At 40.8% G+C, this 117,087-nt stretch overlaps 2 protein-coding genes across 3 annotated transcripts; both read right to left on the bottom strand.

Moving 5' to 3' along the window:
• Positions 1-25,871: 25,871 nt before the first annotated feature.
• Positions 25,872-38,440, bottom strand: LOC139462301 (uncharacterized). The gene is made up of 10 exons (XM_071243928.1): positions 38,267-38,440; positions 35,851-35,910; positions 35,269-35,481; positions 32,198-32,386; positions 31,414-31,566; positions 30,395-30,735; positions 28,357-28,456; positions 27,161-27,237; positions 26,537-26,633; positions 25,872-26,502 (listed from the first exon to the last, which is right to left on the bottom strand). The coding sequence occupies exons 2-9, from the start codon at positions 35,906-35,908 to the stop codon at positions 26,574-26,576; spliced, it is 1,191 nt and encodes a 396-aa protein (XP_071100029.1). The 5' UTR covers positions 35,909-35,910; positions 38,267-38,440; the 3' UTR covers positions 25,872-26,502; positions 26,537-26,573.
• Positions 38,441-55,414: 16,974 nt separating this feature from the next.
• LOC139462298 (SCO-spondin-like) lies at positions 55,415-108,821 on the bottom strand. Of its 2 annotated transcripts, XM_071243923.1 has the most exons (67): positions 108,463-108,821; positions 107,938-108,015; positions 102,405-102,492; positions 101,669-102,244; positions 101,072-101,338; positions 100,628-100,879; positions 99,891-100,151; positions 99,409-99,657; positions 99,036-99,233; positions 97,285-97,467; positions 96,736-96,927; positions 94,698-94,889; positions 93,547-93,738; positions 92,862-93,056; positions 92,453-92,650; positions 91,891-92,085; positions 91,488-91,685; positions 91,043-91,237; positions 90,675-90,860; positions 89,892-90,089; positions 89,136-89,327; positions 87,692-87,883; positions 87,117-87,308; positions 86,631-86,822; positions 85,781-85,972; positions 85,317-85,502; positions 84,724-84,915; positions 83,928-84,119; positions 83,437-83,625; positions 82,542-82,727; positions 81,983-82,174; positions 81,104-81,292; positions 79,876-80,064; positions 79,344-79,532; positions 78,817-79,008; positions 78,137-78,322; positions 77,158-77,349; positions 76,594-76,782; positions 75,970-76,158; positions 75,397-75,585; positions 74,208-74,399; positions 73,606-73,797; positions 72,973-73,164; positions 70,645-70,836; positions 70,286-70,474; positions 69,479-69,667; positions 68,135-68,326; positions 67,800-67,991; positions 67,194-67,388; positions 66,863-67,054; positions 66,436-66,627; positions 65,879-66,070; positions 65,413-65,604; positions 64,743-64,934; positions 63,939-64,130; positions 63,294-63,488; positions 62,392-62,586; positions 61,612-61,803; positions 61,090-61,281; positions 60,701-60,712; positions 60,207-60,401; positions 59,673-59,861; positions 58,703-58,843; positions 58,073-58,419; positions 57,427-57,532; positions 56,858-56,943; positions 55,415-56,160 (listed from the first exon to the last, which is right to left on the bottom strand). In XM_071243923.1, the coding sequence occupies exons 3-67, from the start codon at positions 102,484-102,486 to the stop codon at positions 56,122-56,124; spliced, it is 12,576 nt and encodes a 4,191-aa protein (XP_071100024.1). In that variant the 5' UTR covers positions 102,487-102,492; positions 107,938-108,015; positions 108,463-108,821; the 3' UTR covers positions 55,415-56,121. The 2 variants fall into 2 exon arrangements, with proteins under 2 accessions (XP_071100024.1, XP_071100025.1); XM_071243924.1 differs by lacking the exon at positions 94,698-94,889.
• Positions 108,822-117,087: the final 8,266 nt, after the last annotated feature.

Below are 117,087 nucleotides of genomic sequence, written 5' to 3'. Positions count from 1 at the left end.
CAAGCCCGCTTATTCGAACTGCACGTGCATTATGTGCATTTTGATCGTTGCAGAAAGTACATTCGTAATGCACGTGGTTAGAATAATTCACGAGTTCAACATTTGCCTTAGAAAGTAGGTCAGTAAGATGTCAATTCGTTATAGATAATTCAAAGTTGAAACAATAGAGTGACGTCACAGCTGTAGTTTAAGAAATGCATAGGTCACGACGGGCCTGTTCTAACCCAGAATATCTCCACTACTTATCCCGTACAGCGATTTTAAAGCAACTATTAAAAGTTATACTCAGGATCTCATGCAAAAGAGGTCGGACACCCAGACAGGAAGCAATACACTTAGCGATTTTAAACAATCGGCCAAACCTACTTGGGTTGTCTGTCAAGATATGACGATGTCGTATTGGCCACAGTCGGTTTACACACGAATATCTGCTTGAGACAGATTAGGACGAACCTCCTAAGTGTATCCCTTGTGATGAAAGGTTCACCGTCAAGCATATATTGCTTGACCGTGTCGACGTTGCAATCGCAAGGGGTGCACGTTATTAAAGCGTAAATCTCCTTTCCCGTGTCAGCGAGCATCTTATTATCAGCTATTTGAAAGAAATATGTCTGTATAATAAATTTTAAATATGTATGTGAATACATAAATGCTTTTTTTCAAATTTGGTGTGATGCTATTATCATCTGATATTGAAGGCTCTGTCCAGGGGGTTAAAGTATCGTAATCCTATCATAATCGATGTAACTATCACCAACCAGTGTTTTTAAGCCAACTCATTCCTGAGTATTTTTTAATATTGGCTAGTATTGTGCACAACCACCAGTGGCTAAAGTGATGACGAAAATTCTGCTGGGTATCATACAGGAAGCAGAGGTACTGTAAGTCCCCATGATCAGCAGCGAGGTGGCCTAGCTTTGGTTACTGGTGGCCTATCGCCCGTGTTTTAAAACTGTATACATGATATTGTTATGCTCAAATATGTTTCATGAATTGTTTCTAAATAAATTATGCTCAAATATGGTTCACAACTTGTTTTTAAATAAAACTTTGCCTAAAAAACTAAATTATAAATATTTTAACTTGGTCTCGTCGCTATGTGGCTGAAATAATGCCGATGCGACGTTAAAGTTTAACTCACTCACTCTAACCTAGAATCCAGAGGCTGCCTGGAGGAGATACATGTATATATAAGTATATATAACTTTCAGTTTTCTTCCGTGATACATTGTACTCATTCGTCACCACTCGCCCCTTTCCGTAACCTGCAAGTAGACTCGTCCCCCCATCGATGAATGTTATGTGCAAAAATACGACAAACCCATCAGAATGCGCGTATGATTTTAAGTTCTTCGTCAAAGAATCCCTCAGAAATAATGTTTCATTTTACATATGTCTTGCATCTAAAAATATACCCAAGACACATTTTAATGTGTTCAATCATACTGTATAATTCCGCATGTCGAGATGTGCTTTAAATTGCATCTGAAATATATATAATATCTGGGGAAATATATGTGAACCATTACGCAACTAGTTGACAATTGTTTTAGGTATGCCCGTTTGCGCTAAGACGGATCCCGGTCGCAAAAATGGTCATGTGAGGGGCACGAGTCGCTATTCGGCTTGTGCCGGAATAACACGAGTTGGTCACGAATGACATTGTACTATTAGTTTAAATGAATAATGGATAGTATTTCAAAATGCACAATCTAGACTGAATGAACACTTCAGCCTCCACACTCAAGGCTTCTCCTCAAGATGGTTTGTTGTCTTGTTTGTTTGTTTTGTTTGTTTGTTTGTTGTTTAACGCCGCACTCAGCAATATTCCAGCTATATGACGGCGGTCTGTAAATAATCGAGTCTGGGCCAGACAATCCAGTGATTTACATCATGAGCATCGATCCACGCAATTGGGATGGATGACATGCATCAACCAAGTCAGCGAGCCTGACCACCCGATCCCTTTAGTCGCCTTTTACGACAAGCATGGGTTGCTGAAGACCTATTCTACTCTGGTTTGTTGTCATTGTACGCCACGTTTTTAAAAGTTATATCATATGTGTAAATATACCCTTGAACATATAACTCTTCGGAACACAAATAACATCATCAGTGTTATAATACACGGGTAAATCTCGGCGAGAACCTTTGTGATGAGCACCTTAACAGTGGCTTTTCATGCACTCGTGATTTGTTGCCTATACATAAGGTTTCGAAATAGGTTTTGTTCAACGTATTTTAATATAGGTTTGCATAATTGACCAACCCGTGAATATCCGTGTTAGAATAGATCTCTAGCAACCCATGATTCTCGTAATAGGCGACTATGCTTGTCGTTAGAGGCGACTAACAGGACCGGGTGGCCAGGATGGCTGACTTGGTTGGTGCACGTTATCGTATCCCAATTGCGTAGATCGATGCTCATGATATCAATATCACTGGATTGTCTGGTCCAGGCTCGATTATTTACAGATTATTCATATAGCTGGAATATTGCTGGGTGCGGCGTAACAAACAAACAACATGACTGAACAATCATGCCGGTAATAGAGGCCTCGGACAAATTGATCATCTCAAAAGGTTATAGTCAGGTCATTCTGATCTCATTTCCCGATTGTCCTAATATTCAGATATTCAAGCAATGTGGCAGTTACTATACACAAGCACGACACCTACCCTTCCGGGCAACAGAAAGTATACACTTGAAAATTGGATTTGACCAAAACACTACACTTGTGATCAAAACGAAAAACTAGACAAAAAACAGTCGCCGAAACACTGAACACTCAAGGCCCAAAACACAACTATGATACCCGTATCAAATATACACATCACCATCGAATAATTATTTCTTGTTTGTTTCATTTTTAGCCACCATCAAACATATGTGTACTATACTTTCCCTTGCTCGGCAGCTTTGATGTTTAGATTTAGACTAGAATAGGTTCCAGATGGTGAAGCATAATTCGTCATTAGCGTCCCTTGTGGAGCTCATTAGCCCCTTATCTGACTTGACCTGCGAGGTCCGCTTATGATGTTATTAGCGCCCTTTGCGGAGTTACCAGTCTCGGGCGGTGGGGTAGCCAGGTAAATGATGTTACTCTCGGTTGAGTGCATTGAGAGAGAGAGAGAGAGAGAGAGAGAGAGAGAGAGAGAGAGAGAGAGAGAGAGAGAGAGAGAGAGAGAGAGAGAGAGAGAGAGAGAGAGAGAGAGAGAGAGAGAGAGAGAGAGAGAGAGAGAGAGAGAGAGTTTATTTTTTTGTCACGCACAAGTCGTCAAGGTTAAAACATTTGGCATAGTATGGGTTCAATTAGGCTTATGAGACACATTGAAATACAAGTGTATCCATTGTGAAATAAATAAATAAATAAATAAATAAATAATTAAATAAATAAATAAATAAATAAATAAATAAATAAATAAATAAATACAACTTATATATACAATACTGATAAAAATTAAAGTGGTGAATAAGAGAGAAACTGCTTTCTCCTTAACGGTAAGGGAGGTAATTAGCTTGGGTATGTAAAGGGTATAAATAAGATAAGCAGGTAAGCAGCTCGACCCGTGTGCGAAATACGCTTCAGTCGGAAAGCGCACGTAAAATCTCCTAGTGTAAGTAAGCAGCTCGTCCATCTCAGCTTGGACACTCGCCCCGTGCAGACGTGTCCTTCATAGCTCGCAACCCACGCTCTACCATGAGAGATATCGCTCTATCGCTACCGAGGGAGTTAGTTGCCATCCTGGAGACCTTGCTGGCTTACAGGGTTGGGAACTACTCCCTCCGGACTTCGTACAAGTCCAACTCTTCCACCCTCTCCATCTCCTTTGACCTAGGTCAAAGGAAAAGGCCACTGGTCAAAGCTCCGGCCAAGACCAAGCCAAAGGAGAAGAAGACCCCCGGCCCCTACTCCTGCTGCACCACGCCCGGTACAGAAGGCCAGGCCGCCCACAGTGAAGAAGGCTCCACCAGTCGCCCCCATGGAGACCCAGGAGAGCCTTCCCACCACCCCTCCGCCCCCGACAGCTGCACTGGAACTCGCTCCCCTCGAATCCAGAGGGGAGGAGCCCTTTCGTACGCCGGAAGGGACTGGCCACGGAAGGAAAAAGACAAAGAGGAGAAGTATCTTCTCCCCTGACTCTTCCCCCCTCCCATCACCACCAGCCTGCAAGACCACGGAAACCTAGACCGCCACAACACCAGGCCCCTCCCTCAACACCTGCCAAGTCCAGACCGACCCGGTCCCGGAACAAGATGTTGAGGTAAACGTCCGTGTCCACCTTGCACAGCAGGCAGACCTCATTCTGGAGCAGCACAAGGTCCACCCTAACCCCTGCTACCAGAATGAGAGCAGCAAGATCTACCCCAGCAACCGCCCACGCCCACCCTTGGTGCTGGTGCAGTACTGGGGTGAAGGAAGATTTGAACACGAGATTCACAGCTACCAGGATCTCTCGGAATTCCTGGTTGACTGTCATCTCCCAGTCAGTCCGCTCTTCATCATCAACGCCGCCGCCCGCCTCACCACCGCACTGTTCCGAGCTCTTCCTCCCGGAGAGCTTGACCTAGCCAAGAGGCTCCTGGCTGGGAAGAAGCTCATGAAGTGTATATATGCTGATGGAAGGAGTTGGATTATTTGCCATGCATGTTAATAATAAACTGCCATGTGTCGACCCTGCGATCGGGCCATTGTAAATAGTGGTGTTGTGTTGTATGTACATATGTCTGTGTATGTAGCATTGCATAGAATTCAGAGGAGAATTTAAGCGTTTGCCCGTAACGCTGAAGGTATGGGTCTCATTCTCAGCATGGGTACAGTGTGCTGATGCCATGTCCGGTGTCCGTCGCCGTGTTATTGCAGGAATATTGCTAAAAGCGACGGGATGTTACAATATCCCTGGGAATTTATATAATATACAATTACCCCAGATACTGTGACATATGAATGTCCCTCGTAAAAGACCTTTTTTTGCATTTAAACGCAATGTTTCTAAGAAAATGTACGGAATTATGTAAATTCCGATGACAAATGTTCTTTGTATACTAGTATCTCAGTGGATCGAACCTTCGCTGCTAAATCACAATGTCTCTTCTTCAAGTATATATACGCCAACATGAGATAGTTTACACCCTTTTCTAAAGTTCATGGAAAGTATGTTTGAAACATAAAATTGGTTATAGGATGTTGTTTTAATTGTTTGTGGTTTATACGTTCGATAAAACACTTCCCCTCAGGTTATATACCTGAATCAGAGGATATAACCGAAGGACGTGTTATCCTGCACAGAACACCAAGTGTATTGCTCCAACGTGTAGCAATCCAGGGTTTTTTTTACGGACGCAAGATGTCGCTTCCTATAATCATCCTATAAATGCGGTTGGTTTCACGTCGTTTTTTTAGCAATATTCTAGCAGCACCACTATGGGGAGAACGCCATAAACGGGATTCACACATTATACCCATTTGGGGAATCGGCATGACGAGCGAACGCCTCAACCACAAGGCTACCCCGACCCCACTATAAGCATATACACTGAAAATGGCCGCTGTAAAGTATGTCTGTTTGAATCATTAACTTTATCACAATTACTGATAGCATATTACATATGACTGTCATGTAGTTCTCAGTCGTGCACTGCTTAATACACATATACAGCTGTATTACACATTGAATAATATCATCACGTAGGGCGGGGCTATTTTTGGCGTCAACTGGTGATTCCAATGAGGACGTACATATGTAGGTATCAGTGTGCAACTGTACTCGTCCACGTCTACTCTGCTCCCAGAAGGGTTAAACACTATCAATAGGTTGTATTACCGACATATTGTACTTTGTTAAGTTCGTAAGTTTTTGTAGTTGTCTTTGATTTAACGCGGTACTCGCGAACAAACACGTACTGCCACGTTGCCTCCTCTCTCTCATTCTCAAAAGACTAATTATTTAGTGATACAAATCTTAATTTCTCACCGTTTAATTTTCCTGGTTGAAACAAGGGTAGGCGCCTGCAGATACACTTCGACGGGAGGCTGAGCCTCTGAAGTTACCGGTAGGGTAACCAGAATCGATGCGGGGACGGCGGCGTGTCGTTATTGCAACTTTAATGGCATATATGACACGTCCGGATGTCGCTTTTTCCTTCCCAAAGTCCGTCCCGAATCAAGATGTAACGCTGAACGGAAACGATAACACATATGGTCAAAACCGCGACCCTCGTTTGCACAACTTATGTAGGACGCTGATAATGCGTCGTGTGCACGCATATCCATCTATCACACTGCAGCCGGAGACAAGATCTCCTCGGTGCTGTTCCGTTGGGCGACGTCGTTACAAGTCTACTTTTCGCCATCTGAAACACGTTCCTCTACTAACAAATTCCCGACTTCAGTTGGTAATATTTACTTCTGTCTTCTCCTTCAAACGGAACAATTAGTAAAACGTTACACTCTTTGTTGCAGCAGATTAGGTCCCATATTTCATATATCATGCGGCTATGTTTTTGTTATTATGAACAGAAGAGGTATACTGCCCTGCAAAAAGGAAACAGTTTGTTTGAAAATTCAGAGCGTGAGTCGTCCTGATTAAAATTCATTATGGGTCATGCAAATGTGGAAAATGGTTTTGATTCTTGCTTGGTAAATACACACCACAAACGGGGTAGTCTGGTGGTTAAAACGTTTGCTCGTCACGCCGAAGACCCGGGTTCGGTTCCCGACATGGGTACAATGTGTGAAGCCCATTTCTGGTGTCCCCCGCTGTGATATTGCTGGAATATTGCTAAAAGCGGCGTAAAACCAAACTCACTCACACCACAAACGTTGTCTATTGATGCACATGTCTGCGAACGACCGTCTTTAGACCATCTAATTTGCTTGCCCTATATACGTATAACATGTTCCTGAAAAACAGGCGCCAGCTTTATCACTATATACAGAGGCTAATGACGGTACAACATACGGATGTTGATGATTGTGTTACCCACGAACATCCGGGTTAGAATAGGTCATCAGCAATCCTTGCTTGCCGTAAAAGGCGACTATGATGCATCACAGGCATAATAAGAACTCAGTCTTTCTCCGTATGGTCGACGAGACACGTTTGTCTTAATGCATATGTATGGAACTTTTTTATACGATAATACATTATGTATAATGTTAAAAACTATATAATCACTTTTACATAACCAACCAATATTAACTATTTCAGTAGTTAGAGGTCCGCACGGGCGGATCCAGCAATATTAAAAAGGTTGGGTCGAAAACATCAAAATCCTCTCTCATAATCCGGGGTGGAATAGGTCTTCAGCAACCCATGCTTGCCGTAAAAGGCGACTTTGTTTGTCGTTAGAGGCGACTAACGGGATCGGATTGTCAGGCTCGCTGACTTTGTTGATGCATGTCATCGATCCCAATTTCATGGATCGATGTTCATGATATTAATCACTAAACTGTCTGGTTCAGACTTGATTATTTACAGACCGCCGTCATATAGCAGGAATATTGCTGAGTGTGGCGTTAATCAACAAACAAACAAACATACAAACTCATAAACAGGGATGTCATAATATCGCTGGGATTTTGTTTACTAATATTAATTTTATTAACACAACTTAAGTTTAGATTGTAACATATGAATGTTTCTCTAAAGAAATTTTTTTTTCATTTGAACAGAATGTAATGAAATGTAAAAGTAAATGACAAATGTTTCGTATCTGTAGCCCAGTAAATGTAACACTAGGCTACAGAGGCGCTGATAAATTACAATGCTTTTAAGAATGTCTGTTTTACAAGTATGTACGTCATCCAGGTCTCCGATTCTGACCACCCGATATATAACGTCTCACAAGCACAGGTTGCTGGGGACCTATTCGAACTCGGAATCCCAAAGGTGTCCAGATGAACGGAATTGATCACACGCAGTTACAGAGCTTGTTTGTACGAGGAGGTCTCACATGCCGTTTACCATGCATATCAAGTGTACTCATTGTGGCAACGGAAAAGGGTATTTATCACTGTTGAAACACCCTGGGTTCGGTTGCTTCACACCCCATTTGGGTTCCCATTGATAAATGTGTTGATTGGTATTCATGCACAACATGGTTGAGTCGATCATGTCCTGATGGAATTCGAACATTTGATAAGCGAATGAGTGAGTTGGGTTTTACGCCGCTTTTAACAGTATTCCTGTTATATCGCGGCGTGTCAGCTTAATGTGGGAGGAAAGCCCGAAGTGATGCAGGTCTCAGACGTTTACCACTTCGGTGAAACCCACGAGCACGGGCATGGTGCTGACAAACCTAGAAACATAATCGAGGCGAACCGGGATTCGACCCCACAATCATAGGTTTCTGGCGTGCACAAGTGACGCAACTCTTCACAGCGAATCGCGGCGCCTAAGACGACTGGGCCACCCGTGCTCACCGAACATTTGATGTGTATAGTATACACGTGTAGTGTGGATGCCCATGCACTATTGGAAGCTACTTCTGTAACGATGTGATATCATCATCCGCGACAACCCATCAATAAACAATAGTTCGTGACACCAACCATACAGATGACAGTTTACTCTGGTATTGACGAACGCCACGGTTTGATAATCAAAATGAGAACAGTTATTTATTCGTTAAAATGAAGCCAATAAACCAAATGGATTATGAATGAGGGTTTACATGACATTCTTTTATATATTACGCGCTTTTTACTGTGTAACATGGGTCTCATAGGCCTTTATTGGCCGGCTGGCGTTATTCTTTATATATACATCTGCCTGTATTTTACCAAATTGAAATATTATTGTATATAACGCCGGGTGACACTTAAATAAAACAATTTTCTTCTTCTTCTTCTTCTTCTTCTTCTTCTTCATGACATTACCTGCAGGCACCATAATGCCAGCGTGACGTAAACTATGTACTTCCTATGCATTGCATCAACTATCACACACAATGGTGCAAGCGGAAATGCCGAACTTATATTTATTGCTGCTTTTGTTGAGGGCTGACGTGCCGTGTGTTTGTGCTTTGCTTGTTGTTTAACGCCACACTCGGCAATATTCGGCTATATGACAACGTCATGTAAATAATTAAATCTGGGTCAGATGAAGTTGAACCAAACTGAAACTGGCAACTGTACATCGCACACCTGGCTTAATTACACTGACTCAGAGCGTCCACATGAACTAACTACTGTGAGTCGCACACTTGGCTAATTTGCACCGACACGACAGGTCCACATGCAATAAACAAGCCACACCTGGCATAATCAAAATTAACCTTCCAACAGGTTGGGATATCCTTCGAATATCACTCACTATTACATAAATAATGTTCACTACTTCGTCAAATCCAACTCACTTTCTATTACATAAATACTGTTCACTACTGTATCAAACCAAACTCACTCACTATTACATAAATACTGTACCATGTTCACTCCTGCGTCAAACCAAACTCACTCACTATTACATAAATACTGTTCACTACTGCGTCAAACCAAACTCACTTTCTATTACATAAATTCTGTTCACTACTTCGTCAAACCAAACTCACTTTCTATTACATAAATACTGTTCACTACTGCGTCAAACCAAACTCACTTTCTATTACATAAATACTGTTCACTACTGCGTCAAACCAAACTCACTTTCCATTACATAAATTCCGTTCACTACTGCGTCAAACCAAACTCACTTTCTATTACATAAATACTGTTCACTACTGCGTCAAACCAAACTCACTTTCCATTACATAAATTCTGTTCACTACTGCGTCAAACCAAACTCACTTTCTATTACATAAATACTGTTCACTATTGCGTCAAACCAAACTCACTTTCCATTACATAAATTCCGTTCACTACTGCGTCAAACCAAACTCACTTTCTATTACATAAATACTGTTCACTACTGCGTCAAACCAAACTCACTTTCCATTACATAAATTCTGTTCACTATTGCGTCAAACCAAACTCACTTTCCATTACATAAATTCTGTTCACTACTGCGTCAAACCAAACTCACTCTCTATTACATAAATACTGTTCACTATGGCATGGGACTGCGGTTTAAACTCATTCACACGAAACACACACCTAAACACGGTCCTAGTCCCATACTTTTCACGTGTTTAGGTCTAAACATGATTAGGGTCTCAGATGTGGGAAAAACCTGTATATCCTTGAAATTAATTGTAGGTAATTAACAAAGAGGCACTTTCTTTATGTTTTGAGCGTTTAATTGGCCTATAGAAGGATGGGGGTAGCTTATAAAGTTAAGGGTTTGTCGGAGTTATCTGACTTACTTTCATTGTCAGCCTGTTTCCTACATGGCTGCTTTACTATAAGTCACCCAGCAACAACGCATTTACGAACTTAATTCTTTCACAAGTCGGAGGTATACGAACCTGAGGTCCTTGATTTGAAGTACTTCACTCTACCACCTGTGCTGTATTGTCTCCACAAATGTCAGTTCTCCTAGTCACCGTGACTCCATGCCAAATGTCAATTCCGTTTAGGATTTAAACACATTCTTAAACATGACTTGTTCATATCTAAACATCTCTCGTATGTGTTCATAATCAGGTAAATAATGTTCAATGCGGATGTTAAACCCTACTTATTTCCTCACCGTGATATTCACCACAATATTCAACGCGACTCATGCTGTATTGATCAATACAAACAATGAATTGTGCATTTATACATGTAATACTATCTCATTTTCCAGTCAGATAAGCCAGAACACCTGGCCTGGCTCAATCCTCGCCTAGTCAGCGCAACGCCCAACTTGACAAGCTGCCGCGGAATGAGGAAATAATTTATTGAAGACTAGATTAACGGAGCGTCCAAAATCCACATGCAGCCAACACCTTGGACTAAAAGGACAATTAACAGGGATACATGGATTAATGTTGTTATATGGCAGTGTATTTTATTGCTGAACAATGATATAACCATGTTTCATTGTTTCTGTTGATATTCGGTAGACGCTTATTGCAGGGAAACACCAGTCCGACGAAACAGATTCCAGTAGGGGTAAACGGAAAACCAGCAGTGAAACCTATATGAATGGATCACTGAAAATCAGTGATAACATCAGGTGTCCAAGATAAAACACCTGCATAACGGCTTGCCTTCATCTGGCCTACACCTTGTATCGCCTGCACCTCATATGGCCTTCACTAAATATACTAGCCACATAAAGAAACTGTGCACGGAGAAAATATAGATATAAGGGCACACCGTCCATATATGAAATATAGGTTTGAACACAGCAATTATTGGAGACATTCAAACGCTCATGCACGTGCCATGCGATATGACGTCATTGATGGGGGCCTATGGACGTGCAATGTGTTACTGCACGTGCATCCTGTGCAGCTGTACACAGCATGTGCAACTCAAAATTCGCTGTCACTTTGGAAAGCATGATCTGTGGTCATTCAAAAATTCAAAACTTCTCAGGTGCAGACACAAGCATATCACAAGCAAATCATGCCAAGATTGACAGCTGCACAGCGTCATGAATTCGAGCCATTGGAATGATCCGAGCGGAAATGAGGCAACAACAGTGGCAACACATTTCCAATGCAATCGTAACACGATATCGGCATTGGTGAGGCGTTATCAGAACACAAATGACGTTGCCGACCACCCACGTTCAGGACGTCCCCGAGTAACGACGCCAAGACAGGACAGATGGATTCGAGTTACACATCTCCGACACAGGTTCCAAACGGCAGTAACGACGTCCCAGACAATTCCTGGACTGCGCCGTATCGATCCCAACACTGTCAGGCATCGTTTATGTCAGTACGGGATTCGACCACGACGCCCTGCCATACGTCCCATCATGACACACCGTCATCGAGTCAACCGTCTAAGATGGTGTCGAAATCATGTTCGCCAACCTCGAATATGGTGGAGAAATGTTGTCTTTACAGATGAATCGAGGTTCAACATTTCCCACAGTGACGGGCGCCAACGTGCCTACCGGCGTTTGGAAGAACGTTATGCACGCAACTGTATTGTGGAGAGGAATCGTTTTGGAGGTGGCTCTGTGATGATTTGGGGTGGGAAAACAGCACGGCACCGAACCCCTTTGGTGGTTGTTCAGGGCAATCTCACCAGTGTTGGCTACAGAGATCAGATTCTGAGGCCTGTGGTCATTCCTTTCCTGCAACGCCATGGCCCGGGATTGACATTTCAACAGGACAACGCTCGTCCTCACACGGCTAGGGTCGCAATGGATTTCCTTCACCATAACAATGTCATGTTACTGCCATGGCCTGCAAATTCTCCAGATCTCTCCCCAATAGAGCATGTGTGGGATGAAATGGAGCGCCGTCTGCGTCGTCTTCCACATCCTCCAGATAACGTCCGTGACTTGGCACAGGATTTGAGGAGGATATGGCGGGCCATTCCCCAGGCCTTCCATGCCCATTTGGTGGACTCCATGCGTCGCCGATGCACTGCTGTGATTCACGCACAGGATGGTCATACCCGTTATTGACTTTGTGACTTTGTCGTTTGACCCCTACTCCATTTTGATCTTCTGACGTCATCGTAACAGATGTTGTTCAGGTCCCGTTGACATTTTCTTATGGTCCGATCATTCAGCTGCTACAGCGTCTGCATCATTTTGTTCTTGCGGTGTTGTATTTCAATCCAGAATATATTTTCTCCGTGCACAGTTTCTTTATGTGGCTAATATACAAATGGTTACTTCCACACCCCTGTTGTGTAGAATGGTACTGTCCACCTTATCTGATATAATCCAATCTGAGCATTTTAACAGGTCTACTCATCTCCAATTTTTTTGTAAGTATAGATATATACCTTAGTAAGTGCTATTGTTTCTCTTTACTTTGATCAACGAAATAGCTTTCACAATGTTAACAGGGTGACCTCATCTCCAATTTAGGAATATTTGAAGTTGTGATGATGATCTCATATACAAAATGAAACTACAGTATCAAAAGTCATTTACATTCTTTGTTATCTTGTTGGAAGAGTTCATTTTACTTAAGGGATAAGGGTACACGTGTGATGTGCACTCATCCATAAATTTAATTTGATAGTAGTGTAGGCGATATGAGGTGTAGGCCAGATGAGGACAGGCCTGCATAACACCACAAGCTCGAAATGATTAAACTATTTACGTCAATGAAAGTGAAGGTTTAATGTACACTATTAGTTCCATTGATTGCGGGCAAGTTCGACCGTCCTTAATGTCGCATTTCCTAGGGCGCAGGTAATACTGATATTTTGAGGCTCGTACCAGTTTGCCCATCCTGCCAAAACACCTTGTAAATACAACACGTCAGCGCCAGAGGTGAGTTGAGGTGAAATGGGCTTTAAAACTAATCTTTGTGCATCCTGACCACTATCCACCTGAACCGTTACTTTATCTGGCTGAAAATGCAAGTGATCCTGGAAACAAAATTAACTGGGCTGCATTAATTAAAGCTACACGTTTTCGATTGGGTCTTGGATATGCGTGGATTGGAGAAGGAATTGGGAATGTGACAGCTTTTATCAATTGTGCAGCAAAGATGTACAGACGGTTGTCAGCAAGAATGGATTAGAAATTTTCAAAGTGGAAAATGTAATTATTCTTATTCACTTCATAAACAACATTTTTTATGTAAAAAGTATTTGACCACTGTAAATATGAGAAAATTAAGACTACCAAGTTTGCAATTTCAATGTGGTTATTATGATGTAATGTTTACGAAAAAAACAAAACTATTATATCCCACTGGGACTCTAATCTGTAGAATATGTGACAGAAATAATATGGAAGACGAATATCGTGTCCTTATCGACACACATTATAAAGATCCAAGGAATAATTATAATCTATCTAAATATACGTCGTGTACATCAATTAATATATTTTGTATACTAATGTCGACAGAAAATGACCAGCTTCTACAGACTTTGGCTACCTTTATACACCATGTACTGTCAAATCATACACTCACATGTACCACTCACCCATGATTATCATCGTGCTTGCTCTACGTACCTTTGGGCTACATTTCAGAAATAAACAGGCTCATGTGATATTGATCGAGACATTACTGAACTACTATTTCTACTGAAATCACTCGAATCTGTTGATTCCGGAAGCAGAATCACCGAGCCTCCGGAAATCAAGGATTCTCAAGATTACAAGACCGCCTCCGTGGTCTAATGGTAGAGCGTCCGCCTGGACAGCGGAAGGTCCGGGGTTCGATCCCCGACCGTGCGATACCAAAAGACGTTAAACGATGGTACTTGTTGTTACCCTGTCTGGCGCTCGGCATTAAGGGGCTTAAACAAGGACTGGTCGGCTGGGGGTCAGTATACTGTGTCTGAGTTGGGTATTTATGTTAAACTGCGGCATGGTATCTCAGTTGCCTAGCACTATAAATCGGCATCAGTCCGGACTAGTACAAGCAGCCACACAAATACACAAACGTACATGCACGTCGCTGTATAAGTGCAATAATCTTGCGGACGACGTTAAACCCAATTTCATCTCACCTCACCTGAAGATTTCATCATTACGAAAAATTGAGAACAAATGTTGGCCAGGCGTTCCACTATCCCATAATACCGCAAACCCAGAAGAACTTTAAGGAGCTTCCACCCGACTCTCTCAATAGATGTCACCACATCTCATATCACCAGTGTCGCTTGTGAACTAACTACTGTACATCGCACTCCTGGCTTAATTACACTCAGCACATCCACATGAACTAACTACTGTACATCGCACACCTGGCTTAATTACATTCAGCACATCCACATAAACTAACTACTGTGTGTCGCACACCTGGCTTAATTACACTCAGCACATCCACGTGAACTAACTACTGTGTGTCGCACACCTGGCTTAATTAAATTCAGCACATCCACATGAACTAACTACTGTACATCGCACACCTGGCTTAATTACATTCAGCACATCCACATGAACTAACTACTGTGTGTCGCACACCTGGCTTAATTAAATTCAGCACATCCACATGAACTAACTACTGTGTGTCGCACACCTGGCTTAATTACATTCAGCACATCCACATGAACTAACTACTGTACATCGCACACCTGGCTTAATTACACTCAGCACATCCACATGAACTAACTACTGTACATTGCACACCTGGCTTAATTACATTCAGCACATCCACATGAACTAACTACTGTGTGTCGCACACCTGGCTTAATTAAATTCAGCACATCCACATGAACTAACTACTGTGTGTCGCACACCTGGCTTAATTACACTCAGCACATCCACATGAACTAACTACTGTGTGTCGCACACCTGGCTAATTTGCACGGACACGGCAGGTCCACATGCAAAAAACAAGCCACACCTGGCATAATCAAAATTAACCCTCCAACAGGTTGGGATATCCTTCGAATATCACTCACTATTACATAAATACTGTTCACGACTGCGTCAAACCAAACTTACTTTCTGTTACATAAATACTGTTCACTGCTGCGTCAAACCAAACTCACTCACTATTACATAAATACTCTTCACAACTGCGTCAAACCAAACTCACTTTCAATTATACACATGCACAAAAGTTAAGCGCCACCCACCATATTTGTGAGCTGTTACTTTTGGCACTTAATGATGACTATTATAACTAGATGTACGATTGTTATAAGCCGTATATGTAAACCTCATGTGGTGCAAAAGTTGTCCCAAAGCAAGTTTATCTTGTGTTCCAAAAGAATATGAGCAGAAAGGAAGTTTACCGAAGACCAGAAATTGAAGGATTAGAAAACATTGAAAACCTTTTTTGTCATGTAACTGTCATGATATCAGCAGACCATATCAGGTGTCACATAGACACCCTAGAGAGTGCAGAGTCTATTGCAAGACAGAAACGTCAGTAACGTGTGTATGATCCACGGACATTGGCAACAAATGAGGGACTACCACTGGACGAAGAACGGCATCTTGGTATTGTTAGCCAATCAGGTTTCCAGGAATTGTCACCAGCGGAAGTTTTCAGCCGAAGGAAACACAACCACATATCATGGATCCTTCTCCAGTTGGCCAAGTTCCATCGACTACGGGCACGACACCATATCAGACGATTCCGCATGTGCCGCTCAGTCAGTTGTGGACGTTTTACTGGTCTTCTGGCGTTATAACCAGCCGCTCTGAGGCGACGCCTTACGGTCATCGTCGAGAGTCTCTGATGGGTAATCCACTGGCGTTTTAAATCTGTTGAAGTGGCAAATGGATTTCGTCTGACTATCCTGAAAAGACGTCTATCCTCTCTGTTAGAGGTCTTTCCTGGACTACCAGACCTATGCCTGTCACTGACATCATTGGTTTGACCATGTTTGACAATCAAACGAGTGATAACACTGTGATGACGACCCATTTGTCTTGCAATGGCCCTGCATGACATGCCAGCATTTTTCATGCCTATCACTTGCCATCTTTCAGCGTTCGTTAACTTTCTCCTCACCATGGCTGATTTTCAACCTCTATTGGAAGGGAAATCTCACACAGGAGCCAAATGCAACCACGTGTCTGAAACTTTAATTTCACTATTTTTAGGGTAGGGGAACTGCAGCAACACGTAAAGCACGCTTTCCTTGTGTTATCTGGACAAATTTGGGTTCATGAAACTATGGAAGCCTAATTCAGTCATACATCATCATATTTCGTATTTCTGATCCCCACACGTGAAATCAAGAGACTAATTGTATGAATATGGTGGCGTTTAACTTGTGTGTATGTGTATACATATATACTGTTCACTACGGCGTGGAACTGCGCTTTAAACACATTCACACAGTTTAATGTGGCATTAAATGCAACTTACTCATTCCATACATCATGTAAATACAATGTAACAAATATATTTTGATCCGAAACCCAAACCCAAACACGCCCGATGTCCCATACGTTTCACGTGTTTAGGTCTAAACATGATTAGTGTCTAAATGTGGGAAAAACCTGTAAATCCTTGAAATTCATTGCAGGTACCTTAACAGATAGGCACTTTCTTTATGTCTTTAGCGTTTAATTAGGATAAAGAAGGATGGGGGTAGCTTATAATGTTTGAGAGTCTGTCGGATTAATCAGACATACTTTCATTGTCAACTTCTGTTTCTTGTATGGCAGAACAACGAATTTACGTCGAGATAAAACACCATGATATGCATTTAATTGTAAACATGTTTCGATTTAGGAATGCTGCGTTTCTTGGGTGTTTAGGCTGTGAGCCGATATCTTATCCCATGTGTTTAGACCCTAAACATGTTTGGAAAGAATACACCAAGTGTATTTTCGGCTTAGGATTTAAAAACATTCTTAAACATGTACATATCTAAACATATCCCGCATGTGTTAACATTCAGGTAAACAATGTCATTAATTATGCGGTAAACCCTACTCATTTACCTACCGTGATATTCACCGCAATATTCTACTCGACTCATGCATTATTTATGTAGGATCATGCATATTAAATTTTGCCAAACATTTTCCAACTTACCACTCCCAATATGAGCTTCGCATGTAGCAGTACATCAAAGTGTAGCAATACATTCAATTGTAGCAGTACATCGGATGTAGCAGTCGGTCCCAATGTTTAGTTTCAACTCCGTTCAACACGTTAAGTTTATATAATTCCAGTTCATTCGTGGGACTGGAACGTCACATACAACACCTGGCCTGGCTTAATCCACGCCACACCCTCCTTCACAAGCTACCGCGGCATGATGAAATAATTTATGGGGATTGAGGCGCGTTGAAAATCCACATGCAGACGACAGCCTGGACTAAAAGATTATTTAATGAAATTAATGAAACATTTTTTGTGATTAAAACGATGACAATACTAGTATTTTCAACGAGTTATCAAATGTTTATGTATATAATTGGGATTTTTCGGTGCATAATTAATCAATAGAGCAGAAAAGGCAAGAAACAACTTTTTAAAATTCTTCTTTGTTACATTATCTTGAACAGTTGGTTTTGTTCGGTTTGATTACATTACCTTGAACAGTTGGTTTTGTTCGGTTTGATTACATTACCTTGAACAGTTGGTTTTACTGTCATATAATCTTGTATCGTCTATTGTATTGTGGACCAGAATGATATAAAATAACTCAATTCTGGAGTCAGTATCAATGTAAAGAATGGTATATAATGAAACCATTACATGCTTTTGAGACCCGTTGATCAGAATGCAGTGCAAATTTCCGGCTTGTTAATTGACCGTGATTGACCGATGTGTTGATCGACTTATCAAAGTAAACTTGTGCTGAAAGTACATGTTTGGGACCGGAAAATGACTTCGAGACAACCCTAGCTTCAACACAGGTTGAATAATGATGAATAAAGGAGGAATAAGCAGGAACCAAACTTTTACTGCGAGACAACCGTAGGTTCTACTCAGTATTTGACCAAAATTAATTTAAATTTGTAATAAAGGTATGATTAAGAATAAGGAAAGGAAGTTAGATCATTATTGGTCTTAAAATAAATGTCCCACGTTCTTAGGTACTTTTATATAAATTAACAAATATCTGTAAATGAGAAGAGGGGTTATAAATTTTTCTTTATAAGCATATTAATTAATCTGTATATGTTTGTTTTATGTAGAGAAAATACATTCGTTAATAATAAAATAAAAATAAAAATAACAACAACAACATCAATAATAATAATAATAATAATGATAATAATAATAATAGGAAAAATATGCGGACCTCGCTTTCGAAATGTCACGCTTGCATCACAAGTACCAAGTTGTCCGACTCCTCTTTGTTCTCGGTGCCTTAGGTTTGGTACCTCCCAATCTGTTGACTGGCATTGGGAGAGTACCCGGCTAGCAGGAATACAGCCCTTCTGACAATCTGGGTAATGCAGAAGGCTGCAGTTTTGGGGAGTCTTCACATTCTCCGAAAAGTTCTGGGTGGGTTTGACGAGGCATAGCTTCCTGGGAGAAGTCCCATTCGCTGTCTGGGCTGCGTGTAGAGGGGTAAGGGCCCTGAGCTGATGATGAGTCTAACCAGCCTGACTGTGCCAGGACCACCCAAACCCTCTTTGCTGCATTTTCTATTTTAAACAAATAATAATAATAATAATAATAATAATAATAATAATAATAATAATAATAATGCATTTGTATAGCGCAGCATTCACTGTGAATAAGTGCTCTGTGCGCTGATACATTATATAGCAGTTAAAAATACAATTCGTCAAATCAATTTATATAGCACTTCAAATTTTGAAATGTAATTTACTCCAAACCACTAAAAATGGAGACAGGACACTCTGGTTCTCAGGCGATGATGTTCAGGGAAGAAACAAAGGTGTGCAGAATCTTTCAAAGACCCAAGTTATCAAAAGGCTTCAAGCAGTACAAGAAGAGACTGAGACCGGCCGGCTCGGTGTAAGTATGGGATGTGTGAGCGTAATGTAAGTAATGTCTTGATTGGCTTCAGTTTATCATTTCTCTTTATGTCCCAGGGGACTGCAAACTACTCTAGTTGTTTTTTATGATTATTAATTGAGAGAGAGAGAGAGAGAGAGAGAGAGAGAGAGAGAGAGAGAGAGAGAGAGAGAGAGAGAGAGATGTCGCCTGTACCCCACACTAGCAGACGACACACCTGTCACTGCGCCGCCATCTTGGATCCGGTGAAACAACTTCAGAGAGATGTTGTCAAGCTTGGAGGATGTGTAGACGAATGAGGAAAGGAGGTAGGATAATATTTTGTTGTATTTTAAAGTATTCATTCCGTTTTGCCAGTATATGCATTGTGACTTCTCCGTTATGACATGTCGACAACCGAGTTGTATATATTTGATGCCAGCTGCGCATTTACAACATTTGGTTTTAGTGATGCTTGATATTGATATCAGCAAGATGTCAATGCAGTGAGAGGTATTTGTTGCAGTATATATGGATTATTGATTTTTTTATGCTGGGGCTGGGGGTGGGGGTTAGTAACTAAAGAAAGGACCTATCATAGTAATCAAAACTACTTTCATTGTAAGCTTCATGTATACATGAAAAGCCATAAGTCATACAGTAGCAACACTTAGAATTTCTAACCCGGGCGACCCCTGGATTTGCAGTCCTTCATGCTACCGCTACCAAACTGTTGTCTTCACAAGTGTCAGTTTTCCCAGTCACCATTAACTGAGCTTGTTTTATTTGTTTGTTTGTTTTGTTTGTTTGTTTGTTGTTTAACGCCGCACTCAGCAATATTCCAGCTATATGACGGCGTTCTGTAAATAATCGAGTCTGGACCAGACAATCCAGTGATTAATATCATGAGCAATTGGGATCGATGACATGTATCAACCAAGTCAGCGAGCCTGACCACCCGATCCCTTTAGTCGCCTCTTACGACAAACATTGTCGCATCTTATCTTATTCTAACCCGAATCTTCACGGGTACTAATGATATGCGCTTTACTTAAACAAATTTGTATTTCAAACATGTTAAAGCTTTAAACATCTGTAAATTATAACATATTTAAACATGTTTAAAATTAAACATGTTCAATCTGTAAACATGTTTAACCGTGTTTAAATTCTAAACATGTTAACTTGTTCAATTTCTAAACATGATTAGGTTATAGGGATGTTGTGTTTAGGTGTTGTTTAGACTGTGAGCTAATTTCATGTGTTTAGACAGAACACACCCAATGCGTATTCCGTTAAGGATTTAAACTCATTCCTACATATGTTTAGATCTAAACATGCCTTGTATGTGTTTACGCTTTAAACATATTTTACAGTGGGTCTGTTGAAAATAAGCAGGGAATTTAAACCTGCTGCTGGATTGTGTAAAAAGTGATTTGTCATCCAAAACTGGGTGAAAATATAGATATCATGAGTGCATGAGAAATTCCTCATTATTGCAGCCGGTGGGTCTGGTATTGGAGAAGAAAGTGATTTATCATCCAAAACTGGGTGAAAATATGGATATTATGAGTACATCTGAAATTCCTCAAACGTGCAACCGGTCTGTCTGTTATTGGAGAAGAAAGTGATTTATCATCCAAAACTGGGTGAGATGATACCTCCCCTTGGCAATTTCCTTCTCCCGATGAATTTGGAACTGGCACATATATTTACGTCCATTTCCGACGGGCCCAGGCAAAGTAATACACTAATGTAAAATGTAGGATGTATAATGTATCATCCGTACTGGATAGTGTGCTAGCTTTAAGTGGGACTGTTGATAAACTTGTGGCTTCGATTTGACAACAGTCGGACATTGATATAGCCTATAATAGTTTCATGTCTACTGATGGTTACCCTGCCAAAGAAACAACTTACTTTTACCTACGGACCCAAAAAGAAAAGGCGACAAAGACGAAAAGCATGGTACACTGACACATTAACATACCTACGGAGCTTATCGAAAGAGGCGAATATGCTTGGCGACTAACAGGATCGGATGGTCAGGCTCGCTGACTTGGTTGATGCATGTCATCATGTCCCAATTGCGGACAAGCCCAATCAATAACCGAGCACGTAAAAGTAATGCGGACTTTGATGGCTTCAACATCCTTTAGAATTAACCATGAAACGCACAAAATAGAGCTTCCCCAGAACCTAGGGCACTTTATCGTGAAATGACCTCATTTATGAAGCGTGCATTGATAAATTCAATTGGCTATCAGTCATTTCGTGCAAAATTACGTTATCACCAAGGGCTCGCTAGGAAGTGTTAAAAAAGAATGACACAAAATTAACAATACTCCATATGTAAATATTCTTTCTCGCATCTTTTAGACAGTCAAACGAGTGAAAGTTTCAAGAATCCAGATCTCGAATGATAATCTTTTGGAAGAAGTCAACTTTGAAACCGAAACATTGAACAAGTAAGTAAGGGTTAAAAGGAAACAAGGCTGTCGGGTGAGACATCGTGGAAAACAATTATCCGATCGATTCTATTGAAATACAAAATCCACCTCTATCTCACCTAGTTAAATCATGCCTGTTATCCAATAGTTGTCTAACATGATATATTATACGCCAATTATACAGGACACGTTAACCCCTAGATTCCAACTGCTGTGTGTCACGTTGAGTTCGATTAAGATTTTTAACTTTGTAGCTAGCGTCCCTTAGCCATGCCAGCAGAGTCCCTCCAATTCTTTTATATAGTCAAGTATAAGAGTATAGGGCCTTTTAAAGGATTTTATTTCACATATATTTACATATGTTCCACAATACACATTCCATTTTATTATGTACAATATATACACATTTACTATTTTCAACCATAAGGCCAACACACATGTACAAGCCAGATAGATAAGAAACTGTATCAGCATATTCATAAATTGTCCTAGTTCCGCTTTGCAGTTGGTTTGTCTGTGTCTGTAGACTCAGTTCCTGTTGGCGAAATTAGGATTTCTTTGGGCGTTGCTTGTCGTTGGGGTGTAGCTGAGTAAGTGTTGCTTTGGTATAGGCTTGCTCAGATTTAAGGAAGTTGATCATGATGAGTTTGAAGATCTTGGGGTGGAGCGATGCTCATGTTGAGGTTATCTTCGAGTGCCATCCCTCGACGCCGTTGGTTGTACCTCAATGGTCCACATTGTTCTGGCGTGGTTGCCTCCTACCCAATACTCATTCACATAGTCTGCAGATTGCACCGCCCTGGGAACATGCAGCGTCTACTGGGGCGCCTGTTCTCTGCCTGACTGATCAGTGTTGGTTTTGAGAAAGTTGGCAATCTGGAGGTGAACCATGCCAGCAATGTGTTCCTTGTCTTACATTCCAGTTATCATTGCTGTCATGGCGTGCAAGTGACCGTTACACGAATCTTGAACACGTCCCCTTAAACCACAAATATATATTTCTGTGTATGTCTGTGACAATGCCATTATAGTGAACTGGGGCAAGGTTTACTACTGGCTGACTATTCCCTAGATGCCTTTACGTTTATTTATTTATACTGGTTCGCGATTGCAGACCAACGGAAACGCACACAACTTCATTCCTACATTATCACTATACGATACATACCGTGAAGATCAGGCCCACTTGCACAAAGCGGTCTTAGTGCTAAGACTATTGTAAGCTTATGTTAAAGTATGGGCGTTTAGATCATCTTAGCGCTAAGATCGCTTTGTGCAAGTTGGCTGTAGAGGTTCAATAGGTCTTCAGCAACCCATGTTTGGTGTTAAAGGCGATTGTGCTTGTCGTAAGATCGGGTGTTCAGGCTCACTGACTTGGTTTGATGCATGTCATCATATCCCAATTGCGTGGATAGATGCTCATGTCTGATGCAACCCGAGAAAATCCGGGGTAGAATAGGTCTTCAGCAACCCTTGCTTGCCGTAAAAGGTGACTATGCTTGTCGTAAGAGGCGACTAACGGGATCGGGTGGTCAGGCTCGCTGACTTGGTTGATGCATGTCATCGATCCCAAATGCGTGGATCGATGCTCATGATATTAATCACTGGTTTGTCTGGTGCAGACTCGATTATTTACAGACCGCCGTCATATACCTGGAATGTTGCTGAGTGCAGCGTTAAACAACAAAGAAACACTATACGATACACGACAGTTGAAATGAAATACAATTTCAAAATGACAGAGAAACCAGACACTTAGTTAAGGAGAAATGTTTCGACGACGTCACAGAACAGTGAAGATCTAACGCAGCGGATAGTCGCGTTAGTATCGAGAACTCTGCGAATGGGCCTATTATTGTGGGTTCGACTCCTTGTTCACCATGATTATGTTTCTATGTCTGTCAGAAACATACCCATCGGTCTTTCCTTACACAGCATGTGTGCAGATTCGGTGTGTGAGAAGGATTGGTCCCTGCCTTGTTCTCTTGTTCATTAACAATCTGGAGCCTGGTATATTTAAGAAATAAACGACGAGTGGTCATTGTTTGTCGTACAATAAAACATTGCAGGGAGAATAAACCATGAGGGGCGCAGGCCCGTGTGGTTTATTCCCCCTGCAGTGTTATATTATACGAAAAACAAAGGCAACGAGTCGTGTATTTCTTGTATGAGATATGAACATTGTTTTTACAGCCTCTTTAAGGATGTTAATAAAAAGTACAAGCTTTAAAAATATTTACCCAAATTTAAATCACAATGACTCCTGGAATAAAAGCCGACGTCGGCAATGTAGGACAAGTCAATGTATCAGGTGGGTTAGGTTTGGTATTTCCCGGGTATTCTCACAATTTTCACATCGATTATCTGTACCTTTTCACTCAAAACCTATGGTCATATCTCTCCCACTATTGGGTGCGATCGTTCGGACATTGCGTTTATTTAAGTTGCCCAGCTACATCTATGGGAACTCACAAGACACGTCCAAGCTACAACGTTATCAAATTGCGAGCGCATGTTCGAATCTCGAGAAATGACGTCATGATAGAACAATATTCTATCGTGAAACTTCCCACGCTACGTTCGTCATGGTTCTTTGCGATTTATCGCGTAGCTATCTTATATTGGAGAAGAAAGTAATTGTATAAAACTAGAATGATCTTGTAGTTTGTAGTCGTAGTTTATTCATTCAGTAAGAGACCTTATGATCTCCTGAAAACATTAGATGCATTCTACGAGTTTTGATCACTCTGGAAATTAAAAGTTAATTAATATGAATTACCAAGAGCGAAGACCGATCTTTAGAGGAAGGCCATAAAAAACTCATAATATCCGTTCACTTATGACGGTAAAGGTCTTGAAACCGTCGACACATATGCCTGTCTTAGAACAAAGCTTCATAAACTACCGGGTGTAAGAAAGCATACACCAATGTTTGATGATGGCTAAAAATGAAACAAACAAGAACTGCTTTTTCGATGGTGATGTATTTGATACCGGTATGATAGCTGTGTTTTGGACCTAACGTTTGCAGTGTTCCAGCGACTGTTTTCAGCCTAGTAGTTTTGACGTTTGTAATTTGTTTTGTCAAATCCAATTTTCAAGTGTATACTTTCTTTTCCCGGCAGTTTAGATTAGTAATGGAAACTAAAATGCTAACAAATGTAGTAGTATGTTAATAAAAAAAAAAAAAAAAAATATATAATCTACCACTTGATTGTCTTTATCGGCGTTTGAATCCACGCTTGCGTCATAGTGCTGAAATATTGATTTCAATAAACTTTCCCAAATACTTTATATCTTTATAAGTATCGATAACCCTGATATCGAAAATATCCATGGATATTTTATATTTGGAATGCATTAAATGACCGTTATCAAATATTTGTGGAATATATTTGTTCAGCGGTTTCATGTGTCATGTCTAAGTTTTCCAAACAAACGATGTTAATACACACTGTACATCCAATAACTTGTATTATGACCTTGCTGCAAGACCATCTCCTGACTTTTTCTAAATGTACTTTATCTTGTACCGTGATGGTGTTTTCGAGTGAGTTAGTGTGTGAGTGAGTGAGTGGGTGGGTGGGTGGGTGAGTGAGTGAGTGAGTGAGTGAGTGGGTGGGTGGGTGGCTGAGTGAGTGAGTGAGTGAGTGAGTGAGTGAGGTCTTACGCCGCGTAAGGATTTTACCAGAAATCCACGGCGGGAGACCCCAAAAGTGGTTTAAAATTTCATACACTATACCCATATGGGGAATCAAACCTGGGTCTTCGGCGCGACGAGCGAATGTTTTTAACCACTAGGCTACCCCACGATGATATGAGCACGTCACGCCCCATCTGGTTAGGATGATATCCAAAATGTCAAGTCATTTAGTCGCCTCTTCAGACAAGCATTGATCTCCGGGGACCAACGATAACCATTAATCCCCATTAGAGAAGTGCATTTGCATTAGAATATATTCATGCACAATTGAACAACGCTAAATCTCAAATACAATTAACAAATTAAATCTATCTAATATTTTTTATTAAAGAATTATATACATCATTTCAACGAAAAGATATGTAACAGACAATGCAACGATGAAAAAATATAGCTCTTGCCTAAACAATGGGTGGACGTGACAGTGTAAAATAGGCTACTGTACAGAGGCTCATTATGCTACTCCTTAATATCACATCATATCCTTATGGTTACATAGTCTACTGGCTGTAGGTTCACTTCACACAATCTATGTCAAAAGAGTAAATATAAAATATAGCTATCTTATAATGTATGTACAACTAACAAAGAACAATAGGGAAAGCTCAGCTACAAAGCACTTAATCATGAGTATTGGAATGGTCGTGAGCCTTTTTTACCTGTGTGATTTTAGATATGTTCAGCACCACTGTAGTGTTCCACTGTAAGTAATGTATGTACGCAATAAGCGGCGATATTTGCTAATATATTGGCAATCCCAATAAGCACCCCTTCCGATTGATCAAAGTACACAGGACTTAATTTTTTTCGTTTATAATACGCATTCGTATGTTATATGCACCCTTAATTGTGGGCAATTCAATTCTGGAAAAATGTATCTGTAGTATTTTAACATTTCAGGTTCTCTGTGTTTTTCACCAAAATAATATTCTAATAAGAGCCCCCTATTTCTAATTTTAAGATCGCCCTTGGCGCTTATTGAGTAGAGTACGGTATTTTAAAAGTGTCTTCAGACGTAGTTCAGGAGATCGACGACTCTTCCCGCAGGATGGCAGTTGTAGAGGGCAAGCTGAAATGGACGAAGTATAATGGTTAGAATCAGCGCGTTTCACACAATTTTAAAACATATTTTGATATTGTTACCGCTAGACTAACGCTTGGTCTCTGAAATTATATAATATTGATAGAAACAAACATCTGTATTTAAATTGAAAAGGAGACCCAGTAAGATGGAGATTCAGACTGAACCTGTGGGAAATCTAGACTTGCTTCATTTAGGGCTTTTGCATTGCATTAAAGAGTTGACGGAAAAATAATACGATTTAGGGACTATGAGATAGACTATGTAACTTCACACATGATACCATGGGAGGAAAGCCGAACGTGTGGAGGATGTGAAAAGGGAAGTAACTCCTGGTCAAAGTGTTACCTCCCTTCTCACGTCGCTCAACCTCGGAGTTTCAAACATGAGATAAGTGACTCTTTGACCAAGAGTTACGTCCCTTTAACATCGATCTACCTTGGAGATTTAAGTATGAAATGGATTACAAATTAGTTTGGCAGAAATGAAAGCGTTGCGCCAAATAGTTCACTTACATCGTCAAAGGATCCGTAGAATGGAAAAGCAGCACTGGATGCAACCCTGATGCTGTTCATCAACCGGTAGCTTGGAGCTGAGGAACAACGATAGGATGAGGACATGAGTGAGGTTACTACGCCTGTATAAACATGGTTGACTTATATTATAGCTAAAATGAAAGAGAATTATCATTTAACCACCCGCATGTTATTAGAAATCAGCGGGCCACTGTAACTTGATAATGCCCTCGTATTGCTTGACGACGGGCCACCATCACGCCCCTTGGTAGCTGACGTCATATGATAGGGATAGGTGACGTCACGTTGAATAGTGACGTCATCTGGTTTGTTCTATGACGTTTCCATATGTGTAAAAGTAGGTCAGTGACATTCGTGTTGATTGCAGTAAATGTTTCAAAACCGATATTGTTGTTTCATTTTATTTGATAACAAATGCAATCCATTTTAGCTATTATAACGGTAACGCTATTTTCAGGGCATTATCATTTGCAGAAGCCCTCGGCCTTTTCAACTGCCCCCCAGGCAGTTAATGGGAGACCTCGGGATTCTGCAAATGATAATACCCTGAAAAATAGCGTTACCCTTATATCACCACGTGTGAGCTTGTCAGCTTTGTGGGAGCAAATCTTCAAGATCTTATAGGTTTATCACGTATAAATGGAAGAAAATATACATTGGTGTATTGTATTGCATGTGTTCTGACATGTTTCATTACGACGGAGAAGACATAAAAATCAAGTGAAAAAATCGTGCTGGTTCCATAACTATGCTTATAAGAATACTGACCCACTTGAGTTACTTGAATGAGTGAGGATAGTTTTACGCCGTTTTTAGCAATATTCCTGCAATATCAGGCGGGGGACACCAGAAAGTGGGTTTAACACATTATACCCATGTGGGGAAACGATCCTGGATCTTCGGCGTGACGAGCGAACGCTTGAAGCACTAGGCTACCAACCGGCCCTGGCTCAGGAAAGTTGTTTTCATAACAGAAAAAGGGGACGTTTGGACGAAGATTAACCAGAATCTAAGCTTTCAACTTGCGAACGTTGAGAAAAAAGTGCTGATTCAAGAAATTAGATCCATTTTTATTTGGTAATACATGTTCTGATGATGTCTGAGGTACAAGGTAAGTGAGCGAATGCATGTTGTCTAATGCCGCACGCAGCGGCCGTAACGAATGGTTGTCTTACCGCTGACTCTGTTGATGTGGACCATAGATCCAGATCGGGCAACAGCGACGATCTCCCTGCCTGTGTACATCACAGCCACATCAACGAAGTCTGTGAATCGCTGTAAATATTGAAAATCACAAGAAAATAAATTAAACAACCACGTTGTCATAAAGCCAACCGCCGTCATATAGATGAACTATTGCCTATCGCGACGTAACATAACAAACAAGCAAACCAACCATCCAACAAACAAACATAAAGCCACACGTTAACTTTTTATAACGTATATTCATTCGGTTAGTGGGTAATAAATATTATTATGTTTGCCAGTTCATAAACCAGCTAAAATATTGGCTTATTTTTTGTAGTTGCTTATGTACAGTGTTCGTATGACCTTTGCAGAGTTTCGTCTCTTAGGCATGACGAAACCTTTGATTGTGGGTTCGAATCCCGGTTTACGCTTATTATGTTTCTAGGTTTGTCAGCACCATACCCGTGCTCGTGGGTTTCACCGAAGTGGTAAACGTCTGAGACCTGCATAACGTCGGGCTTTCCTCCCAAATTTAGGCTGACTCGCCGGGATATAACTGGAATACTGTTCAAAGCGGTGTTAAACCCAACTCACAACTAACCCTTGTCATTGGCGCTTTTATTCAATGGCTATGACAGTAGGGGTGGATCTGAATATTACAATGTAACGTAGAATATACAAGGGAGGCTACTCTTCTGATATGCCACCAGTCAGACCAAATTGAGCAATGTCTTCATAAATCGTCGAATACAGTTTTGGGGCAGCTTGTTTTCATGGAGACATCCTTCAATATAACAAAGATTGGCCAGAACGTTTAACATTCAGGAGTAAATTTCGATCAACATTTTCAAACCTGACGCACGCCTCTCGCTGAATATTATTATATTGTTATATATATTATTATCTAAGCATATTTTCAGGACGCTTCATTAATATGTGTTTGTGTCAGAAAACTATATGTTACACAGTAAAAACCTTATACTTCTCTATCATTTGAAAATACATCAACCCCCCAAACCCACCCCACAAACCCAACAACTCAATATGTCACTCCAACAACAAAATACTTCACAACCAACAACTCAATATGTCAACCCAATTGCAACAACAAAATACTTCACAACCAACAACTCAATATGTAACTCCAACAACAAAATACTTCACAACCAACAACTCAATATGTCAACCCAATTGCAACAACAAAATACTTCACAACCAACAACTCAATATGTCACTCCAACAACAAAATACTTCACAACCAACAACTCAATATGTCACTCCAACAACAAAATACTTCACAATCAACAACTCAATAATTATACCCAAGAACTCAGTATCTCAGTAACAGAATGAGCTATACATCAAAACTCGATATACCCATCCTACTAACTCAGTACGTTATAGTCACTGAATCAGTACCCCATCACTTACTAGATACATCAAAGAGACTCAACCAAGACCTGACACCGACCAACACAATACGATGCTCATGATGTCAATCACTGGATTGTCTCGTCCAGACTTGACTATTTACAAACCACCGTCATATAACTGGAATATTGCTGAGCGCGGCGTTAAACAACAAAGAAAGAAAGATTGAAACTTCCATAGAAAGACAATAACTTAATCCCACTAACCCAATAACTCACTCCCAATAGACCGCCTCCGTGGTCTAGTGGTAGAGCGTCCGCCCGGAGAGCGGAAGGTCCGGGGTTCGATCCCCGGCCGGGTCATACCAAAAGACGTTAAAAGATGATACTTGTTGTTACCCTGTCTGGCACTCGGCATTAAGGGGCTAAAACAAGGACTGGTCGGCTCGGAGTCGGTATGCGGTATCTGAGTGGGGTATTCATGTTAAACTGCGCCATGGTATCTCAGTTGGCTGGCACTAGAGTCCGGACTAGTACAAGCAGCCACACACACACACACATGTTCATATAAATGCAAAAATCTTAGAGGCCACGTTGAATCCTGTTTCACTATTTCACCTCACCTCAGTCCCAATAACCCCTCGTTCCGACTTACCCGTGTAGAAAGAACTAGAGAGGCTTGTGTGTTCCCGAGGTGGGTGAGAGCAATTTCAATTAACTCATTGTTGAGGTCTATTGTCATGGCGTTGCATTGGATGTTGTCCTGGATTTGGAACAGGTTTCGTTGCGTACCGTTCCTGAACGCCTCATTGTAGCGGAATTTGAGGAACATAGGACGCTCTAGTGTTGGAGTCGGCATCACGTTGTTGATGACGTAGCTGCTGCCATTTCTGAACTGCGCGGTGCCTTGTCTGATATCAACATTGCTGGAAACTGCACGTCTAAAATCGTCGGTAGCATTAAATGAAAAATTGATCCTGAATTCGGCAGTGCAATCTGCAACAATACAATGGAGAGTGTTTAGGAAATTGTTGAGAAATCATGTTTAAATGTTTCGTTCATTTGTTCAGAAAATCCGCCGTTTGCAGTCTGATTAAACCCATGCTTGAGGTAAAAGGCGACTATTCTTGTCGAAAGAGGCATCTAACAGCATCGGGTGGTCAGGCTCGCTGACGTGGTTGAAGCATCACATCGTATTCCAACTGCGTAGATCTAAGCTCATGATATCAAGCACTGGATTGTCTGGTCCAGACTCGATTATTAACAGATCGATGACGTTACCTCCCCATGGAATAAGCACGGTAGACTATTCAGGGTCTCCCTTTTACTATTGAGACAAATTTGCCAACACATTTTATGAATTTTAGGGTTTCGTTAAGATACTGAAGAAACTAACAACATGAATGGAATTATAAAACACATTTATCAAAACTGAATTGTAGACAAAATTAGAATTGCTATACAATTACCCCTAAACCTCCATGTCCCCACAGACGTTTTACAGAACTATTACAAATGGTCCACGGCATAGTCTTGACATCAATGACACTTTAATGATGGTTCTACGGTACTTAAACAAACATCGGACGGCCACAAAATAAATTATTGCATCTCAATTTATTGTTGTGTATCAACTAATACCAATGTGCACGTCACTGTCTGCATCACCCCTACCTTGACGCACAGGCTTAGTGCAGCCGCACTCAAGAACATCGAAGACGTTCCCCAAAGGACATTTGCGTTCGTATCTGTTCCATGTTCCCCTTTCCAACTCGTAGTGGAAGTAGTACTCGGATCTGGTCCAGTCAGGCACAGAGCGGCATATTTCTGTGTAGTCACGAGGTTATTTTAATTACACATGAAATCAGGTACATGTAAGGCCACCTTTTTAAAATTTTGTTCACGAATCCGCCGATTGACACCCGACTGAAATGTGAAATCGTTTTGAAAAGCAGCCTTCTTTTAATTCCGCCGAAGACATGTAAAACGTAATAAAACAATCTGTTACTGTCGCTATCAATATAAATAAACTAATTCAATTATAATAATTAAAACGTATCTTAAAAAGTTCAAAACACAACGATTTTTGACGAATTGCGACAGATCCCTGGGTATAGCGAAAGGGAGGTAACTCTGAAGTTTTTTCCTTTCTTCGTCGTCCTCCCGCCCACAATTTTTCCCAAAGGTACATTTTGAGGAAATCCGAAATATAATATATTTCAAATTATTTTTGGTCCAGCCAAACTCCACCTACAGCAGCCGGGCTGTTAGTTATTGTATTGTGCAGGTGTGTAGCTTTCCTGGCGAACAAATGATGCCAATTAGAACATACTTTATTACTCTGTTATATTCAATCACTTTCCAAAGTGTTAATCAGAATATCGATGAATTAATGATGGCAACACATCCAATAAAATACCAGTTGAAATATTCACAAACGCTCGATGACAGAACTGACCACTGAGTCCGCACGTCCCAGGACACGGGTCAAGGCAGGTCAGATCCCCAATACAGCCTTGCTCTGGGACGTAACGAAATCCGGGACTGCAGCACTCGGCGGTGCTCCGAAACCCGCTGCAGGTCCAGTGCGCGCGGCAACTGCTTCCCTCCATCTTGAAGTGCCTGGCATTGACGGTGCTGCATTTCTCTGTAACAATACACAGTGAGCATTTAACCTTGACTGTTTGTTGCCGTACTCAGCAATATTCCAACAATATGACGGTGGTCTATGAATAATCGAGTCTGGACCAGACAATCGAGTGAGTGACATCATGAGCTGACATCATGAGCATCGATCCACGCCACGCCTCTTACGACAAGCATAATCGCCTTTTACGACAAGCATCATTTGCTGAAGACCTATTCCACCTCAGATATTCACGGGTCTTAACTGTGGGTTGGGTTTAACGCTGACGTGAACAGCATTCATGCATGCACACACACACACACACACACACACACACACACACACACACACACACACACACACACACACACACACACACACACACACACAGAGTCAGGGCCTAAATGAGATTCGAACCAACGGTCAGCACCAGTAATGCCTTCGGACCCAGAGAGCAGAGGCGTCTGAGCCTATTGGGCAATACTTGACCCATCAGCTAGTTGATTTCATTTTAAGGAATACCAAACACAAACAAATGTACATAAACAAATAAACCTATGACACATCAGGTAACATTAGGCCATCCATTTTATATGTGTTACTCATCTCCAACCTCAACCAGAAAGAGGGCGGGTGAAAAAAAGTTATTTGTTTTTACCCCACCCGCTCCAATCCCCGTTACCTATTTTATGATATTTTGAAGTTTAGAACACTTGCTACCAGTCTTATATAAGTGTATGACGTAGACCGAGTCGCTTTGCTTTGAAACGAATTTTTAACATATATAGCTGAAGAAAGGTCAAGTAGACGCGTTTTTCACATCAGGGCATAAATTTCACTGCGGGGGAAAAATTGAGATTTGTTTTATCATTTCTCGTCGAAATGAAAATTCAGATATTAAATGTAACCTATGGTATGATTATTGTTACCTTTCCATTATCGACATCGAATTTAAGACACCGCGATACGTCTCTGCGAGGCCAAGGGAGGTAATACAACTATCACAATAGTGATCTAACAACGACAGGTTAGGGCATCGGATATCGACTTGACGAAGTCTTTCAATAAATGATCACCTTTTCTGCATATCCCACAAACACTGCAATCTTCACTTATCCAGGGGACAATTGATGTGTCTATGCTGTTTACACTATATGAGGGTATGTGTTCTACTATACCTACACAGATCCACCTACACCTACCAGAGAACAAGTCGTGTACTCTACTATACCCACAGACCCTACCTACACCTCCCAGAGAACAAGTCGTGTACTCTACTATACCCACAGACCCTACCTACACCTCCCAGAGAACAAGTCGTGTACTCTACTATACCCACACAGACCCACCTACACCTCCAGAGAATAGGTCCTGTACTCTACTATACCCACTCATACCCCACCTACACCTCCAAGAGAACAGGTCCTGTACTCTACTATACCCACACAGACCCCACCTACTCCTCCAAGAGAACAAGTCCCGTACTCTACTATACCCACACAGACCCTACCTACACCTCCCGAGAACAGGTCCTGTACGCTACTATACCCACAGACCCCACCTATACCTCCCAGAGAACAAGTCCTGTACTCTACTATACCCACACAGACCCCACCTACACCTCCCACAGAACAAGTCGTGTACTCTACTATACACACTCATGCCCTACCTACACCTCCAAGAGAACAGGTCCTGTACTCTACTATACCCACACAGACCCCACCTATACCTCCCAGAGAACAAGTCCTGTACTCTACTATACCCACACAGACCAACCTACACCTCCCACAGAACAAGTCCTGTACTCTACTATACCCACACAGACCCCACCTACACCTCCCAGAGAACAGGTCCTGTACTCTCCTCAACCCACACAGACCCACCTACACCTCCCGAGAACAGGTCCTGTACTCTACTATACCCACAGACCCTAGCTACACCTCCTAGAAAACAAGTCCTGTACTCTTCTATACCCGCAGACCCTACCTACACCTCCCAGAGAACAAGTCCTGTACTCTACTTTACCCACAGACCCCACCTACACCTCCCAGAGAACAATTCCTGTACTCTACTATACCCACACAGACCCCCTACACCTCCCAGAGAACAAGTCGTGTACTCTACTATACCTACACAGACCCACCTACACCTCCCACAGAACAAGTCGTGTACTCTACTATACCCACACAGACCCCATCTACACCTCCCAGAGAACAGGTCGTGTACTCTACTATACCCACAGACCCTACCTACACCTCCCAGAGAACAAGTCCTGTACTCTACTATACCCACAGACCCTACGTACACCTCCCAGAGAACAAGTCCTGTACTCTTCTCTACCCACACAGACCCACCTACACCTCCAAGAGAACAAGTCCCGTACTCTACTATACCCACACAGACCCTACCTACACCTCCCGTGAACAGGTCCTGTACTCTACTCTACCCACACAGACCCCACCTACTCCTCCAAGAGAACAAGTCCCGTACTCTACTATACCCACACAGACCCTACCTACACCTCCCGTGAACAGGTCCTGTACTCTACTCTACCCACACAGACCCCACCTACTCCTCCAAGAGAACAAGTCGTGTACTCTACTATACCCACACAGACCCTACCTACACCTCCCGAGAACAGGTCCTGTACTCTACTATACCCACAGACCCCACCTATACCTCCCAGAGAACAAGTCGTGTACTCTACTATACCCACACAGACCCCACCTACACCTCCCAGAGAACAAGTCGTGTACTCTACGATACCCACACAGACCCCACCTACACCTCCCACAGAACAAGTCGTGTACTCTACTATACCCACACAGACCCCCTCTACACCTCCCAGAGAACAAGTCCTGTACTCTACTCTACTCTACCTTCCAGACCTGACTTCCACTTACCAATAGGACAAGTGATTTGCCTGTTTGGTCTACACTCCTTGAGGTCCTGGTTCCAATAGTAACCATGTTGACAAGTCCTGTATACGACTATAGTACCGGTCCCCTCAGACGCAGGGCGAGTATGACACTGTAGGTAGTGTCCACATTCACTGGTGCTGTATCTGTACCCGATGTTCGCCACTAGGGGAGCCTCTTGACATAGAGCTAGCTGACCTGTTAACACAACGTAGGCATTTCTTCAATAAGCATCGGTAACAAAGTCGTATATACACCGACCCTGAATTGTCCACATGCCTGTCCTTTGTTAATATTTTCAGTATTGGAACAAGTGAAGGTTGAGCAAAGTAGTAGGGGAGGTAACTCTTTGACCTGTCATTACAAATCGTATTTGTCGTTTATTTTATTGTTTATTCATTCCACCCTACCGACAGCAATTCAAGTGAAACTTGAATATTGAAGGACATGTTATTTGTTCCTCGGAAATGCTTTGTCTCGATTTAAAATGTCCTCCCGAGTACAAAAGGTTAAGATATGATGTTTAAAACATAGCAAGGCTACCCCTTCAGTAGAATGGTATATTACCGTGTACACTGTCGAGGACCGCTGCCAAGCACAGCACGAGTAGTGTCGACCACATCATCACTGAAAAGATGAACATTACTGATGAATCTTTAAAACTAAAATCAGATATTAATTCTCACAGATTCATTTGTTTCACTAAAATCATGAAGGTATATACAATACTCAAAACCCGATTCTTTCATATTACTACAGTTAATCTGTCACGAAATCCCGATTCTTTCATATCATCATTACTACAGTCAATCTGTAAAGAACACCCTATTCTTTCATGACATAACAGATACATGTACACTATAGTAATACGAAAGAATCGGGTGTTCTTTAACTTATTTTGAGTAGTATATTACCTCTTCTCTTCTGTCAGTACATGTTCACTGAACCCCTACCTAGTTGAACACCGCTCTCTGAACAATCATTTTATATTACGGGCATTGTTTAACCGGACACTTACTTGTCATGATCAAGTCCAGCGTATCTATATAAACATTTCTTTTCTGGTAATTGTGAATGCTATGTCCAGGTATCTACAAATATTAATGTTAATGTTCGGCAGCTTAAACAGCTAAACGCATATTTAGACATTTAACGAATATCCAATTTGTATTTTAATAGTACTGCATATTAAAATTTTAGAGACGTTTTAGTGTATACTATATAACAGTGAAGAGAAGCACCTGCCATATAACACGTACTTCACATAAATAGAGTAGCATTCCAATTTGTATTTTAATAATACAGAATGTTAAACTTTTGGAGACGTTTTAGTGTATACTATATAACAGCGAAGAGAAGCACATGCTATATAACATGAAATTCACATAAATAGAGTAGGATTCCAATTTGTATTTTAATAATACAGCATATTAAACTTTTGGAGACGTTTTAGTTTATACTATATAAAAGTGAAGAGAAGCACATGCTACATAACACGTAATTTACATAAATAGAGTTGCCATCCAATTGTATTTTAATAATACAGCATATTAACATTTTGGAGACGTTTTATTGTATACTATACAAAAGTGAAGAAAAGCACATGCTATTTGTACACGAACTTAATATAAACAGAGTAGCCAATATAATGTATCAGTAACACGAAGAAACGACTCATGTCAATAATAAGAAATGTTCAACTGCCTCACATCTAACTTGGAATCATCTCAATATATAGAAAGTATGCAATGTGTATACAGTGAAACCCTGATAATCCGGACACTGCTTCACTGGAAAGCCTGGTTTCAGGGGGAAGCTGATAAGATCGTCTACTTGCTCAGCAAGGACAGTACAGAAAATGACTTGATAATAATGTTTCCCCTGGGACTAAAACCGGCCGGATTAACGGGGCTCCATCGCAACGCTGTAACATACAATCAACGCAAGCCTCGTCGATCCAACGTGTCATTAAAGTCACATGTACATATAATCAGCAGTGTTAATTGAAATGAAAGCTGTGATTATCTGTGATGCACACATCATCTCTATTCTATGTGAATACAATATAGAACAGGCAATAGCGTCCTCACTAGATTCTTGTAAAGCACCTGACAGATTAACGCTGGTATTCGCTTACAGTGGATCCCAGTTAAACTGGACGGTAACCTTGTCGTATGTAATAATAATAATAATAATAATAATAATAACAATAATAAGTAGCCTAACCGTTGCTGCATTGTTATTTAAATCTGTACATAATAATAATAAAAATGAAAATAATAAAATATATAAATGAATAATAAATAATAAAAAATAATAATAATTAATAATTAAAGAACTAACGAGTAATACGTACAGTGTACCGTACCTTTGTATGTACAGTATGTAAACAGTGAAACTCCGTTTATCCGGCACATACGTAATCGTCGGGACTAAGAGGTTTCCGGATTAAGGGGGTTCCAACTGTCATCGGCCGCAGGACAGTATATCGGACTAACGCGGTTTATACTGTACAGCTATTTCTCTACACACTAACATATTCATTAACATATTCACACGAACAAACATTAGAATTTATAGATGATTTAATTACACAAGGTAATAATTGATGAATAATTAAGATGTAATATTTGTTTAAGAACATTTCGTCAGACTGAATAAAAGATACCAGATAATACATAAACACAATTATTCCCTTTCCCGGATGTAACTAGTCGAAAATAAATAATTCATTCATATAACATAGCTACATATCACCTATATGAACATATTCATACAATTATAATCGTACTCGTATGTAATCCTACATAATCATGTATCCTTTTCCTTCACACATGCGTGTACATGTCATCAGATGTTCATCAAAGTACACAGTATCCATAGTACGTGCTTATACGACACACTATTACAGTCCGTCTAATTTATAAAACAACCTCAATTCAACACTAATCAATCACACACAAACATCAATGTTCTACGTTACCTAAATCTGACGTTAGATGAGAAACTCCGTTAAAACCCCTTCCACAATTCACATAATGTCAGCGAGCCGTTTATTTCGTGAAACATGGACGCCAGTTGGCTATGTTTAGAGGCGTGCGGCAAGGAGCGGCAGTCCTACCCGACTTGTTCTATTTTTATTTCCAACTCTATCCGCCCTTTCTTGTATAGCTCCACGGCAACTCCGCTGTCTTGCTATGAATGTAACCGGGTGGAGAATCAGGTTAGACGAGTTGGTAGAATTCTTCTTCGATTATTCACTTTATGCAACCTCACTACAGAATGTATTTATTTATTCGTCGTGCATGTCGTAAAACGCAGCAGCGCAGAACGCCCACGAGATAAATATTCAGCTCCTCGGATGCGTGGGTTTGCTTTTATAACACATTTAAAGGAATAGTTTCAAAATTTCGAACACGCATAACAACACAGAAACGCTTTCATTGAGAATTGCCCCTCCCCCAAAACAATAGCCTAGAACAAAAAATTGAAAACTAGTGATTAGGAAGACGTTCTTTAGAAAACGGTAAATTGCACTGAATTATAAACATCCATTTAAAATGTATTATATTACTGGTTGTATATGATCACAATATGATGCCGGGTGTATACAAATGTAGACTTTCCCACGCTTACATAAACAATGATGAACAGGTGATTTCGTTTCCTTATGGGTCATCAAGGGAGAAGTATTCTATTTGGTGGTATTTCATACGTGAATAGCATTTTTTCCCCTTGAGTCACAAGACGCACCTGCATAAATTCCCTACGAAACATCCTTCACGCAGATCACTTAGATTCCAACAAATGTTTTAAGAGCGTATCAGAAATGTCTTTAATCTCTCTCCGACCGAGTGATGGATATTGATAGTCCCGCAAATGAATATTTATTTTAAAATCTTGAATTAAATGAAGCATCCTGCAGCTTTGAGAACAGATAAATTCGCCAGTAAGTGAATTAAGCACTGGATTGGCCGTCCATCACTGGTGATTAATGAGGTGTTGACGTTTAATTCATTGAAGCGCAGATAAAATACCCCAGTGCGCCCTATTCAAGCATGCCCACAGAAGACCACACCTGTCATAATGGTTTATGCACAAATACAACAAAATTCGACGTCGTTTCATTTATATCTATCAGATAAGAATTCACCCTCAAAAACTAAATGTATTTATTCGGAAGTAATTCGTTTATCAAAGCACAAACGTCTAAGATTCCGTGCGTAAGCATTGCCACATGAATGCGTTCACATTTGCAGTACTTAAAGGGCTCCCTTAATCGAAACGTGAAATATTGCCTTTCATAACCACACGTGCTGCTTTAAAGTATACTATTCTTATGTATCACAGACTGACGACAATAGATAGGTCATGTTATCGTAACATCATCTTAATGTCTTTGTAAGGAAATTGAAAACTACGATTTGACGTGTCTGTGTGACGAATGACCTCTCTGAACCAGGCGAAGGGCCGCGGGTACATACTGAAAGGGATGAAAACAGAACTCGGTCGGATTTCAATGAACTATCAGCCTCAGCTCCTCTGTTAATAGATATTGTGAGGCAAAGAATGAAGAAAACATTTAAAGATGGCGATCCCTCACAGCAGTTGAAATGTTTCATAAAAGGTCAATACAACACTAAACCTTAATTCCTGTAGGGTGGGCACACCACAAAAGGTAATGTCGGTTTATGTGAATGCCTTACATGTTTGTCCCTCTCTCGAGGGCACCTTTTTCAGTTGCTATTGATTTATATCAGATAAAGGAAGAGGTCATCCAGGCCAAATTAAATAGGACTTACCCTACAGTCATATATATAACCAGATGTTTGTCGATTAGTTACAATTATATATTCACCTCGTTTACTCGAAATACAATGCCACAATATATCATTTAAGACGAGGTATATTTATGTCCCGTTGTATAAGAGCACTTCGCTTGACTCGATATACGTATGACACGACAGTCCCAGGATTTCGAGTTAACCATTTCTACTTTATGTAAGAGTCAAATATAAGGATACGGAAAATAGAAACAACAATATATTTCATTGCTGTACCAATATATAACGTTTTGCAGTGATGCCTATCCGATTCAGTATCCACTTTGTTACCATTCCAACCAAAAGGGTCAACAATGCCTTGTTTCTGTGGGGTTAATTTGGTGATGGTAAGTGTAGAGAATACATGTACAGTCAGACACCGTTGTGTCAAAGTTGAATACATCGAGGTATCCGAGATTCGACACAAGAATGACGAAAAGAGAAGGAATACTCAGGGATCATGTTTTTACTTAGAGACAAGCGTAAGTTCGACACAGCGTTGTATAACTGTACATGTTCATGCACTGTGTCGGATAGAATGTATATGTGAAGTTTGGGGAGAAATAGAGAACCTCTCCCTCATGCATTTTGATATCAAATATATTTACAGTCCCCGAGGCTACCGAGGAGTATTAAAACATTTATCGATGAGTGCTCTTCTTGTCTGATCTCTCCACTTCTCCTCTTCCAAAGTATTCAAGGATCTATCCCCCCAATTACATTGCTTTGTGCCCCTTGGAGATCCGATTTCTAATTGGCCCTCAGCTACCCATGTTTGTCCCCGTGAAGATCCGAGTTATAATTGATCTTCAGTAACACATGTTTGTCCACTGTGAAGATCCGGGTTATAGTTGATCTTTAGCAACAAATGTTGGTCTCCTGTGAGGATCCGGGTTATAATTGATCATCAGCAACCCATGTTTGTCCCTGTGAAGATCCGGGTTATAATTGATCTTCAGTAGCACATGTTTGTCCACTGTGAAGATCCGGCTTATAACTGATCTTCAGCAACACATGATAGTACCCCGTGAAGATCCGAGTTATAATTGATCTTCAGCAACACATGTTTGTCCCCTGTGAAGATCTGGGTTATAACTGATCTTCAGCAACACATGTTTGTCCCCCGTGAAGACCCGGCTTTTAATTGATCTTCAGGAACACACGCTTGTCTTAAGAGGCGATTAACGGGATAAGGTAGACTGGATTGCTGACATGGTCTGTGACATAGTATTCCAGTTGCGTAGATCAATGCTCATGATGTCACTATAGGCCCAGACTCGATTTACAGACCACTGTCATACAGCTGAACTATTTGCTGAGTGCGGCTTAAACAACAAACAAATAAACAAACGAACAGATAAAACTTTTCCTTGTGGTATCTTCAGCATCAGTTTTCTGCTAATTCTCGAGTTGTTTGACACATTAATTGTTTCACAAATTCCTTCCTTATTTTTTCTGTCTCTTCAACACTGCGGTCAAAGAAATTGGTCACTCTCGTTTTATTCTCACTAAGATGTTTGCTGAAAACAGCTTCATATTGTCTATCGTAGCTATTATGTCAGCATTGCCAGTAGATTGTTCTTTACATATACTGCTAGAGCCTTAGCCGTGTCTGTTACTATTACCAGATGATTGAAACAGTAAACGAAGATTTTTTTTCCGATGAATCGAAAGTGAATAGGTGAGGGTATCCTGCCTCACCATTGGCATTCGTATCAAACACATGCAAAGACAAGTCAATTGTTCACCTGAGAGACACATGGGAACATCAAGTATAAATGGAAATAGGGACATCTGCGGACATATTTGTTGTCACAGATGCGTCAAATGTGGAAATGTGTTCCACAAGCCTCCCATAAAACAGCGCCTAGACATAATTACAACGTCTAAGATTGCAAACGGACAGTGTGAAGAATAGTCACCCTTTCATTTTATGCTTCATGTACAAGAGCACACGTATGGTTCCTAAGATATTACCAGGAATCAAATACTGTCTGAAAAGTTTCTGTGAAGAAGTAAGGATACCCCCATGCATATGGTATTATATATATTTTTTCCTCTTGGGGTAGGCGGATGTGTTAACCAGAACACAAATACATGAATGGCTGGATTACAGTGTGTGATGGAATGTTGTTTTATGCACCAGTCAGCAACACCACGACCCCTTGTAATTAACCGAGTCTGGATCACAAAATTCAATTTTTAATATTATCAGCAACGTCCCATGCAAGATGACAAGCGATTAATTAATCTAACATGTATAGGCTACTAGGGACCTGGAACCTGATCCACATAGCGATCTTAGTGCTAGGTTGGTAGTACATCCCATACGTTATCATAGGCTTACGATCAACGTAGTACTGAGATCGTTTTGTGGAAAGGGCCCTGCTCTAAGTCGATGTCCCAGCGGGGGTATCATGAAAAAAGTCCGGGGTTTGCTTTACATCTTCACGAATCAAGTAAGTTATCACTGGTACTCCTGTTGGGAGGCTGCAAACCAAACCCACACTCAGCTGTACAGTGGGCATCTAAACATGTGCGAATGAGTGAGTGTGGTTTCACGCCGCTTTAAGCAATATTTCAGCAATACCACGGCAGGGGAGAGCCAGAAATGGGCTTCACACTATGTACCCATGTGGAAAATCGAACCAGGGCATTCGGCGTGACGAGCGAACGCGTTAACCACTAGTCTACCCCACCGCCCCGCATCCGAACATGAACGTCAGGAAAGGGAGACAATGCTCACACCAATATTTCAAGCCGACCTGGTGAGATAACTCACTTCTTCACTTCTATAACGGTCGGATTTAGATGAAGCTCTACGTCACACACGAATAACCGACAAGGGAGATAACTCACATCTTCACTTCTCTAACGGTCTGATTTAGATGGTCTACGTCAAGGACGCGAATACCTGACAAGGGGAGATAACTCACATCTTCACTTCTCTAACGGTCGGATTTAGATGAAGCTCTACGTCACACGCGAATACCCGACAAGGGAGATAACTCACACCTTCACTTCTCTAACACGCGTGGGGCCCACATGGAAGGCACACAGTACAGTGTCTAGACGTACTTTGACTCATGACAACATGTCTATTGTGTGGCAATTACCGTTCAAAACAGCTTCATGTTTTCGACCCGTCAGATCCCTAGTAACTTGATTGATTGTGGGGTACCGTGGCCCCGAGAGGTTAGTATATTGATCATCTATGACAATTTTGTCCGGTCTAGACTTGATTATTTACAGATCATGACGGAGCAGTATTTCTGACAGCTACACGAAAGAACATTTAAGGACCAAGCATGTTTCGTAGATGTCCGAGAGAGGTATGGGGACTGTACTCGTTCTAATTCCATCACACGTCTTAATAACATCACAATGTCTAAAGCCCGTAGCTCATAGCTTATCTTATCTTTTTAATATACAGAAATCAATACGTACATATGACGTGTCATATGGGCTTTCGAGACAGAGTCCTAATTTAAGTGGTAGCCCTTGATATATTGCCAATTACAAACATTAAACCATAAAAAAAAGATCAAATATATTTTCGATCCCAATATGGCTTCCTTTAATATGTTATGACTCACGGGGTTGACTGATAATGTTAGATTGACCGACTTGTACATAAATCACATTTCAAAGACACCCACGTTATCCTCTCAACGAGTGGGCCGTGATATCCAGGCGGTTTCCATTGTGCACCCTGTGACAGGGCTGTTCTCTCACCCCCACGATACCCCCTTATAAAATGGTCGCTTTTATAGTCAGGTACAATCAACCCAGCGACCAACGTCTCTAGGTCACTGATACAATTCACGTGCTGAAATGTTGTTCAAAGGCCAGACAATGGGTATTGACCGAGGTTTCTGGTTCGGCAAACTGGGAACTCGAACTGTTATCATTAGGGACTTAACTCATGTTACAGCGATCCGTGTATCCACAACAGGACACGCTTCAAGTGTCTCTGTACCCTACACCTTAAAACTTGTCTTGCAGTCGGTACCCCGTACACTGCATGATACAACACATGAATAATACATCACCTGAGAACCCTTTCACATGCATTCTTGAATCGCCGAGTACATTCGTCTAGACACTAAGAAACGTCTGCTTTCAAATATCGAATTCTAGAATTTCTTGAAAAACAGTTTGGACTTCAGGTGCATCTTGTTTGTTGCTTTCAAGCTTAGCTGCTCATGTGCTGTGAATTGCATGCTTGACTGATAAAACACACAAGGTGTTAATTTTAAGGAAGAGCGACTTACGTAGGCCCATACAAAAATGAATACAAAGATACATGTAGCGTGTTTCTGTTTCCCGCAAATGTGCAGGAATGTCGCGTAGGGGGGAACAGTGGATGCAATGAATCTTCCATGTAGTACTCCAATGTGCTTATATTTGAACTTTAAGATACCAGCATGCATCACGATGTTTGCGCTATATAAAACAATATGGATAAAAACATGTCTTTAGATTTACAATAGATTTCAGGCTGGACAGAGAATCATTATTAACATGCATATTTATATGATTTTACATAACTTTATCTTTACGTTTATTTACACTGGACATAAATTCATCAATTTTATGCACCCAATTTACGTTAGTGAGTGACTTGAGTTTTACGCCGCTTTAAACATCATTCCAGTTATATCGCGGCGTGTCAGCATAATGAGGGAGGAAAGCCCGAAGTGATGCAGGTCTGAGATGTTTACGACTTCGGTGAAACCTACGAACACGGGTATGGTGCTTACAAACCTAGAAACATAATCGAGGCGAACCGGGGTTCGACCCCGAAATCATAAGTTCCTGGCGTGCCCAAGGGACACAACTCTGCACAGCGAATCGCGGCGCCTTAGACGACTGGGCCACCCGTGCCCACCAGGTTTACGATAACATAGGTTAACATAGACATAGGGATAATGTTGATATTAATCTTGTAGTTGGTGTTATCAGTATGCAACCCGCCTCTAATGCTTGCCATATTTTGGATGACCCTCTCCATGGCCTGCACATTGCTTACACGTATCTCCCAAAATATGTATATTATTTTAATTCTCTCTGACACGCCTTCCGATAAATGATCAGTAACCTCTCTAGCGCCATAAAATGACGCTGATGTCAAGAGGACTTCAAAGATTAAAGATGCAGTGAGTCATTTAAAACTGAATTTTATTGTGCCCTGAGGGAGAATTGATCCACTAACACCTTAACGCCGGACGGGTGTGTTTGTCTTTTCATATGCAAATAGGTTATACGTAGTCATTTATGTCAGATTAGACCCCTGCTGCACATGCACGATGAATAAACAAAACACCACCTCACATCAAGGATGCTATTTCAAACCTCCTCATCGTGAACGCTTACATCTATTTGATCTGCTGAAACTTGCGTTCTCGCCCTGTGCCTCGAGGGATTCTGGCTAAACTAGATTCAGTCTGAAGCATATCATGCATGTAAACAAGTCCACCCAAGTTACGAAAGATGTTTTGGCTGGATTGTGCTGTGTCACCGTGCTCCGATGGCGTCGAACATTCCCAATTCAGTTAACAAGTGGTTTGTCATATGATAAGTAGGCTGTTTATAAGATATTTACCCTCAAATCCTGTGAGCACAAATTATCGATTGAATGTGTAATGTGAATTTGGAACCTTCCCAGAATATAGTTTGAAAGATGTTCTCTGCAAATGATTTATTACATGAAACCATTAAACGATAAGAAGAAATACACTTGACATGTATACTCCGTCACAGTCAGAAACGTTATCCGTAACAGTTCATTGCATATTACGATTTGAGCTCGGCTATTATATATATATTAAACATATGACAAACAAGCGTGTTATAGTTTACAAGAAATGTTAGCCTGAAAGGCAAAAACGCAAAATATGTTAGAGATAAGTGAAAGTTGGGAACGGTGCACAATCTCCGTCCCGAGTTTTATACAGATAAGGGAGTTATGTATATGACAAAGGTACACATGTTAGCAATTGACAACCAGCTACATACCTGGTTTCATAACTATTTGATAATAATTCATAAACACGGGATCAGGATATAGTCGCAATCGTACAATGGACAACATTTTTTATGATTATGGAAATGTTTTTTGTCATCATCATTTTTACATAAATTAAAAACCGTGAAATGTGAAAGGGCTAATAGCATGTTCAAACCCATTCTATTCTCCCTGTGTGAATTGTATACGCAAAGGTAGCGTTTGCTTAAGAGTGAGTGAGTTTGGTTTAACGCTGCTTTTAACAGCATTCCAGTTATATTGCGGCGTGTCAGCATAATGTGGGAGGAAAGCCCGAAGTGATGAAGGTTTCAGACGTTTACGACTTCGGTGAAACCCACGAGCACGGGTAAGGTGCTGACAAACCTAGAAACATAATCGGGGCGAACCGGGATTCGACCCCACAATCATAGCTTCATGGCGTGCCCAAGGGACGCAACTCTGCACAGCGAATCGCGGCGCCTTAGGCGACTGGGCCACCCGTGCCCCCACATTTGCTTAAGAAGGCGTACGAGGTATCACTGAGCTCATATACAGTTGAACAGACAGGAGTCGAATAATTCTAAAACAGGAATTTACAACAACTGAAAGTGTCAATGGAGCTGTGATTCTGACAGAGCTTGTCCCTGCCCGTAGAGTGTCAGTTTACACGTTTATGTAAGTGGCGTGTGTTGGGGCAGTTACTTCAAGTTTGCAGGACTGATAACGATTCCACTGGTGATACCAGGTAGCTCCCAAGTGGGCTGGGTAAGGAGGGTGGAAAGGTCATGTTTTTCGTGTTTGTAGTCAGACGCGTAAAACAGGTTTTCAAAACTTGCTCGGATTAAGACGATTATTGAGTTATTTTGAATACTATTAATCAGCACACGTGGGTTTACTGTACGCATTGCTAACCTCTCGTGAACAGCAAGGCATGCACTGACAATGAGAGATGCAGTAAACGGAAGGGAAGAGATCAGAATTAAATTACATTTAATTGTAGCTTTCCGTTCCTCTAAATGTTTGCATTGTAACTGTTATTAACATGACACTTTGTGTTAGAGTGTTTCGGAGATCCTGGCACGGTCAGGCTCATCATCAGCTCAGGGCCCTTGCCCCTTCAACACACAGCTCAGACAGCGAATGGGATTTCTCCCAGGAAGCGCTGCCTAGTCAAACCCACCCAGAAGTTTTCGGAGAATATGAAGACTCCCCAACACTGCAGCCTTCTGCATTACCCAGATTGTCAGAAGGGCTGTATTCCTGGCAGCAAACCCGGGTACTCTCCTATTGTCAGTCAACAGATTGGGAGGTACCAAACCTAGGGCACCGAGAACAATGGGGAGTCGGACAACTTGGTACTTGGGATGCAAGCGTGACATTTCGAAAGCGAGGTCCGCATATTTGCCATGTTTTACCTCAATCTTGTCAATCACGTTAGTGTCAAAGGGGACAGAACATTCAATGATGTAAATGATTTCATTGGATTTATCAAAAAGGACAAGAACAGGTGTGATGGCCCGGATACACCTAAGGCCGTAAATTGGCCTATTCCAAAGAATTTTGAATTGATCATTTTCCATGACACCCTCTACATAGTCCGGGTCGTACCATGGATGGACCTCTGTGTCAAAACCACATTGCGAAGACGGTAATAAAATGATCGAGCTACACCATCATGTCATTAAAGATGCTGTGTTTGTGCCAAAGCCGGGCATCCACTGACAATGTGTTGGGCAGTCTCATTAAATTCATTACATTTCATATTTACATTCTGATGCAAAATCACACATTGACGGTTTCGAGTGGGAAGTGACTGGTTCTGAGCAGCAAACAGAAAGCCTTCAGGTTCACTTTTCAGGCCAGACGACTTCATCCAAGCGAAGGACTCTGCAGGATTGCTGTTCTTCTGAATACACTGCAAATAAACTCAGAAAGCCTCTCCTTGAAAGTTGATATGGCGCTTCGCTTGGTTGACACTCATTTCTGTACCGCCCAGCAGTGCCGAACCATCAACAAAATCAACACCGGTGCAGAACTATCAACAAAATCAACACCGACATTAAGATTATGTCCCATATGCTTGGCTAGTTTTAGAAAACTGTGGGAATGCCTTGTTTTCATTATTATTATTATCATTATTATTATTATTATTATTATTAATTTACATGCGTATTTTTCGCCAGCTTGATAGCCATATATAGGCATAACTAAATGAGTATGAAACTTCCCTGTCTGTGCATGCCAGACTAGCCAGGAAGATTGCAATTCAACCCTCTTTTCAAGTTCAATGTACTCCTGACAAACCGGTTTCTGTCATTCACTGCATGGTTTTATGTCACTGAATGGCTGCAAGAGAGGAAATATTGCTGAAAACTCCAAGCCCCTGATAACTGCGCCACCGGTGACATCAACAACGTCAGTATTCATAGATCATGTGAGGAGTTTGCATTGACACATCCAACGCGCTGTCACACCCCAGTGGAAGATGTTTTCTTAAGCAGAGTACATGCGCAAATATGCACCCTAAGGAGTCCTGGTTTCATAACGACATTGGTATGCATTCAGTCGTCGCATATCAAGGCTTGGGTAACGTGACCCAAGGCGAGCATATCGCTGTCGTGTTTGTAAGTTACTGTATAACCGTCGAATTGTGGGTGCGTTGTCAAATGGTGTTCAAAGTGGATAAATGGGATAATGTGTCTGAGTCAGTACCTTTGTAATATGTCCCTTAATAGTTACACTATTGCTGTAAGAAACTTCCACCTCCTCGGTCGAGAACGAGTTTATTAACGAAACACAACCAAGTATCACCAGGTTATGACTGAGTGAGTGAGTGAGTGAGTGAGTGAGTGAGTGAGTGAGTGTGGTTTTATACCGCCTGTAGGAATATTCCAGCAAAATCACGGACACCAGAAATGGGCTTCACACATTGTATCCATGTGGAGAATCGAACCCGGGTCTTTGGCGTGAAGATCGAACGCTTAAACCATTGGGCTAACCTCCGGCAAACCAAGTTCAGAACCACGTGCATATAAAATGTCATATTCAAATTATATGACAGCTGCCTTTAAATAATCGAGTCGGCAGCAGACAATCCATTGATCGATATTATGAAAAACGATTATGAATCCTGAACGAGTCGAGCAATATGAGGCCGGGTGTGGTCATGCTGAAAGGTTATGTCTGGGCCATGACGACGCAAAAACGGTATAACAACAGGGTCTATGATCTCGTCGCGGTAGCCCTGTCCATTGAGATTTCCCTCTACCACTATCAAACGGGTCCTCTGTCTTGCTGTAATCCCATCCCATACCACAACGCTGCCGCCCCCGAACCGATCTTCTTTCATGACACAATGATTGACGTAACGTTCACCTCGACGTCGGTACACTCGAATCCGTCCATCGCTGTGGCTGAGGTGAGAGTTGTCAGTAAATAGAACTTGTCCCCACTGCATGGCCGTCCAGCGTAGACGCTGTCTGCACCACTGTAGACGTGCTTGACGGTGGTCTCCTGTGAAAATGGGACGTCTGGCGGGTCATTGGCGACAATCCCTGCATATCTGAGGAGACGACGTACGGTTTGTGAAGATATTCGTCGAAGGGCAGGGATGCTTCTTGCAGTCACTGTTGCTGGCTGGAATCGATTTCGTAGGTGTGTTGTTCGAATCCAGTTGTCTTGTCGATTATTAGTTACGCGTGGCCTTCCACTCAGAGGATGGTCTCTGACTGCATTCGTCTGTTGCCAACGTTGTCATAAACACCAAATGGTGTTTCTGTGGACGTTAAATTGTTTTGCAACATCTCGTTGACTCGATCCTGGTTCAAGCATACCAATGGCTCGCAGACGCTCATTTTCGGACAAGCGTGGCATTTCGTAATGTTGAATAATTGCGTAATCTTGTTGTTTTTCTGAGTGGTTGTTGTCAGCACGATACTAAACAATGCATATGGAATCCCGTTAACGCACATGTTCTATACCCATTCTTGGGTTGTGAAATGCATGAGGCTTGCATGAAAGTCAACTTTTGCATGGAATGCATGCTTTTCTGTAGCAGTTGCGTTTTTGTGACTTGATTCCATACATGTACTACAATATTGAAAACCAAACTTTACTTGTTTGAAAATACACTAAAATATTGGTGTCACAGGAACTTTTGTTGTTGAGTATACTAGTAATCACTAACAGTATACTCCAGATCATTAATGACATATGAAACCAGTGTGACTTTAACGAATGCTACAATCTCTTTATCAACTACAGATAATCATTAGCTTCCTTAAATTTTTAATCTGCGTCTACAGACAAATATCGATGTGATGAGCGAGTTAATCAACAACCTGATCTTGTTTCTAAGTTTTCTATAACGTCCGAGAACAACAGTCGCAGCATGGGGTCTTTCTCTTTGTTGAATAATGTTATTTATTTATATAAATCAATATGGAACCCACGTTTTATAAGCACAGCCACTCAAAAAGTATTGTTATTTTTTAATATCTCTCTCTGGATATGGATTACTTCGCTTTACAAACCATGGGAACGACAGTGTTGTAGGTTCGTTGACGATAACAAAAACTCGCTTCAATAGATATAGTGTTAAGTAAATGACGTCTTAAACCATGCGTGTCTCTGTCTGTGTGTTTGCGACAGGGCCTTAAAAACAGTACATCACACAGTTTTGACTGACAAAACATATAAAGAGATGATTGTTTTACACTGGTTGACAAGGGACCTAATCGAAAAATAGAAGAAAAAAAATCATATATTTTTATGGGTGAAGCTCATTTCTGGTGTACCCCGCCCAGATATTGACGGAATATTGCTAAAAACGGCGTAAAACCATACTCACTCACTTTAACCTGTACAGCTACAAATAGCAAACAAAAGCATCTGCTTACTTTATAACAATAATTGATCAAAATGATTGTATATAGGCTTTGTCTTGTGAACGGCCGGCAAATAATTGATCTTCAACAACCCGTATATGACTGCTGTCATATAACTGGAATATTACTTAAACAACAAACAAACACATACTTTTGCCACAGCAGTAAACATATGAAGAGAACAATGTATTCTCTGGGAGAGGCAACGGCATGTGCATTTACATTAAAATATTAAGCATCCTGCGTACAGACAGTATAAACATTAATTAGAGTCATAACATAACTGTTTGTCAATAAAATAGAAACACAGGTAAAAACAATATTTCTATCTGTATATTAATCAGCCTAACCTTATCGGTTAGCAAACACCCATTAACCACCACGTCAAAAGTCCGTCCTCCTATACAATTACAGTAAACTACGGTTGTAACGAACTCAAAAGGACCACTAATTTTAATTCGTAATAACCGTAATTCGTTTTAAGCATATGTACAACACGTATACAGCAAATGGACGGGACCAACAAATATTTCGTTATATCCGTCAGGTCGTTATAAACGTGTTTACTGTACTGTAGTTTTTCGTAAATGTCAAATGTCGGTCACAACATTTTCGTGTCTCTCGTTAAAGTTCACAGAGCAAAGTTACTTTTGCCATTGTGAGTATTTTCCGATTCGAAGGTGTTATTTTCACAGTCCTATTATTTCAACATTTGAAACCTCCAGATAAAATCGTACACTCAATAACCCCTGACAATCTGGGAACACAGTATGTCTATGTTAAAGATATACTCTGCTATTACTTGTCCATAAGGTGCCTTCTTCAACCCCATTACAAGGATTCCCAACAGCGTTATCTCTCCGATCGCTTTGTGGAACTCGACTCTGGTCCTATTACAGCGGTCGATTATGTACATACATAATGAACGTATGGTTCTTTTGTCAAGGATGAAGACATTCCCCACATGTGTTTCTTTCGGTTGACTCTGTTCCCTAAATGCCAAAGACTATCCAAGCAGAACGGGTCATAAATATTTTGAGGTTGTCTGAACACTGCCTGTCAGAGCATCAAGAGGCGCCATAAGAAATACGCCATCGATGTGTCATAGCATAATAGTGGCCTGTATCTCCACACCTGAATGGCGTTACCAGTAGGGCGCTGTAACTTAGACAGCCACTTCTGTTTTCTTTGACAACAAAACCGATAAACGGTGTCCCTTGATATGATGTCTTGCTGGGTGACAATCTGGCGCATCAGTAAGTTTGGAGAATGTGCCATGTGGACTGAAGGTATGGCGGGCGATACCAGCGGAAAAAGGGCATGCTTACCCTTACCCTTGCGAACACCTGGTATCATAACTGATTTTCGGTGATCCATTCATTTCATTCTTACCGCTATTTTTTCTTTTACGTCAAGTGGAATCTGTTTCAGCGGATATTGGAGACTGGTTATTTTCAGGTGTTGACGTTTTCGTTATACCCTTTTCGCGAACACAAAGTGTCATCAATGACGCATAGGATGATATCAACTTTCTTCACTGTTTCACCTTTTACACCCAATGAAATATTCGGGATTTATAATTGCTCTGGCGTTGACACTTTGAATATAAGCTCTAAACTGGGGTGGAGGGGGGGGGGGTGGGGGTTAGGGGGGGTGTGGGGTGGGGTGGGGGGGGGGGGGGGGGGGAGGGGGGGAGTACGTGTGGTCCCGTCGTCTAAAGTGCGCCAGAATTCCTATGATTGTGTGTTCGAATCCTGGTTCGCCCCGATTATGTTTCTAGGTTTGTCATCACCATACCCGTGCTCGTGGGTTTCACCGAACGTCTGAGACCTGCATCACTTCGGGCTTTCCTCCCACATTCAGCTGACACGCGTGATATAACTGGAATACTGTTAAAAGCAGCGTTAAACCAAACTCACTCACACACTATAACGTCTGATCCAGATAAATGGAATAAGTGACTATTAACGCCATCTGTCACAGAGCCTGACCACTCAAGATCAACTTGAGTCGCTCCTGACGACAAGCACGAGGCACTAGCAGCCTATTCTGACCCGGAATCCCAAAGAAGATCTGGATGTAGAGTGGAATCCCGAAGTGGAGTATATAATATTTATTTTCTGCTTGTTGAAATATGTGGTGACTTGATACTTTGTTAACTGACTTGGGACCCAATATACAAGCAGTATTGCTTTTCATTTTTTCTACTGACATCAGTGCTTAGAAATTTGAGGCAGAAGGGACGACTTCAAATATGAAATGGAACATTTCCCCTTCATCCGGGTACCAATGCAAGTGAACGCCATCCTCGAGACCTTACTGTCTTGTTGAACTATTGTTTACCTAAGACGGGTACCAATGCAAGTGAACGCCATCTCCGAGACCTTACTGTTTTGTTGAACTACTGTTTACCTAAGACGGGTATCAATGCAAGCGAACGCCATCTCCGAGACCTTACTGTTTTGTTGAACTATTCTCTACCTAAGACGGGTACCAATGCAAGTGAAAGCCATCTCCGAGACCTTACTGTTTTGTTGAACTAATGTCTACCTACGACGTGTACCAATGCAAGTGAACGCCATCTCCGAGGCCTTACTGTTTTCTTAAACTTTTTTTCTACCTAAGACGGGTACCAATGCAAGTGAACGCCATCCTCGAGACCTTACTGTCTTGTTGAACTATTGTCTACCTAAGACGGGTACCAATGCAAGTGAAGGCCATCTCCAAGACCTTACTGTCTTGTTGAACTATTGTCTACCTAAGACGGGTACCAATGCAAGTGAAGGCCATCTCCAAGACCTTACTGTCTTGTTGAACTATTGTCTACCTAAGACGGGTACCAATGTAAGTGAACGCCATCTCCGAGACCTTACTGTTTTGTTGAACTATTGTCTACCTAAGACGGGTATCAATGCAAGTGAAGGCCATCTCCTAGACCTTACTGTCTTGTTGAACTATTGTCTACCTAAGACGGGTACCAATGCAAGTGAAGGCCATCTCCAAGACCTTACTGTCTTGTTGAACTATTGTCTACCTAAGACGGGTACCAATGTAAGTGAACGCCATCTCCGAGACCTTACTGTTTTGTTGAACTATTGTCTACCTAAGACGGGTACCAATGCAAGTGAAGGCCATCTCCAAGACCTTACTGTCTTGTTGAACTATTGTCTACCTAAGACGGGTACCAATGTAAGTGAACGCCATCTCCGAGACCTTACTGTTTTCTTAAACTATTTTCTACCTAAGACGGGTACCAATGTAAGTGAACGCCATCTCCGAGACCTTACTGTTTTGTTGAACTATTGTCTACCTAAGACGGGTACCAATGCAAGTGAACGCCATCTCCGAGACCTTACTGTTTTGTTGAACTAATGTCTTCCTAAGACGTGTACCAATGTAAGTGAACGCCATCTCCTAGACCTTACTGTTTTTTTAAACTATTGTCTACGTAATTATAAGACGGGTACCAATGCAAGTGAAGGCCATCTCCAAGACCCTACTGTTTTGTTGAACTATTGTCTACCTACGACGTGTACCAATGTAAGTGAACGCCATCTCCTAGACCTTACTGTTTTGTTGAACTATTGTTTACCTAAGACGGGTACCAATGTAAGTGAACGCCATCTCCGAGACCTTACTGTCTTGTTGAACTATTCTCTACCTAAGACGGGTACCAATGTAAGTGAACGCCATCTCCTAGACCTTACTGTCTTGTTAAACTAATGTCTACCTGAGAAGGGTACCAATGTAAGCGTACGCGATCTCCTAGACCTTACTGTCTTGTAGAACTATTGTCTACCTAAGACTGCCCAGAGCTTCTACATGCATGTCTTTTCGAGATTTCAACCACTGGTAAATATAACATGCTTCATTATAATATGTAATATTGCTGACTGTGGCATAAAACGATACGCACTCATTTATTTACAATTCAATTTCATACCTGCAGAATTAACGGAAAGACATGTCTGAATCCTCAAAGTATTTGAGAAATGACTTATCCCTATGCACACACAATGCCGTTCAGAAAGTGGTCAAATGTAACAAATGTTATATGAGTGGACTCACGCTTTTTGAGTAAATGTTTGGGTTGAGTCCCGTCCGGGATTCGAACACACACTGCCAGTTTGAGGCACCTAATCGCCAGCACACAAAGTCAGCGATCTAACCCACTCAGCCACCGTGGCTTGCACAAAATGAAAATGACGACAAAAAGGTGAGCTTATTCTGCTCTACTGGTAGCACCCGCCACAAACACATGCAAAGGCAAGTCAATTCATTCTAAACGTACAAATAAGTCGGCATACATTCCGTCCACAGGATAAACTGAACGGTCCTTTATCATAGACTGTTTAAGCTCTATTACCTGGTTTGGCTAAGCTACGTTCAATCTAAACATACAAGACAAACTCATATTAGATGTAATAGGAACATTTTATTATGAAAATAGCGAAACACAAACAGGAAATGACAACATTTTTTCTACGGCATGAACCATTAACAGTAGAACAATCTTCGGAAAATAACTGAGATCCATTGAAATACTATATGAATAAATATTCGAATCGGTAACAACATGTTTAAGAACAAAATTACAATTCGATCTGGTATCATTTGGAGGTGGGAATGGATATCATGTGTTGGAGTCATAACACTACCAATATATCATACATGAACTACAGCACAATAGAACACATATCTAAAGACAAAACTACAGCCTCTATATAGGTAAGAACAATTCGATCAACGATGTACTGTACAAACTAATCTCATAACAATACAATAATAATATCACGTTGGAACTATCATGGCACCATTGTCTTTCTCTCGCAGAGATTCACCATATAACTTGAAGTTTCTGTAAAGCAATTGGTATATATGGCAATTGTCACATGCCGTATGTCCTATACATAGCACTGGTCTATCATACTGAATGCTACTATCTGTTATCATTGAGCATAAGCTATTAAAAATGAAAAATAAGTGATTCATATTTCAATCGGAATCACACACTTAGCACGTAATGCGCGTATGTCTTTAAGGATCGGTGTATGTTTTGTGATATCACGGCGAGGTGCCTCAGTTCCTGTAACTAAGAAATGGCAAGTTGGCACTGTGTTCCCTAGTAGAAATCTGTAGGCTTGCACCTATAATACCGTATCTGAAACATAGTAGAAAAACAAAGGTAAGAACAACCTAAACGAACTAGTAAAGGAAACGTACCACCGAAACAAGAAATAAATAACATTACGATGCGTCATTGACCGTTGAGGGTCATAAAATGTCTAACCTTTGGAGGACACTGCTTTACGTATTGATGACCCAATTTTGAGTATATATTCCAAAGATATGACATACCTTATTTGACAGTTATTATTAACAAAGGAACATTGAAATTGGCATTTCATTTGTCTCATATGGAATATACGAAATTCAGTGTTTCTAAAAAAAAATGTCTTTGCGTGTTTATATGCAGCGTGCCATCATGGTGTCCTGTTGCGAACACAAACTGAAAGATTCGATTGCATTTGACCTTCTCTAACAACGCAAAGCGGCGTCTCAATAGTATGAATATTACTTAAGGGTGTAGCTCTGATAATTCATAGTAAATATCTTTAATATAAACGTATTCATTCAGTGTCTACGGCTTGAAAGGATGTCTTTATTTCATTCAGATGTACTGACATGACTTCGCTGAAAGCATAGCTCCCACGACTGCAGTGTCGTGCCAGAGCGTGCAGTGTTGTAAAGAATGCTGAACTGAGGTGATTGACGATGGTAATGTTAGCCCCCTGTGTCTATACAGAAGGGCGGCGAGTGTACTACAAACTGTAGTTAAACACAAATGGGGTACTTACATAGTCGACGTCCCCTGTAAAGCCACCCGTTGCAGATCCATCTCCTCCCAAGGAGAAACCACATGTCATCAGAATTGCATCAGGAGCTGAAATACATAGAGCAAATGTATAAACTATGGATTGTTTATCATTAAAATATTTCCGTTTTACAGTTTTGCTATTCTATGTGTTCATTTATGAATTTTTCAAAATAACATGCAAAGTAATATCTCTGATACGTCTTCTTCACGTAACCAATTATATACATTTTGAATGATCGTGATAACAGATAGTCATCTGTAACAAGCTGGATGCATACATGATTGATTCATAAGTATTAAAGGCGCTCTTCTATATTCCTTTTCATAGTTGCATGCCCCTGAATCAGTGGAGAGTGTAATGTGAATGAAAATTATCAGTTGACTAGGGTAGTTATGCTAGAAATGTCATTCACTTTGAGCATGACCTTTTGTCATGTGGAGACCGGCGCTTTATATATCGTCTGATATTATCATTTAGGTCGCAGTAAGCTGTTGACACCGAAAAGAAGATTGCAAGCCAAGCATAGATTTCGTATACAAAAGACCTACCCGATTCCCTGTTGATGTATTGGTAGTTCGTGGTCTGAATCACCACAGTCAGAGCAGAGGCCTCATATAGCAGTGTCACAGTCTTCCACTCACTGGTTGGGAAACCCTGCATGATGAAACAGAACGGTTAAACAACATCTTTTTTCAGAAGAAAAAAGTAGCCCAATGAGCTAAATGCTACGTGGGGCTGGTTGGAAATCACACATTTTGTTCGGTTACATCTGCATTTGGAATGTTGTTATCATACATGTCTTATTTCAATAAAAGCGACAAAACCCTTTCCGTATAGATACGAAATCTCTGCTAAATTTCTCATGAACATGTGGGTGGGGTGGCTGTGGGGTGGGGTGTGTGGTGGGTGGGTTGGGGGTGGGGGTGGGGGTGGGGGAGCAGGATGGGCCCATGTTTTCTATTTGGTAGTGATTCATAAACATATGCTCATGATATAGTGGGGATCGTATCTCACAGATGTTGGTTTTAGTGATTATAAATGATTGTCTATAATTGAATATGGATGTGTATCTCACAGATCTTGGTTTTAGTTATTATACATGATTGTCTAGAATTGAATATGGCTGTGTATCTCACCGATGTCGGTTGTAGTTATAAATGATTGTCTATAATTGAATATGTCTCTGTATCTCACCGATGTTGATGCAAGAAGTCGGACCACTCCACCCCTCCATGTCGACATCTCAACACGCACCGCCGACGGTTCAAGATACATTACAACTGAACTAGCATTCTTACAGTCAGCACATTCTTCGCTTTTTGCTAGCAGTTGTCTTGATGCAACAGGCGTGTTCTCTCTGTATCGGAAACGAAGAGCTATAACTGATGCAGTGTTGGATCCGCGACTCAGGTCTTGGTTGGTTGAAACAAAGCTGTTTCCGTTGAAGCTACCATATTGATTGATGCGTATGGGAGCGTTTTGAATGATCCAGCCGGTTGGATTGGCAGTGTTGAACTCGGCCGAGGAGGCAAGGGGGCATGCTAAAACACGAAATAAGACAGATATAAAGGTAAATATATAGACATATCAGGCAATCGTCACTGCAAACATTCAATGCCATGTTCCTGCTTCACATCTGGATTAGGTGACTTAAATCACATGTATGAAACTGTTTATTTTACATTTGAAAATGAAAAAGAAAATTCTTCCAGAAAACTACAAAATCTATAAAATTAAACAGAAAACCATTTCATCCTACAGTAACTTTTGAAAACGAATCTGGAAGGTTAAGTCTTATGCCAATAAAGGTCAAATCTGACTTACATGGTGTTTGGGAAACACACTGGCATTTAGCAATGTCATAGACCTGTCCAAATGGACAGTCACTATTCATCCATCCAATGGAACCAGCTTGAATGGCATAGGAGGTTCTGGTGTTCCAAACGGGGCGCTTGTCACAGGATACTAGGGTGGAATGACGAAAGTTAACACATATTCAATGACATCAATGCTGACAGTATTATTATCAATGAACCAAATCCATTGCATTTCGTTATTTTGTTGTTTGTTTGTTGGTTTGTTGTTTAACACCGCACTCAGCAATATTCCATCTATATAACCACGGTCTGTAAATAATCGAGTCTGGACCAGATAATCCAGTGATTAATATCATGAGCATCGGTCCACGCAATTGGGATCGATGACATGCATCAACCAAGTCAGCTAGCCTGACCACCCGATCCCGTTAATCGCCTTTTACGACAAGCATAGTCGCCTTTTACGGCAAGCAAGGGTTGCTGAAGACCTATTCTACCCCGGAATCTTCACGGGTCCATTTCGTTATTACCATTCCGTTATTACCATCATTATATGTCATTTACATAATAACTAAAAGTGATGAAAACTTTTCGTCAATTTCATCTGCTTTCAATGAATATGTTAGAATTCTTGTTGTTGGTGAAAATTGGGAATACAAAACTTAACATACAAAACAATATAGATTTATGAAGGAATGAAAGCACATTGTGGCATGTTGAGGTAGCTGGTAGAGACTTGGTAGAAAACAGAATCTGACAATCCCAGCTTGTAAAGGGATGGGCACTAAATGATTAGGTTAAAGCGTTAATATACGACCGTAGAAATACTAATTGTCAAATATGCCAATCCCTGGTGATGAATAGTTCTAGGATTGGAGTTTGGTTTGTTCTACCTTTGTGGGTTTGAAATGAGTACAGCTGGTTTGGAGGAGTCAAGTATGGGGTGATATGGGTGTGGGCCTGGTGTGTCAACTAACCTTTGCCATCTAAGCACGGCACAGGACAAGGGTCTGTACAGAAAGGATCGGGCATACATCCTCTCCCTGGCATGAACCTGTAACCTGTACTGCAACACTGTGCCTCTGATGACCCGTTGGTGCATGCCCAGTAAGCACGACAGCTGCCATCCATGTCATAGATAGGCTCACAGTCGGAGTTGCATTTTTCTGCGGAAGATACAGAGAAATCGTTAGATCGTGAATGTTTTGTTTATTTGTTGTTTAACACCGCACTCAGCAATATTCCAGCTATATGACAGCGGTCTGTAAATAATCGAGTCTGGACCAGACAATCCACTGATTGAAATCATGAGCATTTATCAACGCTTTTGGGATCATTGCCATGCATCAACCAAGTAAGCGAGCCTGACCACCCGATCCCGTTAGTCGCCTCTTAGGACAAGTATAGGCGCAATTTCTGGCAAACATGGGTTGCTGAAGGCCTATTCTACGTCGGATCTCCACGGGTCAAGAAAATACGTCGCCGTGAATAATATATTCAGATCATCTTACCAAGCGGGCAATTAACCTTCCATGAGTGGTCGCATCTGAGAAGTGTCTGGTCCCAGTAGTAACCAAATGGACATGATTTGAAGACGGCAACAACGTCACTAGTAGTATTGTAGTAGCACATGATGTACTTATCACAGTCTTCGGGGTGGTAACGATATCCCACGCCTTTGACGTTCACTGTGTCCCGACAAATGCCTGAAAAGGATACATTCAAGTTAGACTATCGTTAGACTTAGAGAACATTTATTTGTACACAATTATAACTTGACAAATTATCATTCAAATACCGAAATGAGTAGTGGCAGTTAAACAAAATATATTTGTTGATATATAACTAAAAGAACAAGAGACGAAATTCAGGATAACACAAGGCGAACAAAAAGGAAGTAAAATTATACTGTTCTCTGATGCACATTGACGTAGGTAACAATTATTGTCAGGATTTACAGCAGCCTTTGCAACATTGCTTAAAATCGCAATCAAATTGTACTCACCTTCAACTTGTCCTGGAACAAAGGAGAAAAAAAATACGTTAATAATTTTCAAAATGAATGACACCAGGAGGTGAAGATAGTATTTATGTAGTAGTGCATTATGAATAGAGACATCGATTGTGTCAAATAATATCTAATGAACATGGGTCAAGTCTTGATCATTAAAAACTAGCAATCGTATCTCTGACTAAACATGATACTGCTAGTGGAATCGATGGAATCATTATATGTGTTTGTTCGTAAGACCATAGGTGATGTACCTATTATTGAAGTCAATTATATGTTGTTGGAAGTTTTAAAGAGGTTTCCCACGCCAGGTCTTAATTTATATGAGTTTGTTTTCGTCGGAGTTACTAATGTGTACTTCTTGTAACTGATCCAAAAATTACCTGGACAATGGCTTAAACCACAGTTGCGCTGAAACGATTCTCTATCAGAGCCAGTGCAGTTCCTTCCTCCGTTCCGCGGGGAGGGGTTGGAACAGGTTCGTACTCTGTAGTTTTCTCTCGTGACATCGGCACCACATGTTTGTAAACACCCTGCATCCAGCCAAGGTGTCCAAGGTGTCCAATTGCCATCAACTGAAATTTGGGATTCAAAATAAATACGACGGTTCCAAAAACAGACAGTTATAGAAGACGGCCTTTAGTTTTAAGGTGCTTACAGAATTTACTCCAAAAGCAAAATCAGTTGTATGCTTTTTCAATGGCAAACTCTACATGCATATCACAAATTAAATATAAATTAGAAACGGTAATCCTTAATGGAATTTTGTATAATTATTTAAAATTAATTGAGTAATAAAATACAATAATAACTATTCAACTCAAATTAAAAAGTTACATTATCAATGTGAAACGTTTAAGATGTATTTGCAATAAACGTGCAAACAGTGACAAAAACATATTTACTTGGACAATTGTTGAGATTACAACTGGCGAATTTGGTAGCGATCAACGTTTCGGTACAAAAAGCGCCTCCATTGGAAGGTCTTGGGTTGGTGCAACTTCGAATTCTGGTGCTTAACCCTGTAGCTCCGGCTCCACATGACACAGTGCATGACGGTGGCCCCCATGGTCCCCACATTGTTAATCCTCCATTAACTTGAAATGAAGAGGAAGTGTACAAGAAATATGAAAATGGATGTTTCATTGAAAAACATAAGTCATATTGTAAATTGACAAAACCCTTTCCATAATCATCGGAACATCTACTAAACACCGAGTCCATTATACAATTCCGACTTTATCGTGTGTTTATAAATCACATACGTAATGCACGAGTCGGAGAACACATTGACTAGCAATGTCAATAGGACGTAAATGGGATTTCCTGATCATGGTGATATGGTAGGAAAATTATGTTCTTTACTTCAAAATCACAGGTAGATATTTAAAACAGGAAACATGCACGTTATTAGAAACTAATCAAGATAAATATCAACCATTTATCGAAAAAAGGCAACAATGTGTATATTTAAAGAAGAGAATATGTCTCGGAACGTTGTGTTCCTCATTGTAAAGAAGTTGACATCCATATATTCTCTTCCTTAAGTGTATCACTTCTAAATGCCTTTCAAAGAAATGCGTATATTTATTTGGTGGGATTTCTACCAATATTCATTTGATACGTGTTTTGGACACGTTATAATTCCAATGCCAGGTCTGTAGTCTTCCATGTCTATAACCCACCTGGACATAATGAAAGTCCGCAAGATCTTGTCTGGCTCTCACTTCTACTCTCTGGACATTCCCGGCCGCCGTTTAGAGGCGTAGGACTGGTGCAAGTTCTTAACCTGATAACAGTGCGGGTACGTGTTGGGGGCCCACACGTTTCAGGACAGGCGGGTCCTGTCCATTGTTCCCACTGACTGATTCCTCCATCAACTGATCAAATTAAAGTCAAAAATAAATATATCATCCTGCCTTGAAAACACTTAGCACACTTACTTAATCACTTTAAAACATTGAGAAGGGTAGTCATATTATATGAATAAGAACCATATTGGTATTGAGGGTTTTGTGTCATAATTAAATAGAATACAAAAACTTACTTAATCACTTAAAAACATTGAGAAGGGTAGTCATATTATATGAATAAGAACCAAATTGGTATTGAGGGTTTTGTGTCATAATTAAATAGAATACAAAAACTCATATATTACCATATCACAGTATGTCACTGAGAGTGAGGTTCTTTTTTATTTGGAATTAGTTTGATTATATATATATTCCGGTTAACAACAAGAAGGTCATCAATGATCACAGCAATCACATCGGCTGAAAAGGCGCTTTCCTTAGCTTCTATGTCTGTTGTTATTGTCGTAGTGGCTAATAGTTTTTACATAATGTTACATAAATTTACATTATGGGAGTAAATTGGTTTTACGCATCGTTTAGCATTATAATAAATATCACGGCAGGAGACCCCAGGACTTCACAGAAAGCACGTACGTGCTCCCGACCCCGTAAGTCGCCCCTTACGACAAGCAGGGTTTGCTGAAGACCAATTCTAACCCGGATCTTCACGGGTACATATTGGCGACCCGACCGCCCCGGGTATTAGATACTTGTAAGTCATTGTGTGAACTCACTTGGACATAGAGGTAAGGTGCATGGTCTGGTTTCAGTCGAGGTTGAAGACCCGAGAAGGGAACAGTCGCGTCCCCCAAACTGGGGTGATGGGGTGTTACAGACCCTCACTCTGGTGTAGGTCCTGGAAGCAATTCCACATGTCCTTGGACAGGCACCAACACTCCATTCTCCCCAGGGGGAGTAACCGCCGTTGACTGAAAAAACAAAAGTTACATATAAAGTAACTATTATCAATCATTGGTGTACAACCCTTAACACATGACGTCATTTTGACCAAATCTGCATGTTAAGGTCACAGAGTGGAAAGAAGAGCAGACTAGCAATACATGTATATTTATAGTAATATTGCTACTTTGAGCAACAAAACCCATACATGTTGCTGGACTGCAGAGAAAAGTTATTGGTAATTTTTTCTTGATACTGCAACTCCTTTCCAAATGCTTTATGGTGAATGATAATCAAAATACATGTAAGCTTTTGGAACGGTATGAGTATCGCTTTATCCATTACTGTGGGTCGGTTCGTTGGGTAAACCGATAACATGATTAATTTCTATACCCTTATTGAATAGTTAAATGCAATAGTGAACAAGGTTCCACCATCTCTCTATCTATCTGGCGTCTTAGTGTTCAGGCAGTGCATACTTGGGCAATTTGATAGTCTGCAGTTCGTTGTTTTGGTGTCAAAGGCTGGTTCCACACAGCTGGCTCCACCGAACGCAGGTGTTGGATTATTACACTGTCTGGTTCTCGTTACCGATTTGGTGGCTGTTGTCCCACAGGTGACTCCACAGGGAGGATCTGACCACGGAGTCCATTGGTTATATCCTCCGTTAACTGAAACAAAAACAGCATCGTTATCAGAATGGCATCGTAATCCAGCAGCTACAAGCATCTATTTATAAATGTGATCTCATGGAAAATCTGGAAATCCCACTCGCGGTATGCGAACTATTTTAGTAGGATCTAATACAGTATGAACTTTGCTTGTAAATCTGTATAACTTTCAAGTGTGCATTGTCGGAAGATTTAGTCGTTGTACATGTGGTATGCTTCTGCCAAGGTGATAAAATGACTAGTGGGATCACAAAGCATTTCAAGACCCTCATTTGGAATCTTATAAAAAAGAGTTGCATTAGTTTGCAGATATGTAGTTTTCCTCTCAAACAACACACTCTTACGTATATACCAATCTCATACCAATCAATTAATTACACTGAGGGAGAAAACCTTGTAGATGACTGGTTTTTTTTTAATATAATCGTAATTTTATTTGTACACATATCAACGTACAATTATTATCATTTTAGACGTATTATGACGATATTGATTTCGATATTGAGTTAGTTATCAGTGAAACAAAATGTTTGAAAAAAAGTCTCGTATGACAATTCATTTAAGGTAAAATAAAATAAACACAGTATAAGGCGACAAATTAAAATATTTTACCTGGACATGAACCAAGGTTGCAGCTTTCGCTTTTAGTTTCAAAGGTAGATTCTGAGCATTCTCTGCCTCCATACTGTGGGCGAGGGCTGGTACATGTTCTTGTTCTGGTCGGTATTTTGGTTGCTAATACTCCACAAGTAACCGGACAGTCTACGTTGGACCACTGAGACCATTGTGATATTCCACCGTTAACTGCAAATGACAAAAACACCACAACTGTAAGTGGCAAGAATCTATTTTCGTAACACTCCTTGGGGAGTTCTACTGCTATGAAAGCTTTCATTAAAGGCGTTACATGTATTTCTTCAGTTGCAAGTAAGTGCTAAAACAAATTAATCCATTACATGTGAAATATTTCAGAAAGAAGTGCACACACTATTATTCGGCACGGCACCAACAGTATAATTCGTTTGTTCTTTAACGCCTAACTGAGTAATATTCCAACTATACGACGGCGGTCTGTAAATAATAGGCTGTGGACAAGACAATCAGGTGATTGACACAATGAGCATTGATCAAGGTAATTGACGATGACATGCATTACGTAAGCGAGCCTGTCCCGATACCGTTAGTCGCCTCTTATGACAAGCGTGGGTGACCATTTCGAACCTGGATCTTCTTGGGTCAACAATATCAGGTGCATACTGACATAAGTATTCTACTGACTTACTGGGACATTGGGGAAGGTTGCAGCTCCTTGAGTCAAACTCATTTGTAGGGCCTGTACAGTTTGCCCCACCAAAACTTGGAGATGGATTGTTGCAGACCCTACTTCTGACAAGTGTCCTTGTGATGCCTGGTCCACAAGTTGCAGAACACACGGGATTGTTCCATGGGGACCAATTAGAGAAGCTGCCATCAACTGTATAAGATAGATTATATTAGTGAGTGTGTGAGTATAGTTTTACGCCGCTTTTAGTAATAACGGCGGTGGACACCAGAAATGGGTTTCACACATTGTACGCATGTCGGGAGATAATATTAGTACAATTCAGAAACACAATATGTTTGTTTATATGAACTTTGATTAAAGGTGTTTGAAAAAAGATGGAAATCAGTTCGACTTTGGAAAAAATGCAGTTCAAATGGAAATATAATTTCAGCAATGAAAGTACAATGAATAATGTTGTGCTTACTTGGACATGGATTTAAACCGCAGTTCTGAGTGGCAGTCTCTTGCAAAGGCTCAGTACAAAATGCCCCTCCATTCGACGGAGAGGGGCTGGTACAGTTTCGTAGTCTGAGGACAGGTGACGTGGCGCTTGACCCACAACTGACAGTGCACTGTGGGGGGCTCCACGATCCCCAGGGCGATACGCCACCATTAACTGAAACATCATTTGGGATCACATTTTAAAGAATTCTTAAGATGTTCAAAGCTGAGGGCTATATCATTTGAAGGTCAAAACCGTTTCCATTATCATTAGAATTCTAAGAGCAAAGTCCGTTGTACAGTCCTGACTATATCATGAGCATGTTTTTATGAATCCTTGTGATATAGTGATGGCACTATATATAGATTTCTAAGCTTGACGGATATAATATGTGTGAAGCGTCCTGTTCGCATTTAACTGCATTGCTATATCATTTGAAGACATTTTCTGTTATACATTATTATCGTTCACATACATTTGAACCAGTACTATTACTCCATTTCTGTCAAAAAAATAATCAAGGACAGTATGATTTCTACCTGGACAGCCCCGTAGGAAACACGGAACACCGCTCTGTACGTCAATCAAATTCCCTGTGCAGTTTCTACCACCGTCCCTAGGTGCTGGATTAGTACATGTTCTCTCCCTGGTTCTTGTCCGTGTTCCAGGTCCACAGGTTCTTGAGCATGCGGGCTCTGTCCACTGCGACCATAGGGTCAAGCCTCCATTGACTGATAAGCGGGAATAAGAAGAGGAAAGAAACTTATCGGATTTCACATAAATGATAAATTTCACAGGTAATATAATTTCAGGATGGCGCTTCTGACAGCAGCCGTATGCCACCTCATAAAAGACGCTGCCAGGTGTTGAACCAAATAGAATATATGTGTTATAACATTATTATCCTTTATGATAGAATGGTTGTAACAGAATGACCTTAATACATGCATGTAAAAATAAGCTTACTTGGGCAAAGGGGAAGACCGCAGGCTCTGACCTCTGTGTCCCTGTAAAGACCAGTGCAGTTGGCACCACCGACTTGAGGAGCTGGATTGGTACAAGTTCTTATTCGGGCGAGAGTTCTAATAGCTCTAGGACCACATGTAGCGCCACAGGGAGGATTGTCCCACGACGACCACGGAGAAAAGCCACCATCAACTGAAAAGGAATTCAAATACAGTTTCTGCGTCTCATTTAAACTGCACGCCTTTGATGAAATGTGTTTAATAATTTAGTTGAAGCTGTTCGTGTTTTTAAACTAAAGTGTCATTTTATTAGAACAATGATTGTAACTCACGTGGACATGGTGCAAGTCCGCAGCTTCTCTGGATACTCTGAAACCTCACTGTCTCGGTACATTGTAATCCATTGTACCGCGGTACAGGATTAGTACAGGTTCGTTCTCTGGTGACGGTTCTGGTTGCTCCAGTGCCACATGTAACTGTGCAACCAGGATTTGTCCATTGTGTCCACACCGAAATACCCCCATTGACTTAAAAAAATGAAATAAAAGATACGTAAACATAAATTGTAAATGCAAGAGAATAACCAGCCTTGATTTTCCTCCGAAACAGATTCCACTTGGCGTTAAGGGCAAAAAGTTGTGGAAATTATAGGAATGGACCAATGAAACTCAGTGATGATCAAGTGTTCGAGAAAGTGGTACGCAAGTCCTGCACTACCGGTAGCACATCATGACGAGCAAGATAACATATTGATTATTTTTTAAAAGAAATTGATGGTCGCCATTAAATATACAATATCAAATATGTACATCTTCACCTGTTTTACAAATCTAGAATAATCAATTAATCTTACAAACATATTTTTTTGTCTATTGTTTTGTTACACCTATGTTTAAGTAAACGGTAACAACTGCAACCGTGATGGTTTAGTTACATACTTGGGCACAGAGGGAGTGCACAGACTCTGGTATCGGTTTCTAGGCTTGCCCCGACGCAGCCTAACCCTCTAAATGCTGGCGGTGGATTATTGCACAGTCTGGTTCTGAGGAGCGTGCGCGTAATTCCGGTTCCGCAGGTTACAGCACAGGCTGGATCATTCCAAGGCGCCCACGGACTATAGCCACCATGAACTATATTAAAGAAACAAAGTACAATGCTACCTTTTGTTACAAGAAGAACGAACGACGACAAAGGACACAGTAAAATAATGACTTACAATGTCATAGATGTTTATGTTTATATGCAAATACATGAAAAGCAATATTATTCTTACTTGGACATGGAGTATTGTTGCAGTTCGTTGTATTGTATTGCAAACGCTCCCCTACACAATCCCGGCCGTTATTGCTTGGTGATGGGAGAGTACAGGTCCTGGTTCGTGTGACGATCTTAGTAGCTTCCCGACCACACGTGACTGGGCATGCTGGCTGAGTCCATGGTGTCCATTGCGTAAAGCCTCCATCAACTTTAAACACATAGATTTTACTTTTATCATCCAAAACTGGCTCCCACAGGAGATATCGCTTGGATGAGATCAAGCGATATTTACACTGTAGATATCGCTGCGATGAAATTACATCACAATGCTTTGCAGACCATTTTGACGTCTCTGGTTACCATGACGTCACAATCAAATGACATCACTAATGGCTCTGCTACTGAAGCTGTTTGCAGTACTTTTTACACTGAAGACACTGCTAATTACTGTCTACAAATTAAAAAAGTTGAAAGAATGATGTTGGATGATAAATAGATATAACTCATTGATAAAAGTGGCAAGCCTCTGATTTTTTCCACTTTTATCAACTCGTGTTGATATATTTGATATCAAAAGACACGAGAGTGAGATTCACACATGCCTCATTTCCTAAATGAAATTACAAAGATTGAAAAGTTATTGCCAACAGGGGTATTCACCACTGGTCGTATCTAACTCGTCTGCAGAACTATATTTGGTGAGAAAACAAGTTGTCCCAGTTCAACTATTCACATTTATATCAGTATACATTGACGTAATTCATTGATACATCACTTTGTGTTGAACTAAATGCAGAATACACACAATGCGTGAAACATGTGATTCATAAAATTATAATAATTTAATATAAATTGGCAACTCGTCTGATACATGCATCAGTATATATGTTCTTCGTGACCTTTAGTCTGCATGCATCATGTTATAGATCTTTACGTTTACATAAAATGCTTACCGTTACAGTTTCATGTTAAAAGTGGAGGAAGCACCCTGTAGGTTTTGTTAATTCTATATGTATTTTAGACATTCGCAAATTATTCTTTGGATAAGAAGAAATGTATCATAACGGGTGTTACATGGGAACGTAAATAGCTTAGAAGATGACCGTTGTAGCATGTAATGATTGCATGTTCATGCAGAAAGGGTACACAATACCATTACAGTTGGAGATATACATGCTAAATGTACGCAGTCAGAACAAATGCAACATATATCACTTGTGAAGTAACAACCAAGTTGTAAGCAGAAATCATAGGGCGATTTATACATATATAAATGTGTCCTGTGTTCATGTACATGTAGGTACAGGCTTCCCGAAGACGCATGAATAAAACGTAGTCCAGTATTTTTCCCTGAACATACCTGGGCAGTTGCTACCACTGCATATCCCGAAGAGGGTCTGTGTCCTCGCTTCTGTGCAGTTTCTGCCGCCATTCTGAGGAGTGGGGTTGTTGCAGAATCTGTATCGAGTTCTGATTCTGTTTCCGACACCGCATGTTACGGAGCATGGTGGGTCCTCCCACGGTCCCCACAAAGATATTCCACCGTCAACTGTTGAAAAAAGTAGAAATTAGACTGGCGCTGGCGAATGTAAAGGCGAGGGCAGGGCGAGGATGAGGGTGATGCGAGGGCGAGGGCAAGGGCGAGGGCGAGGGCGAGGGCGAGGGCGAGGGCGAGGGCGAGGGCGAGGGCGATGGTGGGGGTGAGGGTGAGGTCGAGGGTGAGGTCGAGGGTGAGGTCGAGGGCTAGGGCGAGAGTGATGACGAGGGCGAGATCAATGGCGAGAGCTAGGGCGAGAGCGAGGGCGAGGGCGAGGACGAGGACGAGAACGAGGACGAGGGTGAGGTCTAGGGCTAGGGCGATGGTGAGGGCGATAGTGAGGGCGAGGGAGAGGACGAGGGTGAGGTCTAGGGCTAGGGCGATGGTGAGGGCGATAGTGAGGGCGAGGGAGAGGTCGAGGGTGAGGTCTAGGGCGAGGGAGAGGTTGAGGGCTGGGGCGAGAGCGACGACGAGGGCGAGAATCACAGTGATATAACTGCAATTCTGTCACAAGCGGCTTCAAACCCAACTCACTGACTCACTCCAATGGAATGGGACAGATCAGCGGGGCCCATAAAACCATAATGGTTACAACTATATGAAAATGACAGCTAAAATGGTATTTCTTACCGCGGCATACAGGCAGGAAGCAGTTCTGCCTTCGTGTCTCAAAATCTGATCCAACACAACTAGATCCACCAAAACTTGGAGCTGGATTAGTACAATTCCTTCTTCGCGTTCCAGTCCTAAAGGCAACCCCACACGTGACTTGACAAGCAGGCTCATCCCAAAGGGACCACAGTGTAAAGCCTCCATTAACTGAAATTAGAATGTTCAGTTTGTCATAAGCTCAACAGGTAACGTCGCACTACAGAGATAACACACAGACAGTCCTCCGGAGTCACCGGAGGGGACTTTACAAAACACATTTGGCAATGTATAAAAGTTAAAGGATTGAACACAGCTTTTCTGGCTTGGTCATATCTTACCTGGACAACCCTGAAGAAGGCAATTCCGTGGCGTCGTTTCAATTCTTGTTTCTGTACAGTTGGCGCCACCGAAACGTGGGGTTGGATTTGTGCAGGTCCTTCTTCTGGTGACAAACTTCACGGCAGTAGCTCCACATGTGACAGGACATTCGGGGTTGTCAAACTGACTCCATTGGGATATACCTCCATTAACTAGTAACATAAACAAGAAGATTCATATAGTGAGCCTTATGTTTGTTTGTTGTTTAACGCCGTAATTTTCCATCAATATGACTTCATCACTGTAATGAGATAAATATCCTGCCAACAAGTTCAACAATTAAACCTTTTTTCCACTTTCGCACTACATATTATGAACTTACTCATCTCAAAATACATGTATATTGATAAAGAAACAAGCGTTCACTCATACTCCTGAACGTAACTAGAAAATGAATTAACAAAAACATGTTTGTCTAACTATCATCAAGTACTTTCCTGACTACATCCAACGAATTTAAATCTGACCAAATGCTCAAGTTTCCAAATACCCATGTTTACAAGGCAAGTCTACTGATGTCTCCACTTGTACTGATGTAATGTCCATACTATCTGGGACAAATGCAATATGCATCAATAACTTATTGAACAAGTCCCTCAAAAGCCTTATGCAATCAGTTGGGATCGTTGTAAGTTCCCTGGGAAATGCAAGATTAACCCGTGAAGATCCGGGGTAAAACAGGCGAATATGCTTGTCGTTAGAGGCGAGTAACGGGATCGGGTGGGCATATTCGCTGACTTGATTGAAGCATGTCATCGTATCCCAATTGCGTGGATCCATGCTCATGATGCCAGTCACTATATTGTCTAGCCCAGACTCGATTATTTACAAATCGCCGTCATATAGCTGGGATATTGCTGAGTGCGGCGTTAAATAACAAACAAACAAACAAATGCAAGGTTAACATTCACATGGACCTAGGAAGGTATTGTGTGTACAAAGGACCAAGAGGTCTGTAAACGTTATGTATTAACTGAAGCTAAACCTAAGAAAGTTTGGAACGACTTATGTTTCTCTGATGAATTACTGTCAGTAGATATTGAATCTGAATGGCTGAATCACTAAGAAAACACCCCTTAAGAAAAACACCAGGCATGTAACAGGATCCCACCCACCCACTTGTCGACAGTGTGCGTATTGCATGTATTATATGCAAGGCTGTAACACGTCAACCTATATATAAAAGGCATGAATGGGAGAAGAGCTGGTAAAACCGGTTCGCTGAAATATCCGGTTGATCCTGTTTTACAAGCTTCAGTACAAGACTCCAGAACAGTATTACGTATAAGAAGATATACGTACATAGCTACATCTAATAAATAGACATCTGATTGTTCGTTTGAACTGTGTGAACTATCTGTTACAATACTGAATCCGACATAACTAAAACAAAGTGATATGGTGAAATAACGTGACTGGTAGCTGGCTGCTACACCCCACCCCGACCCCATTTACACAAGGAATGGGTGGTACCGGCCAGCACTGATGACGTTACACTGGAATTACTACTATGTTTGAGGGTGTGACTGATGACGTTACACTGGAATTACTACTATGTTTGAGGGTGTGACTGATGAAGTTACACTGGAATTACTACTATGTTTGAGGGTGTGACTGATGACGTTACACTGGAATTACTACTATGTTTGAGGGTGTGACTGATGACGTTACACTGGAATTACTACTATGTTTGAGGGTGTGACTGATGAAGTTACACTGGAATTACTACTATGTTTGAGGGTGTGACTGATGACGTTACACTGGAATTACTACTATGTTTGAGGGTGTGACTGATGATGAGTGCCCGGTCGTATCTCAACTACTATCGCAAGTCTATGTTATAGTATGATTGTCAGGCCTGACCTGGAGATATGTCAAAACGCTATGTCACACATGCCTGTGTTAAGTTTTGGATCGTCAACCTTAACCATTATTTTCTCATCACCTGACAAGATGATAAATTCTGAAGTTAGCCAAATAGAAATGAACCTCTGTATATTTCGATGGGAGGATGCATAACCATGATATATGGTGTATGCCTTTTAACAAGTTTTCACCCGCTTATGCAAAGTACATAGGAAATTGGGCCTAACAAATGTTTAACACTCTTTATAGCCCTGTTTTCTTAATAAAGAATAAGAAATGTAATACATCGAAGTAATGTTATTTTAGCCAAGGTAAATTTCATGAAGTCATATGTATACTGGAGCAAGACAAATCTCAGTAAGTGACTGGGTTGGAGAAGAATGTTGATGTAAATGTATCAGTGAGTTACAATGGTTTCTTACTTGGACACTCGGGCAGGTTACAATCCCTTGTATCTTGTTCAGATGTGCTGCCTGAGCATGGTTCTCCCCCTGCGGAGGGCACCGGGTTGGTGCAGGCTCTTGACCGTGTTGCAACTGTAGTTTCATTGCGTCCACAGGTCCTGAAGCAGTTTGGTTGAAGCCACGTGGACCACGGTGTGTATCCTCCGTTTACTGGAGAATAGAATTGCGTTGACATTTCTTAACAAACAGAGTCTGATCTGGAAGGATTATTTCTTTTTCAGATAACCGACGCTAGGAAAATACCCTAGAGGACCCAAACTCTATCGAAAGAGGTACATATATGTAAGAAACGTTTCGTATATGTCACCAAAATATAATAGAAGACAGTGTCGATTTTCGGCCGAAACAAAATCTGGGCGTTAAAACTACAATAGCGATGAAAATTATATGAATGAATCACTAAAAGTTGGTGTTCGCGAAAACATATAAACAACGCAAAGATGTTACTCCTACTCCATTATGAAAATCATATTGTTGTTGGCTTATTCGAAAACTGCTTCTGCTTCTGAAATAGAAACATTTTGTACGAAGTCAAAACTCGTTCGAATTGATAGCCAATGAAATGACTTTGAAGGAAGACACTTGACTTACTTGGACAGGCGGGAAGGCCACAGCTCCTGACCTGAGTCTCATTCCGAGACTGGGTACAGTCTAGTCCATTATTCTGCGGGTAGGGGGCGGAACATGTCCGGAACCTGATGACAGTCTTAGTGAGTGAAGGTCCACACGTCGCAGGACAAGGAATATCGACCCACTGATTCCATTGACTGATGCCACCATTAACTAGTCACAAAAAATGAAATGAGACAGTTTGGTATTACACATCAAACATATAGCATTATGTATCTCCAGGGAAGTGTTATACCGACTTATAAACTTGAAATCAGCATTTCTACATGTATATCAGTACGTTATGAACATGAACTCGTGTTTGGCTAACAATACAGTTTATAATGCATGCACGTATTGTTATAACGGACAAATACGTCCCCAAAATCCTTAGAAAAAGTTGGGGGCTCATTGCCACCCTCGTGTTAAAGCTATAACCATCAATTTAAAGGTTGGCTTTGTTATAACTTTCTAAGGTGTTGGGGATGCATTTTTACCTTATAACAGTGTCTATCATGATGTTGAACAATCCTTGAGCATGTTCCGTTTTACTATATTGGCATTGTACATGCAATCGGACTTACCAGCGCAGTCAGGGAGATTGCAGTTTCTCTGATCGGTTTCAGTAGTGGGTTCTGTACACGGTCTGCCCCCGGCGCTTGGTGTGGGATTTGTGCAGCTTCTTGATCTTGATACAGTTTTTGTTGCGGTACGTCCACATGTGCTACCACAAGGGGGATTATTCCATACGCTCCACAGCGTCAAACCTCCGTCGACTAAACATAATAACATTTTTTAAAACATGAACTCATCCATATCCTTACATATTCTTGTTGTTCGTTCGGTGTCCATTAATTATCTCACTGTCTTACTCTCCATCGTACTCTTTCATTCTGTTATTCTTCCTCTCTTCGCCTCATGCTCTAATTGATGTCAAATTCAAGTCAATGTCACACTTCTTATGACATTTTTCTCTAAATAAGTCTATCTTGTTTTATTTTTTTGTTTGTTGTTTAACGACGCACTCATTAATATGCCAGCTAAAAGACGTCGGTCTGTAAATAATCGAGTGTGGACCAGGCAATCCATTGATTGGTATCACGAGCATCGATCCACGCAATTTGGAAGCGATGACATGCATCAACCAAGTCAGTGAGCCTGATCACCCGATGCCGTTACTCGCCTCTAATGACAGGCATAATCACCTCTAACGACAAGGATGAGTTGGTAACGACCAATTCTAACCCTGATCTTCACGGGTCCTATGCAATTGGGATACGATGACATGCACCAAGTCCAGACCACCCGACCCCGATAGACGCAACTTACGACAACCATAGTCGCGTTTTACGACAAACATGGGTTGCTGAAGACCTATTCTACCCCGGACCTTCACGGGTATCAAGATGGTCTGCGTGTCCTTCGTTCTTTCGGTCTCCTTACTACGGAATTTTAGTTAGAATATGTGCTGTTACTCTGAACCGTATCTTGTCTCTTCCTCCGCCATTTACAGAGGTACGTTACATGGATACTTGCTCGTGGAGAGTCTGTGTCACAACAGGTACCCAACAACCTATCCTGGTCGACGAGACCAAATGGATTGGGTGGTCAGACTTTATGATTTGGTTGATAGCTTGTCATCCGTTCATTGACAGATTGTCTGGTCCATACTCGATTACATACAGGCTGTCGTCGAAAAGTAAAAAACCTGGAATATTGCTTAGTGCGGCGTCAAACAAACAAACAGACAAACGATGACCAAAGGTAACTCACCTGGACACGAGGGCACAGTACATCTCACTAAGTTTGTGTCAAAGCTATTCCCGAAACAGTCCAGGCCACCGAATGCGGCAGGTGGGTTGTTACAACTTCTGAATCGATACTGACGTTGGTTCACGTTTCCACATGTGAGGGGACAAGCGGTGGTAACCCATGATGACCATTCCGTAAAGGCACCATTGACTGAGGTAATAACGGAATAGTTTAGCACAAATATTTGTCTATTTCAAATGATAACATTTGCACATTTAGTCTAAAATGATTTATTTTGTTCTCCTCTCTTGAAATTTCAATGCCAATGGTTGTGAAAGGAGTAGCGATATTGGATATTAAACCTTTGTCAACCTATAGCTATACATCATAATGCATCTGCTCTATTTTGACAGGAGTCCTTTCTCCCACATCTTAGCATCTGTTTAAATCTCGACTGAATAAAGCCGCGACAAGAATCCAAATATCTCATTGCGGCGTTAAACTCCAATTCACTGAATATCGTCTTCTGAAATTTACACTGTCCTTATACATTATAATATCAACCAGGTGGATAGCATGCACACATAAGCTTACCTATACACGCTGGGTTGTTGCAATTGACAGTACTAGTTTCAACTAAAAGTCCTGTGCATCCTGCTCCCCCAAATGCTGGTATCGGGTTGGTACACGACCTGAATCTATTGATCAGCCTGGTTGCATTGCCACATGTACGCGAACACGCGGGATTCGTCCAATCAGTCCAGGGTGTGTAACCGCCGTCGACTGAAAAGTGTTTATATATTGCATTGATGAAAAACTATGTTGATATGAAGATATTAAATCGACGTGTCTTTAGAGTAAAATAACACCTCATGACAGTATGGTTTCTAGACTAAGATCGGACAGTTAACTCATACAACACAGATAATATATGTCACTTGATCTGATCCAGTGGCTGCGCCAATTTTGTCAGGTGACACGACGAGTTAAAAATGTTACTCGAAACAAAAAACTAATATTATTGTTAACCAGTAGTGCAAATTACATTTATTAATGGCTCAAAGAATGGTAGATATATACTACTCAAAAGAAGTTTAAGAACATCCGACATAGTAATTATGATGGTATGAAGGTATCGGTTGTTCTTTAACTTTTTGTGAATAGTGTATAACAACCAGTCATGTATGATGGACTGGTGTAGACATATTATATACCAACCAGGGCAGTTTCGGTCAGTGCAGTTGACTACATCGTTATCTTCCAGCAGTTCTGTACATGTCTTTCCATTAAAAGCTGGGGTTGGATTGGTGCATGTCCTGCTTCTTGTCCTCGATCTTAGTCCCGGACCGCAGGTTCTTGAACACGCAGGGGTAGTCCACTGTGTCCATGGTGTCACCCCACCATCAACTATAACATGACATTACCTACTTGTAACACGTTTTAATGTAATCCTTTTGAGTTAATTCAGATATCGATTTTATTAAAACGTTTGACCATTATGTAAACCTTGCAAGGAAACATTAGTACTTCATTAATGTCACCTGCTTGATACATATGACTGGTATTGTAAGAAAATTTAATATATGTTTTTGTGTAATGTGATTCATTATCAGGAAAAAAGAGTCATCTACAGATTATTTTAATAATTCTACTTTAAACGAGGTTGTAGTATGCAATTGATTTCTAATCGAGGTGCATCGTAAGTTGATGTTACAGTCGTATATTAACATTTATGAGGTGCACACAACTACAAACTCCCATATGAGATCGAAACGAACATACTTGGGCAGGGTCCAAGGTTACAGCTGTTGCTTATTGTTTCTGTGAGTGTGTCTGAGCATCCGATTCCCCCATTGATAGGTGGAGGGTTGGTGCATGTTCTTGTTCGTAATCTTGATCTGGTGGCAGTGGTCCCACAAGTCTGTGTGCATGCCTGGTCGACCCATTCACTCCAGGCACTGACATTCCCGTCCACTGATGATGGAGGAAACAAACGTTACGAACATTCATTAAGTGTGTCATCACTGATTTTCAGTGATGCATTCATATGATTTTCACCGCTATTTTACCCTGAACTGGAATCTGTTTCAGTGGATAATCAAGACTAGTTATTCTCTGTTATTCTCTATTTAATTCATCATGTTGACTGCTGACTGCGGCGTTGAGGAAGCATGATCGGGAGGTTTTCTCTTGCATTGACGTAACATATTTACTGTTCATTACACTTTCGATTCTGTAAATACGTCAAAGTCAGAGAATAATCACTCTCGATTAGCTACCGAAACAGATTCCATTGGGCGTACAAAGCAAATTTATAGCTGAAATGGATAGAATTATCGTTAAACCACCCCCATGTTATCAGAAATGAGCGGGGCACTGTAACTTGATAATGCCCTCATATTGCTTGACGACGGGCCATTATCATGCCCGTTGTTAGGTGACGTCATATGATAGGAATAGGTGACGTCACGTTGAATAGTGACGTCATCTGGTTTGTTCTATGACGTTTCCATATTTGTAAAAGTAGGTCATTGACATTCGTGTTGATTGCAGTAAATGTTTCAAAACCGATATTGTTGATTCTTTTTATTTGATAACAAATTCCATCCATTTTTGCTATAAGAACGGCAACACTATTTTCAAGGGCATTATCATTTGCAGAAGCCCTCGGAATCATATCGACAAGCAGTTATGGTTGGTAAAAGGTTTTCCTGTGATGATTATGCAGGTTAAATGAGATACTGTTAATTTCGTGGTTTACCTGGGCATCTACTGACGTCACAGTTCCTCGTCACTGAATCGATCAGAGAGTCAGTGCACTGTCGTCCCCCGTTGCTTGGTACTGGGTTTGTACAACTCCTGGTCCTTGTCAAGGTTCGCGTGTTCGCACCACTACAGACACACGCAGCACCTGCCCATTCTGTCCATGGACTTACGCCTCCATCAACTGTACAGCACAAGAGAGTGGTCGTTTTAGATTAACATTACATTGTTTTGTTCACACCACTACAGACACGCAGCACCTGCCCATTCTGACCACTGCGTTAGGCCTCTATCAACTGTACAGCACAAGAGAGTGGTCGTTTTAGAATAACATTACATTGTTTTGTTCACACCACTACAGACACACGCAGCACCTGCCCATTCTGTACATGGACTTACGCCTCCATCAACTGTACAGCACAAGAGAGTGGTCGTTTTAGAATAATATTACATTGTTTTGTTCACACCACTACAGACACGCAGCACCTGCCCATTCTGTACATGGACTTACGCCTCCATCAACTGTACAGCACAAGAGAGTGGTCGTTTTAGAATAACATTACATTGTTTTTGAAAACGGATGTCCTGAAAGTAGGAATGAGTTTCTATTTTATATTTATTTATAACCTCTACAACTATTAACAACGTTATGATAAGGTCATGATTAAATCTACTCACTTGGACAACTGGGAACAACACAGTTGAAATCGGTTGTCTCGAAAAGTGGTTGAGGGCAAAATCGTCCTCCGCGACTTGGAGCAGGATTAGTACAAGTCCTCGTCCTTTGAACTGATGCAGTGGTGTTTAATCCACAAGTTCCAATACAATTAGGTGGTGACCAACTTCCCCAAGGAGTGACATTTCCATCAACTGGAAGCAAAGTAATATTTGGTATTACAGTGTTACTTTGGGAAACAGTTCCTAACCCTACCTTCTCCATACTCCTGACGGTCGTAGTCCTCTAGCACTTTAACCTATTGCGAACACGCCATTAATCTAAAATTTCTCTTTTCTGTTAAGACACACATACAATTGAAACCTTTATGGATACACTACTAAGGCTGGATGTGTCTGTTTCTCTGCGCCAGTCATATCCAGGTTTTGAAATATAATGGCAATGCATAACACAAACATTTGAAGTGGCATTTGGTGCTGGATGCCTGACGGAACAGTTTCTGAAAAGCATCATGTCCATTCGTACTCACTCGGACAAGGGTCAGTTCCACATAGGAGTGTCCCCGTTTCACGCAACGGTTGAGTACACGCTCTTCCTCCACCAGCAGGCGTGGGGTTGTTGCAGAATCTCTCTCTCGTGCGTGACAATGAGCTCGTGCCGCACGTGACCGGACATGCCGGTTGAGACCACGGGGCCCAGTTGGACAAGCCTCCATCGACTGTGAAACAAGACAAGATCATTTAAATATTACTATTTCTAACATCTTTGTTCGCACATCCATTCTTGACATTTTTACTACGATAAACTGAATGTCAATCCGAGGGTAGGAACTTTCTCTGTTGTCATTCAGTCAAATGTGAAACTGACATGAAAGAGTTGTCAATTAATTTACACGTAAAGTACAATTAAAGTACACTTTGGTTTATCTCTATCATTCACTTACGAAATACCGATATGCATTATGCTTGCATACTACATACATGCATGTTTGGGAATATCATGCTCTTTTTGAAAAGGTGTCATTTTACAGTCAAATATCTCTAAACTCTACATAAACTTACTTGGGCAAAGATTGTTGAGACAGACTGTCGATCGGGTCTCGAACCTCGTTTCAGAACACTCCCGTCCGCCGAACTGGGGACTCGGGTTAGTGCAGGTTCTGGTCCTGATATCGATCTTTGATACCACGCCACACGAAGCAGGGCAAGGAACATTGGTCCACTGAGTCCACGGAGATATCCCTCCATCAACTAGAAGAAAGCATGTGTTCACAGTCAAAATAGGCATTTTGTGGTTTGGCTTGGTTTGTTGTTTAACGCCGCACTCAGCAATATTCGAGTAAATAATCGAGTCTGGACCAGACAATCCAGTGATTAATATTATGAGCATCGATCCACGCAATTGGGTCCGTTGACATGTATAAACCAAGTCAGCGAACCTGACCACCTTATCCCGTTAGTCGCCTTTTACGACAAGCATAGTCACCTTTTACGGCAAGCATGGGTTGCTGAAGACATATTCTACCCCGGATCTTCACGGGTTAGGCATTTTGTGAAGCTCCAAATTCGAGTAGTGATGTACGAACAAGACACGTATAATTAGGGGTGTACGAGTGTAATAGAAAGAATCGTACACCGTCCACGGCTTACTGATACACACATACGTTTACACAGGACAATTCAACATATGCAGGATTTACTGCAATATCCTAGAGTGGTATCAAATGCGAACACATGGGTAAGTTTTAATATAAAGTCGCCACCTCAGCAATATTTAGAAATATTGTGACTTGTTACTGTGTAACCTTTAACGACTTTACAGGTGAGGTGAAATGGGGTTATAAAGCGACGTGCATGTACGTGTGTGTGCTTGTGTGGCTGCTTGTACTGGTCTGGACTGATGCCGATTTATAGTGCTAGCCCACTGAGATACCATGCTGCAGTTTAACATAAATACCCAACTCAGACACAGTATACTCCGAGCTGACCAGTCCTTGTCTTAGCCCCTTAATGCCGAGAGCCAGACAGGGTAACAACAAGTACCATCTGTTAACGTCTTTTGGTACGACGTGGCCAGGGATCGAACCGCGGACCTTCCTCTCTCCGGGCGGACGCTCTACCACTAGATCACGGAGGCGGTCTAACGGCCTTACATATGTTCAGTCCGGACTAGTACAAGCAACACACACACACACACACACACACACACACACACACACACACACACACACACACACACACACACACACACACACACACACACACACCGCCTTGTACATGTATCGCTGACCTGGACAATTTGTATTGTTGCAGGGTAGCGTGGTAGTTTCCGTCGCGAGTCCAACACACGCGGCTCCATTGAACTGTGGAGGTGGATTTGTGCACGACCTTCGTCTGGACACAGTCTTGAAGGCAGTCCCACAGGTCCCGGGGCAGGGAGGGTTAGACCACTCCGTCCACTGCGTAAACCCTCCATTGACTGAAAATAAACGATGGCAGCAATGTCAGTTGCGCTGTAACTGAACACCTGATAATGACTGACACTTGTATTACAAACACGAAAGGGGGAGATGGTAAAGGGTCATATGGCACGATCTGCATTGTTTCAGCTACATACTGAAGAAGTATATAAAAAAGTATTACACAGGAAGAGGAGGCATAGTTGGTTGGTTGGTTGGTTTGTTGTTTAACGCCGCACTCAGCGATATTTCAGCTGTATGACGGCGGTCTGTAAATAATCGAATCTGGACCATACAATCCAGTGATTGATATCATGAGCATCGATCCACACAACTGGTGTACGAAGACATGCATCAACCAAGTTTGCTAGCCTGACCACCCGATCCACTCGCCTCTTACGACAAGCAAAGTCACCTTTTACGGCAAGCATTGGTTGCTGACGACCAATCTTCACGGGTCAGAGGAGAGGAGAGAATCTAGGTAAAGTGGGTACGTAATTTAGGTAAAGTGGGTAGGAAATCTAGGTAAAGTGGGTAGGTAATCTAGGTAAAGTGGGTAGGTACTCTAGGTAAAGTGGGTAGGTAATCTAGGTAAAGTGGTTAGGTAATCTAGGTAAAGTGGGTAGGTAATCTAGGTAAAGTGGGTAGGTAATCTAGGTAAAGTGGTTAGGTAATCTAGGTAAAGTGGGTAGGTAATCAAGGTAACTTACTGGGGCATGGTTGGAGTCCGCAGTTTGTAGTTCTTGTGTCAATTAGAGATTCGGAGCAAGGACTTCCTCCAAATGCTGCCGAGGGATTGTTGCACTGCCTTGTTCTTGATTGTGTTCTAGTAGCATCTATACCACAGCTGACTGTGCATGACTGCAGTGTCCATTCTGTCCATGGTCCAGGTTGTCCATTCACTGACATAAGAAACAGTAATAACACATCATGTTCTGTAATCATTATGCAATGTGCATTATCAAAAGGGCCGTATAAAAGTTGGACCTTGACCGAGCAAAATAGAACTTACTGGACATGGAACGTAGAGAAATAGGGCACATGAATATATGCCGTGAGTATGACGCTCGGAAATCCCCGGTGCAGAATGTTTGTATATGTCTTGTATATGATATAAATATTATTATAAGCATTATGAACGGTGGTTAACATTTCCCACAGAATTACGCAGGATATAACATTATGGTCATCAGAGCACACTGTTCCAAGGGTATAAACTAAACACATAGAATTTCGGGGGGGGGGGGGGGGCGTGGGTCAGCCCCATACCTGAACATCTTGGCAAATTGCATGCCTGCCTCCGAGTCTCCAGGCGAGACCCGGAACATGCCAGTCCTCCATTGGTCGGTTCTGTGCATGTCCTGGTCCTAGTTTCCACCCTAGTCAATGACGCGGGGCCACAGGTTTCTGTGCATGTCCCCGCCCACTGGGTCCATTGTGTCAAAAGTCCGTCGACTGTTGGAATAAAGAAATCAAACGAATTCAAAGACAATACTGCTAATATCAGGTTTCTTATTCTGAGCATTACAAATATTTGGAGTATTTGAAGTATTTGAAGTATTTAAAGAAACCGCAAAGCTGAAATAAGAACCTCACATTATATCGATGCATGTAACCTATTCTTAAATGGAAAACATTCCTTTGATGTCATTTAATCGCTAAGGATATCGTCGTTCCCATTTTGTATACAAGATCATAAAGCTGAGTCCCCAACCCCAAAGTCGACATCTAAATTTGTGATTATATAACAAATACAATTATAACGCCACTTAAACCGGTAACATATGATATATTTGGGATAACACTTTCTAAGTAAAGTACAGATTCTAGTACTTCCTAGGGTTGAGCCCAGTAGCTGAGTGGGTTAGGTTGCGACTTAGTGTGCTGACGCCCAGGTGCCTCAGTCTGGTATCGTGGGTTTGAATCCCGGATGGAACTCAACCCAACAAAGTACTAGAATCTGTACTTAACTAAGAAAGTGTTATCCCAAATATAACATATCTTACATTTGACCACTTTCTAAATGGCATTGTGTGTTCACACTTAAAACTGTGTTGACATTGTAGTGCAATGTAAAGGACCATGAGATTGCATTCAATTTCAGTGTGAACGGTCTCGTCCGAATTAACTGCGATTCACTGTGTGAGAATCAATGGTTCTTTACCTGGACAGATTGGTCCTGTACATGGCCTGTTAATAGTCTCCTGTCTGCTATCAGTACAGTTAGCGCCACCATAGCGAGGTGACGGCTGTGTGCATGTTCTGTATCTATTCACTGTCCTGAGGCCAGTACCACACGTCACAGGACATGCGGAATCAATCCATTGACTCCATGGGGATATTCCACCATTAACTGCATCAAAAACATCAATATCTTAGAAAATGCCGTCGAGAGAATAGTATAATCAAGCTTACATATTATGAATGGGCCCGAATGTATATTTCAAGGTTAATGAAATTTCAAGATATATAACAATGAACCAAAATTAATATACATAAAGTCAGTAAAACAAGCAAAGTGGTTTCATTTTGGTACAATTAATGTTAAGAACATTGCAAGATAAATTTCAACTTTCATAATCTCATGTAAATTGGAAAACATTTCCTCTCAAACAAATACGATATATGAGGCAGACAAGAATAAGTTACGCTCACTTGGACATCTGGGAACAGTGCAGACCGTTCTTGTATACTCAGCCGGAGATCCGACACAGTCTAACCCACCATTGGAAGGGGGTGGGCTGGTACAATTTCTGTATCTTGAGAGTTCCCGAAATACGTCAAAACCGCAGGTGCGATCACAGGAGGTACCCGCCCATTGACTCCATTGGGTATATGCCCCATTAACTGAAATAATCAGATTCAACAACTACAGTAAACTACGGTTATAACAAACACGCTTATAACGAACTGTCTGATATAACGAACTTATTTTTAGTCCCGTCCATTTGTTGTATATATGCTGTATATAAATTATGCTTATAACGAACTACGGTTATAACGAACTAAAATAAGTGGTCCCTTTGAGTTCGTTATAACCGTAGTTTACTGTTAAAACGCTGTATTTAATCACGCCACCTCACGTTTCATGCCTATTTAATGTATTAATCCATGTATATCCCGAATAATGGGTGATTGTTTCATTCCTTGAGTGTCTGACGTTCGACAAATATAAATAGTGAAACGTGTTCGATTCCACACTTGATCACAACCTGTGAAACTCATTGTTGGTATTCATTGTTGGAATATTTTTGCAGGTAGGATCAGAAATACCAACTCAATCCATGTCTGCTCCTTTAACCACTGCTAAGACTATCGATACTGGAAGAATTCCACTTCTGTGTTTCTAAAACGACGTTCTGCGACAGTTGTTACTTTCACAACGGCAGCTGCGTCTACTCCTACTTCTACTATTTTAAGAACAGTTTTTGTGTTTGTCATTGTTACATACCTGGACATCCCGGTAGAACACAGGTGTATTGCTGAGGTTCAAAAACGGACCCGATGCAAGGTTGTCCATTAAATTGGGGAACTGGGTTGTTGCACTGACGAGTTCTTGTTATTGTTACTGTCGTGCTTGTTCCGCACCTGTCTGGGCAGTTGGGTTGGGACCACTGTGACCATTGCGAGAGACCACCATTGACTGAAATCAAAATAAGAAAATCAGTTCAGCATCAAACATGACCCAGTTACCTTCTTATCGCTTCTGGGGCTGGTCGTACTGTCACTGGATATAATGGAAATACGTGGACTCCGAGGGAAGTCGGTGAAGCAAAGCCGGGACTGGATCATAGAGAAGAAAGAGAGGCGGCGGAGGCAGGGGAGAGATGTCCGTCCAGACACAAAGTACACAGGGCGACAGCGGAAACCCAAATTCTGATGTCTGTTGTTTGTTGTAAATAAAGTATATATGTAAAAAAAAAAGAAAAAAAAAGAAAAAAGTTTTACAGTATCTATTGCAGCTGCATATGTAGGTGCTGCACGCTCCTTACTAGTACACGGTGTTATCTGTTTTAATTAACTCTGAATAAATGGTGTTCTTACTTGGGCAGTTGGGAAGATCACAACTTCTTAGCAACGTCTGAATGGCTGGCCCTTCACACTGACGTCCACCGTTCGTAGGCGGAATACATGTTCTCCGTCTGGTGACTGTCCTCGTCAAAGTGAAACCGCATGTTACACCGCAAGATGGAATTTCCCAGCTGTTCCATTGGGTGTAAAAGCCATCACCTATTAACATAAAAATATTGTCATGTGTATCAATAGTAAATTTGAAGGTAGCTTAAGAAATACAGTGAGTTTGGTTTTACGCCGCTTTTAGCAATATCACGGCGGGGGACACCAGAAATGGGCTTCAGATATTGTACCCATGTCGGGAATGGAACCCGGGTCTTCGGCATGACGAGCGAACACTTTAACCACTAGACTACCCGACCGCCCACTTAAGAAATACAGAGTAGTGTGTTTAATGTACATGCTTTGGTAGGAATATGCAATTTATACGTTACCTGGGCAGTTTTGAAGATTGCAGCTCCTGATTTCCGTTTCTGTGGGATCTCCTACACACGGTGCACCATTAAACTGAGGCGGGGGGTTGGTGCAAAATCGTCTTCTGGTGACGGTTCTATTAACCGAGATTCCACACGTTGCAGGGCAAGCAGGAATAGCCCACTCTCCCCATGGCGTGTATCCGCCATCGACTAAAATATAAACACATAACATAAATGTTTTGATCTGTTTGTTGTTTCACACCACATTCAGCAAAATGTTTTAAAAGGCTGTTGCATTAATACACATGCATGTGTTAACCAGTTTGGTGGACTGAACGTTGCAAAAAATTAACAAAACATGTCCTCAAATTAAGATCCACTAATGATAGATAACATTTCTTGAATGTAATCTGTGTACATTAAGCTGTTTAAAAGCCTAAAGGGTCATAAACTTCAACAAAGGATGGAGCTGATTGAATATTGCTCAACTTCAAAGGAAAGCTGTATATTTGAATTTGAAGTGATCTCTTGTCATACAGCCTTGTGGATACGTTTTGTCACTCTGACATGCTCCTCTTTTGTTTCAAGACACGACACACGTATTGCAAAGGAACAATTGCATTGAGTACAGACGATTATCAACTAAAACTATGCTCTATAACCTATTGAACATTTTCAGCCCAGGTCCAGATGTGGGATTTGTGTAACAATGGCATTAATAGGTTGATATGTATTACACGATTTTGGTGAACAGCAAAACAGTGTTTTTTGAACGGCTTAAAACAGATTTGACAATTTGCCCGACCCATCTGTCCCCTTACACTACAAGACACTACGATGTGTGATGTGTGACAGAGCGGTGACTTACTCGGACAAGCATTCAAACTACAGCTTCTTATTTCCTGTTCCACGTACGATCCTGTACAGTTTCTACCATTGAACTGTGGTACAGGGTTGATACACTGCCTTGTTCTCGTGAGTGTTCTTGTGATGGAAGATCCACATGTTGCAGAGCAGGTTGGGTTATCCCACGGGGACCATTGGTTGAAACCACCATCAACTGGAACGGGTACGTAAAATGTTAGAGCAGAATTACTTTTGATGAAAAGAAAACATTGGTGCCGAACGACAAATTGTATATGTTTGTCCGAGTGCACATGCAGGCGTGATATTTGTGGGTGATATAAATTTATTTTAAAAACAACACCAACAACTCATTTTAAAGTTCGTTATAAGCGCATATCAACACATACACAGCAAATGGACAGCGCAAAAAACAGTTCGTTATATCCGTCAGTTCGTTAGAAGCGTGTTCGTTATAAACGGAGTTACTGTACATCTTTGAACAACTCACTTGGGCATCTCGGAATAGAGCATTGTCTCCTTTCTGTAGCCACGCGAGTTTCTGTACAATCGGCCCCACCAAAAGCCGGGGTGGGGTTGGTGCAAGTCCTTGTTCTCGAGGCACCTGTAGTCACCCCTTGTCCACATGTTACTAAACATGGCTGCACGACCCACTGAGTCCACTGCGTTATCCCTCCGTCAACTGTGCGCATAATATAAGTTTAGTAAAGCATCGTGAAATAAAATCTAAAAATGTTTTCAACAGTATGTTTTGTAAGACGTTGTGTTATGTCTGCATCATTAGGAAAGCTTATCTCTTGTACATCTAAATTTGAATTAACCAGTGCTGCACAAAATTGTTGAAGGTTCATGATTCACAACGACTTATATGTAAGGTAGTGTATGTCATTCAATCATTCAATTAAATCATTCAATGTGATTCACTCAAATTAAAGTCATCATTTGCCGCCTGTTGTATGTTCGCTATTTTTATAATTCTTTTTATATTTCACATTGATTTATATTCGAGGTTGTGTATGTCATTCAATATAATTATTGTATGTACTATTAAGCTGGGGAACTTACTTGGACACGAGCCAAGGTTACAATTGACGATGTTGAACTCAGTAGCAGGCCCTGAACACGGAGCACCACCAGCCGATGGTATAGGGTTGTTACAGAGTCTGCTTCTAGCGATCTGCTTGGTGGCCAACCGTCCACAGGTAACGTTACAAACCGGGTTGTTCCATGGACTCCAAGCACTATAGCCTCCATCAACTGTGACAAACAACATTTGCTAATGAATAATCATATTGCGTATATATAGCATCGACGATCTGGATATTAACATTACACGACTATTGACGTTTAATCAGCAATTGCGTTTTGTGAACAGCAGTACACACACAATGAAGACGTAAAGTGGTGTCAGAAGCAATTACTTACTTCAGCAATATTCCACATATATGACGACAGTTATTTAAAATCAACTCTGGACCAGACAATCCATTGATTGACGTCATGAGCATCGATATACGAAATTGGGACACGATGCCATGTTTCAACCAAGCCAGCGAATATGACCACCTGATACCGATAGTCGCCTCTTATGACAAGTCTTTGTTGCTGAAGACCAATTTTAACCCAGGTCTTCACATATATTAGATAGGAAGACTATAAAGAGAATTGAAACTGATGCGTGACAGGCTGCAAGCTGTTTTCCGACCTTATGTTGGTTGGTTTGTTGTTTAACGCCGCACTCAGCAATATTATAGCTATATGACGGCGGTCTGTAAATAATCGAGTCTGGACCAGACAATCCAGTGATTAATATCATGAGCATCGATCCACGCAATTTGGATCGATGACATGCATCAACCAAGTCAAGCGAGCCTGACCACCCGATCCCGTTAGTCGCCTTTTACTTTTATGTAAAGTATGAATATTGAATATTGATGGATTCATGATGACCATGTTGTTACATTGCAAAGATTACATATAGAACACATGAAGCCAATATCATGAAGTTGGTATTTGACTGCGGAAGCTAACCCGTTAACACTCATGACACCGTAAGGGTGGATTGTAACACAAAGTATCATAATCAATACATTAAGTTAACAGTCTTATATCTGTATGGAGGCCGCCTCTGTGGTCTTGTGGTAGAGCGTCCGCCCGGAGAGCGGAAGGTTCGGGGTTCGATCCCCGGCCGCGTCATACCAAAAGACGTTAAAAGATGGTACTTGTTGTTACCCTGTCTGGCGCTCGGCATTAAGGGGCTAAAACAAGGACAGGTCGGCTCGGAGTCAGTACACTGTGTCTGAGTGGGGTATTCATGTTAAACTGCGGCATGGTATTTCAGTGAGCTAGCACTATAAATCGGCACCAGTCCGGACTAGTACAAGCGCCACACACACAAGTGCATGCCAGTCGCTATATAAGTGTAATAATCTTGGACGCGACGTTAAACCCAATTTCATCTCACCTATATCTGTATGGACACAACAGACAGATGATTACGGGAACTTACTTGGGCAAGAGGGAAGTCCACAATTCCTGACCTCACTTTGTGACACATCGCCGATGCATGACGCACCTCCGAACTGAGGTGATGGGTTGGTACAAGTTCTGTTTCTAGTGACTGTTCTGGTGACAAAAGTACCACACGTACGTCCACATGAAGGAATGTTCCATTGGGCCCACGGAGTGAAGCCTCCATCAACTGAAGTATCAGACATGATCATGCATATAATAATTATAATAATAATGATAATGATGATGATGATGATGAGTCTACACAAAAAAGAGACATTACACAGCTAGGAAAACACAAAGCCTCACTACTCCAAGAAAGATTCGGTGAAAAGAAAGTCTTGATCGGAACAAAGTAGGACTGTCAATGTTCCTGATATCCAATGGCAGCCTATTCCATAGTTCAGGGGCAACTTTGGCGAAACTCCGACCTCCAAAAGTCGCACAGACAGTAGGGACTGGCAGCTTGATGTCAGAGATCTCCCAGGCACGTACTCTTCAAGAAGCTCGCTGATATAAGTTGGTTTTTGATTGTGTCTCGCATTGAACACAATCAGCAACTCTGGATTCTCTCATTGATTTTGATACTATCATTGGTAGCAGACAAGTCGTGTACATATTTAAAAAAAACAGTTATGTTAGATGCAGTCAGAAGTTACACACAGGTAAATAGCTGTATTCCAAACATTGCAAGGAAAAGCAGATACACTATTCATAATTTATAATAATACAATAATTGTACACATGTACTCACTTGGGCAAGGTGTTAGAGGACAAAGCCTTCCGACTGATTCTGTCGCAGGCCCAAGTTGGCTACAGTCGCGGCCATTGTTGGCAGGTACTGGGTTGTTACATGTTCTAACTCTGGTCACTGTTCTCGTGTACGATGTACCACAGGTACCTGTACATGGAACGCCACTCCATTCCGTCCACAGTGAGTAACCTCCATCCACTAAAACAAGACATAAATATTATTGTAACAATACTAAATGGGCGTGAATCAAATGTGTACGTTTACCACTGACGTAAAGAGAACCAAATAGTCAAACACAATACAAAAGTGTTCCTTATTATCGCATTTCCTTTCTATTGTGAATGTTTCGAAAAGAAACCCCAACAGTCAACATAAGTTACAATCAAATATACTTACTATTATTTTACGTTATTAGTCTGAAATTCAATAAAGACAAAACCCCATTCAAAATTTGATTTTTATGTTTTACAGTGGCTTCATATCCATTTGATTGTGAGAGAAAAGACACTAAATACCTCGACGCTTTTCTAAAGAAAATATAAGGATAATAGTTAAGTTTGGTTTTGGTGACATTATACAAATCAGTGATGACGCCAGTTGTTTGCGAAAAGGGTAAGCATGTCCTGCCCTACCGGTAGCAACCGGGTAGCATCCGTCAGTCATACAATTTGCATTAAAGAAATTCTTGCTATAAGATTCTTGATTCAAATCATATGTCTAGAAAACAAACTACGCTGTATTAAGTCTAACGTGTACCCATCCCACATTACTAGTTTCACTTACAAGGACATGCACCGAGCCCACAGGAAACTTCTTGAGTCTCGCTGAGTGGCCCCAGACAGTTCAAGCCACCAAACTGAGGGGGGAGGCAGATCCGAGTTCTCCTCACTGTCTTTGTAGCTGTCTGTCCACACGTCGCACCACACGCCGGGTTGTCCCATTGCCCCCACTGTGTGAAGGTGCCGTTGACTACAAGGAAATAAGTAAAATGATGAACTGTGTGTCCACAGGAACGCATACACATAAACCAACAATTTTCATCCTATATTGTTTAGGCTTCAACATCATATCAGACAATTTTGCGAAATTGCCATTATTGTAGGAGGGTATAGTCATAAACACACTGTCTTCCTGCAGCTTGGAATACTTACTTGGACAATTAGGAAGATTACAGCTTATCGTCCTCGTATCAAATGTAGTGCCAAGTAAAGAACAGTCGCGTCCGCCAAAAGCTGGTATTGGGTTGGTACAGCTTCTGGTTCTGGTCAATCTCCTGGTGGATAAGCCACATGTCACTTGACACAAAGGACCACTCCACTCAGTCCATAGAGTGAGACCTCCATCAACTAAAAGAATCACAATAAACACACTTCTTTATTCAAATTTGATTTTTGAGGTCATGTACTCAACATATTCTTTATCATTCATATCAAATTATAAAGTGCTGACATTGGCATTGTGTTATTTCAATCGCCATATGACACAATCTAAAGTCAACAATATAGAATCTCTGGTATAAAACATGGAGGATATGCCTTGAGTCCATCTTGACTCAACAAATTTAATAGATATGCAATATGATTTTATATAGCTCACTTGGACAGGATGGAAGACCACAGTTCCTGATGGCTAACTGAGATGGTTCTCCAAGCAATGAACAATTTCTGCCATTGTTTCGTGGTGCAGGGTTGGTGCATGTTCTGAATCTAGACACCTGCCCAGTTAGAGTTGGACCACACGTCTGTGTACATTGAGGATTACTCCATAGCGTCCACTGTGTGTAACCTCCATCAACTGAAGAACGATGTTGAAATGTTATTATTACATAAGTAAACAATCTACCAACAAAACAGTATAGATTTCCAAAGTGTGCAAAAAAGTTATTTAGCCGCTCTGACTATTTAATCAAACTGTCTTAGTTTCACCTCGACCTTGAAGTAATATTAAAATTAAACGATTATTAGGGACAAGTAAACACGAATATTACAAATAGATATACCTCCGCAATCCGGAAGTAAACATGATGTAGTTCTACTCTCAAAACGGTTTTGTTCCGGGCAATCAGCACCACCAAAGGCTGGGGTAGGGTTTGTACAGGTTCTTCTCCGGTCCACAGCTTTAGTAGCAAAACTACCACATGTAAGTGGACATGGGGGATTGCTCCATTGGGTCCACGGAGTGATGCCTCCATTAACTGAAAAAATGGATTATGTTTGAGAAAGTTGGTTCTGAAACATTAACACATGGAAAGATATCACTCATGCCAGGAATGTTAAAAGTATACTTTCATGGACATATTATAACTCTTGAGCATGGCAATTATGATTAAAAAAGATATATAATATTTTCTTTTTGCAGCCTTCCAATGCTAATATTCAGGCATGTAGAATCTATTGTGATACCTTTTGACTTAAACAGGTATTTGACCGTCAAATTTCAATTTCACCTCAGGTATTGTAACTGCATTCCGGTAATAAAATGAGAACACGGGGGTCACATATAGTGTATGGACAGTTACAAGTAAAGAATATCGGCTGTTGGCTGACTTCGGCATGACCTACTTGGGCAGTTAGGAAGATTGCAGCTTCTTGTTTCCGCCTGAAATGTACTTCCAAGTAGTGAACAGTCCCGCCCACCGTCGAGTGGTGTAGGGTTAGTGCAGGTCTTGATTCTGGTCACCGTCCTTGTAAATGTTGGACCACATGTCTGTAAACAGGCAGGTCCGTTCCACTCAGTCCATGGAGATAGACCCCCATCACCTGAATATAACAGACGGTATAAGCTTGAATCAGATAATTTCAAAATATTATTATGTACTGAATCGATTGTCTTTTAGTCAGAACGCTAGAAACCAACTATTCTCCATTATCCACCGAAACAGAATCCACCGGGCGCAAAAAGCAAACCAGAGGTGCAAAAACACTTATATAAAGACGAGAAATACTTCTGAATGATAAATAAAGTACCCACGTGGACATGGGTTGATGTCGCAGTTCACAACGATTGTATCGTCATACGCCCCGGTACAGTTTCTACCACCATTAGAAGGGGCAGGAGTGTTACAAAATCTTCTTCTGGTCATTTGCCTTGATGCAGCTGCACCACATGTTGGCGAACACGCTGTTGCGTTTTCCCATGATGTCCACTCACTAAAACCTCCATCAACTGTAACAAAGAAGTGACCAATACATTAAGGGCATACCTTGAAATAAGTTGCACTATTACTCCAAGATAAAATAGCTTTAGTTTACAGGTCAATTTTGGTGTAGTAGTGTTCTTGTAGAGAGTGTGAAAGAGAAAAGAAAATATACGGTTTGACTTTCTTGTTGATGTAGTATGACAAAACGAATAGGAGTATGTGCTGTTATCGTACTGGTTCAAAAGAAATGTAAAATGAACTTGGGAACACATGAGATCTCCTGGACGTTTCACTGCGCATAAATATATATATACTGATGAGTATGTTTGTTCCTCAATCCAAAACGATGCATTCGGCAATGCAGTATCGCATTTATCATGTATAAAGGTTTGGATCCGCATTTAGAATAACAGGGGATCGGGGGGTAACGCACGCACGCACCAACTCACCCACCAACTATAGCACATGGAATGTCAAACCTGAACATTTGTCACTCAATAAGGGTCAAGAGCTTACCTGGACAAGGAGCGAAACCACAGCTTACAATAAGGGACTCGTCGAAGCTGCCCTGACAGTTTCTCCCATTATTCTGTGGAGGTGGATTGGTGCAGGTCCTCCTCCTGGTGACCGTGGTGGTTTGACCAGTACCGCATGTTGCAGAACACACTATTGGGGTCCAAGCACTCCAGGCAGAGAACCCACCGTCCGCTGTAATTGAAAACAGGAATTCAGGGTAACAAAAGTTGACTATGTTTTTAACTATTCACTACCAAGAAGTAAACAGATATACAGTTCCTTTAAGTTGGACATTGATAACAGTGAGTGAGTTGGGTTTAACGCCGCTTTTAACAGTATTCCAGTTATACCACGGCGTGTCAGCTTAATGTGGGAGGAAAGCCCGAAGTGATGCAGGTCTCAGACATTTACCACTTCAGTGAAACCCACAAGCACCGGTTTGGTGCTGACAAACCTAGAATCATAATCAGGGCGCACCGGGATTCGAACCCACAATCACAGGTTTCGGGCGTGCCAAAGGGACGCATTTCTGCACAGCGAATCGCCGCCTTAGACGACTGGGCCCCCACCGTGCCCCCACATTGATAACAACAACTAAATATCTATAAAAGCAACTCAATAACAACTTCGTCTTGTAACACGTGCGTTACATGTAATATATATTGTACATAGATGTATGTGATATATACATGAATGGAAATATTTATGCGAGGTTAAGTATTTAGTTTGAAATTGAATACAAGCGCAGGCGTCGAAAAAATGCATGTCTGGCATTATAAAATGCAGTTAGGCGACTTTTAAGAACCAACACAATGACTAGGCGGGATTATGTATCACAGAAAGCGATTATCACATGGATCAAATGAGACAAATGCAGGTGGTAGTATACAATAGACATTATGAAAGATTCCAACACCCTTTAAACAAAAAAATCCGATTCACTGAAACATTTTGAATCAAGCCTTTTACATGGGCTTTATAAAACACAGGTCATACTCGTGAATCAAATCACAGAAGAACTAGCACTGCACAAAACAGCACATATGTAGTGTGCATATCAGTTAACTTAATGTTCTTTGTCATGTTATGTGTTCAGTGTATAATGGGATTTATATTAGAAATGAAAGTGAACCTATGTTCTAGGCACTCACTCGGACAGACAGGGATAGAACAGGGTCTGTTGCTTGTTTCTTGTAATGGTTCAGTACAATCTGCTCCACCATTCGTTGGTGAGGGGTTAGTGCATTGTCGCTGACGAACAGAAAATCCAGTGACACCCACACCACATGTCAGGGTACATGAAGGGGGGGACCAGTCACCCCAATCTGTTACCCCACCATTGACTGAAGAGTACGAAAAGCAATACAGAGTTTAAAGCAAGGAAAATAGGGTACATATAGGTTAGGTGAAGTATTCATTGATAATAGTTCTTGTATTCCATTTCAGAATCCTGCATCCCAGTCGAACCGCCAGAGGTATCAAATCTGAGTTAGACACATGTTGTTTTTGTATTTAGAAGACACGTCGTCATATTTCAGCACCTTTGTTACTCCGACAGGAAGGCGATTTCATAGTAATGATTTCGGATTGTGTTTAAGACCATTTTTATGTATCCTTGTACAGTTAAACATACACATTTCTACATAAGTCTCCATTAACAACGAACAAAAACGGTCTTCTTAAATTCAGTAATATTACCTACTATGGGCACGTGTACATGTATAGCGCGTCAGGAGCCTTGCTTTCTATTGGATATTATAAAGTCAAAATAGTTCACTATAAATCAGAAGTATGGGTTGCAAGGTTCGCTTGGGACGTTAGCTTGATTTGTAACATGGTACATACGCAAGACAATTTTATATTCTTATCCTATACCATTAAAGTGTCATGGTACTAAATATGGTTTGGGACATAAAACACAGGATTATCGTCACTGATTGATTCATTTATTCATTCAACCTATTGTACGCATTAGACACAATCGATGCTACATGATCCATCATTTCTGTCACAATGAAAGCTTTCGTCATGATAAATTGGAGAGGAACCTACTGTGTTCACAAGTTATAGCTATCAAGCCATCATTTAATACATGTATAAATTAATCATTTCAAGTTTGAACCCTTAGATTAACTCATTCTGATTCGAATAGAATTTACATTTACGTAAGACACAGCAGGTAAATCTCCTAATTGTCAATTGAAAACACAAGCAATATAAGCAATGGAAGCAGCATATTCGCAGACAGCCTTGGAATTCAGCAACATGGGTTGACAAAATGACTTCTTCTGCCTCTCATAAGGCAGGTCTTGGTATATATATATGTGTAATGGGGGTATGGTTAGTTATATAACAGGGATCGACCATTTTATATTCTGGTTATATATTCTGCAAAAACAGACATTTATTTAATTAAAAACTATGAGACGAAATATTGAAAATATATCTTGCCACGATGTATCTTATGTGGCTGAATATTAAATCAGAATACCGGCTTTACGTTCATAACTCCATAAACGCAAAAGAATATTAAAGTAAAGTTTTCTAAATTATAAAAATAATCATATAATAATTAAAAAAAAAAATATAAAAAAATAACATTACAAAATCAGGGATATGGTTTAGTGGCATAATACAACCCAAGTCCCGCCCATTCTTTTATCAGCCAATCAGAAACATTAGTTCATTAGTTCGGATAGCTTCATTATTTTCAGGGTTTATTGAAATATAACGCAAAACATATTAGCTTGGCTAGCCAATCAAATGTCACACAATCACTGAAAATGTTTTTAATGTATTTGTGTATAACTGTTGATATTGAGGAGTAATCTCAATATTTACTTTGAAATGTACATTGATGGCAATAAACATCAACAATCCATAATCAATTAGGTAAACAGTCTGTTATCCGCCTGTCCACTGGGAATCACACTTGCAACTGGGGAGAACATCTCAGACATTCTGATATGTTAAACAGAGGTCCTTGTCCGTCACAAAACCTATAGCTCATTTCAAAGGACTTTACATCCTCATAAAAGAATGAAATTCAACTAGCAAACCTTTCCATGATAACCCTTAATTTCGTATGATCCTGACCTGTTCAACATAATCTTGACATCAGGCCCCATTGACTCGAATTTGTGAACTCATCGTCAGTTGCAACCAGTCCATAATAGAAAAACGACTTACTTGGGCACGCTGGGAGACCACAGTTCACATTACGAAACTCATCATACGGCCCTGTGCAGTTTCTGCCGCCATTCGATGGAGCTGGGTTGGTGCAGGTCCTGCTTCTGGAGATACTCTTGGTGGCTAGTAGGTTACATGTCACACCACAAGGAGGGTTGCTCCAAGTAGTCCACTCTGTAAATCCACCGTCAACTGCAAGGTAGAGTACAACATATTATAAGAGCCTGTCTCAACATGATGGTCACTGGCGAAGTGATCGACTGTCAAATGTACTATGCATTAATACTAAACTGTGCATTAACACTGATGGCAACATCAGTGGTACACTACCGTGGATTACTTTATACTACGGAGACAATTTATAACAGCATTTTGGAAGTGATGAGAAACAAGAGTATAAATCGTTCAAAGATACTGGGAGATTAAACTTTTTGTCATTCTGTAAACGATACGATTTTATGTAAATGATATCACTTTTAGGGGCACATATGTATTCGTTGTAACTGTACGGGTAGAGTACCAAACACGAGTAGTGATGTAGCATCGTACCAGCGCATGATGGTACATTGCATATTGAAAATCTGGTCTGAAGACTTTCGCCGAAACACTGTCTTCCACCGAGAGAAGGTTCATTGCATCCTCTTTCCCTCTGTTGTATTCCTCTCACACCCACGCCACACGTGGCGAGGCAAGTTTCAGTCCATCCCTGCCATTGTTGCCAATTACCATCAACTAAAACATAAATAGGAGTAGCATATCTTTACATATATGTGTTCGGTGAAGACTTCACACGGGGTTGTTTATGCCATTGGTGTATGTCAGATGGAATTATGGAATTATGGTAGCTAGAGTTGGTCTGTAATATTGAGATTCCTCCATTGCTGTAGAATGGTGACAAAAACTGACGGAAGAACATGCATGTATTGTCATTCAACAATGACGCTAAGACCCAAACCCATTATTCTTCTGATGGGTTTACTATGTATATTAATTCCATATAAGACCCGTGAAGAACCGGGTTAGAATAGGTCTTCAACAACCCATGCTTGTCGTAAGAGGCGACTAGCGGGATCGGGTGGTCAGACTCACTGACTTGGTTGATGCATGTCATCGTATCATAATTGCGTGGATCGAAAAAAAGCAACTACATATAATACCTATGTATGTGTGCAATTGCTAAATATCTTAGCCTGCTAAAGGGAGGACCATACAGAATACACATCAGTTAGTGAGAGAATGCGCAGATCGTCCCCTCACACAACAAATCACTGGTTTATCCAACTGTGCCTATGACTTGCAACAATAATTCACTCACTACACGCTGGCACTGCATTTAAATAATTATTCATTTCTTTGTTTGTTTGTTGTTAAACGGCGCACACTGACAAATGCCAGCTATGTGACGGCGGTCTGTACAAAATCGAGTCTCGACCAGACAACCTCGTGGTAGACATCATAAGCATAGACCTATACTATTGGGATACGATGACATGCATCAACCAAGTCAGCGAGCCTGACCGCCCGTTTGACTACTGAAGGCCAATTCTAAAGCGAATCTTCACGGATCTGAATATTAATTAAAAATAATATGACTTGACATAGATTTCTATGACAAAAGTGTATATCTATGTAAAAAGAGCAACTTATCATAGCAATACCAAAATAAAAATTAGATATATTGGTCCTAGTCATTTTTGTCATGGGCTCAATAGTGTTTATCACAATTTTCACCAAACCCCTCTTTATGCAATGAATCATCGCACCAACAAAACATGTTCAGACAAGATGATGTTATAAACTATTTTTGTAACAAATATGTAGACAATGCAACAGAAATGTAACTATGAAACTGTGTTTGCTTCATTGCAAATTCGAGGTTCACACACCAAGTAATGTATAGTCCATGTACAGCTGGTATCGGTGATGCAGATCCCGTTTACCACATCGCCCAAAGCTCTCATGTTAATGTCGTAAGTGCTGATGGCATGTTCAATTGTGTATGAGTGTGACAGAGTATAAATAAACAGCTACTTCGTTTGGGAATAAATACAAATATAGACTATTTACAGATCATCCCAGGCGTGCGTGGACGAAAGTCCGGTCAGCTTTTCAGAGACAATAATCGCCTGACAATATTCGAGTGAGTGAGTGAGTGAGTGAGTTGTAACTCCGCTCTGAACAGGATTACAGTTACATCACGGCATGATGTGAGAGGAAAGCCCAAAGTAAGTTGTGAATATATATTGAATGTTTTTTCATTATCTTTATGACTCTAAAACTAAATACAAAGAAGAACTTACTTGCACAATCGGTCAATCCACAGTTCACTGTGACTGTCTCGGTCAAGGGCCCAGCACAGTTTGCGCCACCACCTGATGGAGGCGGGTTGTCACACCGTCGGTTCCTGGTCTGAGTCTTTTCTGCGCTACTTCCACATGTGACAGAACACGGACCAGTCCATTGACCCCATTCAGATAATCCCCCATTCACTGCCGTTTCTGTATAAGCAATTACGAAATTACGTTAAGATCATTGTCATATTTCTCTCAAATGTCAAAACGTGTAATAATAACATATACGACGCAAAGGAAGTTAAGGACTACCCGATTATTTCAGATTACTCTACTTAATATGTCATGACATTAGTAATATACGAGGTGTAAAAATACATACCTATCACTGTCAAGTATCCCTTGGACTCTACGCCATTCACCACATAGACATACTCCCCGGAATCCGATGTTTGGATATTTTGAACAGTCATGCGTCTTAAAGTACCAGTGTTCTGTGTAATTGTATACTTGGCACCACTAGTAAGCGGCACGCCGTTCCTAAACCAAGCTCCAGCTGTTGCACCAGGGGATACATTCACAAGAAAGCTTTGAGAATCGCCCACACTCCTCGTAAAATTATCCATTCGTCCTGAAACGAGATAGAAGTAGAATTTAGACAAGATTGAACACATAAATTCAGGCGTTGTTCAAAAATGATCGTCTAATATCAGCTTCAACACTGAGTGTTGATATGAGTATGTGCTGTTACACGTATGATTATAAAACATTATTATGCTTTTGTTTACACAGACATTACCGAAAGAGTGTGAGTGTGTACCTTTGTTCTATTATCTTTATTTATTGCAAAACACGACTTCTTACCTAACACCGTAAGTGTAGCCTGTGTGGTTGCTCCATCAACTGAATAACTGTACTGTCCCGCTTGAGAGGTCTGCACATTTGGTATTGTCAGTGACTGTAGAGCTCCGATTGTATTTTTCGTATAGCTGTTATCACCTGTCAGGTCAACTCCGCCCCTCCTCCAAACGCCATTAGTGACACCAGGAGGATCGACAAATGTTGCCAATTGTGCGCTTGTGCCAGAAAGGACAGTTACATCTCTCATGTTATTTGTAATTGCAGCTGAAACAAACATGACATGAACATGTCAACTGAATGCAGACCTCAAACAACTCATGGCCCACATGTTTAGGAAATAATCGTGTGTCTGAATGACCTTTTACGTTGGCCAAGATGGTTGGTTGGTTTGTTGTGTAACGCCGCACTCAGCAATATGCCAACTATATGACGGCGGTCTGTAAATAATCGAGTCTGGAACAGACGATCCACGCAACTCGGATAAGATGACATGCATCAACCAAGTCAGCGAGTCTGACCACCCGATCCCGTTAGTCGCCTCCTGCGACAAGCATAGTCACCTTTTACGGCAAGCAGGGGTTTGCTGAAGACCTAGGCCATGACATAGTGTGGAGAGGATCTTACATCTAGTATCAATCCATTGTTAAATATTTTTATCCTTCCGAAAATTCATAAAGCTTATTTGAAATGGAAACATTTGCAAAACGTACATTCCACTTTTCAGAAATAGGAATATATACCTCGGACAGAAAGGAATCCTCTTGTCGTGACACCATTCAGATTAAAGGTATATTCTCCTTGATCAGAACTTTGAACATTATTCACAACCAGTCTTCGTCCGGTAGCCGTCTTCGTGATGGTATATTTCGAATTGAATGTATCCACACGTACACCATCTTTCAACCAGAAGCCGTCAGCTGCCTCGGTTGGGGTAACCTGCGTCTCAAAAATGGCGTTCTGTCCAATGCTGCTTGTGATGTTAGATAAAGGGGCTGAAAAGACATATTGGGATGCATCTTTGATAAAAACTATTTAGATACACTAAAAATTCTTAATAGATCTTCAAAATCTGCCATCAAAAAGGATGTGTTATTAAATTTGTTTAAAAAATATCCAAACTATCCTGTCGTTATTTACATATCCAACTTTAAATTGGCATTCAAAGATTTTATTATTCAACTTACTGAACACAGTTAACATGGCTTGAGGACTCAAGCTGCCAACGGAATATGTATATGTTCCACCATCTGAGAGTACTACAGAGCCTAAGGCCAGTGACCTCTCTAAACCGTTGGCAGTTTTTTGGAATCTGTTATCAGTAGTCAAGTCGATTCTAGTTGGTGTTAATTTTATCCAGGAGCCTCCTGTTGGTTGTCGGCTGAAGCCTACTGTGAATGATGCCGGGCTATTAACCAAGCGTGTAATGCTGACCGGGCGACTGACGACAGACACTGAAACATAATAGCTCGAAATGAAGATTTAGCACAGTTATACATAGTTGTGATGTGTTATTTACCGCTTTCATGCCTTAGATCTGATAACATGTGTGATAGTTTGTGCTTGGTATTACAGTAAACTACGGTAAAAACCAACTCAAAGTAACCACTGGTTTTAGTTCTTTGGTTATGTATTTTGATTAAAATATATACAGCAAATGGCCGGGACATAAAACAGCTCGTTATATCCGTCAGTTTGTTATAAGCGTGTTCCTTTTAAACGAAGTTTACTGTATTTTCATTGACAAATAATTGATAAGTTCCATTCAAGTTTAAAATACTTGCCAATGTCACGGCACAAGCTTTGTACAATTTCTTGGACAGTATTGAGTAAATTGCTGAAGTCTTCGATTTGAATTGCTGTTGAATTATCCGAGGCAATATCCACCAACTCCTGCTCATAACGTCTCTTGTATGGTGATGATGGGAAGTTAAGCAAAGGATTTACACCAACAGCAAACACTCTTATCCCAGAGTTCTTCGTCTCTAAAGCAGCAGCTTTAGTATCATCTGGATAGTTTGACAAACCATCCGTCATCACAATCATGATGTGTGGGTTACCAGACGTTTCAGCGTCTAAAAGAGCTTTTGCTCTCCTTATACCAAGATGAGTGAATGTTCCTGAGCTCGGATGTCCAACCACCCGAATTTCATTCGTTAGTAAGTTGATGTTAGAGGAAGCGTTGATGACAGCAAACACATCATCGCTGTATACCACGACCCCAACTCTTGTGTTGCTGTTGCTTCTGATACTTTCATTCACAAAAGCTATCAACGCATTCCTAACTTCCTCATAACTGGAATTACTGATACTCTCCGATCCATCTACGACAAAGTAAACTGTGTATGCCCCAGAACAACCTGTAAACAAAACAATCATCGTTGAAGAATTTGTAAACGATGCAGGCTATACAGGCGACACAACAAACTTCATCTGTAAGAATGTGTTCATCATAAAGCATATCAAAGGATAATATCATCAACTGAAGGAATAACCTCCCCACTTCTCCCGTGTACTCACCATCTGTGGTCTGCGATGTTGTAGAGGTGACATACAAAAATGCAATCCATGCAGTGACTAACGTCCACGTTGCAAACTTCATGATTATCTAGCATAAAAGAAAATACAATGAATACAGTAAACTACGGTTATAACGGACTCAAGAGACCAATTTTAGTTCGATATAACCATAGTTAGTTATAAGCATATATATAGCAAATGTACGGGGCCAAAAATATTTTCATTATATCCTTCAGTTCGGTATAAGCGTGTTCGTTATAAACGTAATGTATTTCTAAATATCTTAATATGGACATGAATAAAGATATTGCGTGTGCATGTGTATGCTTTATGTAATGTAAAAATAATGTCGTTTCGTTGAGACATTATAATTCAAACACGTATTCAAAGAAAAAACCGTCGAGGTCCTCCAGAATAACAAGTAGTTTTTCCTGTAAAATGCTGTTTATTTGATGTCTTTTTTTCCTTCTTTATTTAATCGGCGCTAGATACAGATAGATACTTTGGTGCCATGTGACCGGTTCTAAGGTTTTCACATTTGTCGAATCATTTATGACATAAACACAGAGAGAAATACAACAAATGGTTGCTTGGCGAAACTGTGTGGCCTGTGTTGTCTCCAGTGAATATGGGGCTGTGGGGTAGCCTAGTGGTTAAAGCGGTCGCTCGTCACGCCGAAGACCCGGGTTCGGTTCTCCACATGAGTATATTATGTGAAGCGCGTTCTGGTGATCCCCAGTCAAATCGGGTGTCTACAAAGTGGTAAGCTTACTCTGCCCTACCGGTAGCACGCGTCACAAACACATGTATTGACACGTTAGGCGTTCACCATACAAAACGCGGAAACGTATCGTACCAGAAAAAATAGGGAATTACATCGAACATAATTTTTGTCACAGACGCGTCCAGTTTTTTTTTAAATGTCTTCCACTTGTCACCAAAAACCTACAACATATAACCTGTTTTGTTTTCAGGAAAAAATGAAACTATACTCCCACTGTCTTATAAACATACATCTATTAATAAACTGTGCATTTACTTAAATGCTTTAACTTATCACAAGAAAAGTAGACGTGTACGATCTCCCAAAGGAGTACTGCGCATGTTTATTACCTGGCTCATGATCACGATGCAGTTAGATCGAACTGGTCAAGGTTCTCAGTTTTAGATTACACAGTCCCTAAGCTGCCCCTTCACAGTCACAGTGTGCTGATTGTTATAGTCACGGTGCATGGAGCGGCCTATATACGGTAACCAGTACCCTTTCATGTGATAACTTCAATACCAATTCAAATTAACTATATTGATCGTAGGATCAACAGAGGCAGCAAAGCTCGCTGAAATGACAGTGAAATGTATTCATACACCTTTAATGTTTGTTTGTTAGTTGTTTAACGCCGCGCTCGTGATTGACAACATGAAAATCGATCCACACAATTGGGATACGATGATATGCATCAACCGAATCAACGAGCGTGACCACCCGATCACGTTAGTCGCATCTTACAACAAGAATAGTCTCCTTTTTGCTGAAGAGTCTATTCTAACCCAGATCTTCACGAGGGTACACCTTGACTGACAACCATTAAACGTATACACCAGGAAGGCAAAACGAATTGTATTCGTCGTACGAGCACTGATAAAACTGTCATGTTGGGGAAATAGTGGGTACAACTTAAGTCGATGGCTACATTATATTGGAGTATTTTCATTAAAAATGACAAAAAATGACAACAATACAGGATATGTTCACGATTGTAAGGTTTCTTGGCGTTTGTGTTAATACAATTAAAAATTGATCCGCAAGGAGTGTGTTTAGATTTTTCCACTTTTAGCAATATTTCAGTTGAGCACACCATGGGAACACTTATGTTTGCATTTATATATTTTAACATGCTTGGTATCGAACCATTGCCACGGCGTGACGAGAGAATTATTCTGTTATGAATTCTGCACTTTTGGTGACGGTATTTCTAGACCTAGTGTTGACAGTAAACTGCTTGAGGTCCTATCAGGTATACACTAGTTGATGCTTTGGAAATCAGTCATGGAGAACGAAAGTACAGATTGTTGTGGTGGATATACGAACCTGAATAGCTCAAGCGCTTTATATTAACGCGATCCTTGTCATGTATTACCCTTCACGTTCCAGTACACGTGAGCATACACTGTACTCTGGTCATGCAGTTTAGTCACGTTTATTCACTTTGGTTATGCCGCCTTAGTGTAGTTTCTTGGACTTCAAGCAACTCCCTTGCCATCTGAACGGTTACACTTATTGCAAACCGTACAGAGAGGATTACAACGGGAAAAGTACATGTTTAAATGCTTTAAATAAGCACAAGAAATTAAAGGTATGAACACACAATGGCGTTTAGAAAGTGGTCAAATGTAACAAATGTTATGTTTTGGATAACACTTACTCAATAAAGTACAGATTTTCGTAAATTAGATATAAGTATAACCAAATATAAGAGGACACAAACACATGTACATGTCATTGTTACTTCCGTTATGAAGCGACCATGCTTGTCGTAAGAGGCGACTAACGGGATCGGGTGGTCAGGCTAGCTGACTTGGTTGATGTATGTCATCGATCCCAATTGCGTGGATCGATGCTCATGATATTATTCACTGGATTGTCTGATCCAGACTCGATTATTTACAGACCACCGTCCTATAACTGGAATATAGCTGAGTGCGGCGTTAAACAACAAACCGAACCAAACCAAAACTTTCTTTATATCTATGTTTTAGGATAAGAACCCATATAAGCTGTTCGTTTAACCAACCATTAAAGACTGTCCAAAAAGCACACTTGACAGCACTGTTTTCTGTCGCTGGATAGTTAATTAATAGTCGTCAACCACTACAACAAACACCTGCCGGATGCAGATTGCTGTGGCCCGCTGGCGTACATTAACTGTGCAAAACGTCCAACGTCATTTGGTTGCAGTGAAACTTCAGTTTTTGCCTAGTGATGTGGTAACTTATAACCCTACATTTGGAGCATGGGAACATTAGAGCTAAGACTGATAAGTGATCCATAACATCCTAACCTCTATTTGCCTAATCTGTTTCGGGAGATAATCAACACAGATTCTCTGGCGTTGAGGTTTAATATATTCACATGCTTGACGGATACTTATTTATGAGCTGAGAATGCATTGAAGTGTGCACTTTAAATCACTTTCTCGGTCCCTTGAAGAGTATACAACTCAAGCTGCACGTTAGGCCCTGAAAAATTTGCATGCATGTTAACAGGTGAGGTGAAATGGGGTTTAACGTCGCGTCCAAGATTATTGCACTCATATAGAGATGTGCATGCACGTGTATGTATGTGTGTGGCTGCTAGTCTAGTCCGGACTGATGCCGATTTATGACGCTAGCTCACTGAGACACCATGCCGCAGTTTAACATGAATACCCCACTCAGACACAGTATACTGACTCCGAGCCGACCAGTCCTTGTTTTAGCCCCTTAATGCCGAGCGCCAGACAGGGCAACAAGTTTTATCTTTTGACGTCTTTTGGTATAACGCGGTCGGGGATCAAACCCCGGACCTTCTGCTCTCTGGGCGGACGCTCTACCATTAGACCACGGAGGCGGTCTGCACGTTAACATATCACCAATGTGTACATTCGGAGTTCCCTGAACCTGTACTACATCACAGAGTGCTGTTATGAATGTATTTCCTTGTGATGGCAAAACGTGAATTTTGGTTGTGTCTATACAGATCATATTGTCAGGACCAGACAATCTAGTGATTGACATCATGCGCATCAACCAAGTCAGCGAGTCTGACTACCCGATACCCGTTAGTCGCCTCTTCCGACAAGCATTGGTTGGTGAAGGCCAGGATTTTCATGGAGCTCATTATCAAATAAAGTGATAAATAGTTATTTTGGACATTCTCTATTAACTCTTTCGATAAAAAGGAAAGCCGGCTAAGCGAATCATGCCTACCCACTAATATCAGTTGCAAAATATATAGACATTTCTCAAAGACATCATCCGGCAATATGAGTTTACAAACTAAGGTGTCACGTAATAACGAGGTGTCACTGTATAGGGACATCGACAGCGTGGTCTGGTGTAATAACGGGTTCCCCGGCTAGTAAGTGGTGTTTACAATTCACATTTTTTGAGGCACATTCGAGCATCCTCTTTCTACGAAAATTTCAAAGAGCTCTTTTAAAAACTCTGGCTCAAAAGTAATTTGATCAGGGTTTACAGCATTCAAGGCCTTAATAAATCTTTCAAAAGGTTTTGTGGTAGACACGTGGAGGAAACTTCCACATTTCACGCATCAGTGTAAAAAATTTAATCAATGTATTTCCATATTCCATATGTATTCCAATGTCTGTTCAAGTGAACACTTGACTAGCCTTTGCATGTGTTTGTGACGAGTGCCAAAGGTGGGGGAGGATACGTTAGCATTTTCGCGAACACCTGGTATCATACTTTTTAATATTGATTCAAAAACATATGCTTATGACATGGTCTTAATCATACAATTGAAATTTCTGACTATGGAAATGGTTTAATCGCTATTATTGACAATAAAGATTAATGAATACACGTTGCAGTGATATGCCATGGATAAAGTAACATTCGTTTCACAGCTACGTTCGTTGATTAAGTTGAATAATATATAAAACCTTGAATATTACTTCATGGCTACATTCGATACATTGTTTTAGATAATCTGTTTTAAGGATAATCTTTGACAAACCAGTATTTCGTGCTCATCGCGACAATATGTATAGCGAAGCTTCAGTTACATGACTGGGTGTTGACTGGCCTTTTCGCTCAGAGACATATAGCCAGTTACATTCACGCCTAAACAAAAATAGATTCCCCATTTATTAACAATGGAGGAGAGAACATGTACCGGTATTTCTAGTCGTAGTAAATGCTGCGACACCCGTCTCGCCAATCGTGCCCAAACCGGCTTCGGGTGGGGTCAATGCATAATACACCGCATACCGCGAAAACTTCCTTTTGACGTTTTAATAACACGATTGGTGTGAGTGTATCAAGCATTTCAAACACATAATATGGCTACGAATAATATGTCGAGTACATCGGAAGCCCGGTCAATATATAGTACATATCAATTTCTTAATTGTTATATAATAAACTTATATAATAATGGTATATTGCTCTTCTACTCATCAGATGAATTGTTTGATAGGCATTACTTAGGAGTTGACGGATGACAAGATAGACATAATTTTATGGATAACAACTTCTTTAATACTGTGAAAAGCGACGTTTCGGTATAGATCCTTATACCGTTGTCAAGCAAGGAAACGTCGCTTTTCACAGTATTGAAGAAGTTGTTATCCATAAAATTGTGTCTATCTTGTCATCAGATGAAGATAGTTTTCAGTTGGTGTATACCATTATATCAGTTATCCCAATGATCAACATGTGTGACACACAGCGTACAACTAGATCACCATGTACATGCATATCCCACGGACGTTAAGCACCGTGAGTTATAGTAAAAATTAATTAGGATAATTACCTTACAAAGCTACACTATCTTCTAACAGCATTCTTCAGAACGAAAATCCGAAAGTTTGGAGAAGGCTCACGACTGAAACTGAACATAGAATCTCAGTAGGTACTACCGATAAGCATCTCCATCAGATGAATGAATCTGCCTACGATCATGTAGCTCGGGTTATTCGACACACATGGGTAACCTCATCCGACAGCACCCTTCTTACATCATGGCAATAACAGCGAGAAACTGACGAAGAAGAGGCCGTACAATGGGGAAGCATGTGCTCACAGAACCGTGAACTGTTTCTGCAGTAAGGCAGTGGGACAAGATTCACTCCCGTTAGCCACCCATGCCATTTGTACCATTGATTTTAAATTTTCAGGTTATTTCAATATTACCAATACGAACGACTGACTTGACGAAAGCCCCCAAAACCTTATTGGTTATGAAAAATACCCTTATCGATATCCTCCTGCTAACACAGGATGAAAGGTGAAGATGGATAAATCGTTGTAACTAGAAAATATAACAATGAATAATTACCTTTCGTGTATTAAATCCAATGTTCACGTGTATCCGAAAAGTCTCGAAACATTTTAGAATGGGGAACAGGTACGAAAATGTCCGAAGAATTTGTGTGGAGTCTTCGCTGTGGTGTAGAAGACGAGGTGACTCCCTCCCCTGTGTTATTATAATAACCAACCTCCACACAAAATACCCGTCGCTCAACAAGGGCCTCCCCAGTTACCCTTCACGCTTTACGCCGAGTAGGAATCGAGGTGGCGGCTCACGGATTGTCGATACAATATTGCAACCTGTTTAGTTGGACGAGCAGTTATGACAGGCTATTAATACATTGTACTTCTTGAAATGCGAAGGCATCAGTCATACCGGCGACTCCCAAAATGAATGGACAAGGGCGCGCCATTTGACTAGATGGTATGACAATCTATGATACTGCGGGGGCATTTGAAATTTACATAAAGGTCACTTATAGTAATGCTAAAGGCGTGATTTTTTTTATTCAAAAACCGGTTTGGGATTGAATAAGCCTGTAGGTGTGTGCTTAAAAGTTACTCCCACACACGGATAGATAGACTTTTAAAGTACAATACTAATGTTCTGCATTTTATAGATTGAAGTTTCACAAAGCGATTGATATGTCGAGATTTCCTGTTGTGAACATATTCATGTTACGTAAGCAAGGCAAGTATTCCTTGATAACGGTAAGTGATTTGTCACAAATGGAAGCGGTATTTACTTTTCACAACTGATTCGTGATTGGAGGTTATTTAGCATTGGTGACGTACTAGCAGCGTGAGTAAGTCTGGGCGTGGGGACTGAGATTCTTAGGTTGACATGAACAGTGGTGCTAAATCTATACAGAATGTAGCAGGCATTTTTGTCAATACATGTCGTGAGCACTCTTGACACGAGGTTTTATGTAATCTCATGGATCTCCGACGCATTAAACACTACGAAGAAATAATATTGTATATTATATTTGAGACGGTAAAAACGTTTTATGAGTTCCGTACTGAGACATTTCTGACAAAATCCCATCGAAAGTTTATGTCACTCAAGGAGAATATTTGCTTTCCTTTCATTCCCTATGTTGACAAATTTAACGTGTAGAGAATGCGACAAATCAATAAATCAACAGAGTTATATACATAATCCCAAACTGGATTCCACGGGATATAACGCCTGAATGAGATCACGCAACATCCAAGCAGATATCGCTGCAATGAAATGGCATCATTACGCTACACATGAAATGATCTTAAACGCAGTACACAGTCCTCAGTATCCATGACACAGACCATTCACATGTTGATTCGAAACAGAATCTCATTGGTGGCCTTTGCATAGTATTTGTGATGGTTCATCTGAAGGACTGTGTAACTTTTTGGTGTGATGCTGATGCTGATAGTGGCACATGACTCAAGAGATCATTGTTTAAAGATGTATCAGAGTGCAACCAAACTGAAATGGAAAGATTTTATGAGTGTTTTCGATCGTAGATCATTTTTCAGATTTACAACTTTACCATCTTTGTTGACGTATTTAGCCCTTTGGCTGTCAAGGTGAAAGACCTGTTGAGTTGAATAAGGGCTACTTTCGGGTAATTGAATTTTACAGCGTGTAATCGAAGAAGAAAAAGAAGGAGAAGAAGAAGAAGAAGAAGAAGAAGAAGAAGAAGAAGAAGTATATTCGGTATCAAAGGCCGCATGGCCAAGAGTATGATACATGAGATAAATCTTTGCACACGGACAGGTGGTACAACTGTTTTACTATCTAAATACAATATTTATGATACATTATACAGGCAGATTTCTTTTCAAATATATAGCAATATTTTTAATTAGCTTAACATATTTTGTTGCTACTAGTTGAATATATTTTGCTCGTGATGGATACTGGTAGTAGTAATAATCAGTTACGAGTAATGTAGGTAAAAGAAAGGGGTTTACCCCCGGGAAGGTATATACTGCTGATCATAACCATGGCACTTCTTGGATTCGACCACGGCAGCGGATCCTGTCACTACAAAGGGACGCAACACTATAGCGCTGACCAGATCACATTTAAGTTGTTCTTTATACACATAATTACGCGTCCAGAGCAGTAAAAACTCAGTCCACGTGTTTATATAATCGCCAGGTACGCTTTTGAAACACTTTACAGGTATTAACATTTCTAGCAAAATGTGAAAATATGTAAATATATGCAAAAGCATATAACCATTATGTTTTGTATCATGTACGGCCAATGACATTTACACAATTAAATTCCCTACCGAATACCGGCATGGGTAGTGCTGAATAAAAGATATGCAGAATCCTGAGGGTTGGGAATGACGATCTACACTTATCACGGGTATAAATGTACACAAATAAAGGTCATTGACGTTGAAATACCGTCTTTATGTAAATTAATAACCGTGACTGTAAAGATGGTAGTGACTTTTCAATACGTTTCGTGCAACAAGGTTGAAAGAACCTCTTTTGTATATTGTTTGGTTCACAAACACTGGGCGTATCCGCATACGTATTTATTGCTTGTCACCAGATTATACATATTGTACGTAGGCCTTTCTGACAATGTCATTGAAACCCACTCACCAGTATGATCAATTCTATTCATTAATGAAGCGATACATCCTATGAAATGGCAGCATACTTAAGATATTTCTACGTCACGGTCTATTTGCTATCAGGCTGTATTAGGCCAACTGTTATGGAAATGTCAAATGGCTGGGCTGAGAAGACACTCAAGTGGCAGCATGAATAATCCACAACCTGTGGGGTAAGACCGATTGGTCATTATTCTCTGAGGATGGTTCTGGAAGGGTGTTAACCCCCTTTCCATATCGGGTGCTTTCGACCTAAGGTCACTCACCTACGTATTAAATGTTCCATGGACTATATAATAAGCCGTGGAACGATGTTTTCTTACTTAAGTATCTTACTTTGGTATCCTTACAAATTTACAAATACGAATGGATTACATACATTTGTAGTTAGATCGCTTCATATACGAATGTTCTTATCAATCAGCTGTGTGATTAAAATAAATCAGAACAATAAAATATCAAAATGAAAAATAAACATGGACGGGATTAGTCGTGTGGTTGGTCTGCTGTTTACTCTAGGTAATACAGTTGATTATAATGTATAATGGGTGAAAGTCTGGTATAAATGCTGCATTGCTGTTTTTGTTAAACCGTTAAGATGACTTCAAAAATTCCTAACCATCATGTAATGTTTTCATATTTGACTGTTTGTTGATTCTGCATCGAGTGCAGGTGAGAGTACATTATCATTGTTTGGCGTCATGCCCGAGGTTTAACGTCACTATTTAGCATAACAAACGTCAAGGTCACAAGCTACAAAACTGCTGCTTAATGTCAGGAGGCAGTTCCGTGTTTGAAAGCGACGGTAGTTCAAGTTGTGGGATGCCTGTTATGAAACACGTGTGAGAAGATCAGCAGACGAATTCATATTTAAAGTTTTGCAGCACTTTGCTGATGCACTATAAACAAGGAAATTATAAGTTCATTGCAAAGCGTTCACATAATCAGTATGCTCCATGTGAATAAACTACGCGTGTACATGCATATGTGTATGCGTGTGGTTCATTGTGCACGTAGACACGTTTGGTTGTTGTTTAACTCAGCATTGAGCAATATTCCAGGCGGTCTGTACATAATCAAGTCTGGACCAGTGATTGACATCATGAGCATCTATCTACCCAATTTGGATTTGATGCCTGGACATATAACACCAGGGCATATGCATTGAAAAGCTTACTTGGAATAAATGTAAATACATGCACAACGAAAGGGTTTTCAGTTAAGCATAAATAAAAAACATATGTTCTTTGCTGTGATTGAGGAAGGTTTTCGAAAATGGCACAGTTCCACTCTAGATCTTTTATCTACCATTATCGTATTTTGAATCTGGTAATATTGGGTCAACCTGAGGTAAACTCATCGTCATGTGCAATTATTGTCCACTCAGTCAGTTTATTACATCCATTAATTGTTTTTTATCCATGAAACTATACCCAATTTTGTTCTTATCCAGAGTGTTTCCAAAGGTTCACACTAACTCAAATAACGTCTTATACCCTGCCTTATCCACAGCATAAAAAAGGTAAAAACGACACAGGTTAAACCGACATCAATTGAGACGCATCGGACTAAGTAAGAATAATAACAGTGTTTAACGTTAACATTTGTCGATACAAAAAATACCATCTGTTTTAACAGAATGCCTGATTACTCAAATGTTGGTTCATAAAGCGTAGAACAAACATGTCATTGCATATTGACTGAACTGTACACTTTACGCAAACATAGGCAAGCCAAAACGTCATATTTTGATATTAAACAACCTATGAACTCAAAACCGTTGCGAATTTACATTTGGCGCTCTGCAAATATATACCTTTACAAAGCGAAGTCTGTCGGACGTATTTCAAATATCGTGAGATACGATTTTATTGCCTTCAGGAACCATACTTTGATATGGAATAGAATTTGAGAGTGATATTCTCGAGCGATAAACTACCATTACTAATTCTGCCCACGGCCAGAACTGATTGAATGGAGCATAGACATGTCTGACAAATACCACACATTTTGTATAGCCCGGTACGAACCAACACAACCTGATTATGGAGATGGGAGCGGAGAAAAGAAGGCGGGAGGGCGTTTTTCCCATACACTTAATATCAATAACCAACCCTCTACACAAAAGCTTGTGTGGTTACATTGTGAGGAACACGCTCTCTTAAGGGTAATGCATACATACTATTTCATCACTCTCGTTCGCAATGCTGGGCAAATATAAATGTTCCAGCAAAGCGAAATGCGGGTTGCCAGTTACATCAATTACTTAAAGGTGTAAACAATCGCCATTCAAAGAAGGACGTACACTCATACATTTCTAGGCTAAAAGCAAACACAAGTTGTAGCTAGCACAGTAATACCCCGGCGAATAGATAAAGGCCATATTTCTGAATATGTAAATCACGATGATCTTGACGACGGATTAATTTCATCAAAAAGCGACATGTTTCCATCTGTTTTCAAATAAACTGCCGCTGTTGTGTTGCATGTTTTGCTCATTTCCTGAAACAGTTCTTAAACGGACTTATATTTATAGTATATAAATATGATATATGATATATTATATATTTATATAATGTATTCGAGGACGAATAGCGGATTTAGGTTCAGTGTTTTATTCGCAATATAAACATTATCATACACTAAAAATGTCACTTAAGGCGTTAGTTAGTAGAACCATTTATGACGATGTTGTCATGAAGGGATATCAATAATATATTTAACTGGCTTCTCTTTCCACGTCCTGCTGTGACAGCAGAAACCAGTGAACGATTCTAGATAAACAGCTTGTGCGTATGTGTTGAACACCGGGATGTATCAATCATCTTCATGTGTAGTAATTGTCAAGTACTACTAGTAATGTCTGTTATATTCTTGCTTATAAAGACAATGCTGACCACTAAAATCTTCAATAAAGATATTTATGTATTCTTTCGGAACATTACCGACACGTATTGACAGTCTCTTCACTCATATTTGTTATGCATCATATTGAATATATTATGAACCAGGGTTATCAGTTTTATGTGTTTTAACAGGTGTTAAACCATTTTTTTTGTAACCCGTCATAATACTGTTTATGTAGCCTATCAAATGCACATTTCAAAATTGAAAGTTACAGATGTTTGGGAGCATTCTTTAAAAGGGTCATGAACTCTTCCCCCAACCACGAATTCACACTGCCAGGGGGCTCGGTTCACGGGGACAACAACAACCAAATGGCGACCCCTGGTCCGATATGTCAGATACCCGGCTCATTCTCGTTATGGCTCATTTGATTCATGAGTACTTAGATAAATCTGATCGAGAGCTCCCACAAAATTCCCATCTACCACCCTCAAAGCCCCCTGACCCTCCTTCCTCTCCCCCCCACACCAACACCCCCAGACATTTCACTTTACTGTGTCCTGTGACACTGACACAATAGAATATATTTTATGAGCGCTTTGTCGACATCACTCTATTTCAAATAAGTGAAACTGGGCATGGACGGTATGTGTTTGATCCGTGTGTTCGACGTCGTAATGAAATGTGAAGGTGAAACTCCTTCAGAACACACCTTGCGTATTTGATTCCGATGTTTTAAGGCTAGAATACGAAGTAAGCTCTTTGAAAGTTCAGACTCATGAGAGGTTCTCCCGCGGTTGGTGACGAGTTTCATTACCTTATTCTGGTGTGAAGCTCTTATCCAGTGGCAGTCTATGTACATACCTAAAGACCTCTCCGAATAGCCTAATATGTTTAAATTGAAACCAAAATGTTTATGCAGCATAAGAGCTATATATATAAAAATCTTGTCCAAATTCATCAATACCATCTTTAGAAATGTTGAAACTGTGTATGAGATACGTGTTATTTTAATTTTGCAATATTTCATTAAACTCCATATGCATATATATTAAGTATTTGCACAATAACCGTCATCTTGGTTATTATTATTATTATTATTATTATTATTATTATTATTATTATTATTATTAATATTATTATTGAATTTATATTGTAACACCGTTGGTGGGGCTTTCTGAGAATAAATTGAAACTGGACAACGCAGACTCGTGACAAAACAGTCTGATGTTGACCATGATTACACGACATGGGTCCATCGGTTGCTTCAAAAGTTTCGATTTATAGTCATGACATCAAGTGACTATAAGGGGCAATGTTATTAACTGTATACCTGTTCTTTCATTATGTTCATCATATGGATGAAGTACTGCCGACGTGACTAGAAAACTCCTCACTCTTTGATTATGACGACTTACAGATAAAAATTACGAGCTACGAGGAATAGGTGATGACATGCGAATGGCTACTTGTAATGACTGAAGAGTCTGTTTTTTCTCTTGCATTGACAACAACTGACACAATTTGTAACAGACAACCGCTTTGCAGTGTTATGTAGATATCAACATTATGTAAGTCTCTTTACAGCCGTGACGATCTTGGGTAGACTAGGATTTTAGCAACCCATGCTTGCCGAAAAGGCGACTATATATGCTTGTTGTAAAACCCGACTTTGTGTTGGTCAGGCTCGCTGACTTGGTTTGATGCATGTCATCGATCCCAATTGCGTGGATCGATGTTCATGATGTCAATCACTGGATTGTCTGGTCCAGACTCGATTATTCACAGATCGCCGTCATATACCAGGAATTCTGCCGAGTGTGGCGTACAACAACCAACCAACTACAGTCTCACTAAGGATGTTAGTACCTTTGTACCTTTGATGCGCCTTACATACCCGGAGAGCAATTCGGGGTGGTTCTTAGCCTCCCTCGTGTTCGGAATTAAGGACACAAAACAGGGGTGGTTAGTCAGTATACTGTCTCTGAGTGGGATGTCCATGTTAACTTAGAAATGAGATCTCAGCTGGTTAACAATATAAAACCGACCGGAGTTAGTCCGGACTGGTACAAGCAGCACAACCCCCTCCCCACCCCTTCTCTCTCTCTCTCTCTCTCTCTCTCTCTCTCTCTCTCTCTCTCTCTCTCTCTCTCTCTCACACACACACACACACACACACACACACACACACACACACACACACGGGCATGCATGCACACACACACACACACACACACACACACACACACACACACACGGGCATGCACATCGCTATATACGTGCAAAAATCTTGAACGCGGCGGTAATCCCAATTTCACCTCACCTTTAATAGTAGGGTTGTCTATTTTAAACTGATGACCACTTGATACTGCTCGTATACTTCGCAGCAGGCGATTCGTACATAGATATTTTGTCAGTAACAAGGTAGACTACTCTTAACGATCAAATTCATACTCCTTGGCGGTCTGATATAGAGGGTGGGTGTTATGAAGTTGAAAGGCAACGTACGTGACACCATTGTGAGTAACAGAATGGACCTTAACGCTGCTTTAAACAGCGGGGACCCGAAGTAACGCAAGATAGCTTTCTCTTTCTTGTAACCCGTGAGTAAGGGTGGTGTTCTCACACACAAAGGATGATACAGAATGCGAATCTGGGATTCACAAAGTGAGAATATAATAAACGTATTTGACATCTAATCATGAATCTCTGCATGGTCCAATTTTGACACCGACACCCAGTGGTTGTTTTTCTTTTACTTCATTTCTTGACAACAAGAAACATCTTAAGCGCACCTTGCAAATTAACATATGAATTCAAAATATGTTGGAAAGTCACATTGGCACTGAATCGATGCTGGGAATCGACACCAGTTCTTCGAATGGACGAGCGAATGCTTGAACCGCTTTAACTAACGCCTGTTGTTTCGTCGGTTGTTGGAAGAAGGACACACAATGTCCTGTAAAACCCGACAATGATAAACCTGCATAGCTTTGAGCTTTCCTCCCACATTAGGCTGACACGCAGTACTGTAACATACATACTGTTCAAGGTGGCGCTTAACCCGAACTAGTTATTCACACCACATGGGAATTATCTAAACAAAACAAGTGTTACCCCTGTATATTTGTACATTGATCCAGATGGAGTAGAACTTGAATGATCCTCATGGCAGTTTCTATCTA

The sequence above is a fragment of the Haliotis cracherodii genome, unplaced genomic scaffold (assembly GCF_022045235.1).
Source record: "Haliotis cracherodii isolate W230 unplaced genomic scaffold, xgHalCrac1.p SCAF_15, whole genome shotgun sequence".
NCBI classification, from domain to species: domain Eukaryota; kingdom Metazoa; phylum Mollusca; class Gastropoda; order Lepetellida; family Haliotidae; genus Haliotis; species Haliotis cracherodii.
This window is presented reverse-complemented; position numbering and strand designations above follow the sequence as displayed.

What these genes read in the sequence shown, in the direction of transcription:
- LOC139462298 (XM_071243923.1), bottom strand. Translation starts at nt 102,486, where the DNA reads ATGAAGTTTGCAACGTGGACGTTAGTCACTGCATGGATTGCATTTTTG. An exon ending in CAACAATACAAATTGTCCAG is followed by an intron (nt 80,065 to 81,103) that starts GTCAGCGATACA and finishes GCTTTCTTCTAG; the next exon opens with TTGATGGAGGGATATCTCCG. An exon ending in TTTCCTACGGGGCTGTCCAG is followed by an intron (nt 66,071 to 66,435) that starts GTAGAAATCATA and finishes ATGATGTTTCAG; the next exon opens with TTAATGGTGGCGTATCGCCC.
- LOC139462301 (XM_071243928.1), bottom strand. Translation starts at nt 35,908, where the DNA reads ATGATGTGGTCGACACTACTCGTGCTGTGCTTGGCAGCGGTCCTCGAC. An exon ending in GGTCCTCGACAGTGTACACG is followed by an intron (nt 35,482 to 35,850) that starts GTAATATACCAT and finishes TTGTGTTAACAG; the next exon opens with GTCAGCTAGCTCTATGTCAA. An exon ending in CCACATCAACAGAGTCAGCG is followed by an intron (nt 27,238 to 28,356) that starts GTAAGACAACCA and finishes GTTGTTCCTCAG; the next exon opens with CTCCAAGCTACCGGTTGATG.